Source organism: Passer montanus, unplaced genomic scaffold (assembly GCF_014805655.1).
Source record: "Passer montanus isolate IOZ18808 unplaced genomic scaffold, ASM1480565v1 scaffold10, whole genome shotgun sequence".
Lineage (NCBI taxonomy): Eukaryota > Metazoa > Chordata > Aves > Passeriformes > Passeridae > Passer > Passer montanus.
In genome coordinates, this window is record NW_024356505.1 from 29,492,551 (window position 1) to 29,636,729 (window position 144,179).

The window sequence follows — 144,179 nt, forward strand, 5'->3', positions numbered from 1 at the left end:
CTGTTCTCTTAGAATTGGCTATGCTCTAATTAAGTAGTTCTTGTCCTAAAACTAGTAAGCTCATAAAAAAATGCGGATTCTTCAATCTTAGAAGTTGTGGGGAAACCATTTTTGTTTGAAACAGTTTTTGAAACTAACTTAATTTTTTTTGTTAGTGCTTTTTGTTTGACGTTGGTAGGTTGTGTTTTTACATCTTAAAAAGCTGCTAACCCAAACCAAGCAGCCCCTCTCTCACCCCAGTCTGCCTGGGCTCAGAGCCACCTCCACCTACCTCTGTGAGCCCCGTGTCTTCAGGGAGTGAGGACTCATGCAGATTCCTGTATTGCATTTCCAGCAACCTCCCTGTCTTCAGTGCTGGCTACAGGAAGCACATCTGAGTCAGCCACTCTGTCCACAGGCACTTGGAGAGTCTGGTGCAGAATCTGGGGTGGTCTAATTGTGATCTGGCTGATACAGGACTTGCCCAAGCTCAGTGTTTCAACTTTAAATGTTTTTTAATTTAGCTTTGTAAAACTGTAGTTAGGAAACAATTCTACACATTCAGAATGCGTAGGTGTTAAATTCAGCTGGGTTCAAAGAAGTTAAATACAGCTTTGATGTAAATTACTTTATGTAAACACAGCAGGAACTTCACATCCGTTGAACAATTTTAGTTCTGTAGCTTCTTTAACCCATGCTCCAGTTTTCTTAAACAATTGAGAGTATTCCGGGCAGGCCCTTCTGACTTCAGACTGTTTTACTGGATGAAAATATTCTTCAGAGTGCTGGGGAAAAAATGATAATTTTTCTAAGTCTTCAAAGAGACTTCTGATGTTTTGAGTCTTTATTACACTAGAGGTCAGTGTATGATGGGAGCTTCTGTGCTGTGGTATAGAGTTTCTTGCAGAATCCTATTTCATCAACTTTGAAACCAGATTCTAAGAGAAACTGTAGCCTGTTACTATGGAAAAAACTTAACATTGAAGTGTCTTGTGACTTTCTTGGCTAAAGGACTTTTTGGAGCTTCCTACTTTTAACTTTCCTTGCCTAGCAAATATAAGCAAATATCAGTAAGAGTGCTTTGATGTGGTAAGCAGGAATGTGCACAGTCAGTTGCTTCAGTGTGCACCTCAAACATTCATCTTTCACTGCAATGCCATGACTTTTTGGTTCATAATTCTGTATGCCAGGGAATTTACAGGAGTCATCCTCAGCTTGTGCACTGTACCTCTGAAGGGCATGGGGGGAGAATTGCACATGAATCTATTATTTTTAGGGTAGGTGTCAGCTTCCTGAACACTGAGCTGGTGATTTCCGATGGGCGGCTTCACATTTGGGAGTTGAGGGAAGCACAGTCAAGTACGATTCTGTCGTGGTATTTGCAGAGATTCTTTCCTCAGCAGCTCTTCTTCAGTTCTGCAGATAAGTAATTTCTTTGAACATCTGGAATGTGCAAAAGCAGTTTGCTCCTGCAGACAGCATTGGGCAGGGGCACCAGAGCAGAACTCCAGCAGTGTTATGTGATGTGAAATGGGAGGGAAATGCACAGAAGGAGAGCCCTGCTGCCTGGGCAGGCTGCATCACAAATGACAATTTAAGTAAGATAGAGGAAATACCCCACTGGGGTGGATTTGAGCTCTTGGATGTTTTCTGTGAGAACTGACTACAAACAGAAGTGCCTGTATCCTGTTGCTCTTGTGTAGAGTTCTTCTGAAATGCCTCAGAAAAATGAACATGGGATGTTAAGAGTTTACAGGCTTGCACCAGTGTAGAGAGTAAGTGCGGGCACAGAGTGGAATTTTGCTGGTTTTAGATGATATTCTGACTGTTCAAGAGACTTGGACTGATGAACATCTTTGTGGGCTTTCTTTTTGGTGAGGTAGAAGTGGAAGGAGACACAGTAAAAGGAAAACCAGCAGTCTGAAAATCTCCTTTGCACCTGGCTGCTGCCCAGTATGCAGTGTTACATGCCTGTGGAGCATGAAGAAGGATGACACCTCAGCTGAGCTAATGTGAAGGAGCTGCTGGACTCTCTGAGAGGATTCCTGGCTTCAAAGGAAAGATATTGCACTCTTCTACCTCTTTCCCAAGTTTTTCCAGGCTGCATTTCTTCTTCCTGTAAGAAATGAAAATATACCAAGGCATTGCAGAATGTGGCTTTATCAAAACATCTCTGTGGTGTTAGGCTTCATTTGGTTGAGCAAGAGCCTGAAAAGGTGATGCTTTGCAAAACTGATGTGATATAAGTCATCAAGCAAGAAATAAAATGTCCTAAAATTTGCTTTCCTTTTCCTATCCTTTTCTGATTGGAGGCATGCAACCTTAATTTGTTTCAGTGGAACTCTGATCAGAGTCTGTTCTGCATGTAGGAGCTCAGGAACTAGGAGGCTTCTCTTGAAGAAAAGAAGGTGGTGCAGGTGTTCTGTAGCCAACCCAGAGAACAACCTGATGGATCACTGCAGATTCTTGCAGAGCAGCTATCTGTCTGTTGCACATGGTAGCATTCTTTCTTGGTTCAGCTGTCAAGTGTTAAATCAGTCCAAGTGTTGATGCTCTCTGCACCTAGAAGAATATTTGTCTAGAACAGAAGAAAGTTTGATTATGCTCTTGGCTCAAAAATGATGGACCTTTTTGGCTAAAAAGAGATGATTACCCACTAGCCACTTTTTAGTTCATAATAGGAAGTATCCTAATGATATTTTCATGTCTCTTTCCTTCGTGATGTCCTGACTAACTCTGGAATCTGTCTGTTGTGTAATAAAGTGTCCATGAAAATGGCAAGAATTAGTATTTGAAGTGTCTTTTCCTGCTTTTGTTCTAAACTCTCAAAATGCAGGGGTTATCAGACATACAGTTCAAGTGGCTTGCCAGGAATTTCTCAGATGAACTGCAGAGAGAGCGCAAAAAGTTGCAGCCAAGGTCTGTCTTGAAAAGATTAGGATTCAATTGCCAGCCCTCACATTTTGATTTCAATCTCAAGTGTTTCCTGATAGGTGCTCTGTGTTTGTTAGGTCTTCTGTTTGTATTGTGTTCCTGCCAAAACTTCTCATAAGACTCCTGACACTATCAAAGATCTGTAGCATATAGTGACACAGGCAAATACATGTATATGTAAAAAAAACCCCAAACTACTCTGTCAAGATATTTCCACTCACACCAGTTATTCAAGGTTCCTTTAAAAGTGTAGACTTCAAAGCTGCAGGCCTTCAAAACTGCAGCACCCTAGTCTTCTCTCTTGTTCCAATACACAAATTTGCCAAAAAAAGGGAGGAATTAATAAAATGTAGTAGTGGGACAATGGCAGTGTGCACCCAGGTTTAATGTGTTCTGTGCATTATGAATGTCCCCTCTTCCCACCTCACAATTGCTTCCAGGAAGTCTCTGAAGTAGTTGACCAAAATGATAGCTGGATTTTTTTTTTCTTTTTTTTTTTTTTAATACTGATACTTGAAGAAAGTAGGAACAGCAGAAGTAATCAGGCAACCCTATGGTTAAGTAGCAAGAAGGAATATGGAATCAAAAATTGTGTGATGGTAGAAAAACTAGCCTATCTTTCTTCCAACTATCCATTGTTAACCATCATTTTTCTTCATCTTTCCTACCACACTGAAGTGCCCACTCATTTACCCTTCTAAAGTGCAGGAGTGCTCATTTGAGGGGAATGGAAGCTGGAAATGCAAAAACTATAGCATGTGGTTTACCATATTCTTGGAATTTTAAGCAAGTTTCCTCCCTGAAGTACAGAGATAAATGTGGGTAGATCTTATAAACTATCTTAGTTCACTTGTTGTGAGCAGTTTCATAACATTAGGGACAAGATTGCAAATCCTTTATTTTCTGTTTTGTTTTGGTTAGTTCACTTGTTGTGAGCAGTTTCATAACATTAGGGACAAGATTGATTTGCTGTCTTACCTGTCCCTATGCATTTTAAGGTGGTTTGTGTTTGGGGGTCTGCTTGTCTTCCAAAATCAGAATTTTTCCCAACTCAGGCAAAATTTCCATCTTATCTGTCTTTTCAATGAATTATTTTTGTTTTGACCTCTTCTCTAGATGCTGTTATTAGAGTCTGACATGTTCAGCAGCTGCAGGAAGCAGAGCAGTGACCTGGCTGCTCTTGAAAGTTGTTGCTCTAGTCACATAGGATAGCATGATGTCATTTTGTACCTCCTAATAGATTAAGAGAAAAAAAAGTTGAATAAAGCAGTTGTGAAAGTGAAAACAGTGTATTTGGCACCTAAACATATGCAGGTGAGCTAAGCCTGAGCTGAGCAAGAGTAAAAATGTTATTTTACTTCGCAGCTGTAAGAGGAGGGAGACAAAAATCTGTGCAATAGCTCAGACTGCTTCAGGTGGTTCAGGTCTGCATTGAAGAACTCTTCACTCTCTGTGGAAAGAAGCAACTGCATATGGTGCAGGATAGAGTAAGAAGCCCAGAGCAGCTGTTATTTTATGTGTTCAGGGGATTGGCATCTTTAAGGACAGTGTGGTGCTGGGTTAATTCATCTAGTTTGAAACAATCTAACTTGAACACTTAATTAACAGGAGTATCCACATGGGCTGCATCACCAGCAAATAATGTTACAGGCACAGCTAGAGGTGTTTTGTATTTGCTAAAGTATAAAATAAACCCAGTTGTGGTTCAAGGTGTGGGGATCAGAAATCAGCCTTGTGGCAGTGCTGTTTGCAGAACTGCTTGATAGGTCAAGTGCTCTACACCAGGAGAAGTCTTGGGTCTGTCTCCTGGTTGCTGTGGTTCTAGAAAGAGAATTGGCTCTTTCAGTTGCTTCCAGTGATGTTTAAAATTTTGAGGGTAATAGTATTTTGGTAGATGCTTCTGGTTTTGTTATTATCTCCAGTGCTGCTTGGCCTTATTGAAAGACTGAATAATAAAGGCTTCCTTGGGGCGGCCAAGGGAAAGTTCAGTTCTTGTCTGTCAGAATGGGCAGGGTAGCAGCATGCTCTCAGCTGCCTCAGCCCTTGCAGTCAATCAGTTCCCCCCCTTTGTGCATCTGCCTGCCAGCTCTGAAAGGCTGCCCTAGCCTGGGATGCACTGTGGTTCTCACCCATGCTTTGCTGTGTTTGTTTCTTGTAGGAGGACTGCCTTTGGACTGTGAGCACCTGGACAGGGTGATGCAGCTGCACCTAGAGGGTCAGGCCTGGATGGCTGGGATTTAAGGTAAACCTGTGCTGAAAATACGTACAGATGTGAACCAAGAACTATGGGTTGTTGGTTTTTTGTTGTTTTTTTTTTTCCTCTCCTTTTTTTTTCATGGAGGTGTTTGTATCAAACATGAAAATAAGGATCTGTGTCTGCCTTCTAGTGTATATGTACTTTAATAAAATACAGTGATATAATAGTTAAGGCTCCAGAGTAGCCCATAGGACCTTCAGAAAAGCTGATTGGTATTTAAATACCTAGGAGATGCTAATGCTGCCTTGGGAAGAAATGTTATTGAATAAGGAAGTAGCAATAAGAGTTCCTGAATCTGCTTCTGGGAATTCACTGGGAGACAGCAGGCAGCTAAGATGGACCTCCTGTTCCAGCCTTTCTATTATTCCTTCTTCCAATATTGTATTCAGCCATTCTAGATCATGTACAACTCCTTCAAATGTAATATTTTAATTAATTACAGATCTGTAATTTCTTTCATGTTGCCCACTCTGTGTTGCAGACTTTTGAGTAAATATTTGCAGTTTAGATTTGACTCAGGATTTTTCCCAGCTCTTAGCTATGGAAAAGCATTTCCCTCTGTGAACACAAGCCAAGAACAAAAGTGACCTTTTTATGTGTGGAAGTGCATGGCAGGTTCTGTTGGTCCCACAAAGGCAGAGCTTGCAAAATTTCTGTGAAGTGTGGGATTAATCTTGCTTTTGGAGAATTGTGCAATTTTGGTTCCTGGAGAGATGTGATTTCTTGGACGTGATCAGGAATGTCTCAGTGGTTTTGAATCAGCAAAATTAGCGTGTAGATGATCTATCTTTTGGCATTCCTTAAAGAGAATTGATGTATAATTCTGGTCATACTGCCAGACAAAAGCTGTCATGCTGTTAGTTCTTTTGCTACATGTTTTCTCTCAGAGGTATGGATGCACTATTTCAGCTGTTGCTCCAGAATTATCTAAGAGCAAGAGTTTCCCTTGCAACTTGTCATATCTTCTGAAGTCTGGGAGAACACTGTGTAAAGAGTGGAAGCTTGAATGAAATAATCTTCTGCTGGTTTTAACATCTTACTTAAAAAGAAGGAAAGTGAGGGCCTGGGAACAGTGTTTATTCTTACATGTGCAAGAAAGCCTGAAAAGTTGTAAGGCTTTGCAGTAGAAAAGCAAAACCTAACCTTGATAGCTGAAGAGCTGAGCTTGGAGCATGATAATGGAAAACATGAACTGAATCATGACAATTCAGGATTAAAGCATATTAATAAAGTTTCCTCCAAAAATGTTAGAGCAAGCAGATCACATCACAGTTATTAGCTGCATACTTTCTATGCAGGGAATAATTTAATGAAGGTGAGCAGAAGTAGGGTGCTCTTGCAAGACTAATGCAAGGTACTTAAAATTATGTGAACAGTCATGGGAATTTAGTTTTTAAGGGTAATATGGACTTCTTTCAACAGACTCAAGTGAAGCCTTCAGAGAATTTCTTGCTGAACTTGTTTCTTAGTATATACTATCATAAAATGGTTGTAAGCTTCAGAAGATGATGCTCTTAGACCATGTGAAGGAGTATTCTGCTGTATTTTAAAACATCAGCAACAAAAAAGAGGTTTATTTGAGTAGAGAATGTACAGAGCTAAAGTTTGTTAACAGTGTGCAATTGACACACTTGATGTGACACAGCTGGACCATGTCAGATAACCAAACCCTGGGCTATTTGGATATAGTCTTCAGATGAGTGTATTCATGGTTTTCCACAGCATCTTGGAATTCTGTGCAGTATTTACTGTACCTGTTACTGCCTTATAACATATATTCACTAAGCAATTACATGGACTTCAGATTATCTGACTGAATAATTATGGGAAAAAATTGGTGATTTCTGGAGCTCATGACCAGTTTTCTACTTCATTGCTGCAGTTGCATCTAGGACTGGCCAGTTGACTTTAGAGGCTGGGAAATGTGCACAATCAGATGAGTCACTTATACCCTCTTTTCATAACATTACAATAGAAACAGTTGATGGACAGGTATTTGTTTTTTTAATTTATAGTGTGCTAAATTTGCTAGCAGCATGCCATTTATCATGTGCTGTCTGTATTTCATAGCTTCCACAATGTCAACAAAGCCAAGGCTTTTTTGTGTGCAAATTCATGTGCTGTCTTGCTGGACCTTGCTTATATGTGAAGAAACACACAGTGTTCCTTCTAATACTGGTGTATTTTTAATTACATAAATTTCAGCCAACTCTTGCTGGCTAATATAGCTTGAAAAACAGTGAGTGGGTTTATTATTGTCATCTAGAATGGAATTGGAATATTGGAGATGCCCAGCTTTTGTAAATCCTGTGTTGTGTAGCAGTCCCCTTCAGGTTAATGTTCTTGCTAGCCTAACTGAAAACTTCATCTTCTCCCTTGTGAAAATAAAGGTAAATAGATGTATTTCCTTTTTTTCTATGATATCAGTAACATTGTTCCTCTCTACAGTTTCAATTTTTATGGTTTCAGTTTTTATGGTTTTCATTTTCCAAATGCTTTGTAAGCTGAATTATTAATGCTTGCACCATTTTTAAAAATAGTGCAAGCAGTACCTCACAATCCATTGCTGACCCAGCAGTTGGGGTTTGTTTTTTTTTTTTCTGTTTTGGAAACAGTTTGCTTGTACTTCTGCATTTTACTGTTCCAGGACAATGGTACTGAACTTCTTGCAAAAGCCAAGCTTACAGGAAATGTCATCCTGTCAAAAGCGGTTTATTCTTACACAGCATATGATAATGCTTTTCTTTAAATGTATTTGTTTGGCATAAGACCTGTTGTGCCTGGTATTCTCTAGCAGTGTTACTCACTCTCAGTTTACCTGAGGATGGGAGTGTAAATGTTGCATTCTCCTGCTCTCTTGTGCAGAGGGTCAAGGGCTTTAGTTGTTCTTAAAGCTCTTCCCTCCACCAGTTCTTCCCCTTCTACCTTGTTGGTAAGGATAAGTGTTACATTATTTTCTCCATAAGTTCCTCCCAGTCTTTGGGACTTCATTACTTGAAGGCATCCTCAAAACTGATTTTTGTTGTCATGAATTTTATTTAGACCATTGGAAATTTTTAATGAAGATGTCAGGTGTAGAAGAGTGGAATAGGAAGAGTGCGAAAGCATCTTCCTTACTGCTGCATTTTTCTTCTGTTATTTTCTTAAGACTAACAGTTATTGGTAAGAAAGAAGCTATGCCTGGTATCAATCCCAAAGTTAACTTGTATTTCTGCACATGGCCTCTGCATGGCTGTTACCAAATGTCCTTAGCTATTTTTATGGACAAAGCAGTGTCCTGACTATTTGAGAATTGTAAACTTTGGATGAAGCCATTCAGTTCAGCTCTGACACTGCACTTCTTTCTGTAGCATGGCTTTTGAGGAGCAGCCTGTCCATCTGGTCATTTGTCCCTAACTTCCATTCACTGAAAGATTTAATATTTGTTTCTGGGATCTGGACTATTCATGCCTTTTCCCAAAGCTTTTATTGCAGTGGCCTACAGAAAACATTAGACATTTTCAGCCTTAGGAATGTGTTGCCCCCCCAAAGTGTAATACTCAAGTGTGTTGCTGTAAAGCCACACTGCAAAGTGAGAGAGGGTCAAGAAATCTGAGAAGTGATGATTCAATTGTGCTGCTTTTGCTAATTTCTTTGAGTTGTGGATTCTGACTTCATCAGTAGCGTCTACAAACCTTGGTGTTTGTGACTTGCAACTGATACCTTTTCTAAAAACAGAAGGAGGCAGGAGAGAGAGCACTCTGTTTATTTCAACAACCACAAGCAACACTTCCAAAATACACTTGTGGTTGTATCGCAGAGTTATGAATCTTAGGTTATCTGGTGGTGAGTAATGTGGTGAGACAGTAGCCTAATATGTCCCTGCTTTTTTTAGAAAAGGTAGCTCTTATCAGAGGCAAGGAACACCGGTGTTTCACTCTCTGTGCTTGCTGAACCCCTAAGGACAGATGTCAAATCTGTTGACAGTTTATGGTGCCAAGACACAGCACCTCCATCTCGGGGTCTGACTGCAAGTTCTTAAGGATTTTGCAATATAGAAAGAAACAAATTCCTTTCCCCCTCCAGCTGCTCACCCAAATGTTCTTTTTAGGCTGTCCTGTGGTTTGATCAAAGTTAACAATGGGTTGTGATACCTCTTGACCAGATAGATTTTTTTTCTTTTTTAAACACTATTATCTCACTAGAGAGGAGGCTCACAAACAGATTGTAACAGCTTTCCAAATTCTTCAGGCAGAGCCTAGATTGTACCAATTATTACACCTAGAGAATCCTGGAGATTAAGAAAATATCACTTAATTTTCCTCACTGCAGAGTTAAACCTGTAGAGTCTGGGAGTCTGGTTGTGTGTCTTTAGTAAAACAATAATCTTTTACTGTTTTGCCTACTTAAAAATAAAATGGAAGAGCAAATCCTCCCTGGAAAACCATGCCAGGATATGATCAATTTTGGGATTATATAGAGTTTGCATTGAGGATAAACTTGCATTGATGATAAACTGGGTTGGGGGGCATAGGATTTGACACAAAACATGTGGCTTTATTCCCATGGACAGACAATGCAGCAAACTGGGGATTGCTGAAGACTGTGGCACTGTCCTCCTTAACCTGCCACTTTCTCATTGATTCAGAGTGCAGGGAATTGTTCATCTCCGTGGCAATAACATCCCTGTAATTTGTGTCTGATAGTGAAAGAATAAATGATTTATTCTCCCAGAAAGACAGAAAGGCAGAAGACAGTTTGAGTTGGGTTTGGTTTTGGTTTTTTAATGTTGTTGGTGTTTGGTGCTTTTTTAAGATAAATAAAAAATCCTCTGTGAGTCATTTTAGGCTCTCACATAAACTTGAATGTGCTAAATGGGTAGGTTCCCCTAGCCGAGCCAATGGGGATGGCCAGGCACAGGCAACACTTTTATCCCACGAAAGGGAGGAGGGGTGAATGAGCCAGAAGATATAAGCTGAAACAAAGCCATGCTGTCCTTCTGAGTCATTCGCATACACTGGATGGGTAAGGCTTCCTGCTTCCTGGGACACACAAGTGGGGTCATGATTCTAACAATGGATGCTGGTAAGTCGCTTTTTATTAAATTTGTCTGGTTTTTTTCTCTGGGAAGTCTCTCCTTCTCCTCCCCCTCCCTCCCCCCTCAGCTGAAAAGAAGCTATCTGCAAACTGGGAAGCTGAATTGTTAAATAAGAGAATGCTGAACCCAGACTTTGCACGCTGTGTGCACTTCACTGTGTGCCACCCTGGTGTTATTTCTTGGCTCTTACTCACTGGAGCACATATCCTCTCCTGCAAAGAGGACCTCAGAATCAAAAGCCTGTCTACTAATTTGTACTTCTGTCTTCACTGGGACAGAATTTGTGGCCTGAGAAGTGCTTTTGATGTCTCCCCTCTTTGGTGATAGAGCTGATAGTGTCTGGAAGATACATTCTAGATGTTAGGCTTGTTGTGAAGGGGTAGTGGTTAACTAATGTGTTGTCTGTAGCTTCCTCTGCTCTGTGTTTACAGAAATTTTGTATTGGGGAGGAAGAGGAAGAAACTGCTGTATTTCTGTGGTAGGCAGCTGTGTTTTATGTGCTTGAAGTCGAGGAAGCCTATGTTCTGGAAAAGCACATGCAGGATTTTTATTATTTTTTTTAAATTAGGTACAAACATGAAATCTTCAACATAGTTTCTTGTGTGATATGGAAAATGAATGTAGAGTGGTTTCTATAAAAGAAACAAGCAATCCCTGTCTTGCTTCTAGAGAGGGGGTGTGTTTCCATGTCATAACTTGCATCCTTCAAATTCCACAGTAATAAAAGACCTTGGATTTTAATGGTTATGGATAGGGCATAAAGCACCAGTGATTGTGCTGTGGCAGCATGCTCTCGGCTGCTCTTTCTCTATACCAGCTGCAAGCATGCCTGCTGCATTTTTAAGAGCTCTGTTGAACTTTTGTCAGCAGCTGGTTCAGCTACTTTTTTTTCACCACAATGAAGGAGTATAATGTGACATATTCTACAAGCTCTATTCAAAATTATTAACTTACTCAGGCAGATCTTGCTGGTCTGTTTTATCTACTTGTAACATACTGAGTTTGCTCCATGCTAATGAAATGCTCACTGTCCTTCATGCATCTGAATTGATTCAGTTGGGCATTTTCTAGGTCCTAAAGAGAAGAATGTCTGTGCCTTTGTATAGCTCTTTGACTTTACTGAGACTTCCAGAAGGTGACCCAACTGGGTTATTCATGCACAATTTAAAGGAGACAGCAAACCAGTTCATTTCACCCACCCACACTTCATTGAAGTTATTTTATTATTGTCTTTGTAGGCAACTAGTGACTCTTTTTGTGTTCAGGGTATGTTACATGCTTTGCAAATCAGTTAAAACCCAGGCTCTTTAACAGAGATGATAAAATTGAACACAAGTGTGCAAATGAATAAGATGGTGTATCGCTGACAATTTTCCATTGAGTGGAAGCTGATGATTTTGGTATTTTGGCTCTTCCATTAGAGTAGCTTCTAAAGGCCCTTAAAGCAGTTTGCATAGCAGGAATTGGCAATCCTCTTCTACCCTTGCCTGAGTAAGGAGGGTGGATGCATAGATGTAGATGTCCTACCCAGTATTTTGGGAGGATGCCCTGGCAATGTTCAGAATTTATGTGCCTGTGGGAGGTAGAGATACAGACTTTGCCCACAAGACACTTCTTCCCCTTTGAAGTACCAGAGCTCCTGTACTGAAGTGGAGTAATTGATGTTTTGGGATGTAATGTTTTGGAAAGACTGCTGGGATGTTAATAATATATGTTCAATAAAAATACCTTTTATTTGCGTATACCTACATGCTTGCGTTGTGCACTGTTTCTTTGCACTGTGAGGTGAACCCTGAAGATAATACTGCTCACCTATGTTTTGTTGGATCCAACCCTGCTTTTTTTCTCAGAACAATGTCACTGCACTGGTTTCTCAGTAATTATTATGCTCTTGTAGACCTAGTGGTAATTTTCAGTTATACCAACTTATATGGTTAGTAAACATATACTTTGGAAGCTTTTAATTCTGTGAGAATTCTTAAATTACAGTTCTCAACTTCTTTGTGGGAAAATGGTTCTAACTACCTGAAAGGAAACATTGTAATTCAAGTATTTATAACAGGGTATTCTAGTACTTCTCAAGTATATTTAGGTTACAGAAAAAAATATGCAAGCAATTCAGTGCCTTATGCCTTAATCTGAGACATGGATAGTGCTCCATGAAGTTTATCTGCTTAGTTTCATCCACCTTTTAAAGCTGCTCTTGCTGCTCTTGGAACTGTTTGCTTATTTCAAATTATGTGTTTGCTTTATAAGTCAGGGATAACTCCTTTTTTATGGGCATCAAATACTTAAGCTGCTTTTTAAGAGAACAGAGCTTGTCTTCCTTAAGGTAATTGTAAGAATACTTGTGCATCTGTTTCAAAATTTATTTAATGGGTTTGATTCTGCTGTGTTTGCCCTAGTAGCTTCTAATTTCTGCCAGGAAGAGGACATAAAATGTTTTGGACAGGGGGAATAAAAGGGAGAGCTGCAAGACAGAGTTGACAGTATAATTGGATTTGAAGCAGCTAGAGGCTGGGACTGTTGCAACAGCTGATTTGATCCTTCTGAGTTTCAAGAGCTATTTATGGTAGATTAGCTGTATCAAAGCTCTACTGTTCCAACCATAAAAGGCTGGTCCTATGTGAAGTTGCCACACTGCATTTGGCTTAGTCCTCAGAGGTTGGAGAGCCTATAGCTTTTTATGTGGATAAATCCAGTGATGGATGGAAATACTAAAGGCAGATCAAGGAATAACACTGTTGAGGACTTCAGATGGCAGCGAACTCTTAAAAGGAGATTTTCACTAATAAATTTTTTGCTCTGATGTTTGGAATCAGCACTTGGATATAGCTCCTGCATATTTACTGCATTTGGTGAACGCATGCTTTTAGGAAAGCGCTGTTCTAAATTTATCTGACTTATCTGAATCATCTTGACTGCACATGTACTTGCCAGCCATGCATGTTGATATTTGGTAACTTTTGTGAAGTCACTTTTCTGTTTTCTAAGTGGGTGAGTGTTAGGTTCTTGGGAAAAGAATCTTAACTGACGCGAGAAACTTCTTTAAAACAAGAATAATGAAGTACTTGGCCAAAGAGAGCTACAGGCGTTATCAGTAACTATTTTGAGAAGACTTTGACCCCTTTTGCTGCATCTGTACCTTCTTTCTGTCCTCCTTGTGTAAAGGCAGACAAGTGGATTTTTTACAGGATTGTGAAGTAAGTAGCACCTCACTCGGGCAGCTTGCACACCATTGCTTGAGCCAGTTGTTTGTGAATATTCACAAATGCAAGTGGGTTTACTCCAGCCTGTGCATGCCAGTCCTTCAGCCTTCCTTAAGGCATTTTGTCTTTTTATTCTTGTGGTTTTGCTTAGAAGATGAGTTCATTCTGCTATGAATGGAAAGTCCTGTTGCTGGTTGTTTTGTGTAATGTGTTTCTCTTTTCTTTTTAAGTTTTATTATGTTAACCTTAGCCACAGCCACAAACTGCTATAAGAACATTTCTATAATAACACAACTTTTGGTGGTATTTTTCTCTTGTGTTTAAGAAGTTCTATAAATACATGGGAGTACTGTTGCATTGGATAACTGTGCTCTATTTTGAGACTTGGAGCATTCTGAGGGAGACTTGCTCCAACTTTCCATTCTCTTAATTTTAAGCATTACCAGGACACTGCAGGTAGAAGAGGTAGAAGTTATTGGCACTGTTTTACCTTCTTCTCCTGCAGGAATATCCTTGCTCACAGTTCCTTCAGGCATTTGTTTCAGTAAATTTCCAGCATTGTCAGGTTGAAATGCAAGTGGGTTTATTCCTGCCTGCTTAAAGCGGGGGAGCATAAAGGACAGAGGGATTGGAAGGCGAGTTTCCTTGCTTCAGGGATATTCCAGTATTCCAGGTGTTGTATTTTAATCACCAGAAACACAAGAATAGTATCCTTGACCAAAAAAAAAAAAAAAAAAGAAAAGAATGCTTCTCAATTGCCCTTTCAGGAACTAGCAATTTAAGGCCACTGCTTCTCAATTGTCCTTTCAGGAACTAGCAATTTAAGGCCACCTTCCATTTTATTAGGATTATAAATCTGTGTTTCTCTCAAATGGATCTAGAATTTTTGTTCTGAATTATATAAACCTTTGTTGTAGCCTGGAGAGTACCAGAAGACAGAACATGTCTGGAGCATTACTATTTTAAAACCACTTTGAGTTTAGTGATAGGAATATTATATTGGAATAAACTCCCCCATATAGTGAATCTTTCTCCCACAGACTTTGTTAGATATATATTTAAATAATCACCTGTATCTGCATATTTTATAGGAGGTTGAATCCTTCCACTTGCAGAAGCAGTGAGGGTTAGGAAGAAGCTGCCTGATAAATATGCTCCTTCAGACATCTTCTTAATTTTTGTATTATATAACATATGTGTGCTTCAGTCTGGTACTGAGTTTTAAATGTTTTTACATTGCTTCCACTAAAATGAGTATTTTTAATAAGCATCCATTTTTATATGATCTGATTTTCTTTTCCTTTCCTAAATATATTTTAAAAAGCAAGTTGCTATAAATTGCTCCACCATTTTAATATGTCTGTTGTGTTCCTGTAAACCTGATAGAAGGTGTCAATGCCTTAAAGTCTTAAAACAGACCACAGAGACTTCAGATATGGAAGTTAGATACCACAGAGTGTGCAGTAGCTCTTAACTTGAGTTTAAGACTTAAGTGCAGGAAGGGTGGAATGAAGGAAACATTTTGATTGATGAAAAGTAACAATATCAGCTTCTCTTTGTGTAGCAAAGGTTTAAACTTGTTACAGCAGGTAGATTTTCTTCCCTAACTCAATTTAAAAGTTAATTCTACCTCTCCTATGTTGTTTTGTCTTGATTGCATTGCTAAATGACATTTTTGGCAAAAAATTCCAGTAGTAAGGAGGATTTCAGATTTTCTCTGAGCTTTATTCAGCAGGACTATAGCTATGCACCTGACATTTCTTCACTAAATTCTTTGTATTTGATACTTTTTATGGAATAAAGGTAGGGGGGACATAAAACAGTTTTAATCTGTCTTTAACTATGCCACGTTTACTTTTTTACACAGAGAAGAAAGATTACACTGTAACTCCCCAGAACTGTCTGGTAGAGGAACATGAAAATGGTAGTGCACATTGCTCCTTCACAGTGAGTCCAGGTAGGCTCAGAGACGGTGGAGGTGAGCCATTTGTGACCAAGACATTTAGGCAGGTCACTGGAAACTTTTGCCAGTTTTCTGTTTGGAAAGTGTCTGTCTTACACATTACAACAGAGTATGAGCCGAGGTTTCTCTTGTCTCTATGTTGAGGAAGTGGTTTGAAAGCTGTATATAGTTTAGTACATTTGTTTATGCAAAAGGTGATTAAGAATGTGTGGAATTTGTGGTTTGTGGTTTTGGGGGTTTTTAAATACAGCATTGTCATTTTACCTTCTTAGAACATGTTCACAAGATGAGGTGTCTGTGAAACCTTTAATATAATGAACAGAGGAGAAAATTGCACAAGCTTAATCAGTTTAAATTGCTATTGTTTGAGTTCATGTTTGCTCCTCAATGTGTTGGCTGTTGTGGATGGAAATTTTACTGTAGTTTTCAGGAGGCAAAAACTGTGGAACAGTTTGCAGGAACAGGGTAGCTGAGATTTTTCACTTTGCAGAGGCCCTGCCTTCTGCAGAGTGTTTTTCTTGCTGAATGCAAAAGCCTCTGTTTTCTGTTTCTTCATGGAGAAGCCTCTATTTGGCCACTGCAGGGGAGCAGTGAGCTTGCAAAGAATTAGTGTGCACCATGGTCTCACCTTGTTAATTCCCCGCTTTTGCTATATTCCCAACTAGGCACTTGAGAGTTAATGGACACATTGGAAGGTCGTGATTTTTAAAGAGCAAAACATGTCCTACTTGGAGTCTGCCTTAAGCAGATAAGAATGCATTGGGTAACTGGTGGTAAAAATGCTTCTGATGTCAGTGATTCACGTGGTGGTGTGTTGAAGGGAGTCTTTCAGTACAGAGGGTACAGCAATTATGCATTAACTCTTTGATTATTTATTTGGATTTAGTTGATGGAAGGGTCTCTCTTTGCTCTAATGATGCCAGGTTTCAGAGTTTAAAAAAAAAAAAAAAAGTGAAGTCAGTTTTCAAAGACCCAGATTAAAATTATTGGCTTTTCATGTACACAAAAAAATCATCACAAAGAACTTGGACATCAAGCATCATATGTCGTAATATTTAAGGCCAGATAAATTTCTAAAGCAATTTGAGCCTCCATCAGACCATTATGAAGGAAGTGTGCAATTCTCTGACAGAACTGAGCTGTTTGACACCAAAAAATGCCAGCTGTTACCAGTGTCTGGTACAAAGGGACTGCACTCAGGTGTTAGTCCAGAGATTGCGTGCCAAAGTACTGTGAGAAGTAAATGATATTTCTGTGGAGTTAATGACTGTCAAATGTGCTCCTTGTGGCTTATACCTGTAAAACTCTTGGCAGGCAGCAGAGATGTACAGGATTTAATTCTTGCTCTGTTATATCAGCCTTAGATTTAGACAAAATTACTGTCTATTCCCTCAAATAAAACAAAGGTAGCACTGTCTCCCATCATCTCTCTGTTGCAGCATGAAGGACTGTGGATCACTGTTTCAAAACAGTCACACCAAATGATCTAGAGAATATGCAAGTCATATGTGCTTCACATGTGACTTTTTCAATCTTTCCCTTTCTGACAAGAAGCCCAGTTAAGCCTCAGAGACAGCTACAATAACTCTTTAACTCTTAGAAAATAATTGCCCCAACTGTTTATGTTAGGGTGAAAAATGGACAGTATGTCAATGTCATTTTCCATTAAGTGGCAACTAGCCCCAAAAGCAAGGGGAAATCCTACTGAAAGCAGCATTTCAGGCAGCTGTTGGCATTCCAGCAGTGTCTAGGGTAGGATAAGCCTAACCCTGCAGCCACAAGTTACGTCTGGGAGTTGAGACCTGGGTTCACTTGGCTTTGGTGTCAGTCATTGTAACACCTGCCTGCCTTCAGTTCCAATAAAAAAAACCTGCCAGATGTTTTAACACAGGCAACTGGAGCTGAACAACCAACACAGTTGTTGCTCCAGCAGCACTGGATTTCACATTTTTACCTCTTCCATTGTGAAGAGGAGCAGCTATTTTTTGTGGTGAGTAAAGCTAACCTTGAATGATATATTTCTTATTGTAGTCAAACATACAGAGCATTTAATTCACTTGAAAAGCAGGCTCAAGGCTTTAATGTTGGTAATTCTAAGCAACTTGAATCTGAGGCAAATAAAGCTCACTGCTTGTCCTAGAGTTAGTTTTTACTCACCTGTTTCAAACAAAAGAGATATGCTAGCTCCCTGAGTTGCACTCAGCAAAAGCTGTGTGTTGTATGCTTTCAAAATGCAGCTCAGCCCCTGTCCTTTCATTCTGATTGGATAGTAAGGATTGGCTTGGCAAGTAAGGAAACTTCACATTTATAGATGAAGGTTGAGTTTTAGAATGGGAAACTTTGTATCTGTAAAATTAACTCAGGTCTTTAAAGGCTGCATTACAGATTTAAAAAACAAATTCTCAGGTTGAAGTATCCCCTATTTCTTTAAATTTCATTCCTTAAACTAAACTTTAAAAAATAGCACAGAATATGTTTTGGTTATAGAGCTCTGCATACTAAAATACTCTGTTAATCAGTACACAGATATGTAAAGGTATTCTGCAAATGTAATTGTGACAGATGCAGTTTTGATATTGTTAAAATGCATTGTGAGTTTATATGTGGAAACTGTAGCTCTGCAAAAAATTGGCATTGCATTTTCAGTCAACCAACTGTACTGAGAATGAACAAAACCATTAGAAGTTTTCTTGTGGTCAGTTCTGCTTACATAACAATCATCTAGAATTGTGTTTCAACCGACTAGAGTGGTTTTGTATTCAAACACTTGTGGAAGAAACATCTGTTTGCAAAAATTGTTTGTATTTGATGTCTGGACAACTTTTATTTTTTCTTTCCCCTCTTGTGGATATTTCTAGAAAGGATAAGGGTCTTTTGGCTTATTTGAGCAATAAGGACTAACTGAACTGACAAAGTTAAATTTCATGGAATAACATGTAAATCTACCCTTGACATCTGCCAAGGATTTGGAGGAGTGGGGATCAGGCAGGTAGATATGTGTGTGTACATATCTGTAAAGGGCAAACAGACACAAAAGTGTTGCTGCCCTGGGCAGCTACGAGTAGTGCAGTGAAGGGCCAGGCAGGCTCAGAGCTGGTGCCAGCAGGGTTGGAGTGCAGGAATCTATACCAAAACTTCATCTGGGCTCCTGATTGTTGTGTGCATCTGAAGATCACCTGTCCAGATGGAGATCTTGCAGTGGTGGGAATGGCATGTTTAAGATGTAGAAAACCTGGCTAAGGTTAAGTTCTTTTAAAAAGTAGCCAAGAAATGGTTGTCTTGAAGTGCATCACAGCTTAAAAGGACAGATTTGATGATTGCATGCTCATTTACAGCATAGTGTGCCAGATAAGAGATTAGTGTTCAGATCAGAGGAACTCTGAAAGGAACTGAAAGAGCTGTGAAGTTAAAAAAAAGCTCCTGTATATGCAAATGTTTGGCATTTCTCTTCCGATCAGAGGCTGGCAGCCTTTGCTGTTCAGTCATTAAATGAAGTCACAACCCTTTATATGTAAGAGCTATGTTTAGGTGGGCAAAGAAAAATGATCCATCCTGGCACTTACTCAGAGTGAGTCATAGAGGCCTAGATTTTCTGGTGTTAATCGTGTTTCTGGCTATTGGGACTATGTATATTTGCTAGCTATGAGGATTTGTAAGTGTTAAGTCAGAGGAGAAAACATAGCATCAACACTTCTGTCCAACATTTTGTTCTCTAAGTAATGTGTTCCAGACATATTAGTTAGGATTCATAGCAATTACTAATTGCAGGAAAGAACATAAAATCATCCATGAGACTTTGTGTTCTTTGTAGCTGTCCTGCTTTAAACCGAGAGGCCAGGAGTGGCCTTGCTACTCATTTGCTTGTAGACTGGTGCTCAGGGCTGTCTTGAAGTGGACTGAGGCTTCAGGTGGGTAACTTTCAAAATGAGATCTTTGTTTAAGGCCAGGTTTACCAATTTTGTTCTTCTGACTACTTTAGGCAGCTGATGGTTTGGATTGGCAGATAGGAACAGTGGAAGTAGCAACCTGGCTTTAAAATACCAATTGAGGAATCCTTCCCACTTGCCCTTCCATTCCCAGTTTGCCCCAGAACCACTCTCTCAAATAGTATCAGTTGGATACATGGCTACAGAGATTAGGGAACTGCTCTGTCCTGACAGAAGTTTTCTCCACTTCTCTCAAGTCCTCTGGGTTGCTCGGACCTGCTCACCATGGCTATGTCAGTGTGGGTGTTGAATTAGCAGCAGAGGAAGAGTGGGGCTTTGAAAAGAGTTGCTCAGTGTGGGAGTGAACGTGTAGGACAGGTGAGGAAGGAACACTGTGTTGGCTTGGGTTACATGGCAAGAGAAGAGATAAAAACTGGAGGGCCAGTGAGCTCTGTGAGGTTCCTCAGTGCTTTTCTTTCACCTCATCAAGTGGGATGTCAACATTTAAATGTTTGTGGTGTGAGATCTGTCATACTCTGCTCGTGACAGCCTGTTGATTTAGAGACTTAAGCAAATGTTGGTAAGACACGTAGGAAAATGTGTTGTGTGAGTGTTGGGCTAATATTGTTATACAAAAGAGAACTTCTGCTTTATTTTAAGGCACTATATTGATTCTTGGACTAAGTCTACCCATGTGTCTTCTAGCCCAGTATTAAAACTGCCCACAATCTACTTGCCTCTGTGTAATGCCTCTGGAAGAGTGTCATGAGGACTTAAGTTTGAACAGACTTCTCCTTGAAATTACTTAGTTCTGCACCTTTGATTTGAGATGCATGCAAACTCTTTTCTTGAATGACCAAAGCACATATACTATCTATGCTGGCTTGTTTGGGCTTAGGTAAAAATAGGCATAAGTAAAATTGGGGCAAAATTTTGAATTGTAACTATGAAAGAATTATATTTGATATCATAAGTACTTCAACGTTTAATTGAAGCCAGCACAGAAGTAGCACATTGGTAGTGAAATATTAAATAGACAAATATTTTTGATTGAAGCCTAGGGCCCAGTAATTGAGTAGAATTTTATGAGTGACTTCAAGTGCCTGTAAGTGATTGAATGCAGACAATGAAATGTCATGACAGCACAACTCCATGGAAGTCAATTGTCAGGAAAGAAGTGACTCCACACATAACTGTCTCAGCAAATGCTTCAGATAAATCAAGAATTGTTTGGTTCACTTTCTTGTACTTCCTGGTGTCATGAGTGGCCTTCCACAGCAGGCCACTTGCTCCCTGTGCAAGACTTTGGCAAGATAGAGAGGAGAGAAGTAGGAGTTGAGATGGAGGATTAGGGACGAGGCATTGAGATGGAAAAGGCAGAGGTATCTTCAAGGGAAGCACTTAAAGAATGAGAATAAGCTAAGTTAGAAGGAGCCTACAAGGATCATCGAGTCCAACTCCTGGCCCTGCCCAGCACCATCCCCAAGAGTCAGAAGAGGAACTCTCTCATGTTTTTGTTTCTCCTGCCTTGATTGGATAAATGAGCTAGTTTAAACAGGATCTTCAGACACCTCTGCTGGGAGCAGACAGGGTTGATATGCTGGGATAATAGTCTAAGATTTAATCTAAACATTGCATCATGGGATTACACCCTAGGAGCCGTAAATGACTCGTTCTCAACATGACTTCACTTACATGACCTGGAGCCTGGCAATGCCTCATCCGGTACCTGGGCGTGTTTTACTCCTTATTCAGATCTTTGACTCAGTCTGTAAAACACAACCTGCTGCTCAACTGCAGAGTCTAAAGAATGGTTTGAGTTCAAATGAGCTTCGGGCTGATTAACACTTCTGAATTGCTTCTCTCTTGTGGCATGTAACAATTAGTTGAATTACCATGACGTTTTCTGGTGTCTATGTTGCTTCCACGAGCACAGATTTTTGTGTTAAGCACTTTCACTGTTACCTGGGGAGCAAAGCACAAGTGTGTCCCTTGCATCTTGCTAAACTGGTGGGCAAAATGAAAGCCAGTGGAGCTGAGATGAGCCCTTCTGCCTGCGACAGGGTTCCTCACTGCATCTCCTGCTGTGCAGACATGTGTGGATCTTCCTCCACAGAGCAGTAATTTTGTCAGCTCACTGGAGGTTAAGTGTATGCAGTAGAGTTCAGTAAAAAAACAATGTAGTTGGTGGTACTGTTCCCATGGCCATCAAGCTGTACTCCCTGTGGGTGGTCCAGCAAGGCGGACAGGCTCAAAATGTTTGGAAATATGTACACAATTTAGGACCCTGAAGCTGGCCAACATGGCTGTCTATCCTACAAGAGTATTGGGTGCCAAAAAAAATTGGGCATTCAGCTTTATCCAGCCCATCATGTTTTTCTTTGTAGCTAAAAGTCTTTTTTAAAACCACCTGCCAAGTGTTGTAGCTGTTTAGATTTAAGGGTTGACAGCTACCCAAACCTGATTTTATTGCAGGCTAGAGATTTAACTGGCAAGCCACTAAAAAGAAATAAATAAAGGGACTTGATGGTGCTGTAAGAGTTTGCAGGCCAGACTCAGTTTGGATTTTTTTCACCTACTTTTGGACCTCTTAGCAAAGCAACAATCAAGCTTTTGGGTCAGATTCTTAAAGTAAATGATTTTAAACTTCCGTTGTTTTTAAAAAATAATCATAATAGTTAAAAAAAACCAACATTCTGCTTCTAAGGAGATTCCATGAAAGGCTTGCTTTCCCCTGCACCACAAAGCAAACAGGCAGCTTGTGACTTTGACAATAGGTCTTTGTGTTCTGAAGACTTAGCATAAATTATTCCCTCCCCAAGGAAGGCTAGGAAGCTAAAAAACAAGTCCAGATAAGCTGGTTTCTCTACAGAAGCCAAGCAGAAATAGTGTAATTCAACCACAGTGACGTGTGCTTGCTGTGCCCTGACCAGTGTCCAGGACTGGCTGCAGTGCAGAGCTTTCCCCCAGGCGCTGGTGGGAATTCTCAGTAGCCTTCCCAAACACCAGTCTCTGGCCAAAGCTGTGACCTGGGAGCTAGAGGAAGCATCAAGTGATGATTTCTACAAAGCCATTTTATTTATGGTACTTCAGACTTTCTGGATTGGCCCATAGGCCATTGTCTCAGTCACAATTTTAGCCTTTCCCTTTTTAAAATAGGATCATGATTACATCCTTCAGGACTTCTAACCTTTTTTCTTCACTGTTTCAGTTGTTGATCTCTAACTTCTCTTCCCTTTGCCTTCAGGGATTATATCCTTTTTATTACTTGTTATTCTTTATCTACATTTCTCTTCTCTTTTTTCCTGTTGAATAGTCTGCAGGTTCCCTTTGGAGATGCCTTTAAATATTGCATTTGCCAAATGGTGCTGTTGGAAGATACTCTTCCAAATTCAGAGCTTTTCATTGTTCTGTAAATATATCGAGCAGAAACAGAAACCAGAAGGTTGGAATGCTCATTTATGACAGATCAAACCTTTTACCTTGTTTGTTCTGAAGCACTGGTGCTGAGGGGAAAATCACATAATTGCATAAATCGTTGTAAGGTAAGGCTTGAAAATAACTTCAGAAAGTTCTAACTAAATTTGTTTTGTCAGGAAATGACAAAAGTAGTTCTGAGCTTTGCTGAGCTGCCTCTTTGCTGACAAAGGAGAAATATAGCTAAGGAATACATAGGAGAAATGACACTATTTGGCTTTCTAGTTTTGCTTTACAGTTTGCATAACTATTAGGAGGAAGCTTCTAGCTTAATAATACACCAGGTTTAATGCATTAAATGCAGCCTTGAATTTCACATTCCTTACAAGCCGTGCTCTAAATATTTGTTGTGCTATTCAGATTCATAACAGCTTTTGATCTACCTGCACTGTGAACTTTTATTGAGCTCTCCTTTTGGAACTGGAGATGCTTCACATCTGGTTCACATTGTCTGTGGCACACAGTAATGTCTAAGCCAGTGGCCTAAAACTTCAGCACTGTCACAATTTGGAAAACACAAAAAAACTGTCAAACAAATTACAGCTTGTGATGCAGAAGAAATGTTTATGCCTCTTGGTAATGGACCAAAGTGTCACAAACTTTATTTAGCTGTTGCAGTGTGCCAGTTCCATCTGTGTTGTAGTACTTGCTGAAACAAGCTGACTATGGGCAATAATTGCCTGTACACATCTGATAAACTCTGTGGTTTGGACAACTGCTCTCTTACATAGGAGCAGCCTTTCAAGGGCTGGCTGTTGTGTGTTTGACTTGTAATTGCAGTGGCATGTAGGAGGAGAGAAACAGGAGGAGATAAGGGAGAAACAGTTTTCATAGGCTAGAACTGATGAGGCCTGTGAAGAAGCATCACGTCTGCTGGAGGGATTAATGGGCACCCTGAGCAGCAGCACGAGGTGTCTGCTGTGCCACTTAACCTCCATTAATTGACCCAGATGGTTGGATCAACTGCAGCCTTGACGGACTTTCTGACTTGTAATAAATGTGCTAAAGAGGCAGCAGAAGTAATAGAACCTCTTTGAGCACTGACATGCCATTGGGTTTTCATAAATCCCTGGAAGTATAATGCTGGCAAATGAATATTCATAAACCAGGCTATTAAAATTTTAAGAGAACCTTGAGGGGATGATGATGTCAGATTCCAGAGTTAATTATAGAGGTGGTAAAGTTCTTGGCTAACTAGGCTGAACATAATCTCACAATAGTTTTAACACAATACAACAATCAGAGCGAGGCACAGTGTTGGATGTAGGTTCTCAATCTCTTAATATACTCCTTGAACTGAAAGTCTAGCAGTGATGGGAAGAGGAAGTATTTACATCCAACTACTGTGGAAATAAATCAGCTTCTAGTGGCTGAGTTGCTGTTTGTCTTTTGAACTTATTTTTGTCACTGAATTGATTTCAGTTTCTGGCTCATTCACTTGTCATAAATTGCCCTGCAGGGTTGGGCTGCCCTGCTATGGTGGCTCCCTTGAAAATTGCCAATTGTTATATGCAATCTGTAGTGTTCATGAGCCTTATTACAGGGAATACTAAGACTTCACTACCTTTCCTTACTCAAGGCAGCAATCAGTTGCTACTGCATGTTTTGACAGCATTGATTAGAGCTCTAGGAGAAATGCCAATGCCAATCCCTCATATTTATTAGCTCACTTGGTTAGAGCATGGGGTTTCATACCCCATATGGGCCATTCAGAGTTTGACTTAATGATCCTTGTGAGTCATTTGCAACTCAGAATATTCTGTGATTCTTCCTTTGGTATTTTGGTAGTGCAATGGGCAAAACTACTGAACACAATTATAGCTACCCTGGAATCAGGTGGTTAAAGCTCTAAATTGTGGGATCTTACTGAAATTAATGCTACTGTTCCATTTCTACCAATATTTCCTTTCTTAAATAGAAAGGGTGAAAAGAAAGAACACATTACTGTGTTTCTCAACTCAAAATTTGTACCACAGGACCCTTTTAATAGCACACTCCATAGAAGGAAGAGGGAGAAAATAATTATTGGAATTTTTTTTTTAGATGTTGTATAAAATTAAAATCTAAACCAAACTAGTTAATTTGGTTTGGTCAAGAAACAACTGAAAAAAATGCTGTAAACATCGATGAAGCAGTTCTTAAATCCAAGCAAGAGGCCTGAAAACATCTGCAAATCTCAAAACAGGTTAAATTGATTCTGAAAGTTTAGGATAATTTAGAAAATCATTCCAACTTGCTTTGAAATTGAAATCTTTCTTCTTAAGAGGCATCTCTTCAGCAGTCAATAAGTCTAATAGAGATGCTTTGTGACCACAAATATGAAAAAAGTCTTACATTTTGAAATGCATTTTATCAGAAATAATATTTCCAAGAACTCTCATCAGTTCTGAGAGTACAACAGGAAATTGGTAAAGTCTAGTGAGATATGATGCAATCTCTAATAATTTCTTAACCTCAGCTTTCAGCAGCCCTTGTTGGAGGATGAATAGAGGCAACATCTGCTTTTGGGTGTAAAACACAGGCTGCCTTTTTGACAGAGGCCTTCAGAGTGCTCTGAGAGGAAAGAATATTTATCACTTGCCTGATCCTGAAGTTTGAATGATTAAGTAAGCATGAGGTCTTCCACACTGCTCAGTCTTGAGTCCTTTTCCTTCAAGAGGGACTTGTGCCACAGAAACTGTATCCTGCCCATCTTCTTCCTGCTTACTAAAGATGCTTTAACAATGTGGCCTCTATACCTGAGATCTGGTAGAAAAATAAAAATATACATCTTCAAGTTGTATTTCATGATGGAAAACAAAGTTCAAGACTGTTGTGGATGAAAGGCTTTTGGGTGTCACATGCTGGCAGCCAAAGCTGTGCTGACTGCATCCATGCAGGAGACAGGAAAGTTTGCTTGTCACAGAGGAAGAACTGAACAGATGCCAAACCTTCATCATAAACCTGTCCACTGGAAAGAAAAACCATGTTAGCTGGAAAGCTGGGCTTTTCCTTAGCAAAATAATATTTCAATAAGTATTTGCCCTTCTTTCTCATATTGACCAACCATCAGAGGATGGATATGAGTGGCTCCTATCATAGAAGCCAGATGTGAACACTGTGGTCTAGAGAGGTTGGAAGCGTGAGACTGGCTTAGTGGTGGTGATGGTCCACCCAGCACCAGTGCTGGGATCAGCAGTGAAGTGGATTTTTTTTTTTCCTCAGTTCAACAGCACTGAGCCAATGCTTCAGGGGTGTAGGGAAAATTGCAAGCTAAAGATTGTGCAGAGTGTGAACTTTAACTTCTGGAGGAAAAAGGTTTATTCTGAAGAGGATGAAAGTACCTTTAAATAGATACCTCCTCTTTCTGTTTTGCTTTCATGACTTTTTGTATGGCTCCTGTATCTGACCTTGGCAATGCTAGGGAGGAGGAAGGTAGGGAAGAAAACCTGAATGGAGCTGGATGGAGTCTCTTTTCCAAAAGAAAAAAGAAAAATTTCTGAAGATATGTCAGCTTTTCTAGCTGACTTTTTTCTTGGTGTGAGAGAAAGAAGAGTGGAGGAAGAAAATGCAGATCCTGATCTTTCACTTGAGGTCAGGTTATTTCTTCATATTCTTGAGGTCTGCTCTTCTCACTTGGTCTCCTCTGCCTGTAAGGTTCCTGAGGTCCCTGGGAGAGAGGAGTATCAGGAAGATGACTGGTCTCAAGTTTTCCTTACATTTATTTTTGTCAAAGTGGTCAGTGGCTGTGTAAAAATAGTCTCTCTCCCTGTCTGTGGGAAGAAGGGGGATGTGATCTCAAGGAGCCATCTTGCAGGTATTGCTGGGAACAGCCGAGTGCCAACACCAATGGGGGATCTGCCCCAAACTCCTGCGGATGGTGTGCAGTTGGAGTTTTACATAGAGTTCTTTGTCAGCACTTCAGCCAGCTCCTGTTCATGGCCAGCTCTGCCTGTGCCTTCCTCTGCTGTGGAGCTGGTGCTTGTGCTCCAGGGCAGGTACACTGCAGTCCTGAAGATAGCACTGTGCTCCAGGCAATATGTGCCAAGAGTGCAGCTGGGTGAGCCTCATCCTCGTGGGATTTGTATGGAGCTCTGGTCTTCACCTCTTTCCTTTAATGATTAATAAGCAATTACAAAGAGGTTTTTTGTTTGTTTGCTTTTTCAAACCGTAAACTCCACGCTTGTTTTTTTTTGTTCAAGGAGCACATGGCTGTATTGATTGTGCAGAGCTGCCTGTCACTTTGCCAAGTTGTTGTTAGCTTGTCTGTGGCCAGGCAGCATCTATGAAAAAGCCCTGCCTTGCCTGCTCCTGCATTGTTTCCAAATAAAGGCATGTCTGAAACGGGAGTTCAGCCTCCAACTGCCGGACCTTAAAGAAAGGACTTTTTACATGTGGATTGAAAAGAGGTGATTTTTCTGCAACAAAATGCTCCTTCCCCACCCCCTTCCCTTTCTCAAATCAGGCAAAAAATGCTTTAAAATTTAAATCACGCAAACTGCTTGTTTTAAACTCACTCTCTCTCTGGCAGACAGTTAGGGAACCTAACCATCAGGCCTGGAGTCACCTCAAACTTACTAAAATGTCCAGTCTATGTATTTTGTTATACATTTGAGCAGCTTAAACAGAAAATGCTCATGTTTCTGGCAACAATTTAAATGTGATCCTTTCCTCATCTATGTGAGGAGTGGGCAAGGTGTATCTTGCCCACTCCTCACATAGATGAGGAAAGGATCTGTAATGCAAGGTAGTAGTTTGAGTGACTTTGGTTTTTTTATTATTTCTTAAGCCAGCAGTACCCTTTATCATGGTTTAATACAAGTTTGAGGTGGCATAATAGTGTTTAGCTGTGTATGATCTAAGGACACAGCCAACATGAGGTTGTTAGGAAGAGGTAATTTATTAGACCAGCTGGTATGGGGGGAAAAAATGAGCCAAGCTTGCAGGCACACGAGCACTTCATCAGGTCTGAAATAGAAGCAGCAGATTTCAAGGTTAAACAGAAGTTATGAAAAACTGCCCTGTTTAATCAGACATGCATTGAACTGCCAAAGAGGACCTAGCTGGTATGATATTCCTTCAGGGGAGGAGGGAGGGTGGGAAGATGATTGTTATACTGTAGAAAGAGATAAGGACTTCACAGCCTGTTAAACAGGGGCAGGCTATAAAACCAGTACCTGATGAGATCATGACTGTTCTTAGTATCTTGGGGATAGGAAATTTTAGTTCTTTGTCCTCTCTCTGTAAAGTTTTGGTTTTGTAGGATTTTTGAGGATCGTGATTGCCACATCAGTCATTTGTATACAAATAGTTTTATCTAAAGGAACTTTATCAGACAAATTTCGTTTCAGGCATTCTTTGTCAATTGCTTGCCATCCTTAGCCTAGGCTGCTGATTTAAGAAGTTACTTAACACCAAGTTCATATTGAAAAAATGGGTTTCAAGGCTTTGTAGAATAACTGATGCTTTACTTGTGCTGCTATCAGAGTTGGCAATGGGCTGTTTCTAAGATTTGAATTAGGTTGTGTTTATCAATGTGGTTTCAATACAGATCTGATGATGCACTCACAGTATGTACACTGTGGAGAGCAGAGGAAAACTACTTGGTAGTCTTTAACAAAACCTTTTCAATATTTTTCTGTAGTGCTGTATCCTAACTTGATAAATATTATAGTTAAAGCAATGACTTTAAATATGATTAAATATGTTAAAGTAGAAGTCACAATCTTCTTGCTTGCTCCTCTGACTTCTTATTGTGTTTAATGGGCTGTTTGTACAAAGGCTCTCTAAATTAACCTCTGTGTGTATTTTAAAGTTACAGTATCTGCCTTTATTGTGCAAGACTGACTTTCAATATCAGTTATGATGTTTAAAACGATTGATGCTGTTGTTGTGGTGTCAGAGACCCAAGAACCAGGCTGTTCATTTTTTCTGAGTCCCACTGCTGAATGTTGGGAGGGCAGAGCTGTTTACTCAGCTGGGTCCTGTTTGTATGGCAGGAACTGGATAGGTAACCCTGGAATTTAACCCAAGCCCTGGGTAGGTGGAGGAGGTCAGAAAAGCTTAATCTAATTCAGATAAATTACTTGCCAGGAAAGGGTATAGCTGTACTAGCATTTGTCTTTCTCTGCCAGAAGACAGCTTCCTCCAACCTGCTGAACCAACAATTTGAAAAATGTTGTCAGGTATTGGGAGCAGTTACACAGCAAGTGGGAGAGACTGCAGCATCTTCCACAATCCTTGATGTTGTAAGATATCAACAAGCCATAGCTAAGCCTTGGCTTTCTTGAAGGTAGTTTTATGGAAACTTTTAAAGATTAAAGTATGTTAAAATATCCCTTCCATGGGATACTTGAGTTATGGAACTCTTTGATCACATGGCTAGTGTTGAAGCTAAGGTTTTTGTGGTTTGCTCTCAAATTTGTCAAGAATTTGCCTGTGATTGGCTGTGAATGCTCTCCACCACTACCACCTTAGCAGTACTGCCAGTGCTTTAGTAACCTGTTTTATGAGTCCCAGGAAATGTCCTGAGCACCTACACTGGACAGCAGATCACCCTTAGACTCGAGGGACCAGTGGTACTGAGTATGGCCTCTCTGTAGCAAGTCCATAGGGAAGGTATATTGGAAGCTAAAACTAATATATTGTTTTAATACTTAACCAAAAATGAGTAGCAGTCTTAGACTGATATGTGGTGTGGAACAAGTTACAGAAAAGCTGTAATCTGACTGGAGCTTAATGGAGTGTGATGGCTCAGTTCTAACAGATAGGGGCTTTGTATATTGGTTGCAGGTTGTGTAAGTAGCTTTTATTTATGGCAGAGGTAGCCAGAATGCTCTAGAAAGTTGGAATATGAGTATTTATAGGACTTCATCCTGACTAATTAATAATATTTGTGCTTGGAAAGAGAGAGAATTAGCTGGCATAACACTTGATGGGATTAAAAATGGAAAGAGGAAAAAAGTTAATTAAAGCAATTTCAGTTGATAGAAATGGGTTAACTGTATATTCTTCCAACTCAATTGGAAGCAAATCTGTTCTGAGATTATTTTTTTTCCAGCTCCTATCTCTTCATGAGGGTAACTGAAAGGAAGCAAAAGGCCTGCTGCAGTCTTCACACTTAAAAAAATGAAAAATTCTGTACAGAGCCCATGTTTGTTTGCTTTTCTCATAATAGAGGATATTAAAGAGGAAAAAAGAGTCAACAAACAGAAGCACTTAAGCCCTGTAGATAAGAAAATAGAAATACAATGTTAGTTTTCTTTTTGTGTAGTGAGGGATAAATTTGTTACAATATTTAACAATGTTTGCAATTGGATGTTCCCATTAAGGTATTTTCCAGAAAATTGTAATCATGGAACACAGTAATTTGCTTCACTGATTCGAAAAAGAAACATAACTAACAGTATGACTTCCACAGAGAAACAACTATTGAAACAAAACTTAAGAGCAGCCCACACTAAATGTAGATTTCTGGCATTCCTAGAGCTGATTCGTCTTGGTGTCCCTCAGTTTACTCCTTTTTCTCCTCCCTGACTTTCTGTTTTAATTTTTTGAGATTATTTACCAAGTTACCTGACTTCTGCTGTTCTTTGCATTCTGATTGCAAGACAAAATGACAGGATAGGTGAGTTGTGTGTTTATTCTCACATAAAATGTTCTAATGGTCAATAGATGAAAAGAATATCTACAAAAAAACCCAACCAATGAAACATTTCTTCCTCTAAAACCCAGTTCCTATGCAGGTGTGTTTTATGCACCCACAGACCCTTGAAATACTAGAAACTGGATGCTCATACACTGTTCTTCATAATGACTTGCAAGAAATAATGATAACACTTAGCCAAAAAAAGCTCTCAAAAAAGGAACCATTTGAGAACTTACATATGCCAAATTGTTTAATAGGGTACTTTCATACATATGCACACATACCCTTGAGGGCAGAAAGTGAGAACTGGACTATAAAAATGAAATTATGGTATCCCAGTGAAATCCCATATAGTGCCCTCACTAGAGCAGTCCTCTAGTTTTGTTCAGCTTCCTTAAATAGCATTTTAGTGCTCTGGATCTCCTTGGATAGGATTTTGTTCTTTTCCTGTATATTGTGAACTAATGCAACTCCTGGACTTAGTCCAGCCTGTGCTGACTTTACATCTAGACTTTGGGTATAAGCTGCTGATTATGGCTTCAAACTTCTCAGGAAACAAAAATAAAGAGCTCAAGAAAATGTTGCAGCTTTTCATAGTGACCTCATGCATGGCCACATGCTGTCAGGAATTTAAAGTTTCTTGTGCTGGGTTTTAATGCAGGCATACTTTCCATGGCAGTCTGAAATACTGCTGCAGGTTGATTTACAGCCATTGGCAAACAGTGTCTTTACCAGATAGTCTGAATGTCCTAAAATGTAGCCTTCACTGAGCCTTATTTTTTTTGTTTACTTGACTATTTATGCACATGATCTTTTTTAAGTCAAAGCAATCTATGTGTATGCTTAATTGCACTACAAATTGTTAAATCATTTAGAGAAGCTGCTGGATTACTTAACTCTTCTACTGCTTCATTTTATTCAGTTTTTCCATTAACACGTAAAAGTCAGGCCAGGTATAGAAAGGCAATGAGGAAAACGAGCATCTTGCTTGGACTTCAACATCCTTTGTGTGAAATGTAGATATAGAACTTGATAGTAAATATGCCAGTAGTGCTGGTGGGCTGATGTGAAGTTCCCAAATGGCTCCCAGAGGCTCCCTGGTGTAGGAAGGACCGTCTCCATGCCATAAGAATGCTTTTCTGTAGACTCTGTGGGCAGGACACTGTGCTGACAAACTCAGTGCATGAATTTCATGTGTGTCTGTCCAGTACATGCTCTGTCACAGTGCTGAGGCTCATGAACGGCTGCCTTTCCTTGCCTGAATCACAAATTGTGGGCCCAGCCTTTATGGTGCATGTGAGGATGATAGAGCATTTAACAATGAAGCTTCTTAGGGTCCCTGTACCCAAAATTCCCCAAGGCTTGCTTCTCATTTCCCCTGAAATGCAAGGTCCTGGGTTTGGAGACAGTGTGGTGTGGTGGCAGAGAGAAGTCTTACTGCAGAACATGCCCCATTTCCCTGCTGGGGTTTGCAGCCCCTCCTGAGGTCCTAGGGACTGAGCATTCTGTAGCATCACCTTGCACAGGGCTGTGCCCCACTGTGCAAGGAGATATTGTACTGTGCTTGTCTGTGATTTTGATGGTTATACACTATTCCTCAGCAGGAATTTTGCCTCACTTTTAGACAAATACCTTGCAAGGCAAGGTATTTTTTCTTTGCCTCACAAGGCTCTAGTCCAGCACCCTTTCTGTAACTGGTTGTTGGTGTATTAACTGTAACAACCAATGGCCATTAAGACATCAAGGGAGTCCTTTCTTTCCAGCTCTTAATTTGTTCAAGCTGCCTGTCTTTTCTCTTTTTTAAGGGATGTCTCTTTCCATTACACATGCTTAGTGCCTCTCTTGAAACAGTGCAGCATTCCTTTGATGCTATTCATGGGACAAACAAGTTGACTGATGAAGGGAATTTACCTGCAAGAAAAAAATGTCCAAGAGTAGCAGTATGTTTACACTGTGACCTTCTGGTTATTGGCTGCTCCACAGTGTGCTGCTCAAGTTAAGCTTTGTGCACTGCAGTTGATTCACCTCTCACTAAAACAGCTCCTTAGTTCCCTGTGATCAGTTCTCTCCTAATAAAGTGTGCTAGGTTGGACAGACCTAATTTACTGAAATCTTCTGGAGAAGGAAAACAAAACCCTTCTAAAAAATGGCTGGGTTTGTGCAGGAGATGAAATGAGTGGGTTAAGAGGGCCAGTGAGGAGACTGGGTCTCTAATGGGAGAATCTGCAGTGAGAGCAGAAGAGCCAGGGGAGAAGTGGGAGTACATTTGGAAACACTGAAGAATAGAAATGTAGGGGGATTACCCATAGTATGGGATACAGGAAGAAAGTGGAAGTATACAAAGGCAGCAGAAATAAAATTAGAAGTGAGGGATTGACAAAAATGAGAACTGGGAGACTAAAAGGAGTAGAGCTGGGAATGGTGGTTCTAGTCTTGGGAAGAGGAAATTTGGAGCAAATGCAGCTGAGCTCCTCCATGTGTTAGTGAAAGCTGAGGTGTGACTGAGCACTTTTCTCCAGCCATCACACAGGCCTCAATATTGCACCAGCCCTGGGGGCTGTTCCCTGTGTGCTCATGAGGTGGCTCTGGGAATCTGGACTGTAACAAACCTCTTGGCTCCCCCAGCAACTGCCCTTGTTCTTTAATTTGTAGGCTGTTTTCTCTGCTCACTTCATTTCAACGAAGTCATGATATTTTACTTTTGAGCTTGAACTGACCATCTGTAGACCAGGGGAAGAACACCTCCCCATTACCTCACTGAAACCCCATCTGTCTTCTCAGTGAATGTGTGCCTGCAGCACATATCTGGTGATTACATGGTGGATGTGTTTCCTCTCCTGTGACCGAGAGCTGGGGTGGCAGCTGATTCTTGTAAGGTCACTGGAGGAGGTGGCCTTTTTGGGGGACTGAGTGTGGAAAGTATTCTTCAGCCTTGATTTAAGCAGAGGTCTTATGTGAGCCATTATTCTGTTCTTTCAGCATCACCTTTCCTATGCATGTACAGATTTTGCTGAAATTGCTTTTCTGGCCTATTCTTGAAAAATTCAGTGAGAATTTTATTCTCTAGCTCTGCACCAGTCAGGTTTAACTGACTACAGTAACTGTGCTTTGTCCTGAGCATTGAAAAAGCCAGATTTCTTCATGAAGGTGTCTTCCCTACCACTTAGGTATCCTTTTGGGTTTAAAGGAAATTGCTGAATTTCTGGCCTATTCTTGAAAAAAGTGAGAATTTTATTCTCTAGCTCTGCACCAGTCAGGTTTAACTGACTACAGTAACTGTGCTTTGTCCTGAGCATTGAAAAAGCCAGATTTCTTCATGAAGGTGTCTTCCCTACCACTTAGGTATCCTTTTGGGTTTAAAATATTCAGAACACAGAAAAAATTCAGTGAGAATTTTATTCTCTAGCTCTGCACCAGTCAGGTTTAACTGACTACAGTAACTGTGCTTTGTCCTGAGCATTGAAAAAGCCAGATTTCTTCATGAAGGTGTCTTCCCTACCACTTAGGTATCCTTTTGGGTTTAAAATATTCAGAACACAGAACACATTTTAAAAAATGTTAATTCTACCCTTTTTCCCATCTGTAGCACAGGGGAGGAGATACTGCTGTATTTCCAAAATTCCTTTCTGAAACTTGTCTTGGAAGTCATAATGTCTGTGAGCAAAGATGAAAAATGGGAGTGTTAAAATGGAGAAAAGCCAGCTGTAACATTATCTCCCATTTAAAATTAAAACAGTGAAAGTATAAAAGCACTGGAAAGCCTTTGCTCATGTGCAGTTACACAAACTAAATTAACTGGTGACAAGTAAGCAATCACCTGTGAGGGTGTCTGAGTGTTCCCTTCCAGATGTGCCTAGGTTTATTGAGATTCTCCTTTAACCAAGAGGAGAAGTAGTGTTCCCCTGGTACTTTGGATTTGTCACTGTGTATTCAGAGAGACTTGAAACTAATAGGTGAACCCATTTCCTCTAGCAAACCAGTTTCTTCTAGCTTTTCTCTCATCCCAGCCTGAAAGTCTGTGAAATATGACTGATTTTCAAAGTTCAGGGCTATCTTGACTTCTTCCTGAAACTCTTAACAGGTCTAATGCTCACACAGCAGTTCTTCTCATTGCTTGTGTGTTGTTTAGTTTCCTCCAGCATTCATTATTGATATTCATAAGAGCATATTGTGCTGCTGATCTAAGCAAATTCGACACAAAGTGAGTTGGCTTATTTTAGGACTTACCTTTGTGTAATCATGTGTGACTGGCCCTTTTTTGAATGTGTGTGCCCCATTTCTTTGTATAAGTGAAGCATATTTTGGGTGAGAACAGACTGAGGCGAAAGTCAGCAATTCTGAGCCAAGATCTGTGTGTGCACCTGGGCACAGATTCAGCCCAAAATGATAATGGCTAAGCTTACAAACTATCAGCTGTTTTTTTAAATGTACTGTTTTAAGAGTGAATGGGCCATATATTTTATCCTTTTTAATTATAACAGTGTGAACCCCAGGCTCATAAGAGGAGCAGGACATAACTGTGATCATTTGGTTACTTCAGTAGGGTGATAATCATAGTTTAGTTTTACTCCCTGCGCTCAGACAATTTTCTAGCTGAATCATATGATAAGCACATCATTATATCTGATTGTATTAGGTAGGTATTTAAACCTAACAAGGTGGTTTTGATGAAGGATGGAAATGCATTGTCTGTACTGACCTGAAGGCAAAAGCCACTGTGCTGTCCCCTCGCAGGGGTCTCGTGGCAGTGCTGTGGTTCGAGGTGACCTGTGCCAGCTCCAACCGCAGAGCCGTCTCCTGGCTTTCCTCAGACTCTGCTGGGAAAGGGGGTAGGACACTATCCAAATCTAGCATCTTGAAATTGCCTTAGGAGTGGTGTAAAGGAGAAAATAGACTGAATCACAAGGGAAGCAGCAGCAGAAGGGGTTTTTTTATTTGGCCGGATAGCTATTTTTATAGAGGGTAAATCATTACTTTTGAAGCCATCTGTCTGAATTGCAGTGAATCTCACCATAACTGATCAAGAGTAATAAATAATTAAATAGTAGTGCTCAAATGAGTATCTCTGCCTTGCTTTCATCTATTTCCCTTGGTTCTGGTGTTTGACAAGTACCTGTCTTCTCCCTGCAGCTGTGAGGGTGGCTGTTCATACCTACACCGCTGCCCTACTTTCGAGCAATTCATGCAGTGAGAAACCTGATTATTTTTTCAGTCTAGTGGTCGTACAATGCGCTGTGGTGGTACCTGCACTCCCTGCAGTTTCATGGTGCCTGCGGTGAAACCAAAGCGTGTCCCCCTGGGCTGTGAGGGCCTTGGCCAGCCGGGCAGCGCCGGTGGGCCCCGGCCTGCGAGCGCGGGCACGGCCCGCAGCAGAGGAGCGCTGCGGGGCTGCAGCTGCCGCCGGCTCGCTGGGTAAACACTGGGTGACCTATAAGCCAGCCAGTCAACTCTCGCCTGGCCTTATTAGGCAAGCTGCGGAGCCGTGCCTGGGGACGGAGCACGCTGGGTGAGATCTGCCCAGAACGGATCCGGCGCAGACCCCGGGAGATGCGACCCAGCACGGCGGCGCTGACGGCGCGCTGCTGCTGCTGCCTGAGCCCGGCTGGCTGACACTGACACTGCACGCTGCCTGGCAAATGTCAAGATTATGCTAGAGGTGGCTTTAAAAAGTGAAATCCTTTTGTGTAAATGTTAGTGGCTGTACTTCTGTTCCTGGCCTGTTTTTTATGTGCTTGGTTATAACCTTAGGACGCCAGTCCGTGCTGTCAGTCCGTATACTGAACCCCTATGTGGGCCTGTGCTGGGAAGTGTCTTCATTCCATGCACTGCCTGCTTTCAGAGGAATACTGTTTTTTTTTTTTTTTTTTTTAGCTTGGTTATAACCTTAGGACGCCAGTCCACGCTGTCAGTCCGTATACTGAACCCCTATGTGGGCCTGTGCTGGGAAGTGTGTCTTCATTCCTTGCACTGCCTGCTTTCAGAGGAATACTGGACTAAGAGGAACTTTTTTTTTTTTTTTTAATTACTTTGGGACTTGTTTCTCCCCTCCTATTATGTAGTTTTATGCCCTTTATTGGAAAACTGATTTTTACTGGCTAAAACAACTATCTCGCTCCCAGAAGAAAGGGAATACTGGTACCCACTGTCTGTGTACAGACCAGGACTAAGCTAGGTTGCTTCATACCCACCTCATAAAATCTGACTTTCACATGGAAGAAGCCTTTAAAAAAGTATTTACATTTTTCCTTTAGTGTAATCTCCATAGATTTAGACAAGCAGATGCTGTGCAAACTTTCCCAGGCAGCTCTGGGAAGGCTCTTCAAATCTGACTTGTGATTAACTTCCTGGTACCCCCCTGAGCACCAAGAATGTTGGTGATTTTTGCAGGGGCCTTGGGACTGAATAAGGGCAATAAAGAGAAAAACGCCATAGCTGCCATGAATTTAAACTTGCTCTCTAGAGAACAGACTGCAGAACTGCAGCATCACTGGGTTCGCTTTTCTTTCCTCTTTAATTTTTGCTTAGCCATGCTGATTGCAAATTAAGCCTGGTACATGTGCTTTTTTCATAGTGCAGTGACAGTACTTGCTGTTGAGTGTCCTACCTTGACAATCAGCTCTTGAATAAAGCATACATTTTTCTTTATTTCTTTTCATAAATATTTAATTTTTTGAGAGAGCATTGCAACACGCCATAAACAGGATGGGAGCTGGGGTCATGGATTTCTTGTCTGCAAGGTTGCTGTCTGCCTGAGGCTTGAAAAATTATATTTCAGGGTAAGTATGCAGGGATAGGATGTGGCCTGTGAAATGTCACATTGCAGCGGTAAACAAAATGGGTGTTTTCCTTAGATGACTATCACGAAGAGCCAAAGAACTTTATTATAAATTCTTCCTTGGGCTATGCGTGCCTCTCTCTGCCCTCTTATTGGGCTTTTACCCACGTGCAGAGCTGTACAAGAGCAGCCAGGAGAAAACTCAGCAGTGTGACAGGGCTCTTTGTGGCTCCTGACTGCAGGGGGCCACTTGCTGCTCCAGGCAAGGAGACAGCCTCGTACTGATTGCAGACACTAGAAGTGCCAGAAGATGGAGAAACCCATCCTACAAACCTCGGCTGCTTGTTTTTGAGGGACACAAGTTGAAGTCTCCCAGCAGCAGTTTAAGCCTGGGGCCATCTCAGCAGCAAAGCTCTCATTCACTGCAATAGCAAAGAAGAAGTTGAGGCTTCATGACACCAGTGAAGGATGTCCACAGAGCTGTGACTGACCCTGTGCCTTCACAGTCTGAGCTGCAGCTGCTCAGAGAGCTGTGCTGTGAAACATTCTCCAGTGCTGTTTCACTGCCATGTCTTCTCAAAGTCCTTGAGCTGTTTAAAGATTGAGGTTGTCTGTGTTACTGGGAGAGGAGTTCCTGCCTTATCCTCCTTTCCAGCCATTTGCTCAGTGCAGAAATGGTTCTGTTCACACATGGCATCTTCTGTTATTGCTTTGGGCCCAGAGACAAGGGCCCAAACAGACAGGCATCTAGCTGTTGAACTTCCTTGAAGGAGCTCCTCTAATCTGATCCTACTCCTGAAGAGGAAAACCTTGGACATCTTTTAATTATGCTACAGTCTTGTCATGCAGTTTTGCGAACAGTGATATGAGAGATGGTGATGTTCCTTATTCTGAGATGTGTTCCAAAACTGAAAGATACCAAAATCTCCTTTTAGGAGATTTAATTGCTGAAATTAATAAGTGGGGTTAAATCTGAAATAGTAATCTGGAGATTGGAAGGGGATTTCTAGTGTGGGTACAAAAATACCTGTTGTTCTCCCTTTTCCCAGAGCATATTACTAAATAGCCAGTACAAAAAGACCATCCATATTCTTTCAACACATTTTGTACTACAAACCTCAGACCCCTTTAAAAATCTACTATTCAGCTTTTTTCATCTCTTTGCATATGACCTGTTTTAGAGTGCACTACACAAGCAATGCAGTGCTGAAGTTAAACTGAAGTCTTGTCCAAAACACAATCACTGGTCAAACACGAATCGTTTTGCCAGGATGATTATTTGGAAAGGATTGTATTTACTTTCCACTGGAGCGATGACACCATGTCAGGAAACTTTATTGTATTTTTAAAGTTCGTAAGAATGGCCTCAATTTAAGAAATGAAAAAATACTACTTCCCCACATACATGGGGTTTGGATGGAGAAGACAAACCTCACTGGCATTGACAACCCAAAATATGTACTGTGATTGCAAGGTGGGCTGCTGGGACATGACTTGAGCTTTTAAGTGATTGTACTGCTGAAGTTATCTTCTGGGAGATTTTTGACCTGTCCTTCAGCTTTGGTCTGGCTTCTTGAACAACTTGGCAGGGATTGCTGGAGTCTGGGAGGAAGGGGAAATAAGAAAAGGGAGTGCCTTGCCACTTCCTTTGGAAAGATATGCCTACATACCAAAAACTGACAGGGTGGCCTGGGGTAGGCAAGAAGCCTGCAGCCTGGGAGGGGAGGTCAGATGGACTGATGGAAAAGAGTGGTCTGATTTAGCCCAGTCTTCTGACCTTCATTCCTGCCGTCATCCACAGCATCTCAGATCTTGGCACAGCTCATTTTGACTGGCTAATCCAAGGATGCTCACCTTGGCCAGAAGAGCAGTTGAATAAAATTCATGAGCTCCCATGAAGAGTGGATGAAAATATTATTTCATCATTACATTTATACAGATCATTTCAGTTTTCTGTGCTGCTCAGATTCCTGTTTACCTAAGTAGCATATTTGCAGAAAATTTCATGCAGTCTCTGTGGGTTTACTTTCCTCTGCATTGTTGATTTCTTTAAAAGTTTATTTTATTTTTAGGTTTTCTTCAAACAGCTGTCATGAGCTTCTTTGATTTTTGCTTTCATGATAACTGCAAGTCACAACAAAGTATCTACCTCTCTTTATCACTTCTAAACTCTTCTAAATATAAATTCATAAGTGATCAAAATTCAAGAGGAAAAAAGGTCTGATCTTGGTGGGACCTGGTTCATAGCTCCTTAGTGCTTTGGGGCTGGCAAGCCTGTAAGTTGGGAAGTGTTTTGCAAGTCGTTTAAACTGCAGCTTTGATTAGAGCTATTAGTTTTGCCAGACAAAAGGAAGATATTTTCCTTCTCTTCCTGTGGGAAGCTTCAGAACAACATTTATCTGCCAGCTGGTCTTTCATGAGCGGTCTCAGATTTGAAATGTATACATGCTTAACCTCGAGCTCTAAGCCCAGATGACTGCAAACTTAGCTTCCCACTGGGCTGCCCCCCTTTCTGAAGGCTGAACTGTTGTTCTCTCTGTGTTTGCTTATGTTGGAAGCTGCTAATGCTGAAGAATTAATGATGGCAGAGGGGGACAAGAGCATTACTACCGATTTGTAACACAGCCTTGATAACATAGTTTGGCTGAGCACACTTGTAGGTCCTGGAGACTGGGTTATTTTTGAAGGACAAACTGCTCTTCCTCCTCTCTTCATGAAATATTTGGATATTGACTTCTTTTCCTCTGGGAAAGATTTGCTCTTAAACCTGCTGTTTTCAAACAAGAAGCAAAATGCTAAATCCAAGACTTATTTTTTTGATACCCTTGGTTGACTCTGCTGACTTCTGGTTTTTGCACCATTTTCTCCACTTCCAAAGCTGGTTAAGGGCCAGCACAGACTCCTCTTGTGATAGATGATCCCTTTTTGGTGGAAAGGAGGAAAGCAAGTGGTCAGTTACCTACAGTTCAGTATTTCAAATGATCTGTGTGAATTGCATAGCGTTGCTGTATTACCCAAAAGCTCCATCATCTCATAGTTTTAAGCAGTGTTTGCACATACCCCTCATCTTGAATCAACACTTTCAGATTCTGCACAGCAGCACAGTTTTAGTATCAACAGCAGTGCCAGGAAAGTTCAATCACAGGTCCTGTGCATGGAGCAATGGCTGATGATCACCTTCCAACCAAACATGATTTTGAAGCCAAACTCTAGGTATTTTTGTGAAGAGCTTGATAGAGATTCTTTTTTTAATTGACTATGTTACTTTCCACTATAATATCTCTTTGGACCCATGAGGTGGGTCCTGGATTCTTGACCTGCCAGCTGTGTATAGTAGGAAAAGGAGTCCTGTTTGTACCAAAGCCTATCACAGATATTTCCACTTGAAGAGACTGGCTTCTTACTGTGTCCTGTAGGCAGAATCTGAACAACACAAGCAAGAGCCCATTTAAAAATTACACAACTGTGAAAGGAATTCCAGAGTTTTCCTGTCTTTCTGCAGCTCTCTGTGCTTTCCCTTCTGCACCTCATTCACCAGGACAAAATGCTGAGGATGATTTATAGCAGAGGAATGGGGGAGCCTGACCCCTCCCTCCACAAAAACAGCCATACCCCTCCTCTCTGTTGCAGGGGACATTGCCAGACAGGGGGGGTGACATCTGAGCTGAGCTCACCTCCTTTGTTAGCCACAAGAGTTGATCCCTTTCCTAATCATAAGATCTTGTGCCTTGTTCTGGCACCTCCTGAAAAGCACACCCAGCAGAAATAAAAGGGAATATTTACCAGCAGTTAGTTGTCAGGCTGGGTCACTTGGGGAGCAGGACCTAGCAGAGGTGCTGCAGCAGGAGGAATGATGGCTAGGACTGTCTTTCTTGGCAGCCTTGAGCTATTGCATCAGCGCAGCTGTCAAGTCTAACTTTTCCTTCAACCTTGCTAAAGATTGCAGACACAAGATTTATCAAATGAGTGGAGTTTACCTGAGCTTTATCAGAAACTTCCCTTACTGTGTACCAGATGAGTTACAGATGCTTAAAAATGCTGCAAAAAAGAATACCTCTATTCACAAGATCAGGTAAACAGTCTTCAGATAGGCAGGCTTGAGAAAAGAAGGGGTATTTTTCAGGAGCAGGGTGTCTCTTGTTGCTATACCAACACATATCCTGGTCCAGAATTTCCCCATTAACTGTTACCAGCAGCTCTTAGTTAGTTCTGCCCCATTTTACTTTTGTGTTTTAAGCACACCTGCACTTATGCCTAGGCCATAAAGCACCAGATTTTCATGTTAATTGCAGGTTTGGACTAGTGCCAACAGATTACATTTTTTGTATATATTAGGCTCAAGTACATGGAAGCCTTCACAGCTGGTCAGGAGTGCACAGCAGTGTTGGTTTGTGTTCTGTTGGTAGTGCTGGGAGTGGTTAGAATTAAACACGAGAGGTGGCAAGGTTACAGGCAAAGAAAAGAAATGTGGTATGTACCATCAAATATTTCTGAACAGAGAAGGTTACTTGATGAGTCAGAGGCTTCAAGGCCATATTCCTTGTGTTAGGTGACTCTTGTTCCAGGGAGCTCTGGACTGTTGAAAGTTCAGCTAAGAAAAGGTGCTTTGATTAGGTTGACTTCAACATGATTTTATGGTTTTAAAAATAGATTAAAACAAATATCAGGTGCATTAGACAAGATGGAGTGTTTTTCTATCCATTGCAATAACTTGTTAGCATGAAGAACAGTGTTTTGTTGACCTAGATAGGCTAAATGCAATTTCATGATGAGCCAACAGCCATTAGCAGGTTTTTGGTAGAGTATGTTTTTCACTTGTGGTTTTGCAGTCTCTTTCACAGCATAATTGTTCGTATCTTGTCTGTACATTGAAGTTCCCAGCATAGATCAGGGTTCTGTTGTACCAGGCATCACAAAAGTAGGTAAGAACAGTCAAGAACTTCAGCCTTGTGTTGCTAGTCTGCCTTTTCATGATCTTGACAGCCCCAGTCCTTTGGAGAGTTTTCTACACATAGAATTTTAGACTGGTTTGGAATGGAAGGGACTTTAAAGATCATCTTATTCCTGCCAGGGACACTTTTCACCAGACTGGGTTGCTCCAAGCCCCATCCAGCATGACCTTCAACACTTCCAGGGATGGGGCAATTCACAGCTTCTCTGGACAGCCTGTTCCAGGGGCCTCACCACCCCCACAATAAAGAATTTCCTCCTAATAGCCAAACCTACCCCTCTTCAGGTTAAAGCCATTACCACTTGTCCTATCTACAGGTCCTTGTAAAGTCCCTTTCCTGCTCTCTTGTAGCCACCTTTAGGTACTGGAAGGTGCTCTGAGGTCTCCCTGGAACCTTTTCCATGCTGAACCTCCCCAGCTCTCTCAGCCTGTAATACTGACAGTAGCTGAAATCTTTTGGGAGGGAAGAAGTCTGTTGGAGGAAAGCTGATAGATGTCCCTGTTTGTTTGGATGGGGTTAAGTGCATGGACCTGTTTCAATCACAGATTTAGCACTTCTTTGTGTCTGTGTTAGACCATCAGGTAGCTCAGTGTGAGCAACTGAGCCAGGGTTATTGCACCATTGCAAACAAATATTTCCAGACTTTCAAAATTAGCTAAAAGAGCTCCAACTTTTCAATCCAAAATCCATCAAATCTGTTTAATAAAAAAAATGGTAGCTAGACAGTACTTTAGTGCAATTTTTCACCTTCTGTCTCGAATTAAAATATTTGGAGCTGTGGTGTCTGTTCTTAAATCCCTACCCCCACCAGTAATTTTGCTCATATGTTATCCATAAATCTTGTCTGTTTTAAATGTTCCAACTAATAGTTAGGCAAAACATTTAAGCATAATGCTATGATTATCAGAGTCCGTTTTTTGGCAGCCTGGGTGCTGTTTTTCTTAAATAAGCACTGCAGTTTATCCTGATTAGAGATATGAAGGAATTATTCCTCTTCTTGACATTTTTTCTGTTGTTGTTGGGGGGTTTTTTGTTTGTTTGGTTTCTTAATATGAGGATTCAGGGGTTCTGCATTCGTTTTGCAGGAATATAATGTGCAATTTGGCTGAATCTTTGAAGTGGTAATATTATAAATCTCCCAATCACCGTTGCCCAATCTGTTTTAGCATTCATGTGCCTAATTTCTGTTCGTAATCTGATTACTGGCTTGAGCTGCTCCGGCTTGCAGCCTATTGCTATGCATTTACTGTACTCCCTGGGACGCACAGCCTGACAGCTCCAGTCCTGTGCTATGAAAAATCTCTACACGATATTGCTAAGACAGGCCTAAGGGCTGTGCCTGCCTGAGAATTAGCTGCTATTGTAGTTTCTCTTTGCCGAATCCTTTGTTTGTGCAACCATGTTCAGAAATCCTTGGATCTCCAGTTATTTGGGAAATGTTAAATACTCTGAGGAGCAAGGTAAGAGTTCCAAGCAGATAAAAGAAAATGCAGTTTGTGCATGTTTAATCTCTCATCTGTATGTGTGCATGTGTAAATATTGTTTGACTGGCTCTCCTGCAGCTGCATTAGGTACTTTAGCAATCAGTATGCAGTTAGTCACTAGGCTATTTTGTTATTTCCTAAAGGGCACTTTTGAAAGATCCGATTAGATGTATCTTTTAATTAGCTTAGCATGCTACCGACTTAGGGCCTTTAAATATACTAAGTAATGCTGGAAGGTTATATCTACTTTTTCTTTTTAGATTGTTCATTTTAAATTTCCTACATATTAAATTATGGATGGTGGTTTTATCGGGTAGTTTGTGCCTAGGAGAGAGGGAACTCTACTGAACAAATGGTTAAACTTGTGAGCAAGTCTGATTTACACTTCAGTAAAGATACTCTTAATTTTGAATAAAAATATTTTAAATTGCTATAATATGATTATGAGCATGTTTAGAATTCTTCAGTAAAAAGCATAACAAAATGCTGTTGTAAATATTTTTCTTCTGTTTATAGAGTACAGTGGGGGGTTTTTTTATCTTTAAATTAACCATTGAATACGACTCTGGTAAACTGATGTTTCTTTTGTGGGCATATTTATTGTCTTTTGATGCAGAATTGTTTACTTTTCCCCCTGTGTTTGTATTTAAGACTTCCATATTGTGGTAAGTAAGTTTTATTGGACTTTAATCCCCCCCACATGGTGTTTAATTTGAACAGGAGGAAATACATAAAATATCAAAACTCTGTAATGGAATTTAATTGTCTGCTAAGTTTTTCTGTGTTTGGGATGAGGGAGAAGATTGGGAGTCACCCCTGTGAAACACAGCAAAGTTTTGAGATGATTTTGAGGCATTAAAGATGTGGTGTGTATGAATGTTGCTGAATGTGTTTAAGGGGTGCAAGAGCTGATGTGCCCCTCCTAGCAGCCCTTCTCCCTCTCTGCTCCCAGGGAAGCAGTGCAGGCTCCTTTCTTCCGTTCTCATATTCCCTCCCCAGTTTTGGCTGGGCTAGGCAGAATTTCTCTGTGGTCTGCTTGTGGTTTTCATGGTGGACAGCTGTTCCAGTGCCAATAATTCTAGGATGGGTTGCATCCTGTTAGAACAGCTATAAATTTAAGATATGCCTGGTTCTGATTAGCTAAGCTGATATTGAGCTGGGCTTTGGAAGTTAGTGCATAGTCCTCTCAACGTAATGTAAATCTTGCCTTTGTAGAGGATCCATATGGCTCAGAGTATTCTTTTTAGTGCTGTAGTGTAAAATATAATGATTTATATACCATTCACACTGTTTTTCTTACAATATTCTGTTTTGATCTAACAAGATGTTTTTGTGTAATCTATGTACTTTATTCTCCATTTAATGGAAAGAGAAAATGAATGTTAACAAAAACAGGAAAAGTTGCCTATTAAAGTTGAAGACTGCTATTAGCAAAGCTGCTTGAAATCTGCACTGACTTGTAGCAGATGCCTACAAAATGCCTTGTTGCACATCTTAAGCTTCTTTATCAAGTTGGTAAAATCATCTTTTTTTTCTGTTACTTTTTAAAAGTTTTTTCAATCTTTATACCTGTAGAGATGGCAGAAGGAAATGATGCACATCTTAAGCTTCTTTGTCAAGTTGTTAAAATCATCTTTTTTGTCTGTTACTTTTTAGAAGTTTTTTTCAATCTTTATACCTGTAGAGATGGCAGAAGGAAATGGAAGAGGATAAGAGGTTTTGAAATGCTTAGACAAAATGTACATTCTCTAAATTAAGACCCATATTGTCAGCTATAATAAGTTTCATTAAACCCTTTCTGCAAAAATAAGATACATTCTACCCAGACATAAAATATTGTGCATAAACAAAAATATATTTTTTTGCACTTAGGTCTTCCTTGAAATAGTTAATTCTCAGCTCTGAGGTAGAGTAATAGGAGTGTAGCTGCAACTGAATTGTTCTAAAGTCTGGACTGTGTTCTAAAGTCTGGGTCTGTTTTTGAAAAATAAAATGATTGCTGTGTCAGTGACCAACTGTTTATTAATGTAGGGTCTTGGGTAGTAGATTTAATACAGATGGGGACGGAAGGCAATTTTTCATTGGGAGTAAGTTGTCAGTAGCTCCATGTGGTTTTGCACAGCAGTCCCAGACAGGACCTGCTCCCTGGCTGGCAGTGCTCTGGGGTGTCTTGGTTGCATCCTCGCTGAATTGAGGGATAGGGTACTTGGAACACTGTTCCCTCCTGCCACTGGTCATCATTTAGACCCTCTGGTGATGCACTTGATTGCAGAAATGAAAAAGTTTAATCTAGGAGAGGGTGGGGACATTGCCCATTGCTTGTTATGGTTCACACAGTTTTAGGAACCAGAGGCTTTGTCATACATGCTTTTTTAACATAAGGCTGCAATTTTGCTCTCAGTGTAAACATGAGTTCCTCTGTGAAGTGCATCTTGTAAGGCTATTCAGAAAAAAAAAAAAAAAAAAAAAAAGGAAGCTTCCGTACAGTAGACAATCTTCAGAAATATTTCTGTCATGGATGGTGTAATACTGTTGCAACAAATCCTCAGCTGAGCATCTCTTGGCTTCTGCAGTGAATATGCAGTTTTTATAGTATTGCCAGGCTGCAGCCAAAAAGGCTTTTGCTGCTTGCAGCAGTTCTCATTTTTGCGGAGTGCTTCATAAACATGTCCATTGCCCATTTTATAAGCTGGGAAACAGTGAGTTCAAATGATCACCTCAGGCTGTATTGCTACACCACAGATATTAGGAATAGAACATGGCAGTTCCATAAAGTGTTGATGCTTTTGATGTGTCTACTGTCTGTACTCATTTTTGCAAAGCTTTGGTTTTTCACCATCTTGGACATGCCAGCTGGTGCTCCTTTGATTAGAGAGAAGGCCTCTGCACACTCTTTTGCAGGGGAAAAAGGTTATGCTTGGAAAGTATAACCTAGTGTACCAAAAGTTCCCCATTTATTACAGGATCTTCAAACTGATGTGATTTTTTTTTCTGTTTCACAGATTTTGCCAAAGGAAACTCAATCAGATTTAAGCCTTCACGACTGCTCCTAAGGAAGAGAGCGTTAAGGTGAGGTCAAGCTTTTCTCACCCAGTGAAGATGGCTGGGTGCAGTAACTTTCCTTCATTGCTTGAATCTACATTTATTCTTTTGTCAGGAAAAGTGATTATTGGTCCTCTCACAGGACCAAGCTTTTGCATAGAGCAGATGCTCTGATCAAGCATTGAAAACACCAACTGCCTCTAAAGTAATGTTAAATTTTCTAGCTGAAGGGAAAGTCCCACTGTGCACTGAGCTTCCTGCCATTGCAATGCCCATTTTAATGCCCATTTTTCCTTGCATGGCATGGACAGAGTACAAACATCCAGTCTGAACCAGCCTGGAAGACCTACCTGTCTGTAAAAGCAGATGGCTGAAGTGGGTGAATTAATTGTACATCCTTGCAGGGAGCAGTCTGGGGGAGAGAGAAGAAGTGGACACTGCAGAGATGAATGGACTGGTGGTGTTGCTTCCATGCATGTGGCTGCCTCATGGTCTGCTTTCTTAGGGCACAGTTGCACAAGGCTGAGTAAGGGGATACAATTAAACAGTTTAACAAGGCAGGTCACATTCCCTCTCTCTTCCTATCCAAGCTGCCTTGGGTGTCCATGTTTCTGCTTGCTGGACTCATTCACAGTGGCACAGAGAGGAGGTCAGGAGTTGGGAATTGTCCCTTGCCCCAGGAATCAGCTGTGTCATTGGCTCAGCTGCACAGGAGTCCACCTGGCACAGGTGCACAGGCACATCTTTGTGAGCTTCTTTTCAGTCAGTGCACACACCTAGAGCACACCTGGTTCCCTGCCATGCTGGTTCTTAGGTCCTGCAGAGGGAAGGAGGGAATGGATGTACAAGACACTCGCTGCTATGAAAGCAGGTAGGGGAAAGTAGCAATGAGAGCAGGAGAGAAGGACATGACTTAAAATTGACCTTTTACATAAGAGTCCAGGGAAGGAGGTTCTCCTGGAGGTAGAGAAAGAGAAGAAAAGTGAAGAGTGAGCACCTAGCTGGCAGGTGTACAAGTGGGTTCTGTACTTCAATCATAAAATCACAGTATATGCCACAGCTTTAATTGGGATGGCAGGTCAGTGTTACCAGTGGCATTTGGGTCAAACTTCTGGTTGCTTTTGAGCATGTAACTAGGTTAGTGGGACAGCTATTTAGAAACCATATGCTGCTGCTGCTGCAGCAGATGAAGTTTTCAGCCTGGAATCCCTGATGTGCAGCATGCAGCTCACACTCACTTTGGAAGTTGCCAGAACAGTGTAACTACTGAGACCGTCAAGTACTCTACTAATCCTGCATTATACATTGTTTATAAAGAAAAACTATTGAGATTGTGAAATATTGTTGCATGTGTTTTAACAGGAATCATCTGAATTCCTTAACAATGGAGAGCATAATGAGTTTGTTAGGGACCTGAGGCCAAGCCACACACAAATCCTGTGTGAAACAAACTGGTGGAACCTCATGCTGTTGATTGCATTTCATGAATGCAATCATGATCAAACCATATTTCAAGCAAGGAAAGGACAATAAATTTGTTCCTCTTTCAATATTCAAATTTATCAGCAACTTCAAGAAATAATTCTTTCAAACATCTGGTTAATTATTTTTTATGTAGAGAAACCCATGTATTCCCTAATTATTTTAATAATAAATGTGTGTAGCCTAACTGTTGAGTGCAAAAATTCATAGTGCTGCTGCTCAGAATCTGCACCTGAATTTACAGCATGGCTAGATGTAGTTGTGTTTCTAGAAGTGGGGTTTGAATGAGTTTGAAAGTACAATATATTTGGCAATCCAAGTCTGACTATCTGACTGCTTAAGCAACTGAATTGATGCTGCAACTGCTCCTCCACCGTAGAAACTAATAAAGCAGGCAAAGGTCTGGAAAGGTCTGGAAAGATCCCTTTGAGTATTTCTAGAAGAGAGGTTGGAATGAGTTTGAAGGTACAATATATTTGGCAATCCAAGTCTGACTATCTGACTGCTTAAGCAACTGAATTGATGCTGCAACTGCTCCTCCACCGTAGAAACTAATAAAGCAGGCAAAGGTCTGGAAAGGTCTGGAAAGATCCCTTTGACAACAAAGGGAGGTCTTGTTAAGGATTTACTTATGAGTTTGTTTTTTAAAATACTTATAAATGGTGATGAGTAGCCTCCTGTAATTTTTTTTCCCTATTTGGAATTGCCTTAACATCATTCCAACTCAATTTAGATTCTTGATGAATGTTCTTATTGAACACTGTGACATGTCCTAAATATGCCTACTTTCATTTTTAGAATTAATTTGATGTATGTGTCTATAAATACTCAATTGTTTGGCTTGACTCTCTCATCTTCAGAGCAATGCTGTCTCTGAATCCTCTGTGCATGGGAAGGCAATGTAATTATGCATTGGATTAAAATATTTGGGTTTTCTCATGTGCAAACATTTAAAACAAGCAATTCCACCTGCAGCTTAGCAAGAGAGGGCCAAAAAAAACAACAACAAAACGTGTCTGATGAGATAAAACTCCTAAATTGTGGGTAAAATATTGTATGAAAATTGTTAGTCTTTAGAAAATAGACAGTAATGATTGACAGTCTGTCCAGAGGGAAGTAGAAAATGAGGGCATAAGGGAAATTGTGAAGGGACTTTCACAAAGCAGATAACCTGTGATGCTGTCTAGTGCAGTGAGGGTTAAGCTTAGGAAGTTTGTGGTTATTTAAGGAATTTTAATGAAATCTGCCAGTGAGCAAAGGCTGCAAGCCACCCTCTGTATAAAGGAGGAGGGAGCTCCCATACAGGAAGAACTGGATGACCTTGAGGAGTAATAGAAAAAGGATGTAATGTAATAATACTAAGTGCACATTTGTGCATTGGGGGCTGATAAATTTTTCTGTCACTTGCAACTGATGAAAGGAAAGCCTTTGCATATTAGTTTCTCATGCAGGATTGAGCATCCCATACAGTGTATATGTAAAAAGGCAAATGTGTTGTAGGTCCCAGCATTCAGCTAGGTATATTATAATGCTTTCTCTATTTAAAAAAATCATATTTTCATAAGATACTGCTGAGACCCAAGTCTGGAATGAAGACTATCCAATTCTGGTCACCAGATACAAAAAAAGATTACTTAAAACTGGAATAAGTAGAGGACATTGTAACAGATAATCAATGAGACTGAGAGCCTGTCCTAAGAAATCCAAGTACATGTAGATAACCTCTTTTAAGAAAAATAAGCAAGGTAAGTGACAACACTGGCACGAGAACAAATGGATGGAAACCCAGTGACAGACATTTAAAAAGGATTTAAAGGATCTCTGCCTTCAAAGTCGCTAGAACTCCCTGGAGGGGAGGAGCAGGAGTGAATGTAACTAGTTTACAAGCAATCCAATAATACTGTTGTTTATAGAACCATCAGGCTAGTGCCAGTCCTGATTCTGTTCTTTTACCCTTGGAAATTCACATGGGAATTAGGCATAGTGGTGGGTGTTTATGCATAGTTCATTTAAATAAGGATCTTGCTCTTCAGTGAATGCTTTTCTGTACAAAGCCCCTTGTTTAGGGAAGCTTAAGGTGCTGCACTGTCACAGGCATTATGAAAGCAAGTGGAGATACTGCTAAATAAAGCCCAGGTATTCAAAAGTCTGAATGACTTTGAAGCTCATTCCAATGAGCTGGATCCTTCAGCACTTTTGTCTTAAGTAATTAAGTTGATTTGGCAGAATAAATTTGGGGTTGGTTTATAGCCTTAGGCCAATATTATTTGCATTTTTCAAACTCATCCTCAGCTAAAAGGAGTAGAAGCTGCTTTCACATGGGAACTGGGTATCTCTCCATCCAGAAGTGTGTCTGTAAGAAAATAATATATTGTGAGACTAGTAAGAATTACAAGTGTTGGCATTGTGGGGTCAGGCATAGAAAAACATCCAGTTAACTGTCTGAGTCTCTGCCCAGTCTCAAATGACACATGGATCCATTTGCTTGTGGCTGCTCTTTTTTCATTGTGTTTTGCTTTTTGTTTAGTTCAATTACCATGTGTTTGCTGTGTAAGGACACACAGTTCTCTCTAATGGACAGCTTATTGCAGCTCTCCATCTTCTATTTGTTATTTTCTGTAGTGGATAACATTGCTTTTCTTGGCAGTACCTGGAATAATTTCTCTAAGTGCAGTTGTTGGAGACAATTTGCAGCAGGTGGCATGGTGCCTGGTTGTGACACAGCCCAGTTTCTTCATTGTCATTTCAAGGGTTTTATTCTCCCCTCAATATCTTAAAAAGGGATGTTATTTATAAACTATATATTTACAAATGAGAATACTTGTGAAACATAGTCAATATATGTTAAAACTCTTTTTAATGAGAATTATTCTTTGGAAATCGTGAGTACAGAATTCATACCCTTGAAAATAAAAGCAGTCATTTAAAATCTTTCCTAAGGAAGGTTTTTCCAACAATAAGATTGTGCAGTTTTTCTTATCAGAATGACATTAAATCATATGGCACACCACTACTGTGACAAAATAAAGAACCTGGGATCACTGTGAGGATTTATATCTGTTACACCTGTTTACACAATCTACTAAAGGCTTTGAGACCATTATAAGTTTTCTTATGCCCAGCTGGGATAGTCACAATGGCTGAATACAATAATTTGTTCTCTATTTTTATTGACTGAAGAAAAAAAATCTTGCTTACAAGGAGGAACACTTCCTCCAAAAAGGTCTCTGTAGACAGTTGGGATCTACTTTAGACCGTTATGACACCTACATTTTACAGTTAAATTTTGCATATTTAATGAATATGTTTAAAGAAATATTTGTTCCATCTAAATGGGCAGTTTTCCTGTTTTAAAAAGACATGGTATAAAATCAAATGATCTGGTATTCCTATTAGCATATTATAAACTGTGTAAGATCCAGAAAACAGTAACAACAGCAGAGTTGTGCAGAAGGCATCTAGGTGGAGTGTACATGCAGTACTGCATTTGATGACATGTTTTAATATTTATGAAGAGCTATTCAATATAATTATTTTAAATGTACTTGCTTAGTGTAGAGCATTTTGAAGGCAGTCAGTAATTTAATGCAAAAATGTGTCACAGTCAGCTCCAAACAAGTTTCAAATTATGTTAGGTTTGGCTTTCTGAGTTTCTTTGGGTTATTTCTTAGCTCATTCTTAAGGGAAAATATTTTCTTTGGTATCTCTTTTAGACTATCTTGCAGTAAATTGGTTATGTCTTGGGTTTGTTTGATTTGTAGCAGAGACATCCACAGTTTTCTGTAAACCAGATGTTGCTTTCAGTTTTCAGAAGGAGTTCTCACTTGAAGATAAAGAAGAACTTGCGAACAGCACAAAGGATATTGATGCTAATCTCTTAGCAGTACTTCCCAAAGGTAAGTAAGGGAGACATATTATGAACACAAGTGGTAATTTAACAGCATGTGAAGTTTCATCTATGCAAGTACAAGGCACAGTTAAAATCACTTAAGCACAGATATTTTGTAAATGAGTTTTCTCTGTGAAGTATGCATGAAGGATGAAACAGGATGAACCACAATGCTCTTTTGTGAGACCTTCCTACATCCCTGCTTTAAAGTTCAGCTTTGTTTACCTGGTTTCAATAGGTTAGTAGTTGAAATCCAAAACTTCAGAGAGTTTCTTTTTACAGTCAGATTAATCCTGAGTTCAAAAGTATTAACTTGACTTGTTAAGAGTCATAGCTCTTTCCAGGCCATTTGGTGGTTGGTGGAGTCACTGTGCTTGCATGACCAATTGATTGCAATTGAATTTTTGTCTCGCATGCTAAATGGCCTGCAGTACATATGGAGTTTAGTTTGGGAGATATTTTTTATTTTCCAAACTTCTATCTTAGTCTGAGTAATTTCTGAAGAAAACAGCAGTTCCATCTTTATCATTTGACACAGTTGAGGTAGAGGCAAGAATTAATTCTCTTGAATTATTTAGAGAAAATCATAATGTGCTTGACCCCCAAAGGGTGACATTTAACTGAAGAACTATGTGCAACTGGCGCAAAGATGTTCATTTCCTTCAAGGATATTATGAACATCAGAACTTGGATTAAAATTGTGTGTGTGTATGTTCTGGTGATTTTTACTCTTTTCAGACAAGCTACAAGGCTAAATGCACTAATTCCAACATAAAGGAACTGTCTTGCTCTTTTAATGCCATTTGTTGCAGAGTTCCTCTAGAAAGGAGCACTTCTTCCAGCATAACATTTAAGTGCTATATAAGTGACATGCTTGCTTTTCAATATGATCATGACAGACGTTCAGAAAGAAACATTGTTGGCAAAATGATGGAATAGAGTGATGTGCATTTATACAATACAGACTTCTGACAGCACCAGACAGTAATAATCCATAGTCCCTCATTATTCCTTACACTTAGCCTTATAGTCATGTGGCCACCAACTTAACTGAGCCTTCACTTGAGAAACCTTATCTGTAAGTTGCTTCAGAGGATGAACTAATTTCTATTTCAGGATGTTTCTATTTTTCAAAAAAAATATTCTTATAATGAAGATATCGTATTTGGTGTGTACCAGACTTAAGAAAGAGCAGTGGGAGCTTTTGGTTTCATTCCAGTGGGACTACTTAAAGACCAGGGCTTTTTGAAAATCCAGGTTATTTTCTAGACCCTAATTTTGGTCCAGGTTTGCATATGTTGAGAAATTGTAGGAATATGTTTACTTTTCAACTGATACAAACTGAACTGAGGCCTGCAGTTGAGCATTGAACCTGTCAATGCACCTTTGCTGGCATAAACGGAAGATAAATGCTTTTCCAGCTTAGTTTTAAGACCATCACCTTTCCAGTTGTGGAGAGGAGGAAGTAGGAATGAGGCTGGTAGGCTTTGCTGTTCTGCTAAATTTTCCTGTGTTGCAATGGTTATTTACCATCTGAGAAATTAGTCCTCTGGCAGGTAACTTTTTGATCCATTGTGAAGTCTATCCAGGCTTCACAAGTGTACATGCTCCCCCTCTATTATCAACTTTTGGAAGGCTTAATTGAGTTTTTACAGCTTCTGTATTGTAAAAAGAAGACTGCTCTCACGTGGCTCCAACTTTATTTACATATCCCTTCTGCAGCTGTCAAAAAGGGCTTTCAGCATAAACATGTTTATATACTGTAGCAAGTTTTGAAAGACTTCTATGAATATATATTTCTATAAGAAATATTTCACCTTAATTTAAGGAGTTTTTAAAATATAAGATGTGCTCCAAATGTACTTTTTGTTTTTCATTCTGGGTCAACATACAGAACAATATTTTTTTTCCTAAATAATGGTATTCCAAAGTAAGTTTTGTTTCGAAGGACTACAGTTGCCAAAGTTAAGGTGCCTCTTGACAGATTACCTCAGAGGGTGTCCTACCACAGCATCCTGCTCAATATCCTGAAATAAAGCCTCAAGTTCACAGCTGTTTCTGAGCTGTGGCTGTTCTTCCCCTTGCCCTTAACTGACCAATGGTGCTTACAAAGTGTGTTGCCATTAAGTAATCTGGATAAGGACCTTTTAACGTGAAATTAATTATTTTAAGCTTCTTAATCTTTTCTTGTGTGCTGAATCAGATTTTTGTGCTACTTTTTAGGTAAAAGTGTTGCTGTTTTTAGCACTCCCATGGTGTTGCTTGTGATGGTCACATGGGAAAACATCCCATGGACAGATGGGAGTTGGCACCAACATACTCAAATTGTCAAGTAAAAAGGAGAAATCTGGTCACCTAAATTTGCAAGGACTAACCAGTGTCCTTGGGAGTGAAATGTCTCCAACTGGTTTTTACGTTTCGAAGTAAAATATTTTATTCATCAAAAAGAAACTAGTCTAATTCTTCTAGAACTAGACTAGAAGCTTTTCTTCATTTTGTCTTCTTTTGGTTTTGCTTTTTTGTGGTTCTTTTTCCCTCATTACCAAAACAAGAATATTGCTGGAACTGCTTTCCCCAAAAAAATTCTGCAGGTGTTGTCCAATTTAGCTGAAATTACTTCTGTAATCTCAAGCTTGGAAAAAGTGTAAGGCAGCATAGAGTAGTCCCATGCTATTTTTATCCCGTGTTTGGGGAGGTGTTGGGAGACATTTTTCATGAGACCAGTGCTCTTATTAGGACTGCAGAGTGGTAGTAGAATCTCTGGAACTTCAGCTAGCATGCAGCAAGAGAGTGTTGAACTAATGCTTTAGGAGTTCTTTGGATGTTCCACATTTCTTGTATGTGGACAACTTATAGTCAAGTTTCCTTTTCTGGGGGTGGGGGGAGCGAAGACTTTCACTAATAAATGAAGCTGTGCTTTAGAGATTTACTAAAGCTGTGTAAAAGACCTGTTCTCTGATGATGGTTTTGGTGACTGTACAGACTAATGACTGGGAAGAAAAAAGGATCCGGGTTTGGATGGAATGTGATTTTAGTAACTCTGAACTCTGGAGGCCTTTGACTCTTCTGAAGACAGATAATTATGGGTTTTGTTTTGAAATGTTGTATATACATAGCCAACAGATGGAACAGAAAACCTCTAAAAGCTAGTGGAACATAATTAAACAATAGATTTGGGGAGGTGAGAGCAAATTCTTTATGAGAAATCATTTCCTTTGATGCGGATCTGAAATGAAGGCTGGTTTCAAATGGGCAAATTCTCTCTTTAATACAGTTCCATTGCCAGCACCACTTGGGTAGACAGGGCAACAGTGGAAATTGCTCGTGCATTGAGAGAAAAATCTGTGAAAACACAACATAAGGGTTCATCTTTGCTTTGGTGTTGGTTGAGGATCAGAATGTGTTAATTCTTGCTGATCCTCCACATTTTATCTGTAGTCCTACTTTCAGACTTTACAGCTTGTGAGACAGATGTGGCAGTCAATGTCAAGAGTATCTATCTATGAGATGTGAGCACTGGTATTGAGTACAGCAAACTTCCTGGATGAGTCAGCTGAGCTGGAACCCTGACTAAGCCATGCATGTTAAGTTCTTACAGTAGAGGGAAGGCAGAACAGGTGCATCTGACCTTTAAAAGGGTGGTGTTTCAATAATATTTATCTTTAAGTATCTAGAGCAATGAGATCTGGTAGCAAGCAAAATAAGCTGATAGGTTTACCTCTGCAGTGGAACAATGTCAGCTAGACACTCCTGACTCATCAGGTGTTTCTGATGGCAATCTCTGCCACTTTAGCAGGCATAGACTTTCACTTGCTTTAACTTTTGATCCCTGGGTCAACAGGGTTAGAGCCCCAGTGGTGCATTGGCTCAAGAATAGGTGCACACAGCTTTCAGCACCACATTTGCCAAGGCCACAGTATGGGGAGGGGAGGTGTGGATGTGCATGTCTGTGTGTTAGGCACACCCCACCCCAGTCCACTGCTTCCCTGGACAGCCTGGGCAGTTTCTCTTCCTGGTGGTAAGAAGTCACACTGAACTTATTTGTGTAGCACTCACTGCTGCACTGTGGTTTGCACGTGCACATGTGTGTGTATATATAGGGATTACTTCATCTGTCGTGTCTCCCCTTGGTTCACTACAATTTTGTGAACTGTGGCAGCTGTCTGCTGGCACTTAACACCAGCAGAGAGTTCAGGGGAAAAGAAGGAAAGTATGTCCAATTAAAACTACAAGGGAAAGTTAGCAAAGTGATTAACCATGCAAGAGTACCATGATGGTGCATGGTAATTTTCACTTAATCAATGAGTCACTGGGATTCTTGAGATTTGATCAATATAAGGGTGTGGAGGAAAGTAAGGGAGAGGGGACCTCTTCCTTACTGCTTCTCTTTAAACATGGTCACTCCCTGACCTTTGAGTAGGCAGGGTAAGCAGACTTTCCGTACTACATGGTTTTGAAATGGGTTACTAGGGCATGTAAGTTTGACTTCAGCTAATCAAAATACAACTTTTCAAGTATATACTGGATCTTGAAAACTGCTAGGATGGGCATAGGAGATTTGGGATTAGCCTGGAAGTACTTAGAGGGGAGGAGTACTTGGTGCCTAATGCACTTTTGACGGCACAACCTTAATAAACGAGGAAAACAAGAGGAAAATGCTCATTTCCTCACAAAAGCTATTTCAAACCACTGAACTTTATTTGACTGTTCCTTCTTATTCTAAAGCATTTTAGCAAGTTTCTGAAACTTATTGTTTTATAAGCTACATAATCTTTTGTTGTCTCAGTTTCAGAATTAAGAAAACTCTTTGAACCAAACAACCGAGATTTTTTGGAAATGAAAAGGTAAAGGACAAAAAGTGTTTGGCCTGTAAAACAAAACACACGACTTGTTTTGTTATCTCCTCATAGAAGCTCTGCCCTCAAATCTTCAAGATGCCTGTTTTCACATTTTTCACATATTTTTCAGAAAAGAAAGAATAGCTAGGCGCTTAGAGGGAATTGAAAATGATACACAACCTATGCTTCTACAAAACTGCCCAGGATCAGTCACACACCGTTTGCTAGAGGAAGATACACCAAGATATATGCGTGCAACTGACCCATACAGCCCCCACTTAGGTAAGTGGCACATGGCAGTCCATCTTGCACTGCTGAATTACTTCATGTTTGCTACACTATCAGCCTCAAAGCTCTTCTACAGAAGAGCTCTGTCAGGTTGTTTGGGGTTTTTTTAGTTTGCCTTTTAAGTCTTCAGTTGTCTTACTTGAAAAATGTTGATTGTTCTTATTGCTTTAAAATAACTATTTGAATTGAGAACTGTTACTTATTAAAGAATTATTCCTAATACATATTTTCAAATTGTTTGTGTGTGCTTTTGGAGACAAAAGTGCAAAATATAATGTGTCTCTGCATTCACTGTGATTTGTAAGAAAATGGAAAGCTTTTAGTTTAATCAGTTTGAGTGGTGGGTGGGGTACCTGGGGTTTTGGGAAGGACTTGCTCATGTATGTTGCACTTTTGACAGGAAGATCAAATGAAGAGGAGGAAACTTCAGATTCTTCTCTAGAGAAACACCCCAGATCATCCAGATACCGATCAGAAACCACAGGAGGTAATACAGAGCCCTTGTACAGTACAGCAAACATGGATGTCCAGGAACTAGAGTCAAAAGCAGAGAGAATAGCTAGGTACAAGGCGGAGAGGCGACGCCAGCTGGCAGAAAAGTATGGATTATCTCTTGAGTCTGATTTGGATTCTGACTACTCACCCAGATATACACGGGCAAGGAAAGATCCTGACAGCGTGGAAAGAAAGGGAGTGAAAAGTGAAAGGCAAGATGATGAAAACAAGGACTATGGCACCCTCTGTTTTTCCAGGACTGAGACAAAGGCATCAAAGAGTGTGATTTCTGATTCCAAAGAATACTCCAGCCGTGAAGATAAAGATGGCCTCTCAAATGGAAAAAGTGTTAGAAAAGCAGATGACAGTGCCATTAGACAGCCTTCTGACCCTTCAGCAACCTTGGATAGTTCTGTCTCCCTTTCACTTTCTGGACGAGACTCTTCCTGCTATAATGAAGTGCCAATACCACCAAAGCAAGCCCCCCGAGAGTCCCTCTCTCCACCGAAGCGGGCAGCCTCACCCACCCACTTGCAGAATGACCAGCCCTTGCACAGTAACAGCAGACAAAGGTAAGTATGATTTCTATTCTTTGTTTTGCTGTAGATTCCTTTATCTTAATCAGCTCCTGCATCAGTCTACAGTATTAATGAGAATGTATTTATTACCCTTGAAGAATGTATTTAGTTGCTTTGGATGTCTCGGGCAGGCTGGATTAATTTGGTTTATTTTATCAGTGTCTGATACAAGGAAGTGGCTATGTATTTCTCTAATTAGCTATGTCCTTGGTTTAACTTTATATTTATAGAATTTTTGCTAAAATTAGGCCCTTTCTGGGGAGGACACAAACTAGAAATTGAAGGAGTTATGGTTCTAAATCCCCATGGGTTTTATTTTTTGGCTTTTTAATAATCTGTTAGAGCAAGTCTTTAACTTTCTTTCTTCTGTGGAGAGGACACAAACTAAAAATTGAAGGAGTTATGGTTCTAAACCCCCATGGGTTTTGTTTTTTGGCTTTTTAATAATCTGTTAGAGCAAGTCTTTAACTTTCTTTCTTCTATATCTTGTAATTGTTGGCTGGGAGCTTCCAAGTAGAGGCAAGCTGTTTCTCGGTGAAGATTTGAATATCTTTATGATGCCTTCTGCCACAATAAAACAGTTTGCAAACTTGAAAGCTGAAGAGTGTCTTAGGTCAGTTGAAATAATAGTTGATTTGTTTTCCTGATGTAAAAGTGTAAAAACCTTTTTGAACGGTAGTAATCAATTTTTCAGATCATATCAGGCATATTTGTGCATGAAGGGGCAGAGGGTAGAGATAAAATTCTATTGCTTTAGACTTGACAAATTTACTATGGTAATAGGGTGACCAGATTCTTCCAAAAGAAAAAAAAAATTAGTTTCCACCAATTTTACATTAGAATTTCTCAGTGTGGTATAGAAATACTGTCAAATTCTTATGATAACTGAAAATAATGTGTGACTAAGAATTTTTTTGAAGTATGATTTTCTCTAAGTGTGAGTCTTTAATTTCTTGGTAGGCAGATAGAAAATAATAACTGTAAAACCTTAATTTAAAATGTTGCAACTAAAAATTATGTAAATGAGAACTCAATTTTATACATACTTGTTGACTATTTTTAATAAACTGAGGTAATTGGTATAAACTCAACGATTTTTGCTTTCCATAGGGCACAAGAGCTTTTCAGTTCCCAGTTGTGAGAAATCAGGGGGAAAAAAGGGAAGACACCAACATGGATTATTAAAGAAGTAAATGCACAGTAGTGAACAGAGACAGGTGTTTTGGGAAGAGTATAGGGACACTGCCCAGTTGTGTAGAGATGAGGTTAGGAGGGGCAAGGTGAAGCTGGAACTGACCTTGGCAAGGGATGCAAAGCAGAGCAAGGACTTCTACAGGTGTGTTAGCTGGATATGGAAAGTCAAAGTAAAATGAGTAAAAACAGATGAGGAGAAGGCTCAACTACTTTTTTTGCCTCAGCCTTCAATAGCAACCTCTTTTTCTACACCTCATGAGTGGGTGGACAGCAGGGTGCTGACTGGGGAAGCAAAGTCCCTCCCACTATAAGAACAAAATCATGTTCCTGACTGTCTGAGGAAACTGAACAAAAATAAGGCTGCAGGGCTCAATTAGATTTATCCTGGAGTCTTGAGGGAATTGACTGATATATCTCCATGATATCTGAGCAGTCAGGTGAAGTCCCAAGTGACTGGAAAAAGGGAAACATTGCACCCATCTTTAAAAAGAGTAGAAAGGAGGATACTGGAAACTGCTGCCCTGTCAGCCTCACCTCTGTACCTGGGAAGATCATGGAACAGATCCTCTCAGAAGCTATGCTAAGGAACATGGATGACAGGGAGGTGATTCAAGACAGCCAGCACAGCTTCATCAAGGCCAGTCCTGCCTGACCCGTCTAGTTGCCTTCTGTGGTTGAGTGACTACGTAAGTGGACAAGAGAAAGGCTACAGATGTCTCTGTCTGTGCTCCTGCAGTTCCCCACAGCATCCTTCTCTGAACTGAAGAGCTATGGATAGATTGTTCAGTAGATGAGGAATTGGTTCACAGCTGCATCCAGGGAGTAGTGGTCAACAGCTCAGAGTCCTGATGGACATAGTGACAAGTGGTGTCCCTTAAGAGTCTCTTTGGGGACCAGGGTTATTTAGTGTCTTCCTCAATGACACCAGGGGGTTGTGTGCACCCTCAGAGTTTTGCAGATGACACCAATTCGAGTGGTGTGGTTGGCACTCTGAAGGATGGGATAATCACCCAGAGGGGCATGGAGAAGCTTTAGAAGTGGGTTCATCAGAGTCTCATGAGGGCTTTGGTAAGGCCAAGTGCAAAGTCCTGCACCTGGGCTGGGGCAAGCCCCAGGAGTACCAGTACAGGCTGGGGGTGAAGGGATTGAGAGCAGCTCTGCCAAGAGCTTCGGGGAACTGGTGGATGTGGGGCTGGATGTGAGCTGGCAATGTGCACCTGCAGCCCCGAAAGCTAAATGTGTCCTGGGCCACGTCAAAAGGATCATGGTCAGCAGGTTGAGAGAGGTGATTCTGCCCCCCTACTTCACTCTCTTGAGATCCCCCCTGGAATACTGTATCTGTAATCCTCAGCACAGGAAAGACCGGGAGTGTTGGAGCAAGTCCAGAAGAGAGACACAAAAATAAGCAGAGAGATGGGGTACTTTTCCTATGAGGAAAGGCTGAGAGAGTTGGGGCTGTTCAGCTTGGAAAAGAGAAGGCTCCAGGGAGATCTGATTTCAGCCTTTCAGTGCTGCAGGAGGTGATTATGAGATTGGAACAGACTTTTTAACAGGAACATTCCTCCTTTCTGATAGGACAAGGAGGAATGGTTTTGAACTAAAAGAGGGGTAGATTCATACTAGATATAAGGAAGAAATTTTTTACAAAAAGGCTGGTAAAACACTGGCACAGGTTGTCCAGAGAGAAGGTAGATGCCCCATCCCTGGAAGCATTCAGGGTGATGTTGAATGGGACTCTGAGCAGCCTGATCTAGTTGAAGTGTCCCTGCCCATAGCTTAGAGATTGGACTAAATGACCTCTAAAGGTCCAATCCAACTATTCTGTGAGCAGTAACATAATACAAATTGCTGATTGCATTATCTCTAATTTCAGATTTTTTTTTCTGGATGAGGCTTTGGTCAGTATTTGCATAAAACAAATTTCCCCTAATTGCTGTCTTTTGAAGGAAGCCATCTGCACCGATCAAGATGTAGGCTCCAGGGAGATCTCATTTCAGCCTTTCAGTGCTGCAGGAGGTGATTATGAGATTGGAACAGACTTTTTAACAGGAACATTCCTCCTTTCTGATAGGACAAGGAGGAATGGTTTTGAACTAAAAGAGGGGTAGATTGATACTAGATATAAGGAAGAAATTTTTTACAAAAAGGCTGGTAAAACACTGGCACAGGTTGTCCAGAGAGAAGGTAGATGCCCCATCCCTGGAAACATTCAGGGTGATGTTGAATGGGACTCTGAGCAGCCTGATCTAGTTGAAGTGTCCCTGCCCATAGCTTAGAGATTGGACTAAATGACCTCTAAAGGTCCAATCCAACTATTCTGTGAGCAATAACATAATACAAATTGCTGATTGCATTATCTCTAATTTCAGATTTTTTTTTCTGGATGAGGCTTTGGTCAGTATTTGCATAAAACAAATTTCCCCTAATTGCTGTCTTTTGAAGGAAGCCATCTGCACCGATCAAGATGTGGTGGAGTACTTAAAGCAGCCAAGAGCTTAAATGTGGGATTTGGTCTCTTGTTTGGATAGACATGTAGGCAGTAGCTGGTATTTTAAAGGCCATGTTGCCAAGACCCCATTCTTTAATACCCCTGAAACTTTCAGTGCCAGTGTGTACTCCATGATATTCAGAGATGTAAGAACAACCTCTCTGAAACTCTTGTCCCTGATTCTGAGTGGTAAAAAAGTCATTGTGTCCATTCAGTCCATTTAAAGTTACTCTCTGGTGGTCTGCTATAAAGCTATTTCACAAGAGAAAAAAAGGCTAACTCCAGTTTTTCATGTGACTGCTGTTCTGAAGTCAATTCCTCATTATATGGAGGCTATAAAATTGGTTTTGTTAAACTTAAATTTCCTGAGTTTAAATTGGAAAATAAATGCAGATCACTTTGGAATATATATGAAAGCTTTTGTGCCTTCAGTACTAAGATTTAATAATTAATCCAGTTACCCATCACTGAGAAGGTATCAGTTGACATTGCCTGCATTTGGCTCCTGAAATGGCTGATTAAATTCAAAAGGTGGCTTACGTTCTTCTGATTGCAGTCTTCAAAGGATGAATGATCAAGTACAAATAATTGCTGCTTGGGCCGTGCCCACTATAAAATTGTGCCAAAGTACACATTAAGAGAGAAGGAAGTTCCTGTGCTTCAAAACAATTCCAGCTAGCTGTTTCTAGTCAGCTTCTGTGAAAAGGTTTTGCCTCCTCTTTGGTCAGTTCCATTAGGGATTCAAAAATGTTTGCAAAAACAGAAGGTGTTTCAACAGTTGGTGTTTGATGTTCTAAGATAGATTTGGATTCAATGACAACGGTAGGTGAGTTCTCAAATTTAAACTTACTTGCATCAAATACACTGTTATCTCCAGAAAAGTTGTTGACTTAACCTTTTTTAACTATTCTTCATAAAAGAGTAGCTAAGCAAAATTGAAGTATATGACCTGGAGCTTAATTTGGGGGTTTTATCCCAAATGGCTCTTCTCCAATGGAAAAGTTTTTTCAGACGTAGCTATAAGTAATGAAAGCATCCTGGCTGCTTGTCACCTCTGGGGAGTGAGTTTGTAAATGTTAATGTGGCAGGACAGACTGTGCTTGCAAGGTTAAAAGTACTCGATGTGTTCTGCTGTTGCTGGGGGATTGTAGGTGAAGGTGAGCATTAGGAAAGTTTTTGAGAAACTTTATGTAGGCAGCCTGCAAACGCCCTTTCTTGCACTGCTGCAGGGCTTTTAAAAACTCTTCTTTCTTTTTATGCTTTCAGCTCCAAAATGTGAACAGAGTAAAGTCAAGGCAAGATTAAATTAGGGGTCACTTTTTTTCTTAAGTTTTTTCCTTTGCCAAGTCACCCAGTGACACAGTGTCTTTGACTTGTGCTAACCAGATGGGCATTTCTTAAGCTCTGTGATACAGGGTTACAATAGGACACAGAGATTCCAGATACTCCTGAGAATTTCTTAGGAAATATGATGGATCCATGTGAATTTTTCACTTCATTAAATTCCTATTTCTCCTTTGTTTTGGTTGCAGCAGTCTTTACTACTTCAAATCACAAATTAAAGGAATGGTTTTAACAGCTTTTTCAGATGTCCTTACACAAACTGACCTGCAATAGCAAATGCAAAAATAAGGTTGTGTAGTTGCTTTCACTTCTCAATTTTTGGACAATGTGCACTTGGTAAAGTTACCCCTGCAGAATCTTTACCACTTGGCATACTTTGTATATGGTTGTGGGATTATATAATAATTTCTTTCACAGTTTATCACCTTTGAATTGGCCTAGTGTTGCTTTTGTTTTCTAGAACAGACCTCTGCAACTGAGTAATCAAAAATAAAAAGCAGTGGGGAAGGGAGATTGGGAGAAATAATGGGAGCATGTATTGAGATCTCAGAAATTATCTGAAGTTCTGTTTTCTGTAGTAGTGCAGGGAAAGCAAAACCTGAATGGTTTCTTCAGAAAGATTCAGAAGGAGACACATCTTCACTTATCAGCTGGCCCTCCAGGTATCATAAAACATAGCTGTGTGGCTAACAATCAGACTACAAACACCCCTTTCTTTCCTTTTACTCTCTACATTTAACACTTGCCCTTTAATTTTCCTTTAACAGCAGCAAGTAAGAAAGTGGGGTTTTTGTGAATAAAAAGCTTGTGAAACTTTTCTGAAGCATCTGCTTTTATTCTAACTTTTGAATAATTGGTGTTTTGATGAAAAAATACAAATTCCCCAAGCTTCTTCCGCAGTTACTATCATTCTGACTTCCACTAGATTTTATAACTTATTTTATCTCATTTTGTGCTCTGCAAACCACCATATTTTTCTACTGTACACCATTCCATCTTAGCATTCCCTACAAGTAACTCCTTGAATTCCAAAGGAGATGGTACAAGATAAGTAAAAAAAAAAACAACAAAAAAAAACAAAAACGAAAAGTAAAACAAAATCGTGATCAAAGCTACAGGCAGCTGCTTTCTCCTGGTTTGGTAACATGTACAGTAAGCCCACCATGAAAAGCATTGCAGGAAGACTGTTTTTAATGTTCCTGATTAAAGTAATGCCTATAACCCAGTACTAACATTGGTGTGGATGTTCTGGAGAATGCTTGGTACATGTAGTTCAAAGCATACTTCTTCAGACTTAACACACTTTATGTGCTTAAGCAACTTTCCCTGACAAGTGCATCAATCTTCAGAGGTAAGAAGCACCAAAATGTTAGAAAGAGTGGTGTTTCAAATAACTTGGGATATCCTGAATTATTCTCATAGATAATTTGCCTTTTTTCCCCCTAAGTATTACTTTTTTCTTAATGATGTAGACTCCAAAAAGTCTATTGGTAGCAAGCCTGGAATTGCACATACTTTGAGCTGGATTACTTACTTTCAAACAGTAGTTTCCTAGCTTGACTCTCTCTCTTTCCTTAAAATTAAAATTATTTTTTCATACCCATTTGGGATGGGAGGAATTACAGGGCTTTCATTTTTAATACTATGTGTGGTGTGTTATCTAGAGACACTCACCCTGTGAGGTGTCTGAGCCTCAGCAAGGCTGGAGAGCTTTACCTGCAGCAGTAGCCCCCCGAGCAAAGGCTGCCCCCGGCTGCACGTGTTTGCCTCCCACTGTGCTGCTGTATTCTGTTTAGAAAGGTTAAATAAAACTCTGTTTTGCATGGATGTTGTACAAGTCCAGAGGTGTTTCCAGAAAACACATTGAAGTAAGGTAACTTTTGGGAACAAGTTTTTTTTTTGCAAGTTTTGCATGTTAGAATGTAATAAAACATTTTCAAACAGAATGCTTGATTCAGTTTTTAAATGCCTTTTTCCCTGCAAGCTCTCTGAAGAGCAACAGCCATGCCATAGTTTTGCTTTCAGGTTTAGGACTTGCCCTTTCAAGGTATTTATTCACTTACTGAAACAGGTTACACTACATGAGATTTTTCAGATGTCTTAAATTATATACAAAAACACAAGTAAACCAGTCTCTGGCAAAATATCTGAAGGGCTACGTGGAGATGTTTTTTTCATCCCTTTCACCAGTGCAACAACGTCTTGGTATGACGTAAGCTTCGAGTGTTTAGACGTCTTCAAACATCTGACTGCACACCCAACTGCCAGTAGAATTTGCAATTTCAGGCTGAACCCAATACTCTGATAATATAAAAAGCAGTTTTGATCATCTTGTTTTTTTGAGACTATGGGTATGTGCTGTTTGGCAAACGCACTTGTGATCTCATGAGAACATGCTGTATGTTCCCAGAGCTTGCACAGTTACCTTCTCAGGAGTCATGCATGTCCATGGCCCGTGAATCACTTGACTGTTGTGAGCAGTGTTGCTGCTAAGACCTGGGGGGAGGAAGGGGTTGCATCATAAGATTGCTTTATTTTAATGCATTGATTTTTATTTTACTTCAATGTTGCTGTCTGTACCCACAGTAGGTGTCTGTGTTCCTTTCCAGATTGGGTATTGCTGTTCACAGCTTTAATCCTTTTTCTTTCTTAAAGAGTAAAAGTTAGAGAGAAATTGGTGAAAGAGGAAAGTGCTCGTGGAAGCCCTGAACTTGTCACAGACACAGTATCACAGAGAAAATCCCATCCAGTGCCAGCCCACTACATGCCTCTTCAGACAGAAACGTCTGCCTTTGATAGGGTTATAAATCAGCCCGTCAGTTCCGTCCGCCAGCCAATCCATGGCTATATCCAGCCTGCTGGCATTGCTCACACGGCTCAGCTGATGGCAGCAGAAGAGCCAGCAAACACTCCTGCTGGCAGCCTCCTCCCGACAGACAGCGTTAGCCTCGGAACAAAGTCCTCAGCAGCCACCGCATCAGAGAGCGAAAAGAAAGAAGCACCTGGTTACGGAGCAAAACCTGCTGAAGAAGATTCCTTGGAGGGTGAACAGGCCTCCAAAGGCAGAAGGCCCATTCTGCCGTCTGAGATTCGCAAGCAAGGGAAGAACCACGAAGGCCTCTTCAGCGGAGGAGAATTGGAGACCCCTGTGGGGAGTTCCTCCTTTGCAAGCAAGCCGAAAGTTAACTCAGAAGTTCAGAGGGAGTTGGAATGCAATAAGAGGCAGGCCCCAGAGCAGCAGTTTAAGACCCCTGAGAACGTAGAAAGGAGTGAAGCTGTTATGTACATACAGAGCGGGTCTGTATTGCAGCCTGACAAGGCAAAGGCTCCTGTTTGGAAAGTGTCAACAACAAAGCATAAGGTCCTGACTCGCTCCATGTCTGACTATACTGTGACTACTAAGCTAGAGCCTTTTAAAAGCAAGGAGAGCATGGAAGCAAATCCACCAAATGGTGAGATTGGCATGGTTGACACAAAAGTCTCTGTTGCCCAGCTCCGTAATGTCTTTCTGGAGTCTGCTAATGCCAACAAGAAAACGGAACTGTAGGTGACATTTCACTCGTATTTTCGTGTGAAACTTGCACGTCCTTGGCAAAATTACACCCACTCAACAGCAGTTGTCGTTCGGCACTTAAAGCACACAGCTTAGCTCTCACCAGTGTGTACTGGAGGCTGAGATGGTTTGAACCCTGCTTTTGTGCTTCTGCTTGCTAGTGCGAGTTGTGATGTGGGGTAGCTGGAATGCGTTCGTCTGCGCATGGACCCGGAGGAGCATGCAGAGTGATCTCTGGGGAGTTGTTGAGATGCTTACATCTGTGTTTTACTTCTCTCTCCTATTTTCTTTCCTATGCGCTCTCTGTCGTGCGATTTGAAAGTGACTCTCGGTTTGAGATGTCGGCAGCAGGTAGTACTGTGTCTGCCAATGGGGACCGTGGGCCACGAAAGGCAAGGCGCTATTTTACTCCTGGTGAAAATAGAAAGACTTCTGAGAGATTTAAAACTCAACCCATAACATCAGCAGAACGAAAGGAGACAGATAGGTAGGCACATACGTAGCTCTGTGAAGCGTTCTGGTGCAGCTGGATATTAACAAGGCTGGGACAAGATTTGTTCATATGTTGGAATAAACGTTTTGCAAAGTTATTGTTTGCCTTTAAAAACAATCAAGTATTTATTATAGCTTTCTATAAAGTGAAACCCAAGCCCCCACCCTCCAACAAAACCAATTTGTTGCAAATGCCTCCCATTTGAAATAGCGAACAGTGAATCATCGTAAAGTACTGTAGCTGTCTGGTTTGAATGTTAAATGCTTTTGGTTTTATATAAAGGGTTTCCTTTCCATCTACTCTGCTTTATCATTTACTCTCTTTGTAAACTACCAAAGGTACCTATTTTATGTTAAAAAGCTGGCAGCAAATCATAGACTTTTATTTTCTGTAAGGTAAACTAGAAATAATTTTCCTTTACTGTATTTAAGTTTGGCTGCAGTTGCTTGAATTTATGCTTTATTAAAGGGTGTTCCCAAGTGGACACTGCTGAAACTTGAAAAACAGATAAATTCTCCCAATCTTAAGACTTTGAGGTTCTGCTACTTCAGATTGAATTTGAATTTTATTTTTGATGTCTTGTTTCCAGCTAACTTTTTTTCTGTTTGATAATTTTTCACTAGGTCAATTTTGTATGCAGAAATACCAACTGCTGACGGTATGTTGCTGTACTGTTTTCCAAGGAAGAAATGGGATCTGATGTGTTTTATTTTGTTTTAACTGAAGAACTGTTTGATAATGCAAACAAAATCCACTTGTGTTTTCCAAGGAAGGAATGGGATCTGATAAGTTTTATTTTGTTTTAACTGAAGAACTGTTTGATAATGCAAGCAAATCCACTTGAAAATATCTTTACCTATGATACGTAGTTGAAATACCCCTTTTCCTTGGGCCATATCTACTACAGACTTGATTTCAAACTCATTTCCAGTCCAAAAGTCAGTCTGTGGATACCAAACTTCAAATGGGAGTCAAGTGGAGAATGGCTTGAAACTTTTCAATACAGTTGGGGTTGGATTTTTTCCTAATTTAGACAGTAAATAAGCTAGTTGTTGGGAAAAAATTAATCTTTGGTCAGATTTAATCACTGGTCTATGACTTATAATTTAAAGAAAGCCTTTAGGATATTGTGAAACTGATGTTGCTAACATGTTTTTTGGCTAAGGAAATTGCAAAATGCAGGTTATTAAATTACAGAATTAAGTCTGCACAAAATCCACTTGAAAATATCTTTACCTGTGATATGTAGTTGAAATACCCCTTTTCCTTGGGCCATATCTACTACAGACTTGATTTCAAACTCATTTCCAGTCCAAAAGTCAGTCTGTGGATACCAAACTTCAAATGGGAGTCAAGTGGAGAATGGCTTGAAACTTTTCAATACAGTTGGGGTTGGATTTTTTCCTAATTTAGACAGTAAATAAGCTAGTTGTTGGGAAAAAATTAATCTTTGGTCAGATTTAATCACTGGTCTATGACTTATAATTTAAAGAAAGCCTTTAGGATATTGTGAAACTGATGTTGCTAACATGTTTTTTGGCTAAGGAAATTGCAAAATGCAGGTTATTAAATTACAGAATTAAGTCTGCCATCTTGCTACTCTTTCCCTCTTGTCACCTTTGGCAAGCGTGGCACAAATTAAGTAGGTAATCTCATGAGTAGCTATATTTAGATATAATGCCTTATGCTATTTGAAAGCTGATATTCCTTGCAGCTCTGAGATGCTGGCTCTTGGATCTGGAGGATGCTGATTTCAGCTCCTGAGGAAACCAATTTAGCCTCTGAGAAATGTGGACACAAGGTGGTAATCAGAATGGCCAGCTAGTAGAAGATAGATGTTCAGCACTCTTCATTCACCCTTAAGGCAGTCTTTATTTTCTTAGTCCGTGTGTTTTCATAGACTGATGCAACAGTTTGAAATAACTTGAACTGTCCTGAAGACAAGTCTTTTGTTTGCAAATCATGTCAGGCTACATGTCAGACTGTATTGCTCATTTGATGCAATACGTGTGAAAACAGGTAAAGTTTACACAGCTGGGTTCACAATAAGTTTTTTGTTAAATGTGAGAAACAGACAGCTTCTTTTCTGGTTTGTAATTATTCATATTTTAAAAATATTATTCTTAATATGAGATTGATTCATTATGTTCAGTCTCCTTTTTATTTTCTCTTTGTGTAGATGAAGAAAAATTGGATGACCGAGCTAAACTAAGCGTAGCTGCAAAGAGACTCCTTTTTAGAGTGAGTATTGCATTTTCTAAAGAGCAGGTTGAATGAAACATTTGAAATACAAGATGTTGAAGGAACCCACAGTGCATTAGAATGAAGTGTAATGCAGTTAACCAAATTCAAGCTACATAACTTTTGTTTTTTACTTCATTTCCTACCTACGCAGTAGACCTGTTGCTCTAAAGCCTGCTTTAAGAATGTAATTTAGAGGGAAGTGTGTAGTGAGTTTTATCTCCATGCAATGGTGTGGTTGCATCTTGCTTCTAATTCAGAGATGGGCATTTGGGAACTTCACTGCTAAGAAAAAAGTATTGTTTCAGAACTTTTCTTCCATGGTTTTAACTGTGACATATGTCCTGTTAGGAAATGGAAAAATCATTTGAAATGAAAAATATTCCCAAACCACCTGCCAGAAGTTCGGCAGTAGAGAGAAGGCTGCGGCGCTTGCAGGACAGGTCTCACACACAGCCCATCACCAGTGAGGAGGTGGTCATTGCAGCCACGTAAGTCTGGTGCACGTGTTGGCTCTGCCCCTGGCTCCTGCTTCAAATCTGGGAATAAACTCCATATCTGTGTGCTTATAACTTTGTAGCGAGGAAAACATTTATTGCTAAGGGCCTTGAGAGCCACAGGGGAAACTATATTGAAATTCCTTTTTAAATGTAGAGGGACTAGTAAAGCATAACTTGTATGATCTGTAATTTGGCAGGAAGTTTAGGAACCTGTGGATTAGGTAAACGAGATTAATCATAGCATTGTTTCATAACCCAAATGAATAAGATAGTTTGTGCTGAGGGAAATCTGCACAATTTCTTATGGAATGTATATGTATTGGGGAAAACTTTTTACACCCTGAAATCTCAAAGGTACATTTTGGAAATGCTTTTCTTGCACTGTACTCGTATATCATTACATTTTCCTGGAAAAGGGAAAATCATTTTGGGGGGGAAGTTCAACAGGGATGAATTGAATGGATGTTCACCTAATGGTCAGCTGTTAACTTACTTTATGGGTTAAGAATAACTTCAAGAGACAGCCTGTTTGCTCCTTTAGGTTTTTAGTTTTTTCAAGGTATTTGGAATTACTTAGCAAATGTCACAGCAGATAACTCAGTTAATTAAAAATGATTGCTGTTTGGTTTTTTTCTGTTTTGTTTTGGTTTGGTCTTTTCTGTAGTTAACACTTAATGTATTGCTTTTCTTAATGCTTTTTTCTTCTCTCTCCCTGTGAATTTTCCCTCCTTGGCAATTCTTTAAAGTGAAACTACCCCTGCTTCACGTTCTGTGAATACCCACACAGTAGTGACAAGAGTACCTAGTCCCACTGTAGTTAAGAGCACTGTACAACCTACCAGGTACTGGGGGGGTAAACATGCATGTTACATGGAGCACAAGATTCCTCAATAGCAGATGCATCTTTAAAGTCTTGAATGCCTTTTTAGTGTGCACAAGTGAATACATGTTTCAAGAATATTTAAAACATTTGTCAACTTCATTTATGTTTGCATGACAAAGCAATGCAGCTTTTTTTTGTCAAGTGTCTGTTTTCAGGACCCTTCTAACCACACTTAACCTGTTGTAGAAGCTTACTCTTCTTCTGAAAGAAATTAATTTGCATGTGAGCAAACATAGCAGAACCCTCTTTGCTCTTGTAATTTATTTTTTTTTGTATGGTAGTGTCATCCTGAGATGAAAATAGCACAGCTCAGTGCTTGATTTCACAAGCAGTACATGTCCTTTGTCTGTCTCTACATGTATTTTTTTAAGCTTGCAAAATTAAAGGAAATATAAGAAATTGCACCACCTATAGGTAAAGTTGCAGAATACTATTCTGAATGAGAACTTTAGCAGAGACCATGAAAAAAAAAAATTAGACAATACTACTAATTCCATAAATGTGAAAGAAGTTGAACAATAAAGTCTTTTATAGTTAAGGTGAATAAAATACATTATTGTAGAGACAAATGCTTTTACAGCTTTTATGAATGAAAGTGTCTGCCTTCAGCATTGGTCAATTTTCAAAATCAACGGACTGTGTTTCAAAACCAATTTTTGTTGCTGATTTATCCCAGATAACTCAAAACAAAAGACAGTCTGAATTCTGTTCCACTTCAGATTAGAAGAGTCATTGCAATTTATTCTAACTTAAAAGCAGCACAAACTTGGAGTTTAAGTCTGTCTTTTAAATGTTTTTATCATAGATGGTCCACAAATTGCTTTCAATAAAATTGAACTTTATATAAATTGCACTGTAGGACCTTAAAGGCATCTTAAATGTCTCTCCATAGCTCTGTGCTCTGTATAAAGAAATTGTCTGTAAAATCTCTCTTCAGTCTTGAGTTCCCTCGTAAAAAATGTTGTGTCCTAATCAAATGAATTCATGAATGAAAATGTAACTCTTTTTTAAATCTTCAGCTGTTGAATTAGAATTCCTCATGCCAATGTTGAACCACTGCATACCCACTTAGGCTGCTACATTACATTGGCTATTATGCTTCACGTGCAGATCTTCTGCTTCTATCAGGTTGAGATTTTAAAACTGCACAATGGCTTCTTCAAAACTAATTTCCAGTTCTGCTTCTTCAGCTTGCAGGCATCAGCACACCAAAAAATTTTAGCTAAAGAGGAGATAAGAGCAGCCAAAGAGGCGATGGGGCAAGATCAGTCTGAGGAACCAGATTCTTCCACCTTAAGCTTGGCAGAAAAGATGGCTTTGTTTAACAAACTGTCTCAACCAGTATCCAGGGCCATCTCCACCAGGAATCGGGGAGATATGAGGCACAGGAGAATGAATGCTCGTTACCAGACCCAGCCAGTCACTCTTGGAGAAGTTGAACAGGTAAGTGCCATCATAGCTCTTTTGCATTTGTTTTTATCTGAGAAAACAGCTTCAGCGTGAGGTACCATAAAGGTTGGCCTTTCCTTTGCTCTGAACTACACACACAGGAAAAAGTTTGTCAGGAAGCTGCCTTCTGACATTGAACATTCCCTGAAGTGTTCAAATTTTTTGGTATGGTTTTCTTCTTTTTTAAAGTAATTTGAGAGTATATCGACTTCCTGCCTAGTGCAACTTGTAGCTTTCACAGTGTGGGTCACTTCCACTAGAGTATTACGTGTTGTCTAAAAGTAAATTCCTGATCAAAGGTGTAAAAAACTGAGACACACACATCATTTTGCTTTAGGTGTATTTTCAGGGCATTTTGAAGCTTTGTCATGTGCAGTTTTCAGGCTCTTTCCTGAAAGCACAATATATTGCTGTTATTAGTGAGGACATAGTCTGTCATTTTCCTCTGGGAGGAGGCATTGATTTTTATCTGTATTTTTTTCCTTAAAAGCAGAATACTTTTGAAATTCAGGAAGTCAGAGAGAAATTATTTAATGTGGAGTGAAATTTGGCTTCCTGTTCTGGAATACTTCATCTAATTGGAACTGCAAAGGAATGCCTTTTTAGTAAAGCCTCAGCATAAAGTGGCCCAGAAGTGGTCTTTTAGATCTTTTCACAATAGCAGAAACAGCAGTCCCTTTGCATTACAGCTTTGAAAGAAATCACTTTAGCAGTGAAGCACAACTCCTGTGCATGTCATATTTCTATGCATTTGGATAAATCTGAGTGTTAGAATGTTCCTGCCCTTTTCTTTCTATATGCTTCATTCATGATTATACATTTTCCATATTTTATAATAAGAGGATAGTGTGAAAGCAGAATTTCTCTAAACATATTGGTTCAAGGCTGTACAGATTATAATTGTACTTTATGCCAACTTTGTTTGCACATGAAGTAGTAATAAATGCTTGACAGATTTATTTAAGCAAGATTTCCAGACCTTACATAGTCCTTTTTCCATTCGCTCTCCACGTGCCAATCACTGTCACAGCATGGTGTCATTAATGATTGTGTCACTGACTTGTTTGGGGGCCAGTAAGGTGGTGAACAGAAAAGGGCTGAAGCAGATGGGAAGAAGTGACAGTCATGTTACTTTGTCAGCCTTACACAGCAAACATGCTTTTCAAGCAAGGAAAATCAGAGGAAGCATGTTGTGTCATCTTTCTGAACCTAGCAAATTACTCTGAAGCAAGCTCAATGGGAATATATTTTCAAAAAGACTTTCTGAACTTTTCATTGGAGTGTTGGGGGGTTTTGAGATGCAGGTATGGTTTTTCTAGAAAGAAGCAAGAGAGCACTCAAAATAGATAACTAGAGGTTATATTCCCAAAATGCGTATTTGAAAATGTAAATATCTTGTAATTAAAACTGAATTCACTTTTCTGATCTCATCTAAATTTCTAATTCTGATAGATGCAATGGAAAAAAAATAAACTGGTAATTATTTTCTTAATCTTGTTTTGGAATCTTTGAACTAACATAGTCTTTGCTCTGCTTCCCAGTTTACTTAGTGAATGATTGTTGTCTGTGTTTTATGGAATCTGCATGCACATTTTAGGTCTGAGCTAATTTCTTCCTACTGGTGTGATCTTGTCTGTCCTTTTGCACACTAACTCTGCAGTTTGAGAAAACAACAAAAAAAGCCTCTCCAGATGTGTATGAGGCATGTTTGTCACTCTCTTTCATAGCTTTTGTCTCCTTGGAGAAGATAAAGCTCTGCATTTCTGAAAAAAAAATGCATCTTAACTGCATCTAGGAAAATTTACAAAATTACCATGTTAGAAGAGTAGAAAAGATAGTTGTTCCACCACGGGGGCTGGCAGAATAAGCTTGGAAGGGTTTTTAATGTGCTTCTTAGGCTCAAATACTTTGCTCATGACAGCCAATGTTTATATTTGAAAAAGTCCTGCATGAAGGTGATTTATGTGGAGGGAGCATCAGGAATGTCTGCCCTGCATTAGGACAGCACGGAACAGTCTCTCCCTGGCACTGAGTGGTCACCAGAGCTGGGAGCTGCAGAGCTGTGTAAGAGCAGAGCTGTGCCAAAGCTAATGAGTCCTGCTGAGATGCAGAGGTGATTAGCCTGGGCACATGGCATGTCAGCTGGCATCTGGAACCTGAGCTAGTTCCTTCCTGCACTGCTGCAGGTCCTGAGCCCTGACATGATGTCAGGTTGCGTGTTCCACACACCCCTTGTTACTAAAGATGTTGCTGCTCACATGCAGCTGTTTTTACCTTGAGTGGAATAACCCATCTGCAGACAAATTACAGGGGCATTGTTGCTTTCCTTACCTGTTCTAATCTGTCCTGACAAAGTGCAATATTTACATGAAAACATACCTTGGATTAACTGATGTGATAAGGCTACTTTTTGGAATTGATCATTTCAGAGCTTCTTAGTTCTGTTTGGTTTTTCTGGATTTTTTTTGTTTGTTTTTTCCCTTCATAGGTACAGAGTGAAAGTTAAAACATACCTTTGATGAACTGATGTGATAAGGCTATTTTATGGAATTGATAATTTCAGAGCTTCTTAGTCCTGTTTGGTTTTTCTGGATTTTTTTTTTGTTTTTTCCCTTCATAGGTACAGAGTGAAAGTGGAAAGATTGCCCCCCTGTCATCTGCAGTTGCAACATCGATTTCAGCCATGGCCTCTGCCCTTGCTCCGTTGTTTGGGGACCTGCCCGGGAAGCCAGGGACTGATGGAAGAGGGAGTGCTGCCACCAGGTTCCACCCTGCAGCAGAAAACTTGGACTCATCAGGAAAACACACACACAAGTCAGAACAGTGGCAGCCCTCAATGGAAGCACTAGAAAGCAGAAAAGCATCAAAGAAACATGAAGAAGAAAGAAAGAGGTTTCTAGCCCATGAAGCTAATGAAATTAAAAAGTACAGCTCCTTTGAGGATGAAACCACACATCCTGTTCCTGAAAAAACAGGAGACCACCATAAAGACACAGCATACAGCTTCCTGAGGAAGGGCAGCTTGGAACTGTTTGGTTCACAAGCACTTTTTCAGCCTTTGGAACAGAAGGAAATCGATACTGGCATGCAAGGTAAATGGGAAGACAAAAAAGGCCAGTCCTGTGAAGAAAAGGTGGATTTGGAAAGTGTTATGAAAAGCAAGAGGTGTGGTAATTGCTTGCTGTTGTTGTGGTCTCATTCAGCAAATGGTGTTTCAAGCTTTATGAAGGCTGGTTATGTTTCCTTTTTCTAACATTGCTTAGAAGTACAGAAATATCTGTGAAGTGTTAAGTTTTACAAATAGAGGGGGTTTTTTATTCTTTCAATTTTTCAGTCTTTAAAGATGGTTCAGTTTTATTCAGATTTATTTACTTTCAAAGAAGTGGTATTATATGCTGAAGCTAAGAGTTATTCTTTCTGGTTTTGCCCTTGCACCTGCCCTCCAAAATTCAGAACAAACTAAACTTGCTGCTCTGAATCAATTATCTGCCCTTAATTTTTGCCTTACTGTGCATATAGAGTTATGAATTACCCACATATGTTCATACATAACTAGGGGTGGAAAATTTTCTGATAATTAATTTTGCAAAACTAGTATTATTTTCTCTTTGATGTGGTGATGAAATACAAACCAGGAAATTCTCAGAGCAATTACATTATTATATGCACAGCATAATTTAAACTTAAAAAACAAACTTGCCCATCTTCAAATAAAGTACCTTGGAAATAAACAGTGAATTTGGTAATTTCATAAGTCCTTCTGTTCTGCTGAATTTAGAAGGACGTTGTATTCCTTTTCTCTTTTATTGTGATGGGTGACAGGATCACACTACCCTGTAGCACTAAAAGCATTTTTGTGTTCATCCTGTGAAGTTAATTCATTTTGAATTTTATGGTCTTCACACAGGTGTAGAGAGGAAGGTACAGTTCTGCCTCTATTCCTCTAAAGCAGTATCCATTCTGTCCAATTAGCCTTTGATGACTGCAGGGGAGATGGAGACTGGGATATAATAGGAGCAGTCATATATCAGAGGGGTGTTGTGCTTATAACATTTCAAAAAGAAAAATGAAGATCACTTACATTTCTTTAAGGATAACTGTAATGGTGCATTTATCTTTCTTCAAGGCAGTTTTTTTCCTGTGGTTTAATTGCTGCTTGAAATAACAAACCCAAAAGAGCCCCCAACACTCTCCTAGAAAATAATACCTCTATTAAGCTATTAAATGTTCTAGTATGCTACTCAAGCATTAAACTGCTTTACCAAATAGTTAATTTTCTTGTTTAAATTTTGTCTGCTTCTCTTCCCCTGCTCTTTGTTCCTGTCCCTTTCATGTGTTCATTTTCCTGTTGGTGTGATGAGGGGAGCAGCAGTTTGTGCCTCACCCATGTGAAGTTCAGAATTGTGTATTGAACATGATGTTCTGTGGCTTCATGTGAACATCAGTCACAAATGGATAGTCCTTGCAGCAAGTAATGCTGCACAATTAATCTTTGTGCTCTAGCTCAGCCAGAAGTTTCTCCCTGTTAGAATAGTATGTGATGTGAATGTTTAAAATACAGATTTGCTTCTTCAGTGTTAGTAACGTAAAGTGTCTTTGAGAACAGAACTAATTCAGCACTTCTCTTTTTAATGGGCAGACCATGCTGAGCCTTCTTCTGAACTCACCAGCACATCAGCCATGAGGACAGTTTCACAAACAGCATCTGCAGCATCCTGTAGACTGCAGGAGCTCTCTGAACAATTGGAAGGCAAATTTTATAAGAATTCCTGTGAGATGTTTTCCATGGGAGAGAGCAAAGCACAAACAGCTGAGGATGTCCTTGATAATTCCAGCAAAACTATGTCAATTAAGGAAAGGTACTTAAATTTCTCTTTCTTTTTTAATGATCCCTATAAATACAGTTATTATATTGATGATGGTGTAAAAATAAGCTTTAAAACTGTTTCTAAAAAAGCTAAGGAGTGATTATTAGGCTTTATTATTACTAACAGCAGAAACATGTAGCTAATCTGCCTGACATGCTTATGAAGCAGGTGATGGTGAATGAGAATTACCATTCAAGAGAACATAATAACCTGATTTTGAAAGAGTCACCTGAATAATCAATGAATATTTCAGAAAATTAAAGTTGTAAAATATACATGTTCTAATTACACTTATATACTCAATATAGTTCTCCAGGTTCTGCTTTCAGTTATACAGCAGGTATAATGTGATTCTGGTTTATTTTAATAACCATTTCTTGTTGGTCTAGAGGAGTCCCTTAAATAAGCTGACTAGAAGGAGTCACAGATAGACTCTGCTATTGCCCCACTACTTTAGAAGTACCTGGTTGCCATTTTGACTTCTTAGAACTTACCGAAGGGATTTTAAAAGGATAGTAAGGGACAGGTTTATAGGAGTACTAGGAATACTTTTTCCAACCCAAGATCATTCTGATCTGAAGCAAAATGTGATGTCCTGCACTTGTGCAGAGAGTGGGAGTTCAGGATTGAAGTGCCAATAGCTGCTGTAGTACTTGTAAAAGTTTTCCTAACATAGTTAGAACTTTGAGAGTATAAACTCAGTCCCAAACTGGTAGCAGTCCAGTGAGTGAATTATGATTCTTTGGCCTATCTTCGCTTCAGTTTTTCTGTGTGAAAGCAGAACCAATAAATGAAACTAGTTGCCTGCTTAAACTTCCACTATGTAAAAGTATTCCCTCACTTAATGAGGGGAGTGTAACATTCGGCATTCTGAACCATTTTTTTTTCCTTTTAAACGTAATTCCAAAGTTTGCTTCCCAAATTCATGTGTTTCTAGGAGGTATGTAAGTCTCTCATTTACAGAGCATCCCCACTCCCTGTCAACCCCTTTACACAAGGGGGTGCAGGGGCAACTACAGCAGCTGTGCAGTCTTAGTGCCCTTTCTGGAGGCTGTACTTACCTTTTTCAGTCTTGCTGTTGTTTTGCTTAAAGCCCTTTCATCCCCATCCCCTTCCTCTAAATATGTCAATTGTCTTGGCAGATGAGGTTTAAGACCATAACTTCTGGTTTATATGTGGTAAATTATCTACCATCCCTGATCCTGGTGGAGAGAAAGAGGTTGGAGGGAAGATCCAGGTTTTAGTAGCTGTTTCAGTCCTAACTTCAATGCCTCAGCTCAGTTGATCTCTTGAGGAACTGAAGCTTGTCAGTCACACAATCAGGAACCACTTTTGTTAGGACTCTGTCTACTCAGTCCCAGAGCTGACAAAAGAAAATACTTGCTGTCTTGTCAGGAGTTTGTGTTCCCTGATTCCACAAACATCTGTAAATGACTGAGCTTATATCAAAATGTTTCAGCCTTCCAAAATACCACAGTATTCTACTTCTTGTCCCAGAATTAAAAGACTACAACCACTAAGTTTCTTTTGCTTGGCTGAAGTTCATGCCAAGTATTCATAAACATCAAAGAACATTTCTGCTAAAGATTAACTATTACACTTGGATTTCTTTTTCCTTTTACATTCACTAACTTCATCTTCCCATCCAGTGTATTTTTCTGGCTGTGTCAGACATTCTTTCACCTTATGGAAGAACAACTTTTCCACACATGAAATAGTATTTGGGCAGGATGCATGAATGCTGGTCTGGATGAAAGTGATTTTCCACAAAGACTTGCTTCACTGAAGTCTTATATATAATACTATCCTCATAGAGTGAATGTATGGCTGGCATTTTCAGAATTACCTGTATTATATAGAAGAATGGAAATCATGATTTTTTTAAGGAGGAAAGACACCTATACTCTCTTTTCCTGTCTTTGTGCATTTATTGAGACCAAAGCCCATCCTGTCAGCTCCGCTGTAGAAGTCAGCTGCATGCCATGATCACTATTTTAGAAAGCTACATCTGATTAATTTGTGCTGAACCTCTTACCATCATTCTCACTTTCTCAGGAAAAATCTAGCCTAAACTTAGTTTTCAACCTTTTTTTGATGTATGGATGCCTGAGCAATACTTTCTTATGCAGTCTGGTTCCCACTATACTGAATTTATGCACTCTTTTAACAGGCAACTTCCTTTCTGTAGTTATATATTTCATATTGCCCTCCAGGATTTATGATTTATCCAAAAAGAACTGGTCAAGTGCAGCCAAGGGAGAACATGTGAAAACCAATCCTATGTGTGGTTTGTTCTAGCTCAAGGAGACAACTAGCAACTAAGATACTAAAATATTGCTACAGAAGAAAGATGTGTCATTTAGATATTTTTTTGCCAGGATTTTTGCCAAGGCCTTGCATGCAACTCTCTTTGTTTAGGCAGAACCATTGTTCAGATCTCATTTCTGTTTCCCTTCAGTATTCACTATCCAGCATTTTGCCTTCAGCTCTGAAAGCTTTTGCTTTGAGGCCACCCTGACACCTCTGGGATGAGGATCATTCTGTCTTGATGTCACACAGTCTATCTCAGTAGCAAGTAAAAGAAGGATGCAGAGCAAGCTGTCAAAGATGGGCAGACATGTTAAAAGCTTTTTCTTTCAAGAAAAGAGTAGAACTTATTTTCTTCATATTGGAAAAGGAACTTTTGGAGGCAAAAGTAGTGTGTCTACACTGTGAAAGTGACTAATGAATTATTCATTATTTATAAAAAATGGAAAAAATATAGGTATTCAATGAAACTAGTAAGAAGCAGGCCTTAAACAAATCTAATGGTTAGACCTAAAATTTGCCTTATTTTCTAAGATTTTCCAAAGAATCGCTGCTGGGCTGATTCTTTGGAAATCAGTTCTGGGCTGATTCAAAGTAAGCTGGTGGGCTTACTTTTAGGAACCAATTCAGTAGTTCTTGCATCTTCATTAATACAAAAGAGTGTCCTCCATTCAGTTGTTGCTGAGTCAGGGCAGTCTGACTTTATTGCCACTTCCATTGTTCAAAAGAAACGCGTGGCTTTAGGTTTTACACAGCAGTGAAGTTTTTATTGGCATACATGTTTCTTTTAAGTGGTGATTTCGTTGCTTAAATTCAGGCAAATGTGTGTTCTCACTTGTAGGAGTCAGTTTTTCATTACACGTACCAGTGAAGAATGGAGGGCTGCTATGAAACCATCCTTATGGCAGAGAAGAAAACAACATCTCCAAAAACACAGAAATAGTCTTAGAATTAAAGATTTTTCTCTCCCTGACCAAGCAGACTGTTTGGGTCAAAGGTCTAGATCAAATACCCTGCGGTAATGTTAGTTTAAAAAAAAACCAACCACAACCCAGAAAACCCCACTTTTTTCCCCCTGCCTGCTATGCTGAACAGCTGTAAACGTTTTAAAAAACAAACAAGGCTGACCAATATGCCTTCCAGCTTCAATTATCACAGATCATTTCTAAGCAAAACTGACTTGAGAGAACATAGCTACTGAAGATAACTCATTGCATGGTGGCAATTCAGTCCCATCTTGGTCTCCTCCACAGTTTTACACATGCATGGATGCACTCCAGAAGATTAGTTCTGGGCAGTGAAATCTTGTGTCCTTTCTGCAAACAATGACCATGACCTCAGCTCCTTATTGTGAGTCCTTCTCACCCCTACTCATCCTGTGCTGTGAGGTATGAAGCAACCAGGCAATGTGAAGCCTGCCAGCACTGCCTGCCTAGGCAGGAAGAGAGGAAATAACTGCTTTCTTGAATACTAACATTCTTACTGCCATTGTAGTCTGTAGATTTACTGTTTTCTGCATTCTTAGTTTTTCTCAAGTGACTGCCTTAGGCCCAATTGATCATCCCCAAATAGGTCAGTAGCATGGTTGCACCCCCTGGATTTTTGCAGGAGGCAGCTGCCTGAAACTTGGCTTCTGGCTAGACCTCTTTGGTTCTACCCCTTCCTTCTCCTCAGAGTTTCCAGACAAGATTTGCTGTGAGGATAAAGTAATCACATCTCTGAAAAAGAATTTCCGTATCTTGTGGTCAGAATAGATTTAACTACTCAACCTGTTCAAACATTGATAGGGTTAAGGGTTTTGTATAATTCTTACTGAAATGCTGTAGATTTGAGAAAGGTATATGGTAAGACTTATTTAAACTAAAATAATTATTTAATAGGTCAATGCAACTGTTTGCAAAAGTGCTGCAGATACACATTTTATGCATTTCTAAGAATGATTTCTGAAGGGTAGAAAACTCATATAAATGTTGATTTCTGAGGAAAGTAAACTGAAGGTCATCATACCTGCATAGTTCTCATATTCCTGACTGACTTCCCCTGTCCCCAAAAGTAGTCACCTCAGGGTTTGTATGGACAAATACAATTCTAGCAAAGATAATCTACATGTCCCCACTGCAGCCAGTCAGCCCTTTGTACTATATATTCAGAATTTTGCTCAAGGTTAGGAAACAGTGCTGTGAAAAGATCCCACTTACTGAGATTAATGGTAATCCACATTTTAAATATAAGACCTCCTTTAAACAAGTTGAATCTTGCTGATAGATTTCACAGCTGCAGGGTAGTTAGCACCAGGTTATTAGAGCATTGTTGCTGCTGATTTGTGTCGCAGCAATGCCTGGGCTAAGCAAGGAGATACAAAGTGATCCCAGGGAGTCTGATAAGTAACCTCAGCCCCTGGAGTTGTAGTGAAAGCAGGAACTGCAGAGTTGTCCTTTGATGTGCCTGATGAGACATAATTGGTGTGTGCCTGCTGAACAGACCTCTTTCTTCTTGGGCTTTAAAGAAAATAATTTTAAAAGTATTTTTAAATGAGTACAATGAAGACCAAAGGATACATATTCTTAACTTTGGACATCTACAGGATAAGTATCCATAGGCAAGCTATTCACTTGCTGTGCCTTAGTGACAGAGTGTAGGGGGAAACAGCAGTTATTAATCTGACCTTTTTATACACCTACTTTAGGAGGATCTGTGTTGTACTTTGGTCTCCCTTGACTGTATTGGCAATTTCCACTGATGATATAAATTAACTGGAGTGTCTGTCTCAGGTCTGGATGTCTGTGTTTTGATAGATGATTGCCATTCAACATGTACAGTATAAGGCTTGGTGTTTGTTTGTGAGCTTTGTATATGTGTATGAAATGTAAATAACTTAGTTAATGCTAGAAAACCTAATTTCAGACTATCTTGAATGCAGCATTAGTGGAACAGTAAGGTTATCTTTTGAGGATAATGGGAAGGACAGTGTTTAAAGCTGCCTGTTTGGCATGCTTTTCCTTATAGGTTGGCATTGCTGAAGAAGAGTGGTGAAGAAGATTGGAAGAGCAGGCTCAGCAAAAAGCAGGAGTATGCAAAAGTGCCTGGCGCTGATCGCAGTGCGCAGATGCAAGAAGTTGAGCAGCTGTTGAAGAAGGTAACTGTCCCTATTTGGGAAAAACATCTTGCTTGAAATGCTTTTGCTTTTTGAAGATGCATCCAAGTAGACAGGCATGCCTAATATTAGCTGCTAGCTCCTGCTACTCTTCTTGTTGTCAGGCTTGTTTAAAAACCAATTCTCCCAGTGTGAGATGTTATTTAATGAGGAAGTCTTCACTATCCTGGGATGTGTAATAGTGTCTTCACATCAGAAGATAATGAACTAGTAAGTGGGTCTGTAAGGCTTCTGCAGCATGTAAAGGTGTAATGATTTAAGCCCTATCTCCTGCCCCTCTTCCTTTCCCCCATTGAAATTGCCTTAATACTTCTGATGTTTTCTTATGTAGGGGTGAGTTTGTAAAAATGTCACATTCCTAACACTGTGTTATCTCTGTGCATACACTGGGTTTTTAACCAGTAATTTTGGATCCTAAAACTACTGAGGTAATGAAGGTACAAGAGCATTCATGAACCATTTGGCTTTTGGTTATCTTGCATGATCTTTGTGAATAGCCAAAACTGTCAGGACCAAGATTTTATCTGTCTTACACAGGTAGTGAATGGAGAGTGAGATGGGTAGAAAGGTGTGGAGGAAAGGGAGATCCACATTGTTAGCACACTCTGATTATGTCTATACATGAGTACATTAGGTTGCCCAGCAAGAGTAGATCTGTAAATCAGAATAATTACTGAGGTAATAATAATTACCGCTGAGGATGTGCTACTTGTGCTATACTTGCTTCTTTTGGTTCAGTGAAATTTTGTTTCAGACTAAATTTAGCTTGGTCCTGTGGCCTGACTGCTTTTAGCAGCAGTAGTGCTACATGGGGATCTTGGAGTACACTTCAGGGCTTGGTTTCTTGCAAAGTCTGTGCAGTCTGCAGTGTGAACCAAAGTGCAGAACACGAGGATGACTGGGAGATTTGCTTCAAAATGGACTGTCCCCTGGCTCAAACTACGGGACCGATGGAGCCTTGTTTCCCTTCTCAGTCTGATGAAATAGGCTGCCTCAAAAGCCTTTAATTTCTGTAGGAATACTTCACAGAGGACGGGTGAAAATAAAATTTGTGTTACAAAATTTGCTAGTGGGGACAGTAATCTTTGGATCCAATTATTTAGTTGTTTACACTTCTACTAAATAGTATAGGCAAACAGTAACAAAAAGTCTCCTGTTCCATCAGTGCATTAAAAGTAAGGACAGTTTGTCATTATTGAGGATAAATCTGTGCCTGAACATGTGAGTCATCCGTCGTTTTAACTGGACAGAAGAGAATAAAGCTGATTTTTGCAGTTTGGTTTATGGGGTTTATTTTGGTTTTGCCCTGTGGACTTGCTCAAAAATCCAGCTGCTAGTTTGAAAGACGTCCTAAAGCAAAAATAGTTCCAGGGAGGAAAGCAAAATTGTGGTCACATTTTTAACAGGCTAGTCTCCAAAATGACAACTGTTGAGATCAGATAACAAATGTACTCCTGCTAAAGACAGTGGGGTTGAGAAAAAGCTTTAAACAGCTGCCAAGATTTAGGCAGAGACAAACCCTTTGTTCTCTCTTCTCACCCCTCAGCACCCATACCCTCCCTGCTGAGTTACCATGTGCAGCGAGCACAAGTCAGGCTTTTAAAGCAAGTAAGGGAGCATGAAGTGCTTGAGGGATACAAGCTTTGAAGTGACAGTGCTAGCAGGGGAACTTTCTGTGACACTGGGTCACCCACTCTGATCGTTCACATTAGCTCTTGGCTATTCAGAGCCTAAATCAAAGGATTTTCATGTCTGCCTATAGATGAAAACTTGGTGTGTAAGATACAGAATTCCATGAACATATTGATGTTTGGGATGCTGATTCTCATGTGATACACGAAAAATATGTAAACCCTTACTGAGATGACCACTCTACTTACAAGACACCATGCCAGCTGCCCTTAAATCTAGAAGTACTGGTTTTGATAAGCAGTCAGTGTGCTGCCTGTTGTCCTTTGAGGACCATGGAGCACTGTGCTGTCGAAGTCTGTTTGTAGAACTTTGAGACTCTGCTGTGTTTGAGAACCTTAAGTGTTTTCTGTTGCTGGATTACAGTAAAAATGCAGAAATTTTATTGATTACTGAATTTTGAGCTGGTTAGACTATTTCCACATATGGCAGTCATAAACACCATGGCATCAAGAGCAAGGGTGTGTAAACTTCTGTCATGCCCTGCTGGTTCAAAACAATGCCTGATGTTTTTAGGTGCAGTATGGTGCTCCTATTAATGTAGTCAGACATCTTTTAGGGGGTTTTTGTGTGTGTGTGTGTGTGTGTGTCTCTCTTAAAAGGTTACCTAAATTGTTCTGGAGATTTGATTATTGATGCATACCTGCAGAAATTAGAAGTTATTAGAGTACATTTAGATTTCATATAAACAACAAAAGTGGAAACATTCATACTCTTAACAAAATAGCTGCATTAAATAGTGCTGTTTGATTACTTCTAGTCAAAATGCTTCTTTGTGGTGTCTACATGGTGAAATATTTATCCAAATGTGTTACAGTCATTTGTGTGTAGACTAAACTGTAGAAAAACACCATAAAATTCATGGAAAAGTTGACAGAGCAACCTCAAACAGGAAAAAAAAAAAAGAGAAACTAGGGAATTAACACAAGCAGATACAGATGAGGGGGGGAAGCTGAGATTTACTTGGAGGTCCAGCATCTGTTTTGATGATTGCTGCACACAGGAGGAAAAATTTTTGGAAGCTGTGAGACTTCTTAAATTATTTGTATATATGGTAAAACATATTTGGACAATTCAAAGAATAGCTCTAACATCAGGGGAGCAACTGTCTTGCTGGATGAATGTCTTACTGGAAAAGAAAAATCTTTCATTTAGGAAAAATATTTTGGATTTAGTATCTTTGTTTTCATCATCTTAGGCTGGATGGAACACTTGCAGTTTGTTGGATTTCTTCATGAGTAGAAAAATTAATTAACTTCAAAATCTTTCCATAATATCAAAATAGGAAGATTTACTGGAATAAAAATTTCTATTTTATAGTGAACCATTCTGAACAGAGTCCTTGATTAATGTGATTACCAGCTGCATTGAGCTGCATTGCAGTTGCACGAAAGCAGTGACTGACATTTGAAACACTTAATTCTTACATTATGTTTAAATTGCAGCTCAGTACTGGTGTTAAAGGCTAGGGTTGAGCAGTCATTTCAAAATTACTCAGAGATGAAGTGTGTAAAAATCTTAGAGAGGGTAAGCCCTTGAAAAATGACTTTTAGGCACTAAGATACTAGTCTTTTGCTGTGGTAAGAGTTTTATCCATTTCATATATGGCATCCACCAAGTGCTTGTATCACATTCTCATCAAAGCTGAAACTAATTATTAGGCTTCATTTTGAGCCATTCTAATGAGCTGCATTTATCCATCCACTGTGCCATGTTCCCCATTTGCTTTAACCTACAGAAGGGAGAAGAATTAAAGCTGGTAAAGCCATGTCTAATCAGCTTTGGGTAAGCCCAGCTCTGGGGCAGGGTTTATTTGTAGGCTGTGTTTGGAATGGTGAACTCACCTTCACTGTGTTGTGGGCTTAGTAAATCCTTCCAGATGGCTTTTGAGTCTCCCAGTTTCAGCAGGCATTCTTTCCTTTCATCCAGAGAATAGATGATTTGCTGTTTAGCAGGGTCTGATTAAACTTGCAGCAGAATTACTCACATTGTGGTTGACATGGTTCATCAATTTAATAGTGCATGAAAACAGAGACATATAAAAATTATCAGCCTACAAAAAGTGTATCTTCCAGATGTGCTGTTTTGTTCTGTGTTGGGTTGTAGTGATATTATTACTAACTTGGATAATTCCTGCATGGAATGGCTTTGGTAAACATGCTGTTGTATTACGACAGCATTTTTGATCTCTGCTTTCCAACAGGGAAAACATTTCTAGAGGATCAAAAGATTTAGTAAGAAATAAGGGAAAGAGGAGTTATTTCTTCCCTATTTCCATTTCTGGTAGTCCAGTTCTTTTCTAATTCCTTTGCTCTGCTTCTGTCCTTGTCATAGGAACCTGTATATGCTTCTACTTACTCTCCTGTTATACCTGCTCTCCATAAATTTCATCCTTTTCTGCCTATTAATCAGGTGAGCAAAAATCTGCACAATTTAAAAGCTCTACAATTTCAAGTAAGGACATTTTACCAGTGTTCTTTAACATGCAGAATTAATAATCCTCTTAACTGATTAACCAGCTCAGTAAATGTAGCTTTAAAGAAACATAATATTATGCTACTATCCTGTGCACTCTTCTTCAATATACATTGTGCTACTGTTTCTCTTATGGTTGCTTTTCTGAAAGTTCTGTATCTGTTTTAGACTGTATAGGTGAGAAAGTAAAGGAAGAAAACATTATTGCATTCATTATAACACTGAAAACTTGTAAGTTGCTGAAAAGGGTGTATAAAAGGAGTAGTATGGAACTACACAGCATTTAGTTTAGAATAAAATGCTGTGTACCCTGATCTCCCTGTAAGTAATGTGCATGTACAATGTAAGACATAACATCATCTAACTTACTGACTGTAAAAAAACCTGCTTTTGTTGAGAGGCAACTTTCCCATAGTGCTTTTCCCTAGTCCCTATGTAAAGGATTTTTGTCTTGGCACATCCTGCTTCTATTCTCTGACTATCCCATCTTCCTGCTTCTCTCTCTTTCTTCCTTTAAGGTCTGTAGTACTAGTTTGAAAGAATCAAGCTCTCTGATTTCTGGTGACCGTCATCCTTGGAGATGGAAGGTGAAATGCTGTATAAAATTTCTATTTCATTTTTGGAGGGAGGAGTGAGACAGAAAATTACACTCAGATGGATGATGCACATTCCTAATTTGTGTTTGCTTGGGAACAGAGTTCTTGTGCTGCTCCAGTAAATGTTAGAGAAGCTTCATGTGAAGTGTTCTTCAGAATCATGTCTGTACCTCTGCAATTCCATCACAGACAATCTGCATAATTAATAGATAATGAGAAATATAAACTTCCTTCACCCAGAGCAACATAACAAAGTTCTCTTTGAGCGGTAGAGTACTAGATCTTGATCTGGGCAAACTAAACCTGGTTCACGTGATCAGAGGTAAAAAATGCAAAGGCAGAAGTGGGTAAATAAACAAGCTGCAGAAAACCACAAGAAAAGGAGGAGAGCTCACTGGAAGGTCTCAGTAGATCTATGTAAATCAAATTCTGTACCTGGTTCAGGTAAAAAATGCAAAGGAAGAAGTGGGCAAATAAGCTGTAGAAAACCACATGAAAAGAAGGAGAGCTCACTGGAAGGTCTCAGTAGATCTATGTAAATCAAATTCTGCTATATTATACTTCCTTGTCCCTTGCCTCATAGCTCACACTTGTGGTTCCTGTGCTATGAGGAATCCATTGGGTTCTTCATTCCCACAGTCTGTGCTGCATGCAGGGAGCTTTCTGACCAGCACGGGTAATGGCAGTGAATTCTAGGAGCAGATACTTACTGCTGGGTTGAGGATGATGAATACAGAAGAAGCTACTGGATATATTATAAATATTTAGGCAACTGATATTTACCATTTCCACATTCACTTCCATAGCTGTTTTTGAATATGATCTTTTACTATGAGTTTTTTAAATTGAACATTAAATTTTGGACTATTTTAAAATATGTTAGTGTTACCTCTTTCCTATAAGCTCTGGATTTAATATAGCTTATTTACTTCAGATCACCTATTAGTCTGGTTGTGACAGAGTTCACCAGCTTTATGTATCTAGAGGATAACAATATAGTGTAACTTAATAATAACCCTCCAGTAATGACGGGAGGCCCTTTAATGGGCTGTTCATTCCATCTATCTTAAAAGGAAAAGAGCAAAAATAGTGATCATCTTTCCACTGACTCTGGTGAGCTACATCCTTCTCTCTTAGCAAGCTGCTTCCTTCCAGCAGTGTCAAGGTACATGCAGACTTATTAGGGTTTGGTGTTTTATTTTTCTGGCACGGTTAATCACTTTGTTATTTGCACCAAACATGAGTTGAGTGTGTTCTGTTTTCCTCAAAGCAGTTCTGAACAGAAAGGCATACGTCTGCATGGACATTCCCCTTCATGTTCTCTTATATGAAGGCTCATATAAAGTTGCAGAGCAAAACAACACAGAGACTTTTTACCATACTTGTACAACTGTTGGATTCTCCATATTCTTTTTTATCACAGGAGCTTAAACTAGAGAAGTTACTTATATTAAAAAAAAACCAAATAGATACTTTTTGAATCCTTTTATGTAATTTATAGCATTCATTTTAAATAGAACCCTCTTTTGAAAAACAGATTATTTTGTGTTCATTCTTGGTTTGGATTCCCCCGGGTAGGGGCAGTCTTGATCTTTTACATAGAAAACCATTAATTATCTTATTTCTTCTTATTTATTAAAAAAAAGGCAAAACGAAATCAAAAACAACAGAACCAAACAGCACACCAGTATGCTAACAGACCACTCTTTCTCAGTTCTTGCAACCTAAAGGGGACACTGCTTGGACTGCAAAACTGTAGGAGCATTGCCTAGATGTGGCCCCTTCCTTAGCATCAACAGGGGAGTGCCTGCCATACCCTCAAGGAATGTGTCACAGTGCTAGAAATGACCAATATCATCATCCAACCTTGCCAAGCTGTGGGAGAAAGTAATCCCTGTTTCTAACTGTCCTTGCATTAAGTCTGTAAATCCTCCCCAGACTAAAAACCAGACCTTTTAGAAAAACACACACAGTCTTAATTCTAAACTGTCAGCCTAGAGAAAATTCTTGGCAATATTAAGTAATTTTTCATATGTTATTATTCTTGCTGTGTTAAATGTAACTCTTAACCCTTTCTTCAGTGAAAATACATACTTGTCTCATAGAATCTGAGGTCAAATTTTAAAAAAAATATTTCAGCCCTTTCCTGAAACCTTTCAAAATTGTTAGCATCCTGGGTAGAAGCATAGAGACTGGAAATGGATGAGTTATTCCAGTACAGATTATGTGTTCTGAACAACTTTCCATGGGAGTTTTTGTCTTTCTTCTTTTTCTGTCTTCCTAATTGACTGGGTTGGTTTTTTCGATGTTTTTTCCCATTTTCAAATCACATTTCTCTTAAAAGCCTCATTTACCAGGCTTTTCTGATATCCTTTTTTTTTTAACCATCTATGTAATTATCTCTTCTTTATCTTCGTAATTCTTCTCTATGTTGGTGTCATCATAAGGGTCTTCTCAGGGGATGAGACTACATCCTTTGTTTTCCATTTTCATGAAAACATTTTGATCAAATTTGGGATGAATCACATCACTGAATGGCTCTTTCCTGTTTGGTCAGTTAACCAGTTTACAGCCTGTAAGCTGCTCTGATATTTTTATATTGGTCCAAAAAACCTTCCCCAGAATGTCATCTGTGATTAACTCAAATATATTAAAGAAATCAGAGGTAACAGTGTTAATATATTTAATCACACTTGAGCTCATCAAACTTACCCTTTTGATTAAACCTGTTTTCCATAATGCCATGTGGAATGGCATTAATTACATGCTGGTGATTTGATTCTTCATTGATTGTCTTTGCAGCAGACTTTCCATGGGTGTCTGGAAGAACCCACAGCTTGTGTGACCTGTTCCTACATGCTTTAGTTTTACTTCTAAATATTGTCCACATCTGAGCTTTTATCCTATTTATTTGCGCATTTTCAAAGGCCTTTTTTCAAAATTTGTTACTGTGTTTTGGGGCATCTTCTTTTCCAGTTTTTTTTGTCTAAGGTATCAATGAACATATCCACATATTGTACACAATAAATTAGAATATTTCATTGAAAGTAATCACTATTTAATGAAGAAAAATTGCACTGGAGCTGTTTTATTCCTAAGTTTTTATATGTTATTTTTATTTATTCTTTATATACTAATTTTTGATTTTAGTTTTTTACAGTTGCAAATTTGAGGTTCTTTTTCATATCATAATTTGGGTTTTTAAACTTAGAAATAAAATTTGGATGTAGAAGCTTCTTGAATTTTAGCTTTCTTAGCATATTTTCTCCCAATTAGATTGTGCTTTCACCAGTTAATTCCTCCACAAATGCTCCATGTGGCAATTCTGAAAGCTTTCTAAACTGTTCCCAACTAGCAGGTGGATTTTTTTTTAATCTCTTTTGACAGTTGCATTGGCTCATATTAGCTTTCTAGCTATATAAAATTACTATTTATTTAATCATGGCATATACTTCTGGTTTTCAGCAGAACTAAGGGAAATTAAGTTGATTGGGAATTTCTTGGTGCCTAGTTAGTTTATAATATTTTAGCTCAGTTGTTCATTAATAGATTAAGGTAGGAGTCTTCATGCATTAAGAAGAGATCTAGTATGGAATTTCTCCTAATTGTGTAACATATGTACCCAGTCTGATTTTTTTTTTTTTTTTGGTTAGGAACTCCAAAGATGTTTTGCCCAATGGAACAGCTTGATTTCTTCCATTCAAAAAAAAAAAATAAAAGAAAAAAAGTCTGTTTCTCCTGTCTGACAGCTGTTTTCTTTTATCCTTTGACACAGCACCAGAATTACTGACAATCTTTCTGGCAATTCATGTGTGTAGTGATTAACACACATACTTTCTAGGTCTGCATCTTCAGAATTTTCAGTAGCTCTGTAAATGCTGAAACTCCAGGTATTTGCCGGAGACAGAATCCAAAATTAAGGCTCCTGTAAGGTTAAAAACTCAAACCCAAATCGCATTATTTTACTTCTTTCTGCCTCTCCCTCACTTCCCTCATATCATAATGGAAGTCAGCATCCTTACTAAGTTTAAAATATTTGGTTTATTAAATTTTACATGTGGCTTCATTAGGTATTTATTAATTTCCTGCCCAGATGTCCCTTAATATATTGTTGTGGTATTTTCTACCAACTTTTCATCCCGGAGGTGGCTGTGCTGACACTGGAATGACACTGGAAGAAGTGAAAGAGACTTCTTCAGTGTTTTTCTTTAAAGCGTTCAGAGGCTTTGACAGATGAGGAAATGATACTGAATAGACTTGTATGTTATTATTTCTGTTGAACATTTTGGAGTTCTAGGGAAAAATCCAAGTATTTAATCTTGATTGTCATGGCTTGCAGTCCTCTTGTCTGGCTGTCCAACTCTCTTTCTTGATAAATGGAGAGGAAGTGTTGCTGCAGAAGGCTGCAGAAATATATGGAACTAGAGGGAAGTAGTGGAGGGCTCTCATTGCCCTAGTCCTTGTACAAACCTCTTCTTGGCTTGTCTTCATTCTTCTGGCTGATATTTACTGTTCCTGGTAAATGCTGAAAGCTACATAGTCTCTATATTAGAGTGTCCCCTGCAGTCATAATAGTTTTTATATAAAATTACTTATTTATTTAGTCTGATTGATTTTTAAGAAAATAAAAAATAACAGGATCTTCTTTGTATCTTGAAAGGAGAAGAATGTTTATGTTCACAAGCTGGTGCATACTTTTGCATTTTTTTTCTGTGATTCTGTGACCTAGAGTGGTGTTAAAGCTTGAGATTTTAATTCGTTTTTTCAATTCTAGAAGGTAGGTTGTGAAGAAAAATGATGAATAGCATCATCTTGGAAGTAATTCTAGAGTTGACAGTCCCTTGCACTAAAAATACTTCTATGTTTGACTTCTATGCAGTGTAATCCCTGAAATGTTGATAATTTTTAAAGATAAGTATATTAAAGTAACAGTCCTTTGGCCTGACCTAGCTGCAGCAGAGTTTGTAAATTCAGTTTCTTTCCTACTTAAAGTACCATCATCAATCCATCTGTGTGAGAAGGGCACTGAGATAGTGCACCTTCTGCTTCTAATCACTCCAGCTGTTGGCTGCCAACCTCCAAAGCAAGAAAGCAAAGCTAAGGGTGACCTAGGAAAAAAAAAGGAGGGAGTGGTAGAGATAATCCTTCCTTCCTCAGATCCAGGCAAAATATTTAGTAGAGCAAGCTGACTTAAGAACTAAAACGAGCAACCTCTGGAGACACTGCTAATCCTGCCTGGGGAGCTGAGTAACTGTAAGAGACTGATTAGGAATCACCCACTGAAGTTACACCACTTCTCTGTTTTTCCCTGTGCCACCTGCTGATTTGCACACTTGGAAACATGTGCTTATAGTCAGTTATGATGTCACTTGTGTAGCAAGTCATGGTTCAAAAGAACAAGGCCTGGAAAATGATTTCATACACAGAGTGAATAGTTTGCTTTGCATAGAGGAGTGCCATCTGCCCTGGCTGGTAGTCTCAAGAAAAGGTCAAGGAGCACAGACCAAAACCTTGTGCTCACAGTGTAATGGGGCAGGAAGACAATGAAGCACTGCAGGGTCACTAAGCTGTGTGTGACTTCACTGCAGTAGCTTGTTCCCTGCTCCCTTCCCTCTGCATCTGGCAGCTGAAATGTTCAGCCACTCTTTAGCTATGTGTCTAGCAGGTTTTTTAAACATCTCTTTCTTTCTTTCTTCTTTCTTTCACCCCAAAAGCAAAGAATGGCAGATAACCAGGAGAGCCAGATGACCATTGAGGAGAGGAAACACCTGATTACAGCTCGAGAAGAAGCCTGGAAGTCCAAGGGTAAAGGAGCAGCCAATGACTCCACACAGTTCACTGTAGCTGGCCGAATGGTAAAAAAAGGTCAGTGACTAAATGATCCTAATATAAATAAGACACCTCTTATCTGTCTAGTCAAAATAAAGTCAAACTTAAGCTATGCAGAAACAGCATCTGTATTTAGCAAGAGGAAGACTGTTTATCTTCAACTGAATAATTGTGCCATGAGGCTCTTCACTTTAGTTTCTTGTGGGCGTGGTATTGATCCATTTTATTCTGCACTGCCATCCACTTATCACTGGGCTCTGACTGGCTGGTGGAAATCTATCACTTGAACAGGGATATATGTTTTGGTTTGCCTTCTAATACAACCCACAGGACATAGCTGGATTATTCTTTCTTACTTATTCTTCCTTTGAAAACCCAGCTGCACTGTCTAGAGAATAGTTGTGAAATTGTGTTGTTTCTGTTGCTGGCATTTGCCCCACTCCTAGGATCACTTGGAATATTTAGCAAACAAGTATTGTTTTTATGGATGCTGTCTTGGACAACAGCTTGAAGTGTTATGTTTGGCTGAAGATTCCCTGGTTCTGCATAAAACCACAGAGTAGAAATGACAAGGGAGCAATGTTGACTTTTTTGGGATCTCTTGAATTCAGTCACTGTTTCCAGATTTAATCATTCTTCTAAAGTGGACAGGAGTCTCTGAAGGCTGTACATGGTTGGAGTGCAGCTGTTCACACAGCATGCCTGGGAAGATGATAGCTTTGGGAAGAAGGCACCTAAACTGATCTTTTTGCTTAATGACTACTAGGTTTTGGGTTGTTACAAGGACTTGGTTATTAAACACAACAACAATGAACCTTGAATTAAATTACAACCATGAAAAAAAATCATTGCAGGGCAAGGGCAATACTGCAACAGGAGTAACTGCTTGCAATCCAAGCCACAATCTGTTGGCAGAAAACCAGATAAACAGGATCAGGAATTACCTCTGTTAGTAACATAATTTAGCTGCTGCTTACATTTTACAGAGTTTTGCTGCTAGGAATGACAGTTGGTCACTATTTAAAGAGTAACCCTTTTTGGAGGGTCACTAAAAAACTGTCTAGTTGTCCACAGACCTGCTCTTTGAGATTTTTTTGCAAATGTATTGGTCTTTGGAAAGGAAAAGAAGGTTGTAGCATTTGCTCTTCTTAATAAGAAAAAAAATTATCTTGAAAGGATCTCTTTAGGTGCTATGATAATTCTTTTGAACAAGCAAGGTAATGCAATGACAGTGAAATCAATAAAAGTAGCCCAAGTGGGATTTTAGTTAAATGTGTACTGATTTATATCCTGAAAGAATAAATTCTAATTAGGAGGTTTTAATTTAAGAGATTATGAGGAAGCAATGCAAAATAACATCTTTGTCATATGCATGTGCACAGATGCTGTATTTTAATTGCTTCTTATAGCTGAAAATGATCCAGTCCTAATTGGAAGGTGATCCTTTCCTAAGCAGTTCTCAGTGTGGTCTTGTGGATTATGTGCTGGTAGAGCTGCTTAAGAGCTGTGTCTTCTTGAGTGTGTTTTGAGGAAGGCTTTACCCATTGACTTAAAACCTGCTGGAATTTTAAGTCTCTTAGGTAAGAGGGGAAAAAATTGCTTATGGAAAAGCTACCTAGTTATATTCCAAATTTAACTTGGAGTTTAACGACTATGACAATTGTATTGCTATGACTTGCAGTAAAGATAGTGGAAACATGTTTAGGATATGTTCTCCCAGCACAATAGTTGTTTAATCTGATCAAAATAACTAAAGACTTAAACTTGCATGGCTCAGTAATTAGCAAACTGTGGCTAAGTGGAAAATAGATAATAGAGAACAGTGTAAATGTCTGTTTCCCCATTTACTGAAAGTCTAGACAACAAAAGTTAATAGGTGCAATTTTTTGTCTCAGTATGCTTTCCTGCCTAATAAAACCCACGACTCCTATAGAGTCCAGTTCTCTTACTAGAGCAGTGTAGATTCACATGAAAACTAAAACTAAAAAAATCCATCCTTATTTTACCCACTGGGTCCAGAATGAATTGCTTTATGACAGTTACTGAAAAGGATGGAGGAGAGTGCAACAAAAGGAGAGAGTAGTGCTTGATATTGTGGAGAGTCTAGCTTCCATTTCTACTTCAATTTCCACACGTTCTTAAAAACCCAAGAGAGCCCAATAATTACTGTGAAATCCAGGGCCAGCCAGCATTCACAAGTCAGATGCATCCTGTTACATGTAATAATAGAGATGTGCTTAAATTTAAAAAAGGGAGTAAGAAGGTGGTAGAGATGAAGGTGCCTAGCAAGATCCCTGCTAAACTTATCCTTTTTTCAGAACACTTACATGGTTTTAAAAGGTACCTTGTGGTACAGCTGGAGCCCAAACTCTAGACCATTGAACTGCTGCTACCTTGAAAAGGAGCAAAATTACAATATTCCAAAGACAGCCCATATCTTGTGTTAGCTTGCAGAGAGACACCTGGAAATGAAGCTTTGTTCTTGTAAATGGGGTGGTTTCTGAGGCTGCTGTTGATTAAAGGAGCAGGCAGGGCCCTCTGCCATCTCTAATACAATGGCTGGGGAAGTGTGCTGGCCTATAGGAAGTAGCCAGGCTCATCTGCTTTCCCCAAATAGCTTCTCTGTCATCACTGTTGGAAACACAGGCTGACTCATGGCTGCATTTCCCATGTTCTGTGTCCCTGTGCAGGCCTGGCTTCTCCAAGTGCACTCACACCAGTAGCATCCCCTTTCCGGCAGAAGTCTACCACTCCAGTTACAAAGCCCTTGGAAGGTAAGGAATAAAAATGGCTGAAATATGTTCAGGCTCATTTGCTTCCTGTCAATTAACAGGTTTTACTTTCTGGTTTGCTTAGAAATTGAAGCCAGGCCTGATATGCAGTTGGAATCAGATATGAAGCTTGACAAGTTGGAGTCATTCTTGGGAAGGCTGAATAACAAAGGTTGGTAGATTTATGAAGGGTGGCAGTGTATGCACCCTCTGACTTTAGTAAATTGATTAAAGTGCCCCTCAGTTAAAATATCTGGTAGCAGAAACTGAATATTTCTTTGCTCAGACTGCAGTTACTGATAATTTATTTTTTTTAAATTCAGTCTTTGCTAAATTTTAAGAAGAAAAACATTTCACAATTGTTTTACAAGTGTACAGTAGAATAAATCACAGATACCTCAATAATTTTCTTGATTCTCTAGAAACAATATACACATCCTGCTGTAGGGCAGAATTTCCTAAGAGCAAACAGCCAGTCTGAACCATATTGTCATATACAGTGAAACATCTTTAAATGTAGTTGAGTCCTATTAAAATCAAAATAGGATACTAAGATGCTCCCAAGCACAATTCATTCACTTTCCTGCTTTTTTGAAAATTGACTCTCTGTAGCAGCTCATCAGCTTCCCTGTACAGTTTGTTGGCTATTTAAGAAGGTCTCTGGAGTTGCCTGGTGTTTCCATCTCATATGTCTGTCCTCATTTCTAAGGCAAAAATCTTTATTACATCCTTATGTAATTTGTAGTGTAACAGATACTATAAACAAATGTATTCACATTTCAGTACAGGAAGCACTAGCATAGGATAATGACTGTGCCACACTCACTAGTCTGAAGTAGTGACTTTTTCCCTTGTGATTCTAGATCTTTTCAAAGGCAGGAATTACACAGTTGGAGGCAAGATGGAATATACAAAACCCTAAAATGCTTACATCATCATACTCTAGCAACTCATTTATAGTGTCCAAGTTTTCATTTAGCCTTATTTCCCTGCCGTTTTGTGTAATGATTATTGCATATGAGTTGCAGTTACACTGTTTTAATATTCTATATCAACACACTTTTCTACCATCAATTTAACAAAAAAAACCAACAAAAACCAAAATACTACCACCACACTGAAAAAAAAATTACCCAGGCAACTACCAAACAACCCATGTTTACCTTTTCTAGAGTTAGAAACTCTAGTATGGTTATTTACTGGGTGAGGTGTTTTCTTCCTGCAGTTGCTGGGATGCAAGAGACAGTGCTGACAGTTACAGGAAGATCTGTGAAAGAGGTGATGAAGCTGGATGATGATGAAACATTTTCCAAATTTTATCGCCGTGTGGATTTCCCTTCCTCCTCAGTGCCTTTGAACCTTGATCAGGACTTCGATGCCATCTTTGATCCTTATGCACCAAAGTAAGAATTTTTTTTCCCCATTGTTTTAAATGCAGACACAAAGGCAGTGTTCAAAATGTTCAGCTCTAAGTCATCCTGTAGGTATCTTACTACTGGGCACGTTCATTTCTTCTGAAATCATGCTCCTGCCTGACTTGAGGAACGGATCTTGATTTCTTGTCATTAGATGATCCTGACTAGAAAAATTTGTAATCATCCTGTCTGATGATTATAAACACTACTTGTTTTTCAGGTTGACATCTTCTGTAGCAGAGCACAAACGTGCAGTTAGGCCCACACGCAGAGTCCAGTCCTCAAGGAACCCCCTGAAAATGCTTGCAGCAAGACAAGATATTCTTCATGAATACACTGAACAAAGACTGAATGTTGCCTTCATGGAGTCAAAGCGAATGAAAGTAGAAAAAAGTAAGCTAGCAGGATGATTTGTACAGGACACCATCTTGCCTTTGCAATTTAATTAAAAAAGAAAAAACCAATGCAAAAAACAGAACTGAATGAATGGAACATATTCTCTGAGTGGCAATAAATTGGTTGATGTATAAGGTGAAATGTAGACTGTGTGGGAGACCTGGAGAGAAAGGCATGTGTGATTTCCTCAGGGAAAGCTACCTATAGCCACCTCCTGTACACAGAATTTAATTATTTATTTTTAGCACAGTTACCTTATGCAAAGAGAGAGAGCCACAATGCCTGCAGGGTGTGCAGGGTGAGGACAGGAGATCAAGGAAAGCAGATCCAACTTTGTCATGCTGCGGTGAGAGCTGGCAAGAGTAGATGAATTTTTGTCAGATACACTGGCCTCAATTTTGGGTCCTAATTTTCTCTCAAAAAGTGGAATTAGCCTTCTTGACTTCTTCTGATTAATTTCCATAAAGGATCAGTGCTTTGTGGCAGGGCTTACAAGGTGCTTTACTTGGGAATTTGCTTTTTCCTGAGAACCAGACAGACAGCAAAGGCATCACTGTAAAATTTATTCAAAGATTTGTCCAGCCACTCTTACATTTTGGGGTACAAGTATTCCTTACTACACTTGAGTAAAGAAATATCATCTTTAGCTATTAATTGTATTGATGAAAAGGCTAACTATATATGTAACACTTTGTTGCCATCTCACTGAGAAGGATTTTCCTGAGTTATACATTTATAAAGTGTTTTGTCTTGTCTTTGGTTGAGCAATAAACAAAAGTAGCCAAGAATCTGGGCTGTAAGTTTATAGTAAAACATGGCTAAGACTTTGAAATGTAAATGGGTTTTGCATCAGACTGTCTCAGCCAAATATTAAGGGAATTACAGTTAATTAGCCTTGTCTCTGTGCTCTCTCTTATTATTAAGTACTTATAAAGCACTGAAGATCTGCACAGTACTTCACAAAACATTGGGTAGAATGGTTCCTAGCAAAGTTGGTATTCATGCCAAATAGCATAATTCTGACACTGACAGTGTACTCTTGGATAGCTAGAAATTTAGATAATCCTAAACCAAAAATATTTTGGGGTAGTGGTTAATCTGAGTTCAACCTGCCTTTACAGTTGCTATGGAGAAAAACTGAAAATAATGGGCAGAAATTATTTTCTTAAGGAAACAATCATTTTTTTATTATAATTTTGTTATTTTTTATGTCTGACTGTCTTTTCCTCCAATTTCTTTTTATGTACAAGTGTCTACAAATTCAAATTTCTCAGAAGTAGCACTTGCTGGTCTGGCAAGCAAAGAGAATTTCAGCAACATTAGCCTGAGGAGTGTTAATCTAACAGAGCAAAACTCTAACAACAGTGCTGTGCCATACAAGAAGCTAATGCTCCTGCAAATTAAAGGTATGCTGGAACTGCTTTTACTTTCCATAAATAATAAGCTGAATGCAGCATGTGGGAATTGCTACCACATTTAGATCCTTAGCTTGTTCTAAATCTTCAAGATTCCAAAACCTCAAAAAATAAGTGGTAATTGTGTAAATAAAGTTAAACCTCGCAAATAGGTTTACATTGGTCCACTGGTGTGTGTTTCCCAAAGAGAAAACAGAATATTTCACAAATTCTGGCTATGGCCTGTAGAAATTTTTTAACTGTCCCATTCTCCCAGTGCTCAATATAATTTGGAAATGATGTGACAGTGTTCTTGCTCCACTTCCCCTTACAGTGCATAGTAACATATCTGATTCTGCAAATAGCTAGGTTTTGGAAAGCAAAATTCTTAAAATTCTTAAAACTTTTTACTGCCTACAGAAATTGTGCTATGACTTCATTTAAGCAAATGAAAGAGGTTCTGGAATTTTGCTGCTGTCTGCCATTTACTTAATTCATTTCTTTCCAGAAGGACACAAAGTTGTTAAAGCAAGAACAGGAAATAATAGAAATATTAGTTGATAGGAGACAACATTTATTTTGTTTCCTGTGAGTAAACTCTTTTTCCACAGTACTAGTCTTTCAATTATTCTTAAACAGTCTGTTTCCACATATTTTGCTACATGTGCTGGAATTGTTTGTGTTTCATTCAAAACAAATTAGATTGTGGCATTTGATAGTAGTAGTTGAAGGAATATAATTAGCTTTGTTTTCTCTTTAGGAAGAAGACATGTTCAAACAAGATTAGTTGAACCAAGAGCCTCATCACTGAACAGTGGAGACTGTTTCCTGTTGTTAACTCCACATTTATGTTTCTTGTGGGTAGGAGAGTTTGCAAATGTCATAGAAAAAGCAAAGGTCAGTACTGTTGTGAAGTTTTATTTATTATTTATTTTTAGAACCTTTGCAGTATATGTCTGTGATAAAATTGAGCCTTAGTGCCAATTCTCTCAAAAAGTGGCATGTAACTGATAGTCTGTGACAGGGAGATATGCAAAATTCCTGAAAATATATTTTAGGTCATGCACTGAATGAAAGCTGGCATTTGTAAAGGAGTGTGTAGTTTGTGAAGCTGCAAGAGAAAAAAGGATATCCTCAGGATACAGACTGAACTAAAAAAAAATAAATAGTCTGAATTGCAGGATGTCCTTTTCATTCTCATGTCCACTGAGATCAGTCTTGCTTTAAGGCAAATGAAAGAATGAATTCATTTTTGTAACATTTCTTCTATTGTCTGTTTATTTAGTGCAATAAATAATAACAATTTCTTCTGCTATTTGCTGTACTATATCTCATTTGCCTTCTCACTGAGCAAGAATATTGCACAAATATTCCAAAGACTTAAGCAATCCTGTTCAGATAACTGTTAATCTCTTAGGCTTCAGAACTTGCAACTTTAATTCAGACAAAGAGGGAACTTGGCTGTAGAGCTTCTTATATACAGACTATAGAAGAAGGAATAAATACCCATACCCACGCAGCCAAAGACTTCTGGAAACTCCTTGGTGGACAGACAAATTACCAGTGTAAGCATTGTTATAGTTACAGTATCTGATGCTCTACCACAATAAAATAGTAGAGTTGGTTCTCTTTAGTAAAGATAGTTGGAGGTTAATTTTTTTTTTTGACAATCTTTTCCTTAAGCTGCTGGAAGTCCTGAAGAAGACGAAATGTACGAAGCCGCAATAATAGAAACAAATTGCATTTACCGCCTCGTAGAGGATAAACTCATTCCCGAGGATGACTACTGGGGAAAGGTGCCAAAATGTACCCTGCTACAACCAAAAGAGGTATTGTGCCACTAACTGCTCCTGTGGTAAGTGCAGGAACATGCAACTGGTGATGACTTGCAGTAACTGCAAATGCTCGTGGAGAGGATCGCTGAAGCCTGGGTCCTCTGTGTTTCTGAAAGGCTTCTGCACATTTTGCTGTCTAGAGTGTGCTGCAAGGTCTCAAGAAATTAGTTCACATTATCTTCTAAGTAAAATACCATATTAGAAAGTCTAAACCTTTTTTGTCAACAGTGGCTTACCCCAGAGTCATGAAGCGCAAAACAAGTAGCACTTTGGAAAAACAAAACAAAATAAAACCTGCTTTTATTTCTATCCCTAGCTGACTTTTCCAATAACCATTTCACCCATCCAAGCAAGAATGAGAGCAGGTTTCTAAAATGAGGACATGAAGCATTTTCTTGAAAGTATTGAAGTCACTGCCTTTTTGCCTATATTGTGTGTTCTGTCAGCCCTCCCTGGCTGTAGGACAAGACATAGATCTAAATGTCAGACAAAGCTGCTGAAACTGGACAGCTATCAGTCATGCAACAGAACCAGGTTTTTAGCAGTAAGAGCTCTCTAATCTGCTAGTGACTTCAGCCACCTAATAATACACCTCACAGCATTCCCCCTACTTGCTTCCAGTCATGCTCAAAAACTGGACATCACAATGCAGACCACTGGCCTGTCCTTACTTGCATTGCAGTGCTACTTGTTATTGTCACTGCAGAAACTCATATTTGGAGGAGTTTCTGTTCAGCACAAGGAAACTGGAGGATCAGGATATCATGTAACATAATGGTAGGCTGATTTTTCTGTTGTTTGGTTTTGATTTTAGGTGCTGGTGTTTGATTTTGGCAGTGAAGTATATGTATGGCATGGAAAAGAAGTTACTTTAGCACAAAGAAAAGTGGCATTCCAGCTGGCAAAACACTTGTGGAATGGCACCTTTGATTACTCCAATTGTGATATAAATCCTCTGGACCCCGGAGAATGCAATCCCCTTATACCCAGGTATTGTAACGCAAATTTAGTCTCCTTGCAGATACATCATTTTCTTGCCCTCTTTTCACAGTGTTTCATTTGATTCTATATTTTTTCTTCCCTTGCACAGAAAGGGACAAGGACGCCCAGACTGGGCTGTATTTGGCAGACTCACAGAACATAACGAGACAATACTGTTCAAAGAAAAATTCCTCGATTGGACAGAACTGAAGAAACTCAATGAGAAGAATTCTACTGAATCCCTTCACCAGAAGGTGCATATAATAAGCATGCTAGGTATTTCAAACTAGATGACTTAGTTGGGATGGCAGCCAGGGAAGCTTGTGCTCGAGGATCAAGAGCACATTTTTTGTCTTGTGGGCTTTGATCTAGAGGTCAGAACATCACCTCCTACAGTGAACCCACAAGAGTTGTTTTGTAGTATTATAATTATTTATAGATTATAATGTAATTATATCTTATGTGTTATTTATATATATATATAAATTATTGTTGTTATTATTATTATTAATAATATTAATATATGAGCCAGGCAGCTCAGTCAATACTGCTGAGGGGGCTTTGACAGGGCTTCGAACGATGACAAGATACTAAAGTACTGAAATATGCAGGAGTCAAAATGTTTCACTGGAACTGTGGGGTGAGGAGAAGAAAATGCTGTGCTCAAAGAAATCTCTTCTCTGTTTTCTGACAGGAAGAATCCAGATCTGACTCTAAACCATATGATGTCATGCTAATGGTAGCTGTGCCTCAAACAACTGTGGGCACGGTCTTGGATGGAATGAATATTGGCCGGGGTTATGGACTGGTAGAAGGAGAAGATGGGAGGCAATTTGAAATTATCACTGCCTCTGTGGATGTCTGGCATATCCTGGAATTCGATTACAGTAGGCTGCCTAAGCAAAGCATAGGGCAGTTCCATGAGGGAGACACATATGTGGTGAAGTGGAAGTACATGGTGAGCACTACAGGTTAGTGAACAATTCCATTTCATCGTGCTGAAACATGCAGAAGTGCAGCTAAAACTGCTGCTGTTAGTGGTGAGATCCAGACCTGGATTTCCATGGAAAGGTTAGGGATACTAATTTAGCCTTTCTAGGTCATTAAAATGTAAAGTTTTGTATTTTGTTTAAAAGAAAGCAGTAGAAAATAAAGAAATTGTAGTTATTTTTGATACACCATATATAATGCTGTCCATCTCTGCTTTTACCCACCATTGGTGGTGTATATGTTCACAGGATAGTTCGTTAAGCCAGAATTATGCCCACAGCTTAACACCAAAATAATTAGGCAGCTGAACTAATAGCAGTGATCTGAATGTCTTGCAAAAGAGGTAGGCTTAGCAACAAGAAAAACCTTTGCTGGTTATGAAGATCAATAACAATGACAGGAAAAGCCCTTGCCAACTCATTGCCCTTGCTATCCCTTCTGCCATTGCTGGAAAGCCTTTGATCTGGATTTGAGGCTCGGCAGTGTTCTGACAAAGAGCCTGAGAGCAGCAGGTAAAGCCTGAGAACCAGTCAGCTCCAGAAGTCCATTGGAACTCTCCTTTCTGGCACTAAACTAAGAATAGGTGGTTTTTGTGATAAGTTGAAAACAAATAGTCTAAAACTGATTGTTCCAAATAGAGTTTATTAAAGTCAGTTGAAAGCACCAGAACAGTTATACAGCTTCAGGCTTTTAGCCAAAATAATGTAGGTAGGTCTTAGTCAGGATCGTTGAGATCAGATACTGGCAAATCCAAGAAAAATACAAGAGCTTGTAAGTCTTGGGAGAAGTGGGTAACACTAGTACTGAACTGTAAACAGACTTCTAATCCAAATGGATGAAAACATATTCCCTCACTCCAAAACAGAATAAATTTTTATGTAGGAGGCAGTACTTTTATGGGCTGAATGTACAGATAAGAATGAAACCCGTAAATTTTAAAGTAAGTAGTGTTTTGAGTATTCTCAACTTGAAAAAAACAGGATGCTTTCTCCTAAGTGTTTCACTTGGATGCTTCTCAGCACTGCTGGAATCAAGGCAGATGTTTTAACTTTTTTTTTTCAAATCTGTTTTAAAACTCTTGGGTTTTTTTAAATCTTTGATTTCATTCTAACTGCTTATTCTCTATTAACTGTAAAGACTGCAATATTCTGTAAGTGGTTGTGTTGTGAATTTCACTTGCTGTAAACATTATTTGCTTATCATAACAAGTAAATGCCGACTCTTAAGGATGAAAAAAGCAGCTCCTCTCCTGCTGCCAAAGAACAGTGTGTAATGTGGAAAATCAGCCATAATGCACTCTTCTGGTAACATTACTGGACATGCCATTTCACATGCAAATTGGCTCAAATGCTGTCAGTTATTTTTCTCCAGATAGTACCAAGTCTTTCTACATCTCTTTCTCCAGCCAACACAGGCATCTCTGCCTGTGGCTTACATCCACCTGAGGAGACCATGCCAGCTCTGCATGGGGACCCTCTGGCTTGGAGACCTAATGTTCCTCCAATTGCACATTTTTACTTTCCTGTTCTGGATGGGATAGTGCTGAGCTGGCAGATGAGATGAAACCATGTGCTGTTTAAACCTATAGCCAAAATACTTTCTTCAGCATGTGCTCTCTGTTTCACAGTTGGAAGCAGACAAAAAGGAGAGCAACAAGTACGGGCTGTTGGAAAAGAGAAATGTGTGTATTTCTTTTGGCAAGGAAGGCACTCCACAGTGAGTGAGAAAGGAACATCAGCACTCATGACAGTGGAACTTGATGAAGAGAGAGGAGCACAGGTGAGCTTCCTAGACGGCAGACCTGGTAAGATCTGCCTGTCTGGGTAGCCATGAACAGTAAACAGGAATTATCTTCTTTGCCTCCTCCCTTTCTGTAAACGTGTTCTTGCCATTAAGAATAGTCAGACCTCAAAATTACTTTTGACATTATTCCAATTGCAAGACATGTGTAAGCTGCTTTATGGATTGTGATTCCCAAAAGCTGCTTCTGAAAAAGGCTGAAGAAGAAGGTCTTTTCTCCCTTCCCTGCAGGAATAGATGAAGCACAGTTGCACAGATTTATGCTATCCTTTCAAGTACATGTTCAGATTGAATGACAGTCTTCCTAGTGCTAAGGAGAAGGACTTTTTGCAGGCCAAGGCAAAAAAATACATTTGAAATTTTCAATTTGCTTACTCTGTAATTACATATTAATTGCATTGTTTGCAGAGATTCTAGAAATGCAGTTTGAAGCTGAGAGGACAAGCTAATTTGCTTTGTCTTTAGGCAGACTTGGGCTTTGCTGTGGCTTCACTGTTACCAGCATACAAGATGGGTGGTTTGAAGTTAGTTTGTGTACCTTGATCCTGCTTTAATTAGTTTTTTAATGGCAGCATAGAAATGACCAGCAAGACAGGAGTTCATAGAGGAGAAATATAAGAGCCCTTGATCAAGAGTGTGTGTCTCTGCAACACAGATGATTTAGGAATTGGCTATATCAGTTTCATACTCCAAATGCAATGTTTAGTGAGCAAAGAACATGCATGTTATCATTGAAACCAGTTTTATAGCAAATTTTGTACCTACTTCAGTTCCTATGTTATCTCCATAATGGTTTTAGTGAACATTGGTCAAGGTGGACAGGTTATGTAAATATTCATAAAATTTTAAAAATGGTTAGTTTAAACCAGTTTAAATTAAAGTTCATTTGGTATTCCATTATCCTCTGAAACTCAATTGTTGGATTCCAGCTAGAGGTTTCTTTTAATATGCAGGCCACATATGGAACCCATTGCATGCTGATATATGGTAATTTAAACAATAGTCAGCAGTTGTAAAGTAGAAGGAAAGCCATCTTCGAGGGTGGTCATAACTATATAATTTTTAATAATCCATAGAGACCAGTTTTCCTGGTCTGTATACTTGCTTTATTTTTTTAATGAAGAGTGGTGCTTTCAATTTCCAGGTACAAGTGCTTCAAGGGAAAGAACCACCGTGCTTCTTGCAGTGTTTCCAAGGAGGGATGATTGTGCATGCTGGAAGAAGGGAAGAGGAAGAAGAAAATGCACAAAGTAAATTATTGTTAGTTAAGAGTTTCTGCCCCAAAATCCTTTTTTAGCTGTTGTGGAGAGCTTTGTACTCAGTCTCAACTACCCTGCTCTGTAGAAAAGAAAAATTAATGCCATGAAACTCTTGAGACAGCTTTGCAATGCTTTGTTTCAAGGTAGCCTTTTTCTTCTTTGAGCAGAGAATGGATTTTGTCACCCTAGAGCATGTTGACTTGATTGTATTGGTGCACATATAATTTTTTTTAGTTTGGTTTTACTTAAGCCAAGTGCCCGTTTGCTTTAAAGTATATTCTTTTCTACACAGTCTGGGGAAGAAGAGTGTTTTTATGAGCAGTTCTTCTGCTCCAAAGAAAGCTCTAAGCTTTTATTACCCAATCATTGCTTTTTGTAACATATCCCTTGAATGCGGTAGCTGAGGTAGGAGAATTTCAATGGAAGTGTAGCTTGGAGATGCTCCAGTTTTCACTGGCTGTGACCTTATATTCCCAAGGTACAGAGGGGAAGAGGAGCTGAATAGGAGGAATACTGTGTTTGTTTCCCTTCCTCACCATACGAAACAGCAGAACTTGACTCTTCTGCTCTGTTAAGCTCTTCAGCTCTCAATACTTGTGCTCTTGTAGCAAGGTTTTAGAAGGCATCTCTTCTGCACAGGGTTTCTGAAGTAATGTTAGCCAAACCTGGTGCTTGGCTAGTTCATTCTGTCACAACATAGGCATGCAGTAGGTAAAACTCATCCAGGATGAGAACAGCTGTTCCAGAGCAGAGGTTTTGAATTTTCAGTCCCATGTGATTTTATAGTAGTGTTGCTCTGTTCCTGTCTGCTCCAGGTGACTGGAGGCTTTATTGCGTGCGAGGAGAAGTTCCCAATGAAGGAAACTTACTTGAAGTAGCGTGTCATTGCAGCAGCCTGCGTTCCAGGACATCCATGATTGTCCTCAATATCAACAAAGCTCTCATCTACCTGTGGCATGGCTGCAAAGCACAGTCTCACACCAAGGACGTAGGAAGAACAGCAGCCAATAAAATAAAAGAACAGTGAGTGTCTGATCTATATTTTTGAGATGATTATAGACTACCAATTTATTTGAAGTAGTCATACTCAAAGAACATTTGAAATAAATAAAGCTGTCCTCTAAGTACAAATACAGCATGTGCATGGTTCATCAGGAGGAGGAGTGAAGGTTGGTTGATTTGGTAGAGTGGAGAAAACTCATATCCTGTAATTGCTTTCACTGGAGGTCAAATGTATTTATTAATAAACTCACAGAATGATTGGAAGGGACATTAAAGATCATCCTACTCCAGTCCCCCTGCCATGGGCAGAGATACCTTCTGCTAGACCAGATTGCTCAAAGCCCCATGCAGCCTGGCTGTGAACACTTCCAGGGATGGGGTGCCCACATTCTTCCTGCTGTGATAATTACAGTTAAAACAAAGTCATTTTCCATTTGGAGTGAGATGCTAAACATCTGAATAGCAAATTAAAGTGCGTTCAATAGGAGGATTAGAATCCAGCCTTGTGAGTAAGGAAGAGGAAATTAATTTGGGAGAGCATGCAAGGAGGACAGCAGCTGTTAACAAAAGCAGGCAATGACAATCCCCACTAAGAACTTATGTGAGCATCTTCTTCACTCTGGGAATGGGATCCAAATGCTACAAGAATAGCTGTTGAAATTCCCTGTCTTGTTTTTTGATCATTTTTCAAAGTGCCTGTGTTGGCCTGAAGTGTGCAACAAGCCTGTAGGGTACTTTTGGGGTCCACTAATGCGAGTGGCCAGCAGGTTTTTGTTAGCAGTGTTTGGGGTAGGAACAACATGAGTTTACTGTTTCTCTGTGTTTTATAGGTGTCCACTGGAGGCAGGGCTGCACAGCAGCAGCAAGGTGACGATTCATGAATGTGATGAAGGGTCAGAGCCCTTGGGATTCTGGGACGCCTTGGGGAGGAGAGATCGGAAGGCCTATGACTGCATGCTGCAAGGTAGATCTGCCTTCCTGGACTTGGCACTCACATTTTACTCTACTAGTCTAGGGTGTTGTCAGATTTAATGTAAAGTTTTTGAAGAATTTTTTGGTAGTTGAGTTCTTCAGAGAAATGCTTCCAAAAATCTTACTGAGTTAAGTAATACCGTTCTAGAAGGAAAGTACTGGAAACCCAAGTGTTTCATTTTGTTCTCCCCTGCTTCTGCTGCCCCTCTGTATTCAGGCAGCACAGAGCAATAGTTAACACTGTTACAAATATATTTTGCTTCTCTTCTGAAGGGATTTAAGAGCCAGTTCTGCTCACATTCCCATCCAGCCTTTGCTTTGAAACTGCCAACAAAGGTAGCAGGGGAATTGATTTAGCAAGTGGAAAATATGTCAGCTAACTCTGCGATGGGCTTGCTTCACTTAAGCTGCAGAGCAGCAGGTTATGAAATGGCTGATAGTAACTAACCAGGATCAGATTCAGACTGATGGCAGCCAGCCGCTCAGCTCGACTGCTTTACAGCTGTTGTTCGTCCCTCAAGACATCTGGTTGTCTTTCCTGATTTTTCAAAACCAGAAAATTTACAGTCACTTTTAAAGCGTATTGTTAGTTTCTGCAATTAAGTCTAACATTTTTTGTTGTGACTCTTCTTAACTTTTGTTCTTTAAAGATCCTGGAAAGTTTAATTTCACACCCCGCCTGTTCAGCCTCAGTAGTTCATCAGGAGAATTCTCAGCCACTGAGTATGTTTACCCTTCAAGAGATCCTGCTGTCATCAATTCCATGCCATTCTTGCAAGAGGATCTTTACACTGCCCCACAGCCAGGTATGTGTCTTAAAATACTTAAGTAACAAGAAAACAGATGACTGTATCCTGCATTGGGCAGTGTCTCAGTAATTGTAAGCACTTTTAACTTAATATGTCACAGGAAAATGTGTGCACATGATGCTTATACAGTACTAAGAAATAACAGTAATTTTTCCATTATGAAGATGCTGAGAAATAATCAAGTGTATGCATGTATGCCAGAAGCTTCCTGTAAAACTACATTGTTAATATCAGAGCATCAAAGTCCAGCTGAAGTTTAGCTGTATAATTAACAAAGGAATTGGTAAAATGTGAAATTATCCTGTTGTGATGCTGACAAGCACATAAGACTGGGATTGTTCAGGGGATTACAAAAACTAGTAAGCGGCTAATGATGGATTTGTTATTTTCTGACTGTGTAGCACTCTTCCTTGTTGACAATCACCATGAAGTGTACCTGTGGCAAGGCTGGTGGCCTGTGGAGAACAAAATCACTGGATCAGCTCGAATCAGGTGGGCTACAGACAGGAAATGCGCCATGGAGACGGTGCTCCGGTACTGCAAAGGTAACAGACTGCTGTGCCCCACTGCTCTGAGTGTGTCACACCTGTCCATGCCCTCTATCCTGGGCTGAAAGGTGCTCCCCATTGATAGCAATAAACATCAGGTTATTTGAAGATGCATTTGCCCACTCTTTCTTAGCAAACCATTTGTCTACTAACAGCATTGCTCCCAAATTGCCAAGGTACTCTACTGACTCTGCTCTCAGTGGAAAGGCTTTATTTATTGTGTTACACCTCAGAATCACAAGTTAACAGTTTAAACATTCTCACTTAAGCCTCCAAGCTTAAGTTTAGTTGGTTCTTGGCAGGGCACTTCTGCTGAGCATACCAGAAGGTTTCATTTACCTGAATTTGGCTTATTTCAGACCATCACACTCTGCTTACTCTATTCTAAGTCTGTTTTTGTAAGATAAGAAAGGCATTGGGCTAGAAGTAGCTGTTGGGGATTTTCAGCATATATGTTTTAATCTTTGCAGTCAGATACAGTAAAAGGCAGGTGTAAGAATACTGAAAAAAACATATTAAAAGGTCCCATATTAATTAAAAAGAAATCCTGGAAAATTTATTCTTTCTGCCTTAAGCTGCTTCAGCTTTTTAGGAAAAATTAAATAGCCTTAGGAGGTAACTTTGAATAGTGTATGAGATTGCAAATACTGTACTTTTTGTAATTTCTCCCTCCATTTTTTGTATTTTGACTGTTTTTAGGAAAAAATGTAAAGAAGCCCCCAAAATCCTATCTAATCCATGCTGGCCTAGAGCCTCTGACATTCACTAATATGTTCCCAAGTTGGGAGCACAGGGAAGACATCGCAGAGATCACAGAAATGGTAAATCTTTTCATTGCATAATCTGTTTCCTGTTGTTAGTAATTGTTTCTTGTCTTGTCAGTAACATTGGTTGTTTCCACTGTCAAGCCCCAAGATCCAGAGAATAAACTTAGAAAGCACAGTTCAGGAATCTGCACAGGGGAAGAAAACCTAACACCACAGCTAAATTCTGAGTGGGAATGTGTATATCAGAGGCATTGTTTTTTTTATTTTTTCATGTAACTTCGGAAAAGTTAAAACTTTTTTGTTAAAAGGAAAGTGTTACCTGAATCACCTCTTGGAAAGATATGTGCTGGGTTTTGAGCTTAACAGAATAGCTGTTTCAGTCATGCAGCAATGCACAGTTCTGGTCTGTTCCCTAGATTCGAAGTGCAGGGGAACAAAACACCTTTCAAAGGATCAGCTGGCTCCAAGGGCTTTGTTACTGACATCCTCACCTGGGATTCAGAGTCACAGCCAAATTACTGCTTTAAAATCTTCCAGTCAAAGGGCATCTCAACACAAATGACATTTTCTAAGTCTTCTGCAGCCATCCTTAGTAGAAAATGCTGGCTTCATGACTAAACACAGATTTTAGCCTTAAACTGAGATTCTGGGAGTACAGGATGTCCTTCTTTAAGTGCACACCTGTGAAATTTAACTGTGAAATTGTTGTAGGGCAGAACATACAGCATTGTGCTCTGGCAGGGCAGGTTATCCCATGCCATCTGCAGATGGCCATGGGCACAGCTGGTGCTTTCAGCATTGTGATCCTGTTCTCTGTTTTCTCCTTTCAGGATGCTGACGTTTCTAATCAGATAATACTTGTAGAGGATGTGCTGGCCAAGCTGTGTAAAACAGTGTATCCATTAGCAGATCTCTTAGCTAGGCCTCTGCCTGAGGGAGTTGATCCACTGAAGCTTGAAATTTACCTTTCAGATCAGGACTTTGAGGTAAGGAGAGAATGGGTGCACTGTTACTCTGTGCATCTATGCCTAACCATGCAAGAAAGTAATTTACTCATCAGTTGTTTTTGCTAATAGTACATCCTTTCAATTTAAATGCAGGTTGCATTAGAGATGACAAGAGAGGAGTACAATGCGCTGCCATCTTGGAAGCAAGTTAACCTGAAGAAGGCAAAAGGACTTTTCTGAGCTGTGTTTATGGAAGTGAGCACAAAAGGGACGTCCACTCTCACTTTCTATGTCCTTTAAAGGAATTGTACCCTACATTTACAGAACAAATAAAAATAATCCGAAGTTATTAGCGACTACCTATCTGGATGTGTGTAATATTATAATAAAAGGCCAAGAGAACTCTTTGAAAATGGAATTCAATTTTGACTCTTAAAGGTAATGTTTTTAAGCTCCATTCTCCTATGCACTTAAACAGTAGTTTCTTGAGCTACTGCTGCAGGTGTCCTTTGGCTATATCCAATACTTGCCATTTTTGTTTTTAAAGAAGTTCTCTTTGTAAAGTGTTATTTTGTTAGTTTGTGGATTACAAAGAATTTATATTTATATAAACACATAGAACAAGTATGTATTTAACAATGCAATATGTATTCACTTTCAAGACTTCCCTGTCAAAACTACAGAAAAGTAGCTGGATGGCAGTTGCTTGTACTGAATTAGCTATACCACCAATATGTATCTCCTTTGCATTCTGAAAAGTTTCTCTTTGCTCAGTGCTGCTTCAGGTGCTAAACTGAACAAAGCGTTTGTATTTATAGCATGGATTTCTTGAGAAACTATGCGAATCAACCTTTATACTTTATTATCCAAAAATGTATAGTGCCTTGTTTTTTGTGTACAGTTTATATACAAAAAAAAATTGGTCTGCATTTTGAAGATGGCTTAGAACGGTCTCCTATGTTACTTTTATAATAGTAGAAATAAAAACATCTCAGTTTCTAATCCTTGTTGTAAACATTAAACATGTCTTTTGTGATATAAGAACCGAAAGTAAAAGCTTCTGAATAAACTCTTAGCAATGCTCTGACTTGTCATTAATTTGTACTGTAATCTGTACTAGCATTGGAACCTTCCATAACATAGTATTTTCTCAAAATATTTTAACCTTTGATGTATGTGGGTATTGTACAGAGTTATAATTTGAGAAGCAGATAATGTAGAAAATAATCAATGTATGAGATAAAGTTGGGCAAAACTTTAATGCTGAATGTTGGAACCTGTCAGTCACACAACTCTGTATTCTTTGGGTTTCCCTGTTTTATATGCGAAACCAAAATTATTATGCTGGTTTTCAAAATTTGAAAAAAATCTTTTCAACCTTTGTGCAATTGGGAGTAAAATTTGAATTGAAAATGAGTGTTGTGTCCATTCTTTCAATAAGCACTGAAGATAAAATTGTTTTTACTTGGTTAATTAGGACACTGAATAGTATCTTCAAGCAAATATTTGCTTATGGTTTGAAATGTTTTTCAGGCATTTGGCATTTCTGTAATACTGTGTGGTTCTTCTCCGGTGTCCTGGTGGGTTTCACATTTTCATTCCTGTCTGCACAGCTTTCCTTCTGCCCTGCAACAATTTAGAGTTGCTTGTGGTGATATCTCAGGTTTTAGCTTTTCTTGGGGTGGTGCCTGTTGCTGCTCTTGTCATTCTCCTAGGCCAAGGGATTTGAAGTGGGATTTTTGAATGTGTGAGGTGTGGATTTCTGCAAGATCTGCAATAAGTATTGCTTCATAGTTAAAGTGAATCTTGTTTTGACAGATGGGCTGGTAAGTTGTAACCAAGCCTTTAAGTAAATGAATTAAAAACTTAGAAATACACAAGTATTATTCACCTGACATGAGACATTACAGGTGAATTTTCAGCAGTGGAGTATTTCCTTTCATGTATGGGTTTCTGTCAAGAACTGAAATGAAATAACCCAAGAAAATGTTAGGAGCAGTATTCAGAGCCAGAATGCTTTTTACATACATGCCAGCAAAAAGCTGTTTCGATGCCAGTTCCTCAGAGGTCCTCATCTGCCTTCTGCATGTGATACACCATTAGTTTGAAAATGCAGGACTTCATAGCCACAAGTTTATTTTTCAAGCACTGAGAGGTTTCTAAACCTAATGTATTCATCTAAGCATTTTTGCACCCATGTATTTTCCTCTTTCACTCTCCCTGGTGATAAAATCAAGCAGGAATTAGGTTTTGATTATTCATGTTCAGTCTGTACCATGAGGGTAGCAGATTCTTCTGTTTTGATTTTTCTCTCCAACAGAGAGCTAATTTGCATAGCATGATTGACCTTGTTTTTCCCTCTGGCAGGGTAGTATCATTTGCTTTTGTTTCTTGAAAACATTGTCAGTTCTCCTTCAAGTGCTGCTGAAGGGCAACACTCACCCACCTCTAAAGTCTTCAGAATCTCAGCTGAAAGACAAGAGCCAGCAAGGGGGCCACAGGCACTGAAACAATTCACTGTTGTCAGATCTCAGAGTTCTGTAAATTTTACACTATTTCCTATCTAATGGCCCAGTTCCATAGGACACAGAACCCAACTTTCTACCTAGGTGCTTTGCTCATAACATTGCCTAGGAAAGCTTTAAGCTTTTGCAGAAAATACTTTATTTTCCATTATATACTTGTTACTTATCAAAATGCTTTCCTGAAATGTGAAGCTGACAACAGAAAGCAAATCAGTGTAAGGCCTTAGACAGACCTGTAGATTATGCTTTAACTTTCTGCTACCTTCCCTCTCCACTTTAGGGATGCCATTTACTGGTTTTAGAGCCCTGCATGGGAAATAGAGCTGAAACATGTCTTGTATGGCTAGGGGGACAGGGCTAGTTTGGTTGCTTGCCTGAGTTACCTGGAGTTCTCTGCTTGTTTCAGACACCCAAGAACTCCATGTTTAGGCAAAGTTTCTGATTTAGGGAGTCTGCACGTGAAAAAGGTAGTACATTGAACATAGTATTCTGTGGTTTCTGTCAATCCCATAGCTTTTAGACTTTGAGTCATGATTTTATTTCCTATGGTTTTAAACTGTCCCATCCTGACTCTTAAAAGTATTGTTCTTTGATTACACAAATATTCCTGCCCACATAAGGATTTGTTAGCAGTGGAATGGGCTGGAAACATGAATACATTAGTATGCCAAAATAGCATATAAAACATTATGTCTGAAAAATCTGCTACCTGTATGTGGCAGCCAGAAGAAGAGTGAAAACAGGAGATAGGTAAAAGGAGAAAAAAACCAAAACTAATCTTTAATCATTTGGGAGAACTTTCTTCTGTCTACCACTGTCCCACCAGTCTCCCAAACAGGTACTTAGCTCAGGAGAAGTTGTGGACCCATGTGCAGAACTGGTGAAAGCAAATTCTGAGCTTCTCTGAAAGCCTGTGGTGTTTTTGTGGAAAGGAGCAGCGGTAGGTTGCTGTGGTCAGTCCCACTGTTTGCACAGCCCTGCTGGGATAGAGGATTCAGCTGGTGGGACGGGGTCCCCACAGCATCAACCCTGCTTAGCTGCACTATGAGGAAGAACAGTTTGACCAGTCTCTTACTCCCAGTCAAGGTTTCCCTTTTGGATAAGTGATAGATGAGGAGAAATAGCTCAATAATCTCCAAAGTGCCTGCTTTCCACTGAGGCTCCAGTTTGCTCCCAGTATGATGCTGGTCACCAACAGCTGATGCTGTAGGGAATTCCCTTTTGGGCACAGGGTAGGGAGTGTGCTCAGCCAGTCAGTGCTGGCTCTGAGGACACTTTCCTTCTCACAGAGCAGCAGCATGGGGTTAACCACACAAGCCTGAAATGCTGCCCAAGGTAGATGGCCACTATTAGCTTTCCTCCTGAGATTGGATTGGTAAATTGATGGGGATGAAGGAATTTGGGGTGCACTGCTTGAAATGACAGGTTTGTTTTCTCTCCTCTGCTCTCACATGTATATACCCTGTAAGATTAATGCTGATTTGTGTTTTCATGCAATTTGATTGGTGGAGTAAGAGGAGAACCTGGAAGAACAGCTAATCTGAGAGTAACAACTAATTGTAACTCCTGCTGCTGTTGAGGTGAGGTAGTAGCTAAAACTGCCCAAAGAACAGCCTAGAGAGTCAGTGCAGTTTCCTCATTCATACTGGTTCCTCATTCATACTGGCTCTGTGGGTAAGTTTTGTTGAAACCCGCACTGTGGAATGGTGCTGTCACAATGTTAGTTTTCCTCTATCTTAATTCAACAATCCTGGTCCTATAATAATAATAACAAAATATTTTAATTTTTTTTTTCTTTCACATTAAGGTCTGCGTGTGTTGTACTGGCTTCTTGCTAGCAATATTTTTCTGGGCACTGATTTCTGATCTTGGAGATGAACAAGTGCAAAACCTGTCTGTGGACAAAGGCACAGCCCAAATAACTGAGTGGTAAGTACAACCAATTCCAGCAGAAAAGGGATGCAGCCACTTGTGCTGTGACTCACAAGTCATCTTAAACTCTGTTTAGCAGCACCAAGCCCTGCTCTGCATTAAGAATGTTTCATGTGGGATTTTCCAGTTTGTGAGGCTTGGGGGTAGATGTGGGAAATGCACAGCTATATGGCAGGATTTCACCAGCCATTCACCTGGCAGCCCTTTCCCATGGGTAGGACAGTCCTCTTCCACATGCCTCTGTGCTCTGGGTCACTGAGAGCAGTGTGGGCTGGGAGCCAGTCATGTGGGGACTATTCCAAGAGCTGGAAAGCCACTAAAGAAGCAAACCCAACCAGCCAATAATGCTGCATGCTCTAGAGCTGAAGCTAAGTAAATCATCATCTCTCTGTTTTGCCTGAAGTGCAGCATATTTCAGAGGAATGGTGAAAAAGAGGGAGTAGCATACACTTCACACACCACTATATTTTCTGCAGCTGGTACTTTGCCTTTGGGTACTCCCTGTCCTTTATTCCTTGGAGAATTGGTGCAGTGTGCCCAAGTGCCCAGGCAGCAGGCACATGAGATCAGCAGCAGGGACTGCATCTTCACATTTTGATGTCAAATCTTGTGCTCTTCATAAGGATGTACAACCCAAGGGGCAAAGATGTCCCCATCCTGTTTCTACAGCCACTGTCATAAGGGCAGCCCTATGACATGTTCATATGCAGTCCTGTTCCACTGACAGTTCCCTCTTGGCAACATGAGTGCCACTTTTATAAAGCTTTGTAAATCACTCCTGTTAAGTGTAGCCTCTTGGACTAGCACAGAATATATTTTCACAGCAAGGACCAGACTCTGGGCAAATTTCTTACATTCTGTTGCTAAAATATACGATATTTATGTAAAAGAAACATTCATTTTCTGCTCTCTCATTGCAGTAAGGAACTGGGGTATGTGAATAAAACTCTCCTTTATCTATTCAAACAAAAGACAGAGTCAGTTGTAGAGATTCATGGTAAAAGGTAGTGATTGTGCACCTGAGGTCCTTGGCTCTGCTACACAAGCTGCACACACAGACCAGGCCCTGTGCTGGCAAACCCTTGCAGTTGTGTATTTCTACACTTCTGGCTCTACCAGGCCAGCCAAGCTGGATGGGGCCTGGGGGGGCTGCCTGCACCACAGCTGCAAATGTCACCTAAACCACCTCAAAGTTCTGCTCTTTCCTCTGCAGATACCTGCCCACGGAATTGCCAAGTTACTGAACGAGAGAAAAGTCTTAGAGTGCATGCACTGCTGAAAGAGCAAGGGAAGTCAGGAGAAAGCAATCCGTAGTGACCCCATTTGCTATTTTACCAACTGATACCTGCTCAGCCTCAATTTTACACCCCCCTATCTCCCTCTGCAGCCTGTGTGTTCCAGGCTGTGCTAACCAGCACATTCATTTTACAGTGGCAATTGCTGAGCCACTTGTGCTTCATAGCAAAACACTGATGTTTAATTCCTTTAATTTAAAAATGTGTTGCATAAATTGTTAACTGTTTGCACATGTGGCTATTAATAGTCTTTAAGCAGCCAGTAAACATATAACATCAATACAATCACTACCCCTGGTCATGGCAACTGCCTGTGAGGAAAGGCACCTGCTTCCTACTCCCAAAATCAGATGCTGTATATAATAATGTTGGTGAAGTGGTAACACTTTATTATTAGTGCCTTTGTTTGCTCACTCTATACTTTATAAAGTGGAGATGACTTACAGACAGAAAAGTAATTGATTTGGCTTGGTTTATCTACAGGGGCCCAGGCAATATTTTATCATTTTACTTTGAAAGCTGTTTTTGAACTCAAGTCATTTATGTAAGTCATTTCCAAGTAAAATCTCTGCTGGTTCTTATGCTTTTTCTTTTCCAACTCTGACTGCTACCCTCATTTCTCTGAAGTTTTACAATTTAAATATGTGGGTGTTTTTTTAAACAATTCTAGCTTTCATATTTGAGGAATATGATTGCTGGTACCTTGCTGTACAGTTGTAGGGAGTATATTTCCCCCTATACTCCATCCCACCACCACCCCAGTTCTTTCCAAGTGGTTTATTAATGATCTCGGAAATACGATTCTCTATTCCAGAAAAGATTTTCAAAATTTGGCTGCCAACCATAACCAGAACCATACTGCATGCCACCAGTGCAATAAATATTAAGGAACGGTGAACATTTCACAAAAGGAAAGCTACCAGAAAGAGTTTGAAGTTTTGACTTCATCCAGAAGCCTCTGGTTTACTACTAAAATTTCCTGCAAAACAGACTTAATTTTGCAATGCTTTTTGTTTTCAATAGAGCTATGCATTCTGCCAAGACGTGGCTGCTGGATGAGCAAAGACTTCCAAGACAGTCTCTGCAGCAAGAGATGCAGGACTGAAGGCGGGAAGTGACATGGAGAGTAGAAGGCCCAACTAAGATTACACAGGGCAGCAGCAGGAATGAACTTTGAAAATCCTGAGTCTGATCAATAGAGGGACAACCTGGAGCCCTTCAGGAAGATGAGATTAAGCCCTTCTGTGAAGATGAGATCCTCTGGAACCACTGCCAGTCTTGGTGCTAGTTTGGACAGATGCCACTGTAGAATATCTACAGTTTGTCTTTAAAATATATGGAAAGACTTCATAAGGTGAGGTTTATGAAGAGTCCATATTGGTTGGGCAAACAAGATACCACCTGTCCCAACACACCTCACTTGTTGATGTTCATACACCATAAGACCAAGTGCTAGAAGAATGTGTCGTTTTGTATTTTGAGGATCCTACCACATCTGCCTCATTTCTGATGACACAGAAGAGGCAGTTGTCTGTGAAAGCCTGGCAGCAGCAGATTTGTTTCCATATTCTGCCTCTAGAATGAGATGGTCCTTATCAAACACCATCAAGTGAAAGTGGAGCTTCTGGAAGCACATGTGCATTGTCATCTCCCCATTCTGTCATGGAGGGATCTCTTACGGGTTGGTTCTTTCTGAAGCCCTCCCCTTTTTTAGCCAAACTCTTCCAGAAGAGTAAGAAAACCTTTAAAGCACCATTTTCCAAAGAAGAGACTGAGCTATGTGTGGGAAAGCAGCCAAAGCCCAAGAAAGGCTGGTAGAGGATGTATGCTAATGAGGAAAGTGTCCTGGTAGGTGGGATAATGATTGAGCCTTCTTAGGAGGGAAAAGATGAGGAAAAGCCATTGGAAAAGTGCCAGAACAGAGTGATTAAAAATCCTTTCATTTTATATTACGAAGTGGCTGAAAGCTGCCACCCTTCTTTGAATTTAATGAGAGCTTGTCCTTGACCCATCACCTGAGTCACAGCCGCCGGGTCCTGCGAGAGCAGGTGCCGCCTTCTTTGAATTTAATGGGAGCTTGTCCTTGACCCGTGTTTATGCTGCATCACCTGAGTCACAGCCGCCGGGTCCTGCGAGAGCAGGTGCCTGGCTGGGCGGACGAGCGGCTGCAGCACGGCACCCAGCGCGCACACGGTGCCTCCGGAGCCGCACGGGTAACGCAGGGAGGCAGGCAGGGCGCTGTGCTGCTGCCCCGCTCCCGCCGCTGCCCGCTCCGGGCTGCCTGGTGCCAGAGCATCATCCCCGGCGAGGCTCAGCGCCTCCTCCGGCCGAGCCTGAGCTGGACGCAGGTTGTTGTGTTGCCGCTTCAGCGGGTGCCTCCCATCTGGCCAAGCGTTTCCAAGCGCCGCAGGGCTGGGACGGGAACACGCAGCCGCCCGCCCCTCTCCGGACCGAGCGCCTCTCGCCGCGCCTCTCCGTGTTGCACGGCTGAGCAGCCGATCGCTCGGGCTGTGCGCTGCCGGCGGCCCTGTCCCCTCATGCCGCCTCACGGGCCCTGCAAGCAACTTTTGTGCCGGCGTTAAGCCCCGCGGGCCGCCTCAGCCCGGCCGCGGCTTTCCCCTTCTCCCGCTTTCCTCCTTCCCTCCCGGGCGCCGCCGCCGTGTGGCCCCGCGGGCGGCAGGGGGCGCCGCGCCGCCGCCCGCGGGCCCGGGCTGCCCTTCCTGTGCGCGGCGGGGCCCGGCAGCCCCGGCCATCGCCTCACGGCCCCGGGAGAGCTTGGTGTATGACCAGCCCCGGCCATCGCCTCACGGCCCCGGGAGAGGTCGGTGTGACCAGCCCCGGCTATCGCCACACGGCTCCTGGAGAGCTTGGTGTGTGACCAGCCCCAGCCATCACCTCATGGCCCCGGGAGAGCTCGGTGTGACCAGCCTCGGCCATCGCCTCACGGCCCCGGCAGAGCTTGGTGTGACCGGCCCCGGTCACAGCTCTGCCCTGCGGAGGAGCTCGCGGCAGCGGCACAAACAGGCACTGCCGGCTGCCCCTGCCTTCCCAAGGAGCCCTTCTCCCGCACCAGGCACCGCTGCGTGCCCTGGGCTCCGTGCCTGGCTCGACCCCAGGCCGGCAGGGTGGCAGAGCAGTGCCACAGCCCGACTTCGGCCGTGTGACCCTGGCACTGCGCTGCGAAATGGCTGCACGAGCCCCTCACCAAAAGCCTTTAGCAGCGGCATTCGCCCCTCTGATTCCATCGGGGTGTCAAACCTACCCTGAGTAAACCTTCTCCCCATGCCTGACCGTACCTTCTCTCCCAGGGATCTCAGCCTGGGGAGGAGAGCTGTGGTTGGCATGAACCACATTGCTCCATCCAGAAGCACATGAAAAGGCAAAAGTGTTTTGGCTGTGAGAACTGTTTGGCCCTTTGGGGACCATGGCACAGCGCACAAAGAGAGGGAAGAGGCCTGAATCCAGGCTGTTACCAGCACTTCAGTGGGGGCAGTTTTAGGGACAAGCATTTTTCCTAACAGCTGATTATCTGGTCGCTGGTCTAAGCAAGCCGGTCCTGAGGTCCTGTTTCATGTGGCAGCTCCAGGAATTACTTCCTGGCACACCCAGGGTTTTGTGGCACTCCTTGCTCTGGAGTAATTTAAAAAGCATAGCTGCTCTTTCCTTCTCCCTGAGGACCCCGTTGTTTGGGCCAACCAGGCTGTGGCTGTGCACCGAGACACATCCCAAATGCCAGGTGCTGGGGAATTTGTGATTGCTATGTGTCAGTAAGGAAGATCCACATCGCTCCTCCTCCAGCTCCACCAACCACAAACCCACACACTTCTAGTAGTACTTCCCTACTCCAGCAAAATAGTTGGCACTGACTAGAGAAGCAGCAGCTTGCAGCTGGCACAGATCAGCCATGACTCACTGGCCTCAGTGACTTTGAACTTGCTCACTTGTTGTTGCCTCTTCCTTCCCCCCTTTTCTCACAGAGCTGCACAAAGAGAGCTGGCAGGACTGCCCACCACCCCAGCGGGCACCACTCACCTTGCCAAGCAGGGCCCCCTCCATGCCCCCTCCTGCCACCCCCCAGCTGCTTCGCCGCCATCACCATTGTGTTCACTTGCCTTTGAAATTGGCAGGAGACATCAGCTATGCTCAGATGATTAAAAGAGAGGCAGAAGCACCTGCTCATGTTTGGGGCTTAGAGCTGTGCTTGTGCTGAATACATACACTGTTATTTGGGTGCCCAGATACAGAAGCGTTGGAGGGGGACTTTTCTGCAGCTGCTGAAATATTCAGCCAGATCACAGTGCAGCAGTTTGCAGAGAGACCACCTCTCCCATCTTCACATCACCACTGTCCCAAAAAAACCCTATTATTTTTAAGCACTTTATGTGCTGGATGCTCAAGTGTTTTTACCTTACAATGGGAACCCTGTTAGGATGGGCTAAATGGACTAACCAACAGCAACGTCTTGCCCCACTGCATACATCATGTCTCTTGAAAGCATTTTGGGACCACAAAATTTCAACCTGTAAGACACATTTGGATATCTAGAAGGTTAGGCAGTCTCTAACATCAAGTGGGAAGGAAAGGACATTTTTCCAAGGCATGGGAACTAATGGAGTGAGGGTGAACTACTTGTGACAGATGGTTGTTGGCAGTTTCCTTGCTCGCTTCCAAAGCATAGATCCAAATGAGTGACCAAAACAAGCTTGAACTTTCCTCCCTCTCACTTCTATGACTTTTTCATGGGGAGGGAGGTGGGTCTAGCACATTTGCCTGAAGCAAGTTGTGGTTATGAGCCCTGCACAACCCAAGCTTGGCAGCAGCCAAGGGCTGCCCATGTGCAGAGAGTTGGTAACAACACAAGGTGCAGCCTGGTGTCACACAGGCTTAGCAGTGGGTCTGGTGGCAGTACTGACACATTCGCCTGGCACTGCACCTGAGCTAATAAGCCTTTGGTTTGTTAGCTTGGGCACAGCACTGCACTGACATCAGGGGACCTGCACTGATTCCCAGCCCACCAGCTGGGTTGCCTCTGGGCTGTTTTTCCTGGTTCTGGTGCTGGGTAAGCACAGAAAATTTAAGGGCCAAGAAAGTTACATCATTCGAAGTCCCCCTTCCTTACTTTTTGTAACACTTACTAAGGCTGAAGCCCCAGCAGTTCTCCAGCTTTTGCTGCTGCCTCCATCTCAAGAGGAGATGGACAGGAATGAGCAAGCTAAGGGAGGGCATGGGAGCAGCTGTAAATGGCTTTGTCACTGTGCCCACTGCAGTGCCCTGCATGCCGACTCTTCCTTTTATCCATTTTCAGCCATCAGACTTGCAGAGCATCTTGCACTTGAATCCATCTCATGGCTCCACACAGCAGCTAAGGGAAGGTCTGGGAAATCAATCACCTCTGCTCAGATCACACATGAAATATCAGCAGAACTAACTGTTTGTTTCAGCTGCTGGATTCCAGGACTGGAGTCACCTCATCCAAAAGGCAGCAGGCGTATCATCAGGTGAGTTATATCCAAAAGGTTTTTCCCTTACACCACTAAATAAAGGGCCCTGTGGCTCCACTTGAGAGTGAGAAGAGAGGAATCCCATCATTGGAATCCACAGGTGTTTAAGATTTCTCAGTAACCCAGGGCTCTGCACTGGATGTCTACCCTAAGCCCTTGCCACTCAGCAGGACCCCTCAGATTCCTGCCTAGAGCTGTGCAGGATGTCCTCTTGCTCTCCCTGAGAGACCCCAAGGCACAGGGGTCTCCACTAATGTCCTCTGTACAAGTAGCATCAGACCTGGCTGTGATTGGGCTGGTGGAGGCAGCACTGTCTGCCTTTGCCCCTTAACACTGTTATTGCAGCTAAGGAGAGATTTGGGGGTGATGTCTGAATGGACAGGCTACAGACTTGTTACCTTCCTGTCATCTTCCTGGCCATCTGATGTCAGTCTCCTGGTGCAGGGGGAGACTGGAGGGAACCAGGCTCATGCAGGGGAAGTGAGGCAGGTGACTCCTGTGTCACTTACCTGGCACTTCAGTGCTGGGTATTAAGGGTCTGTGGGCCATGTCCCATCAGCCATTCCATGGAGCTGACCCTGCCTGCCCCATATCAGGTGGCTGGGTACCAGGAATGCTGCATGGATGGAGTCTGACTTAGTAAATAGTAGTTTTCAGAATCATGTGTGATCTAGTGAAAGGTAAGCAGTTCTCTGCTAAAGAGCCCTTTTTCTGAAAGCTGGGGTGGTGAAGTTAGGAACACTCACTTTGCCCCAGCAGACACAATGCCTCAGTCATTAAGTGGGAAAAAGTCCCAAGGAATTTGAGCAGTGCAATGATAAAAGGCCATGAACAGCTGTTGAAAGTGTTCATGAACCAGGAGTAACTTTACATAAAGAACTAAAACAGAAATAAAGCCTGATTTGATTAAATGGTTGGATTCAGAAAAGCAGGTCACCTCCTGGAAAGCAGCTTATGTAGGTGTGAGGTGATTCAGGCTATTTCTGAAGAGGGAAAATATGCAACAGCTTCCTGGCTAAAGCAGAGGCCACCCCACTCCCAAGTACGGCCACAGATTTTCAGTGACTTGTCATCGCTCCTTCAGGCCTGTGCTCTCTGGGAATAATAATGCTCCTCTGCCTGATCTCTGCTTCCAAAGCTCAAATACACACACACACACACACACACACACACACACACACACGCAAACAATTCCCAAATTGCTAAAATTCATTCACCAACAAAAAAGCAATTTCAGAGGTGGAATTCAAAGGTGGTGAACTTTTCCACACTTGGTCACATCATGCCCAGAACTTCATTCCTTAGGTAGCACAATGGCCAAAACCCCTAATTGAAACTATAAACACTTGGCATCTGAAAATGAGGACACATCCATTTTTGTGTCTAACCTCAAGTAATTGCTTGGAAATGATACCTGATGATCTCCCCTGAGGACCTAAGGGCACCGTGCAAGTCACTGTAGGAGATGGAAACCTTCCAGCCGCTGTGACTGCATGGGTCAGCTGGCGACTGCTGCTGATGCTGCCCATGTAACCAGGTGAGCTGGAAAAAATGAAGCTGTTTGCTAACTCACAGTTTGTCACTATACTTGTGAGACACAAGATCTTGTGGCCTGGGTGATTTCTTTGCAAAAAGCTGGCAGAGAGCCTGGATACACATCCTGGCTCATATCTGCTTTCACTGTAATTTGGCCCAAGCAGTCAAAAGCAAATGAGAGAGGATGTAGCAATAATATGGGGGAAGTTGGAGATGTTGGAAATATGTACAGGAAATAATCAAATTAGACTGTTCCTGGGAAAACCAAAGTTGATACATTTGGGAAAATAGTCTGAAACACTACTGCTCAATAGGACAGAGAAATCTGGAAATGAGGAACATCAATAAGCAGACACTGCAGCATTATGGCCCAGGACAGGTCCATGTGATTTGGGGCTGCCCACTGAGGTATCTTAGTGCAGAGTGGGGTGTGCTGGGGCTGCAGCAGGGCTGCTGCCATCGTTGCTGTACACCCCATGCCAGGGGTGATGCAGACAGGGTGAAGGCTTTCAGAGAGCACCACATCAGATGAAAGGTGGGAGGGAACAGCTGCATGAGGAAAGCCTGAAAAAATTTGGCATAAACAACTTTTCCAAATAGTGACTAAATGAAGAGGATCTAATAACCCTCTGCAAGTATTTGAAGGCTATAAACACCAAATGAGGCTCATGTGGGATAAGATTAAATATAATGGGATAAATGTATGAGCAGGGTAAAATGTGTTTTATGCAAGGACATAGGTACAAATTAATAGAAGGTGGTTTCCCAAAGGAGGAGTAGAAGTCTGATTGGTGTACACAAAACTGCTCCAGATAGAAAAAGAAAAGAAGACCATATGCTGTTGGGACAGTTCAGCGAAGAAGTGGATAAGATAGCCTTTACCTTCAGGTCTTTTGCTGGGAGTCTTGTTCTGTAGAAAAGAAAAACTTATATTCATCACATTGCTTAAAATCCCTACCAGAACCAAGCTGAGTACAAAAATAGGTATCAGGATTCTTTTTCTGCAGTGGTGAAGATCTGCTCATCATAGTCTGGAACTTTCCTTACTTGCACAACGAAGGAGGTGTGACATCCTGCTTTGTGTGGGTTTTGTGGAGGATGGCCCAAAGGACATAAAAAGGGATAGTTAACTGCAGCCAGCTATCACCTCTGTCACTGGCAGCATGCTGGCAGTGCTGAGGTGACTTCATCCCACACCACATTCTTCATGGAAATTAACATACAACATACTGGGAGTGTTTGTTGGCCAGGTACCTGGTGACCAAATTGTAATTACTTCCTGGGATTGCAGTGAAAATCACACCAGGGAAGGGTCACTCCTGTTCTACAGTTAATTTTTCCTCACAGTAGAAATGAGGCATAATTTTTTACCTCATGTTTATTCAGAACCTTTGGAGGCTCTCTTTTGAACAGGCATTTTAAAGGGAAAAAATCAGGGCTTGGATGCAATCCTATCACCTGCCAATTGCTCTCTCCATTCCAGTCAGTAGAAAGCTAGGCAGAAAAGGGCCTTTTTTCCCACTCTGTCTCTCTCTTCCTCTCCCATTTCTCTAAATCTATGTAATCTCTAGACACCAGGGTATTCAGTGCTGTTCAGATCCTGTATTTTGGCTCATTAAAATGTCAGACTTGCCACTGCACACCCAGGATGCTCATTCCTATTGACATCAATGGACAATGAAATCAGTGGGAGTTGGGGAAGTAGAAAAAGCCCACAACTTTCTTTATGGTGAGATTAGTGCTCAAAGTAGCTTTAAATTATGTTAAACTCTTCTAGTGTCATTAAGCAGAGTTGTCAGGCTGTCCAGTCTAACACAAGCACACAACATTTCAGGAAGTTTTCTTGTGTGATTTGGGAAGAAAATGTGTCTGACACTCACCTGTGCTCTGCTGATGAGCTGTGCCAGAGCTTTTGTGTTGTTGGTGATGGGTAAAACATGAGGAAAATGGATTTTGCTGCTGTGTTTTCAGATTTTATAATGCATCACTCAAACCATTTAATAAATACACAGTAAAGTGGAAAATAAATTGTTCTGAGAGAAGCCTGAGGTGATCTGAAAGCCAAGCACAACAAAGCTGTCACTCAGCTTCTCTGGGATAAAACCCTTCCTTCCCTTATTTTCAGACTGCAGAATTGAGTAAGCAGCTACTACAAACTCAGTTGTCTTTTACCTAGTTGCTTCCAAACCTTATCTAAGGTATTTCTTATATGTAAGACTGTTCACAGAAATAATGCACAGCCTGAAAAGAAGATTTGATAAGAGTTAAATTACAGTTTGGAAAACTGTACTATTGTGGTCTGTCACCTTCCTTACATTTAAAAGGATTTTTGTACTTTCACATTTGGAACAATACATCCCTTGTCCATAGATGAGACCCTTATGGCCCCAAATATGTAAAATAACGTTTATAGTTTAATTCTGGAAATTATTTTAATGAATGCTGTCTCTCTTCTAATAAACCAATATAATAGAAGCTAATGAAATACAATCAAAAGGTTTCTCATGTAGTAAATCATTATAATATTCTATTGTGTGTGAAAGAGCTGCTCAGCATTTCTGTGTATCCCAAAAATGAACTACTTTTCCAGGATTCTACCGAGGAGCTGTATTTTCCCAGAAGAAAAGCAAGGTGGTAATGTTTCTGCTTCATTTCTCTTTTTCTGCTGCACTAGACATATCTGAGGTTGGGGCTGGCGTGGGCAGCAGTGGTGCTCCAGTGCAGGCGTGGACACAGGGTCCTTGGAGAGCTGTCAAATAAGTGGTAAAAGGAGGCAGTGCTTGTGTGACACAAGACATTTAATTAGCATGTTAAATAATCACATGTGCATTTGAAAGCAGTGCCAGCTGAGCAGGAAAGCAGCCTAACACACAGTTTAAAGGAAACACTCATATTTGCAAGCTTTTTTTTTTTCCTCTAAGTTGACTGTTGTTTTTTGGACAGTAAAGGGAAATATGTTTTTTTAGAAGCAGAACATACTTTGAGGTCCTTTATTAAATCAGCTGGCTGAAATGCAACTGCTGAAGGCTATGGTAAGAACTTGCCAGCTTCTTTTGAAAAGCACTGTCTTTTTCTGGGCATGGTTTAGGCTGTACAAGTTTATTGCAGATACTGAACTCTGTCCATAGGGTAGGGGCACACACTTCAGCATACATCATTGCAGATTTCTGGGACACTGAATTCTGCCAGAACAAGTTACCTTGCTCCACCTGGACCCAAGTGAAACATAGATTTCTCTCTTTGATTCATCAGCATCTCAGCCAGATGAACTTGGAAACTCAACTTGCCAAATTCGCACAGTTTGAGAAGGTTCACATTAAATCTATGGGATCTGACTGTGCTTTCCAGAGCTTCTCCTGGCATTATTCCTATAACAATCCCTTCCAGTTCCATTGGCCCAAAAGCCTGACAAAATAAATTCTAAGGAAAGTGCCTCCCTAGTTAAATAAGTTCCAGCCCCTTAGCTATCACTGGTGTGAAGCTGGCCCAGCACACACCCACTCATTTCTCTCTTTTGGGCCACCTTCACTTGCAAGCCAAACAGCAGTGTCCTGTGCAGGCAGCAGAGGGCAAGCAGGTATCTACCTCACCCTATATCAGCCAGACACAGGCATGGTGCCACTGCAGCTTCTGCTGCCCTGCAGACATTTGTACTGGAAACCAAAAAATAAAAAAAATCCAAACAAACCCATTGCCCCACCAAGTCTGGTCTTAGAGACACCAAGAGTTAGTGTAACCCTGGGTGTAGGAATTGTAAAGACCTTCTCCCCCAGCACTCTGTCAGAGCATCACTGATTGGGGGAGCAGGAGTGTATCTTCATGGGTGGGTGCTCCAGAGGCCCAGGGGAAGGGAATTATTGCTCCTTTGGACATTATGTTCCACCATGCTCCCTTTCCCAGTATTGTGGAGTGGCAGCCAAAAACAAAAAGAAGGGATCTGTAGTGACTACACAAGGGGCAACAGTTTTGAACAGTAAAGAGGGAGGGTTTAGGCTGGACATCAGGATGAAAATTTTTATGATGGGGGTGGGAACAGGCTGTCCAGAGAAGCTGTAGATGCCCTGTCCCTGTGAGTGTACAAGGTCAGGTTGGATGAGGCTTTGAGCAACCTGATCTAGAGAAAGATGTCCCTGCCCATGGCAGGAGGATTGGACTAGTTGATCTCCAAAGATCCTTCCAACCCAAACTGTGCTGTGATTCTTACAGCCACTGCAGCAGAGTGCCAGTGAGAGGGGAGCTGAAGGTGCTGGACACATTGCAGGATTGGACCAGGCATAGAAACAAGACCCTGCAAGGCAGTCTTGGTCAGGCATGTTTTGGTCATTGAGTGCTGGTCATTTGGATGCAATGCACTCTAAAAACATATTAGATGTCAAGGTCCTGGTGGCTGGAAGCTGATGAAAATAAGAAGACACCTGGGGAAATCTGAGAGCAGCAGGAAATCAGGAGGCTGGAGACAAAACTGCAATTTTTAAATCCCTTTCTTCTCTAGGGTTTCACAGTCTGCTGGGTTTGGCCTAAGTTGACATGAGAGATCTGCTGTGTTTCCTGTTACACATGAAAAATGACATACACTCCAGTAACATCAATATTATTGTAATTTTTTTAATCGGACTTCACACATAATTTTTTACTAAAAATACGTATTTTGAGATTTATAGTACATCTTAGCCTGGTTTTTCTCATTGAGCGTGACCAGAGTTTTGGGAAGAGTGATGAGATACTGCACCTCCAGGCAACGCCCATCACTGCCCAGAGTTAGGTCAGTAGTGCCAATGGGCCACCTGCATCTTTAATAATGTCAAGCAGCTTCAAAACACTGACATCTGTTTGTGAAGTTTGAAGTTTAAGTGATTTCTCAGATATGCAAGTGAACACTCTCTACCTGGAACCTTGCTTGGAAAATACTTGACATTTCTATAGCAGGCATTTGCTCACTTAGGAAAAAATTATCCGGAGAAAATAAGGGCTTTGCTGCTTAGCCAGTTCTTACAGACACCACAAGTGAGCTCCCCTATCCTCTCCTTTCTCTACATTGTCACGTTACTATGAGAGAGAGAGATACACCACGACTATCAGTCTGCTTGTGGGCTTTTTCCTTCTGCAGGAACTCTGCTCTGCTGCTCATACACTGGCATATTTTGTTTTATTTTTGCTTGACAACTCACTATCAAAACAGTAAAACTGGGGGATTTTTGGTTATTTAACTAAGGCTACTTTAATTGCTCAATTATGTAACAAATCTTGTAAGGGGATCTGAATTTTTGCTCAAATACCAAAATCCCTGGCAGAAGTTCAATATTTCTCACATTTTAAGCAGGCCTTTATACAGTGTTTTTACAATATTTTAAAGGATCTCATCTTTTTTTAATAGCTTTGTGGGGATTGGGCTATATAATAACATAAAGACTTGGATAAAATCCAGTCCAGATCAGTTGCTATTACAGAAACAAATCAAACAGGGTTGGTTTTTTTTTTTTTTTTGTTCTCTTTACTGAAAACAAGTAACAGAGCTGGAGCTGTGTCAGCTGCCAGTGAGTCAGAAGTTAACCCAACATGTTAAAATCTGCAACTGGGTTCATCCTTCCCCCCAAGGCCAAGAAGGTCATGCATGTTGCAGTCGTGCAGACTCATCCATGCATGGAGAGAGCATGACTGCTGTGTATGGCTATATAACAAAAAAACCTGCCCCATACACCAGAGCAGGGTGTTTGGTGCTGAGCTGGTCCTAAAGCCAGGCTGGAATCAGTACCCTGCTCTCTCAGCAGCTCCAGCATTCAGCAACTTGACAAATCAGACCCTCATGTTTAACTAAATCACAGCAGCAGCACCAGCAACCCCAGCATGGGTCAGGGAGCTCCTGTTCCTGCTCTCCCCAGCATGGCTTTCCCAGCTCCAGCCCTGCTTCAGCCCCCTGGGGAGCAAAGCCTGATACACAGCATGGGTCAAACACATATTTCTTCCTTATAAAAACATAGAACAAGATATTTGGCTTCTCTTACCAGAAGCTTGGGGTATAATTAGCCCACCCTATTTTGCATTTTTAATTATGCCTGCGCTTAAAACTGTTGGGGTCGTGAACAACTTGGATATTTAAGATGCAAGGAAAATATAACAGCCATTTTCACAGGGAGAGAGGCTGTGGCATAGAGCCTCTGAGTAAGTAGGCCAAACTTCAGAGAAAACCTGGAGCATGACTGAGAACAGAACCCAGATGTACCCAGGCTCATGCTTCATTTTAATACAGCGCTAGGATCCCTCTCGCTCATGATGCCAGCATAATGGTATTTCCTCTCCTGGAATGGTGTGTTCAGCTCTGGCCAGCACCTCTCTCTCTGAGAAGTCAGATAGAGAGAAGGAGAAAAAGACCAGAGAAGCACAGCCAAGGCAGGTTCCCTTGTGCAGAGCATCTCCATACAAGGCAAGGAAGAGGCACAGGAGCCTGTAGAGGACTGTGAGGTGCTCTGTGCCTCCAGGCAGACCAGCAGGCTGGCAGCACAGGGCTGGGCTTCACCCTGCCACACGATAAGAGGGCTTGGTGATGGAATTTGGGGTCAGCTTGAGCCTGCTTATACTTTCTCTCTGTCCTGCAGTAAGCCATTTAACACTTAAGGGCTTGTCTACCAGACTGGGGGGAACTTTGGCAGGGTGTTTTACAGTGCAAGGTTAACATGTGCCAGCTGCCTTGAGCTAACTCCCCAGGTCAGTCCAAATGCAAGGCAGAGCACTTGTGAGTGGCTATTCCAAAGGTGCTCTTAGACCTCTTGCTTACAAGTAATTTGTGACAGTATCATGGATATATAGAATTGTTTGGGTTGTAAGGGACTTTAAAAATAATCTAGTTCCAAACCCTCTGCCATGGGCAGGGATGCCACTCACTAGATCAGGTTGCTCAGAGCATCATCCAGCCTGGCCTGGAATACTTTCAGGGATGGAGGGATCCATCCCTGATCTCCTTGGGATTATCCACGATCTCTTTGGGATCCTGTTCCAGTGCTTCACCACCCTTTGAGTAAGGAATTTTTTCCTTACATCTAATCTAAACAAGGCTATCAGACAGGGATGGTTCAGCCCTCCATTGTCAGAGTAGCTCAGGATTGTCAGCATTTGACACTACTTTAGGAGGTGGGGGAGGCCAGGAGACCCCAGAGTTGCATCAGAGCCCAGGTCTGCTTCATCTTTTTGATCCCAAACACCACAAATTCCAAAGACACCCTCTCCTCCACCATAACCAGATTCTTTTTGCCTCTGGAGACCGAGGTGACCTTGGCTGACACCACATCCTTTGACTATTATATTCATCTCCAAAAAGTCCTGCTTTCCATCAGGGCATGCAGAGTGGTCTTAGCAATTTTTTCTCTCCTTAAAGCCAGAGGCTGTCTGGCTTTAAGCATCTCTTTCATGTCCAGAAAGCATCTCTTCCCACATCTGCGTGTTTTGTACTCACTTTGAAATCTGAGATATACCTATGGTTCTGCTCCTGTGCTTTGAGCACGTATTAATGTGAATGTGGGAATTCCATGTAACTTGAGACAGAGATTTCCTTTGGTAACCACAGCCGTGATCTGCCTTAACCCTGCAGCTTGGTGATCTCCTGGCAGCCTGTACCACTCATTGTTGAGAAAGCATCTCTTCCCACATCTGCATGTTTTGTACTCACTTTGAAATCTGAGATATACCTATGGTTCTGCTCCTGTGCTTTGAGCACGTATTAATGTGAATGTGGGAATTCCATGTAACTTGAGACAGAGATTTCCTTTGGTAACCACAGCCATGATCTGCCTTAACCCTGCAGCTTGGTGATCTCCTGGCAGCCTGTACCACTCATTGTTTGTTTGCACAGATCTTTCCTCTACCACTCACCATCTCGTCCTCCCATAAACATTTGTCAGTTGTGTCTAAAAATCTCTTTTGTCATGGTGCCAAGGGGAAGCCTTCTAAAAACTGCTCTTTGCTGTTTATAATGCTAATTCTTTATCAGTTCCCTCAGACCCAGACCTGCCTGTGCTGAAAACTGTCTGGACAAGACAAACACTTGTTCTTTCTTTGGTGCAAGGGTTTGATGGTCCAGAATGAGTGATGTTCTATGAGACAATAATAAAAGTGATAAACAAATAATCAGACTAATGCAGGGGGAAATCCTTGCTAGAACGCTGGTAAGAAAGATCAAGCAATTCCTCTAAAAAAGCAAGTTATTCCAAATATCATCTTCCTTTACCCAAACCAAGTGATCAGGACTTGCACTGATTTAAGTCCTTGCTAGAACCCTGGTAAGAAAGATCAAGTAATTCCTCTAAAAAGCAAGTTATTCCAAATATCATCTTCCTTTACCCAAACCAAGTGATCAGGACTTGCACTGATTTGACTGACCACACTTTCTGTCATCAGAATCTGCTTCACCACTACCTCTTCAACTTCTGATTATCTTCACTTTCAGAGCCCCCACAAACATAATTCAGTTAGAAATAAAAATTAATTTACAACATCAAAAACAGTCACATTTGGAAACAGTCTAATTTCCTGATGCTCAAAAGCACATCACATTATAATTTATCAACCATCACATTTTTAACTATGTCAGACATTTGTCATAAAATCACCATTAAATGGATATCTAATGGCTTCTAATAAATGTCAAAATGAACTTGCAGATGCCTATTCAAAATATATTAGAAGCCATTAAACAGCAATTAAAAGGAAGTTTCACAAATAATATTTTATTTTAGATATGTTGTAGAGTCAGGCAAGGAAAGGACAGTGACATTTTGAGGACCTTCTGGAAATGCTCCCTTGTGCCACGTATTTCTGCAGTAATGGACTGCACATCTCCCTGGAGAGCATCCCATGCTTCGTGGACATCCCTGCATGATGAGGTCCTGGTCACTTATGATGTGGATGCTGTAATTCACTGCTTTAGGGCACAGCATGAACAGTATGTGAGGTAATGACATTATTCCCACTCTCCCTCGTGCCCTTCTGCTCTAGGGGCAGAAAGCTGTCCCAGATCCTCCTCGGTGTTGCCCTCCAGGGTGCTGGAAAGTGCTGCAGCAGGGAGGGATGTGGGGCAGGAGGGGATAGCTGCCAGTGTGGGGAGAGAGAAACAGACACTGATATTTTCTGGAGTTTGGAGGGGATGGGTGGAGGAAGATCTCCAGAGGGGTACAGAAGATTTGGGGGATGATGAGCAGAGAAGGGGATGTGAACAGCCATTCTCCCTCCGTAAGTGTGAGGTATGTGAGAAAGAGGGTTACTGAACTGGGGAGATGGACACCTTGAGGCCACTTAGCATTGAGGTGTGCATATGCACTAAACCCCAAAGTGTGCACAGTTTTCTACTGGCTTCAAGGAGAGAGCCCACACCACTGGCACTTCCTGCCCTGCAATCTCTCTCTAGTCCACGCATTAACAAAAGTCACCTCGTGTGGCTGGTGCAGTCTGGTATGAGCATCTGCTGGGCTCTCTCAGGAGAGCACGGAGGGTCACCTTTGCCTTCTGGCTCGAGGCTCTCCAGAAGCAGCTGTGCACTGAGAGGCACTGATGGACTCTGTTTTTCATGTGTGTCCATGCTGCTTATGTCCTGGAGCTGTGGTTTAAAAGGTGTATCTTACATGCATATTAAGTACACATGGACATGTAAATACAATTTATATCAAATATACAGCTCATTACAGGTATGATCCCCTTAGTTGCTTTTGCAACACAAAGACTACTTTATTTTCTATAAAATCATAGAATCATTTCGGTTGAAAAAACCTCTATGATCACTGAGTCCGACTGTTAATTCAACACTGCCAAGTCAACCACTAAACCATGTCCCTATACCTTGAAAATTACTCACAGACATGTAACCTTTAGGAATAAACATTAACATTAATGTAAATGTTAAACCTGAACACTAACGACAACAATTCTTAACAAGAATTTCATAGTATTCACATTCTTATTGCAGTCCAGACACAGCTTAGAAATAGTTAAAAAGATGAACTTCATCCCAGCTTGCTCCATTCCAATACCAGACTCTGTTTAAAAGAAGAGCTTGCTTTCTCCCTCTTTTTTTCCCCCTCCCCCCCACATTTTCCCTCACAAACAGGAGGGAGGGAAGGATGGGACTAGATGTGACCATTAATCCTGCTGGGGTTCAGGCCAGTGCAGTGAGAATTAGGTAAGCAGGAGGCTGTGGAGCCCAGTGGGGACAGCACGTTCTGGCAGGGTCAGCAGCACAAGTAACAAAGCAGCATCTTACACAAGGAGGTCTCAGGAGCCACTAATAGAGCCATTGTGTCAGTACACAAATATGTTGTTATGCTCCACCTTCTGTCCTGTTTGTTTCTTACAGTACTATGGCTACTTTCCTCTCCCACTGACGTAGCTGAGAATTGGTCCTGACACAGAAAAAAAAAGAAAAAAACTCTCATTCCCCCCCACCCTCCCCATCACTCACACTGTAAAGGACCTGTTTACACAACTGTGAAAGAGGGTGTGTATTTGCATATTAAATGGGATCAAGAAAATATGTAACATATGTTGCAAACAGAACTAATGTCTAAACACACATGGAAACCTGGGCTAACGGGTCCTGCCAAAATATTTTAACCATCTGTTTTTACTTAGCTGTTTTTGAACAAATTATGTTTATTATGTTAATTTATTTTACTGTCAACAACAGCAAATGACAGAGTTGCTGCTAAACAGCATCATTATATATCACATTCTGGCATAATACCAGCAGGTTCTTCTAATGCGACAGGAATAAATGCATATTAAAATGTCAATTTGTTTAAAATCTCGTTCAGGATGGTAAATACATCTGCACAAATTCATTATGTTCCAACAGATATTTTTTGCACACAGACTATTTTAAGATAAGTTGCTCTGAAAGGACCTAAAGGGGCAAGAGCACAGAGGTCCTGCCTGTACTCCTGGCTCCAGCTTTCAGGTTGATCCCAAGAGGCAGGGAAGAGAGGACCAAAGTGGGAGCTAATTCATGTTTTAGAAGTTGTCATTAAACTTCCCATGAGTCTATATCTGCAGCATCCAGGAAATCTCTCTTAGATGAAGAAAAACTGAAATTGAGATCAGCCACAAAATAACATTGATCTCCATCCTAGGCCCACGTCCTGTTCCCCAGCATACACAGTTTGTGCAGGAGCCTCTGTCCCCAGGCTCTTCACTGGGCTGTTGCAGACAAGGAATACCCAGTGCTACAGGCAGCTGCTGCTGCAAGCACATATCCAGCACAAAAGTTCAGTGAGGGATGTGCTCTGGAGGCCCCAACATCTCCAAAATCCCCCAATAGTTAAGTTACATAATATCAGCGTCAGCTCTTCTCTCTGTTTATCAAGTAATTTTCTGCTTGTTGCCCAAAAGCAAATCTTTATTTCAGCAGGATTTTTCTTGCTGACTTCCTAAGAGGAAAGATCTCTTCTCTGGAAGGGGCAGGTGGGTCTGTCAGTGGCTTCCTTGCCCTCCTGGCTGCCTGCCTTCACCATCCACAAGTTTGAAATCATTCCTCTCCTGATTACCAAAGTCAGCACCTGCTCTCCTAAATCAGCCTGCTCCCCAAGTTCTGTTCCCATGTAGACAGCTGCTCATAGCTTCTGTAACAAAAACAACCCTTTCTCCAAATAACTGGTGCTGAATCCCATCTTCTCCCACACAGGCAGTGTGACCTCCCTTCCAGTACAATTCATGGGATGATGTAGACTGCATTTTGCCTCATTCCTCCCTCAGGACCACACTTGCTAGGCTGACCTTCCTTCACACAATGAGAGACTCTTGCTTGTCCCAGCTCAGGGCTGTATGTGCTTTTAGACTGCTTCACAGGCAGGTCAGGAAAGTGGTCAGAAAACTCCAACCTGCTTCACTTCATCCTTTGCAGTCATGGGAAAATAGCCTATGGTTCCATACAGCTGGAAGCAGAGATTTTTATGTGTTCCAGAAGACAACTAGCAAAACTGGAGCACTGGGGAGTCCTCTGGGTTTTCAGCCAAAATCCATAAAGAAGACACTGTCTTTGCTGCTTAAATATTCTTGCTTGCTTTTTTTTTTCTTCTTTTTTTCTCTCTTCTGCCCACATCTGAAGCACTGAATCATGGAATCAGTAAGGTTTGAAAATAACTATAAGACCATCATGTCCAACCATCAACCTGGCACCACCACCAGGCTCACCACTGAACCACATCCTTAAGTGCCATATCTGCCTGTTGTTTGAGCACTGCCATGGATGTGTTCCACCACTTCTCTAAGCAGTCTGTTCCAATGTGCTACAACACTTTCTGTGTAAAAAAAAATTCCAAATATCTAATGTAAACCTTCTTTGGGACAACTTGAGGACATTTCTTCTCAATCTGTCACTTCTTACCTGGGAGAAGAGACTGACCCCACCTCACTATGACCTCCCACTCACCACCCTGGCCTCCATCTTGTGCAGACCTCTAGGGCTGTCCTGATGATGGCAGCTATAAACACAGCAGCTCGGACAATGTACAACAGGCTATGGAATTCTCCCCAGTGCTTTTACACAGATCTCAGAGAGGAGAAGACAGCAAAATGATCCTGAGGCCTTCAGAAATACTGAAGAATCAGAATAGAATAAGATTTAAGAGGAATGAGTAGAAAAGTCCAAAATGAGACCATGAGCACAAGTAATGCTTTCTGGCCATCATGAACCATCCTGTTTGCTCCAGGAGCTGAAGGAAGGTGTAAAATGTAAGCTAGTGACAATGTAATACATTACAGGATATGGTGCAACATAAAATACAATGAGACCACAGTCCTGCAAAGACCAATGCATGTGCAAAACTATGCACGTGGAAGGTCCTGCTGAGGGCTGAGGAATTACTCTGGTGCAGATGGCTGAACACAAGCACAAAACCTTGCAAAGCCAGAGGCCAGGAGAGGTATGGTCAAGGAGGAGCTTTCCTGCCCTGGGCAGTCCTAACACAGTGTAACAATGCCTCTGATGTTGAATTGGCTGAGAAGCAATCAGCAAGGAAATACAATATTCCTTTCTGGGGATTAAGGACCAGACATCTTGGGATAAGATTTTGCTTAAGACAAGGAACAGGTTCCTTTTGATTAACCTCAGCCTTTTGAGAAGTGTAGCAAAGAAATACTGTCCACATGAATGTTTTGATATCTCACTAACAAATATTGGAAGCCATGGCACCTTTGTTTAAATGCCTTTCTTTGTCATGACAAGGGCTGTTCATGCAAAATGGTAAAGGAATCCTTGTTTATAGCATCCACAATAGCACTAGACTTTGTCAAGTGCAGCAACATGAGAGGCAGTGCCATGCGGTGCACAGCTTAGGGGAATTCCCCCTCCTCTCTCTAAATTCTGGTTTTATGAAGAGAAAGGTTACGTAGTGTATATTTCAGGAGTTGAAGTCCTGAGAAAATAAACCTCAGTCCAAATACTTGTCCAGCATACAACAGATATTCCATAAAATGTATGGGCTGATTTCATGCATATGGCTGCTCGTTTTACAAGGGGATGATTAAGATGGTCATGGTTATGTTGGCTTTTAGTCCACAAATGCCTCAGCTGTTCTGGATTCATTTAAAATCATAATGTACCTCTGTGTGCTAAAAGCAAGCAGCCAGCACTGCTCTGCTCTTTCTGTCCTGCAAATCCAGCCCTTTGCTTGTGACGGCGTTTCCAACATGGTTCATTAGTCACTATTGACTTACACGGTCCATCTCTTTCTTCTCACAGTCTGCCATCTCCTTCTGCTCTGGCACCAAAGGGACCCACAGAGCAGACAGGGCTGCCTTTGGGAAGAGATGAATTTTTATTTCAGTTTGCTGGCTTCCACCCCCCTTCCTGACGTCTTTCTTACACTTTTGATATCTCCCAACTGGCATTTCACAGCCTGCCTCCTGAGGGATGTCAGCCCACCCTGTCCGGGCCTTCTAGCCACAGCACACCAAGCTGCTCTGCTGGCACTTTCAGAGGAGTAGTTTGTAGAGAGGAGGTGTTACCAGTGGAAATGTAGTTCAAAAGGGATTTTTCCCTTCCTACACTGAAAATTCAGCACTTGCACCTCAGTCCAAAAGAGAAACATGTCCAGCACCATTGGGAGAATCAGTTTTTCACACCCAGGAGTGGAGAAGCTTTTGTGGCATGGTCTGGGTGGTGCAGCATCATTCCACATCCCCTCCTCAGGAGTCACACAGGCAGTAATTAAATGGGCAGACCATGACTCAAGAAACATAACCACCTTTTCCCTTTTTAATCTGTTTTGGTCATCTTGGGCTTTTCAAGCACATTCTATTTGATCCTTCCTGCTTCAAAGGTTTTTCTTGCTGCAGCTGCCTAGCATCCTTTTCCCTCACCTCCTCCATATCTTGTCCTGCATTTGGTTTATCTCTTCATTCTAAAAAGTAAAGGCATTTATTGCTCCATTCACATTAAGTGATCATCATGTAACAGAAATAAACTGCTTGTTCCTATATAATCACAGATCATTTTGCAAAACACAGGCTTCAAACAGCAGAGGTAGAAGTCCGCAATGTTTTCTTCTGAAGCAATCTTCATTTCTTAAAAAAACCAACAAAACAAACCCTAAAACCCCTAAGTCAGTATCTTCCCACAACTGCAGCTGATTTCCTGTGTAAACTAAAACCATGTGATATTCCATAAATGCTTCCAGCTCTAAATTACAGGAAATGAAAACCATCATGGAAAAGGAAAGCTTTGGACTAAATTCCCAGATCAGATATCGTTGTAACTCTATTTCAGTCTGATTACAATTTGGATGCTTTCTAACATACCTGTTAGTAATTAAAGTAGCTGATAACAGCTGTTGGAGCACAATGTTCCCCAGGGCCTTGCTGTGGGACAGAGACATCTTCCACACCCAGGGCAGTGCCCCAGAGGTGCCACAGATGAAATCATGAGCTGAGTTTGATCAAGGGAAGCATTTTTATGTAGCCATTGTGAAGGTCAGGCTCTGAACTTCCAACTATGTTAAATTGCATGTGCTGCACACAGTAACACTTTGCAGTCAGTTGGCCACACACCCACACCCACATGTAGGTGCTGTTTCACCCTCAAGGGCTTCATGGCTGTGCTGCTCTTCATTGCTCAGTAACACTTTTTGCAATGAGAAAGAACTAGTTGAGCAAGGGAATATGAGCCAGTGCTGATACAGATCATATACATGGCAAGAACATACGAAAAGAGAGGAACTGATGTCACCCTATCCCACCTGAATCTGGAATACGTGCATGGTCCTTTGGGAGTGGTGCTGTCTACTGCTTCTCAAAGCCTCCTCAGAGCTGCTCTAATCCCATGGAAAGATGAGATTGTGACATCCATTGTGACATGCACCACGCAGTGTGAATGTGCAGATGTGCATGTTTTCCCCAGACAGGGTGCCCACAGCCCCTCAGAGCTGCAGTGAATGCACTGCAGAGTTAACAGACTCAGGCCTTCAGGTGCCTCTCTGTAGCTCTCACTTGCTGACAAGTCAAATGGTCAAGATGAGATTTATAGACACTCGTCTCAGTGTTCTCATCTCATAAATGACTGCAGAAAGGGGATTTCCATTCCAGTGACCAGTGCATTCTCTTCATTTCTGAAGAGTGTCTGTGTCCTTCAAGGCACTAAATCAGGCTGCCACTGCTAAGAAATAGAGACTTCAATTAAACAAATTAATTGCAATGTTCTACACAATCTCGTAATTGATTCACCAGGAGATTTTTTAGTTTGTTCAGCCAAGATCATGATAATTTTCCTATTGACCTGATGCAGTGAAAATAATTATCAGACTGAAAAGAAGTTGAAGCAAAGTACTAATTTTAAGGAAAGTTTTGGGTACACTATCATTCATTTCTTATTTCAAATGTCACAGGAGCAAAACTTCACTTTTACTGGGGAAGGGAGTCTTGCTGGTGCCAAACCAATGCCTGTACCCCACAGTCACCCTTTCAGATGTTTTAACCATTGCTGTCATTTCTTCACACATAAAACATTTGGGGTAGTCCCTAGAACATCTGGGTGTAAATTAAAGCTGTCCTGTTCCTGGTACTATGAAAGCATTTCTATAAACCAGAGTGTCTCAGCAGCCATCAATATATCATTCACATTTAGGCTTGCATTGATTTCTATCTTGTTACCAGAACGAGGCAGATGCTTCAGCAGGGCAGAGGGTCACACATCCAATGCCAAAGGCACCAAGACAATTTGCACAAATTGAGGACTTCAGCCAATACTTTTTATAAGCTGTTCCTGCTGAATGTCCCAAATGAGGGGTTTCAGTGCCAGCAAAATCATTAAAGTGAACAGGTTTGCCTTGTTCCCTACCCAGCAGACATTTCTGTTAGGATAGGTCATTAGTTATTCCTGAGGTCATTAGGTTATCGCATTGAATCTTAATCCATCTAATTCATCCCAGTGCACTCCCATTTGTTTCTAGTGCTCGCCTTTTAAAATACCATTAAATCATGTCACAGGCTGCCTCTGCACCTGCCAAGAAAGCTGCGTGCCTCCGATTTTCTTTGCCAGGTGAATTCTATTTAGTATATTCCTGGAGAAGACAGCTCATTGCAAATCCTCTTTCTCCTGTTTCTCCTTCCCAAGCACACTTGCTCACTCACTCTGGGGATTTTAACTTTTACATACCCAGCTTAGCCCTGGCTCAAGTCAATCAATGCTGTCCTGAGCAGTTGCCAGTGGGTTTCCATTGCCTCAAGCTAGCCTGGGTGTCCCACTTTCTCTTGCCGAGATAAGTTATTAGGGCAAAGAAAGAAGAAACTGCTTGCCTTTGATAGTGTAATGCAAAAATAAAGAAATCCCAGTAAAACCTTCCCTTCTTGTCCATAAAACTCTTTGGTAAAAAATTCTTAGAAGCATACTATAAATAGAGAAAATCCATTGAGATTGGTGAACAGCTTTAAACCAAACATATAAATTAGTAAAGAAATAGCATTCTCAGTTGTAGATAGCTTATAGTGAATTAGACCAGGGCTTTTACAGAACAAAGGAACCTAAAAAAAACCCTAATCTCACTTTGACGGGAAAAAAGTCTCTGATCACTCCACCTGCCACTTCTTTCCGTGCCAAGAAAAACTCAAGTATACACCAAAAATACTGAAGGAGAGTTGAGTGTTGCACTAAATTTATGGACCACTAGAGACTAGGGTTGAATGTGCTGACTGAACTTATTCTAATAACTTAGATGGGAAAAATCCATACTGCAAATCACCTTACTTAGGTTGATTTAACCAGAACTATTTACCCAAGAAAGAAAAAAACATCATGAGTGCTGATTGCTTTCTCTCTCACCCAAGAAATACACACAGCCAGAATCTGACAATTTTTTCTAGCTGCAAAATACCACAGAGTGGGAAGGGGAGTAGTTTGTTAGACCAAGTAAAGGATTTTGCACAGAAAACAAGCAGGATTTGCAGAGAGCTGTGTTTGTGCATGTGACAAATGTTTACCTTTAGTACAAGGGAACCGGGGACATCCTGGGGTTGTGCTGATGTTGTCTTAGTCATCGGGGTGAACCTTAGGGAGTGCACTGGACCTTGTGTTTCTGAGCCCACATCACTTGGCCAGACCTCCATGCTCTTGGGCCATTCCGTGCGTCCTAGTTTGGATCATAACCTTAATGTTATTCAGCACCACCTCACACCCTTGCCAGGGCCAGGGGAAAGGAACTCTGGCTTCCAAAAAGAAGAGGGTGGCTTCTGATCATAAAAACATGGCAGCATTGTCCACCACTGTTGGTTTTCTTATCTCATTGTGTTTTCAGTAAATTGTTCTTATCTCAACCTGTAATCTCTGCTTTTTAGGCTTCCCATCGGAGGGGGCAAGGGGAGTGGCTCATGGTCTTTTTAGTGAGAGGACTAAATTGGGGAATACCATTCCTAAACCATGACACCATGCCTTTTACTTTATGGCAAGCACTTGTTTGCAGTTTCTCACCTCATGTACACATGCTGGGAATCTTGGTTTGGGGCAGTGGGCAAGGGGCACGGTCTGGAGGTGGATCAAGTACACAAAGGCAGGGGGTTTAATTGCCAATGACTCTAGGGCAAAAGTCACCTACACCCTAAATTACATTAGCTGAAGAGAACAGACCCTAATTTAACAGGGCCTTGTCCCTGGACTTAGTCCAGTAAGACACACACACGTAAGTCTAGTCAGTCCTATGCTGAGGGAATGAGGAGTTAGGAAGCACCCTTGGGAGAACCTGGGGAATGTGGGGAAGGAAAGCGGTGAAGGGGCTAAAGCTAGAGCTGGTCCTGTGAAGCTAGAGCAGATCCTGGGAAGACTCAGGACAAAAGATGGGCAAAGCTGCTTTAATTAAAAAATCAGATATTCAAAGTCTTGCTGATGAAGCCAGAGTGTCTAAGAGCAGCCTCTGCTGCAGCCATGGTCTGTAGCAGCTTATTCAATGCCTAAGGCCACAGGGAGGAAAGTCCCTGCTGAAATTGCCGAGGAGGTTTCCAATTAGCACCAATTGAGGCAAGTTATTGGGGGGTTTTCTTTGTGCAGACACAGCTCCCCTGGGGCACAGATGAGACCACCCACTTGCACTGTATAAACCACCAAAACACCATTAAACTCATGGGAACCATTCTCAATCTCTACCAACCCATACTAGATTTGAACCATCCGCCGAAAGGTGAAACGTTAATGCGAGCTAATTTTTCAAATCATTGCTGTAACATTAGGAAGAAGCTCTGGTAACCTTTTGGGGGCTGCTGACTTACTGCCTAGTGTTCATTTGGCTGATCTTACAGGCTACAATCATGATAGGATAGTGTCCCAAGAGACCAAATAAAATCCAAGAGGTACATTTTTCTTCTCAACACTTGCCCGCTATAATTCTGAATCCTTCATTAAAAATGTGATAAGCCATGCAATATATTTTCCTGTAAATTATAGCCTTTAATCTTTAATGTTAATGACAGAAATTTTACCATTAGCCGGACTGTATTTTGCTCCACACTTTAAACATTCTTTAGTAACCATGTTTTCCTGCCCTCTTTCAGACAGATGGTAACTATTTCAGCTTGAATTCCTTTTTATATTAACATAAAGAGAATTTGAAAAAACAAACTAAGGTATAATATAACTAAAATAGAAGTACTTACAGCACTGAAATGTGAAACACTTTTTTCCTAGCTGTGACCACCCTTTGACTTTGCTGTTACTAGGTGTGTGCCTTGAAACCAAAGTCAGTTTTGTAAATACTGCTGACAAGGAGGAATCAATCCACCTCAATCCCCAAGTCACACTGCCTAAACTTGGGCTCAAATCTTAGACGACAAATTATTGGCTTATCAGTTGGAAAATGTGTGTATTTATGAAGAATGTGAAAGCCATGCTGGAGAGTAGTGCCTGATCCAACAACTAATTTTAAGGCTGGTAAAGAAGGAATTCCTGAGGTTTAATCTCAGCTACATGTTTCTCTCCATGTCCTTCACACGTGCGTTTCCAGCTTCCCTTGCAGCTTTGACCCCTGTAGCTGTTAAATGCAGATTATAGCACCGACACCTGCATGTTGCACCAGTTTTGCAAGGAGTCATTAACTGTGGTGCATTTACTTACAAAGGTGGCATCACATTTCATGTAGAGCTACAGCTAACATCCAGAAAGTGCTATGGGATTGGCCACAACCCTTTTAAAGGTAGGAGAGGAATCATGAAGAAATACTTCAAATCTGAGATGGGGGCCAGGAACTGGAGCAACATATCTCTTTTTATGTGCCAAGCATAACAGGGTCCAGTCTGCTGGCCCTGTGATGATTGCTGTGCCTGTAATGAACAGGAGGAATGGTGAAAGATTTCAGTCTTTGATCCAGATAGACTTTCCTTTGAAAACAATATTTCAAGCACAAGGCTTGGGGTTGTGTGATACCCTCCTACTGTTGCCCACCCTTCCTGTAGGCTGTTCCTTGGTCCTTGGCAGTGGCTGAGGCCACCTGAGGTGTCAAGGTGTGAGCTGGCCAGAAGCCACCTGTGGATTCAAGTAGCCAGTCTGGGAGATGGCAGGGGGAAAGTGACCTGCATGGCAGTCAGTGATCTTCATTGCTCATGAGCTTCCTGGAGGTGGACAGCTTTTAAGTAAAGAAAAGGACATTTGTGTACTTTGGCCTCCAGTGATTTTTGCTCCTTCATTCAAACACTCATTAAGGGTATGAAGAGGATTAG

The 144,179-nt window shown here is 40.7% G+C and overlaps 1 protein-coding gene across 17 annotated transcripts; it reads left to right on the top strand.

The window, feature by feature from the left end:
* The first annotated feature begins 5,082 nt into the window (after positions 1–5,082).
* SVIL (supervillin) lies at positions 5,083–112,637 on the top strand. 17 transcript variants are annotated; one of them, XM_039710834.1, is made up of 42 exons: positions 10,210–10,234; positions 15,324–15,413; positions 46,663–46,729; positions 51,989–52,080; positions 56,860–56,917; positions 57,042–57,193; positions 57,600–58,266; positions 63,877–63,960; positions 65,954–66,841; positions 67,174–67,338; positions 67,968–68,002; positions 69,524–69,585; positions 69,937–70,076; positions 70,832–70,927; positions 72,159–72,411; positions 73,870–73,893; positions 75,038–75,509; positions 77,057–77,276; positions 82,599–82,728; positions 86,770–86,847; positions 87,429–87,497; positions 93,221–93,371; positions 96,026–96,109; positions 96,192–96,278; positions 97,332–97,509; positions 97,742–97,914; positions 99,168–99,323; positions 100,072–100,208; positions 100,729–100,876; positions 100,995–101,140; positions 101,961–102,136; positions 102,237–102,381; positions 102,822–103,098; positions 104,745–104,896; positions 106,062–106,167; positions 106,992–107,199; positions 108,009–108,142; positions 108,801–108,956; positions 109,361–109,504; positions 110,207–110,328; positions 111,105–111,260; positions 111,375–112,637. In XM_039710834.1, exons 1-42 carry the CDS (start codon positions 10,213–10,215, stop codon positions 111,459–111,461), a joined length of 6,987 nt encoding a protein of 2,328 aa, XP_039566768.1. In that variant the 5' UTR covers positions 10,210–10,212; the 3' UTR covers positions 111,462–112,637. The 17 variants fall into 17 exon arrangements, with proteins under 17 accessions (XP_039566833.1, XP_039566798.1, XP_039566768.1 ...); XM_039710843.1 differs by having other exon boundaries at positions 63,880–63,960; XM_039710899.1 differs by lacking the exons at positions 10,210–10,234; positions 15,324–15,413 and adding an exon at positions 5,083–5,155.
* Positions 112,638–144,179: the final 31,542 nt, after the last annotated feature.

Excerpts from the sequence above, each read along its gene's own strand:
- SVIL (XM_039710834.1), top strand. The coding sequence starts at position 10,213 with ATGATTCTAACAATGGATGCTG. Across the intron at positions 108,957-109,360 it reads TTACACTGCCCCACAGCCAG|CACTCTTCCTTGTTGACAAT; the intron begins GTATGTGTCTTA and ends CTGACTGTGTAG. Across the intron at positions 109,505-110,206 it reads GGTGCTCCGGTACTGCAAAG|GAAAAAATGTAAAGAAGCCC; the intron begins GTAACAGACTGC and ends GACTGTTTTTAG.